The sequence below is a fragment of the Diabrotica undecimpunctata genome, chromosome 3 (genome assembly GCF_040954645.1).
Source record: "Diabrotica undecimpunctata isolate CICGRU chromosome 3, icDiaUnde3, whole genome shotgun sequence".
NCBI classification, from domain to species: domain Eukaryota; kingdom Metazoa; phylum Arthropoda; class Insecta; order Coleoptera; family Chrysomelidae; genus Diabrotica; species Diabrotica undecimpunctata.
The window spans coordinates 33,253,523-33,397,701 of record NC_092805.1 but is presented as its reverse complement, the minus strand read 5'-3'; the positions used below and the strand labels follow the sequence as shown (position 1 = coordinate 33,397,701).

Below are 144,179 nucleotides of genomic sequence, written 5' to 3'. Positions count from 1 at the left end.
TTCAAATTGTGGCTCAAATAATTCCGCACTAAATAGTTTTATTTTATAAAATTGTTCCAAAAATAATTCCCGAACATTTTCTTCAACCCTCGTATCCGCGTCTGGTACAGAAAGAATATTACTAATAATATTAGTGTGATGTTTTAAGAACTCTTCGCGAATCGAATCTAAATCCTCTAGTCTAATTTTAAATAAAGGGCGAATAGAAACGTCTGAAAGGGCCTTAAAACCTAAATCGAAAATTAACTGAATATCATTTAAAGCAGTTTTTCTTAAAAATTTGAGCTTCCTATTCTTTTCTTCAAGTTTTTCGATTTTAAATTTTTAACAAGTTCCAATAATATTACACAAACGAAAGTGTACAAATGTGGTCTAAAACCCCGAAATTACCGATTTGTAATTCGATACTTTATTAAAACGACGATAATTCCCTTCTAAAAAGTCCCATATGGTCGACTTTACAAAAAGGTCATAAATTATTCTCGAGCCACGACAAGAGACGCAAACTTAAGATAAGAACCCTCAAAACGATAAAAAATACGACATTCGACGAAACCAACCATTAAAATTTAAATAAAACAAAATATTTTTTCAACAAATGAGTTCAAATCCGGCTAGATAGGCCAATGTGGGGTATTAACAAACAAATGTACTATTACAAATTAATAGTATTTAATTAACAGAACTATTCCTTCGATAACTCTGGCGAGAAAATGGACTTTTCCTCATAAATGCAAATAATTATTAAAATTTAAATGGTTGCAATAAACAATCAAAGACAATTTATAGGTTTAGGTAAAACTAGGTAAAAACTTACCGCTGGGTCTAATTACCAGGGTTTGCACTACAAAACAACGAACGAAATCAATTTAATATGCGTGCATGGGTTCCCGTGCCGGGTTGCGTCTTTTCTTTTCAACGACTCGTGCTCTTCTCTCTCAAAGGGACGCATTCCACGAGCCCGATGGCGGTACTTATAGGGATCGTAGGAATACAGGGAGGACAAATGTATTGATTAATTTATACAACCATATTTGAATTTAAACAAATGTTGAGTGTCAAAGTTTATTTTAAATAATTTCAACGACTAGTAAGTTGCACTGACAAATTGTGATATTAATAATATTATTAATTTAGAGATTAAGATCGCTTTTGCTGATATTAACTTTTTTGAAAGAAAATTACATGAGTTACGTACCAAGGCTTATAATCTCTTAAATTTCCACACATTTAATGAATTTAATCGTAGACAAAGAAATAAATACAACACAGAATTTCATAAAATTAAAAAAATACAAATTAATAAGTTCAATAAATTAAAAATAGAAGCTTAAGATAAGCATAAGATAAAATTTTAAGAAAAATGGATTAAAAATCTAACATCTATTCATTTTCCTTTTGAAATTAAAAAATTTTTAGCATTAGGACCTAAATTTTCTTTATGTCCTTCCAAATCTGATATTAGAGTTCCTTATTTACTTTCTGATATTGAATCAATAATCAGACCACTTAATGATAGTCAAAAGGATGTTGTTAGATCTAAATGTACAAATGTTATTACAAACTTTTTACATAAAGAAGTCAAAGATCATTTTTTAAATAAATACTATGTACAAACTAAACTTTTTCTTAAAAACCATCCTGAAATTTACATTGTCAAAAGCGATAAAGGTAACGTAACTGTTGTAATGTATAAAGAGGATTACCTACAAAAAACTGGAGAACTCTTAAATGATACTAAGTATTACACTACACTTAGAAGGAGTCCTGTTTGTACTTTATAACAAAAAGCAAATTGTCTAGTATCTAAATTAAACAGAAATAAATTTATTGATAATAAAAAAGCAAAAGAGCTCAAAATTTATAATTCTATTGCTCCACGGTTTTATGCTCTACCTAAAATACATAAACCAACTTTACCTATGAGACCAATTGTTTCATCTTTATGTCCTCCTAATGGACCAATAGCACAGCTCCTCACTGACATCTTAACTAATGCTTATAATTTAAACAACAATTTTTACATTAAAGATTCATTTGATTTTAGTTCTTTCATTAATAATTTCCAATTACCACAAAATTATGTTTTAGTTAGTTTTGATGTAACATCTCTTTTTACCAATTTACCTTTAGATTTAATCATAAGTAGTGTTTGAAAACATTGGAATGAGATTTCGCAACACACTAATATTGACTTATTACATTTCCAAACACTTATCAACTTTGTTTTTGATTCTAATATTTTTATATTTAATGGTGTCTTTTATAAACAAATTTTTGGTAGTCATATGGGATCTAGTCTTTCACCCATTCTAAGTAGCTGTCATGAATGATGTTATCAGTGATTGTATTAACAATTGCACTTTTTTCATTCCTTTTGTTAAAACATATGTAGATGATTTAGTTTTGGCACTTCCTAAACACAAAATTCATGAAACAAACAACATTTTCAACAATCATAATCAACATATACAATTTACAGTTGAGGAAGAGGTAGATAATTCTCTACCATTCCTTAACATGAGAATTGTAAGATGTACAGACAATGGTGGATGTTGAAAACCAGATGGTTCAGAAAACCCATATGTGGTAATAGATTTATAAGCTATTACTCTCATCATCCAAATAAGATGAAAATGAGCCTTATAACAGGATTAAAAGAACGTGTTTTAAAACTTTCTCATCCAGATTATCTACATGAAGATCTTCAATTGTTGAAAAATATTTTAATTGAAAACTCTTATCCTCCAGATATGTTACATAGGATGCTTTTTTCTAATATTGTTAATATAAATAACTTAACACCATTTTTTGCTAAATCTCAAAACGTTGTATCTAACAATCAGAACATCTATTATCATTCACTACCTTTTATACCATCATTAACACTTAAATTATTACAAACACTAAAGGTTATTGACAATATAAAAATAGCAACAAAGAACATCAAAACTATTTCATCTTTATATTCCAAAACTAAATATCCTATAGACAAATTTGAAAAAACGAATGTAGTATACAGCATTAGTTGTACTCAGTGTGAATCTGACTATGTTGGTGAGACCGGAAGAAATCTTTCAAATCGCATTATTTCTCACAAAAGTGATTGCAGAATTAAAAAACCATCTTGTGCATTGGCAGAGCATGTAATCGATAAAGACCATATTATGGATTTTGATAACATTAAAATTTTATGTAGTCAAAGTAATAAATTCAAAAGGACTTTTTTGGAAATGGTTTGTATTAGCAAAAGTGATAATAGTTTAAACAAAAGATCAGAAATTCAAAACCTAAGCAAAATTTATAATTATATTATTTCTTTATAATTTATATATAAAACTTGAAAAATATCACATTTTTATTTAATTTTCCATATATCTGTTACATTTTTTCAGACATCTATCAATAGTGAATAAATCTTCTTCTTTTTTGTTACTAAACAAAAAAGAATTTTTAAACAAAATTTTATTTTTGACAATATAATTGTCAAAGGTAAACATTTTAAGTTGGTATTTATGACATTGAGGCTTATTTGTAATTGGTTGCTACTTTAAACTATTTATAAATTCAATTATTTTTTTGTTAAGAAAATGTTTTCAAAATTATTAAAATTTCAGGGAAGAATTTATTAGATAAGGGCATTTTAGTATTAATTCTTTTTGACATGTATTTGCAGCAATTTTTATTAACGAAACTAATTTTATTTGGTGAGTTAACCAAAAATGTTTTTCTTTATAGTTCAACTTTGTAAGATATTTTGTCTTTTTTAGCAGCTCTTGATAAGAATTGTAAACACAATTGAAAGCTCGAGATATTAAATAGTTAACCAATAGCCCCTTTTATTGACTCCAAACCATCAAAAACATTTATATATTTTTTCCAAATGAGTCACAAGTACTTCTTACTCTTATATATATATATATATATATATATATATATATATATATATATATATGTATGTATATATATATATATATATATATATATATATATATATATATATGTATATATATACATTAATTGCCTATTGTTTGGTTACAGTGTTGTACATTGTTGCAGGCAATAATAATAAAAACAATCATTAGTATAATAATTGTTTTTAATTAAGCAAATATTTGTGATAATCAGAAATTTTTAATAACGAATATATTTTTTTCATCTCAAATAGCAATTTGTTTCCTGTTAATTAGAAAGACTATAAGAGTCTGCATGTCAACAATAAATATTAGACAGTCGTCAGTGAAATTCAAAATCATTACTACAATGCGTTCACTCGTCTTAGCGATTGGTATCGCTGTACTAATTATACAGGTATTTTTTTTCCTTCTAATATTTTTATATCTTACAATTTTTATTATATCTTGCCTTCTGTTTAATAGAAATGTGTCTTTTTCTTAAATTTTTACCGCCATCGCAATTTTGCTTCTCAAAATTTCTGTTCAGCAGTTTTTTTAAGTTTAATTTCCTTGCGATTAGTATGTAATCATAAGCTTATCTGCTGTAGTTCTTAAGAATTATTTATTTTAAATGTCAAAACAATTCCTAAAGCTTTTTATCCAAGAAAGTATCCTAATTACCAGATCTCTTTTTTTTTATTCTGTTTTAAACTGGATCTAAAAGAGTCGGGAAAAGATAATATCATTATAGCAGTCTTAAATATTGAAGGAGACATACTTTTAGAGAATATAAAGAAATTGTTCAACTTATGTCTGCACCAAGGTAAAACACCTGTTTTACATATTACACAAAAAAAGGCGATCCAAAAGACCTCGAGAATTACCGACCCATAAGCCTGTGAAACCACCTCTAGAAGTTATTCACAAAATAAGATCAAATGAAGGGGTCAATGCAAAAAGTGCCTTAGTCACAAATAGGTAATTGTGAGATATTAAGAATTAAAAGTTTATTTTTGATTTTGAAATATTAGGTACTGAAAATGTTATGATCAAATGTGTGTTGAGATTTATTATTTTTGTAAAGTTTTTTCGATTTCCATGAATAAACAAAACATAAAGCTTTGCTATTTTCTAAAAAAAATTAAATATTTTGTAACTTGAGGATATTTTGTGTTACAATTTGTTATTTCGTAGAAAATTAATGATATATCATAGAAAAAATTAGCTCTTATACTAAAATAATATTTTTGTTATGTAAAGCCGCAAGAACATACAAAATGTAAGTAAATAATATAAGTAATGTAAGAACATAAACATTGTATGAATTACAAAGAATGCTTACAGCAAAAATTAGAACATAATAGGCAAGAAAGCTATTTATAAACTGCGTCAGTCTCTTCCACCTGATGAAGTTCTTCACTGACAAGGTTATTTTGTTAGATTATAATCCCATTTTCAGACATGGTTTGAGTAAAGAATTTGGTGTCCAGTGATATAATGTGTTTGATAAGATGCATTACGTTGTCAAATTTTAACTGTTTAATTTGAAGGTATTCATTCGCCTAGGCCAGCATGGGTTAGCTGCAATTTAGTTTCTGACCACTTTGTAAAGTTTGATTGTTTCTTTTGGGCCAGAATAGGTTGCACTGAGCTGTGGTTGCTCATTACGCAAAAATATGATCCGTCTAGCTTTTGAAATTCTTAGCACAGTTTTTTTTTATATTGAAGTCTAACCATAATTTATAGTATTTCACTTTTATGCTACGATCGCCTTCTTTCAGACATCCATTTGACCTCAACGAATGCTGTACAAATACAACATCAAATGGTTTTTGCTTTCTTCAGCCTTAAATCTTTGTTTTTCAATCACAGAGAAATCTCTATCGACTGGCATCATACTGTAACCGGGTATTGGATACCAGATTTTTATAGCTTCAAAAATATTATTGGAACAAAGCTAATCCAAAAAGACAAACAAATATTTATTTTTATTCTGGCTGAAGCAGTTGTCGCAAAGAAGTTTCAAATAATGTTGTTCTGGCTTCTGATTTTGCGTAATATAGTCCTGCAGGCAAGAAATAACCAAGTTTGGTCCTTTTTGAGCGAAGTGTTCTGCATACATATACCTATTGGCTTTTCCTGTCGTTAAGCAACGTATTCCCAAATTATGAATCCACAACTGACGTAAATAGTATTCATCCGTAATATTTGTTACAGGAATAGGCAAATTTTTTTGATAATCTAAGCAAATTGATAGAACGGAGGGATCATTAGCTTTTGCTTTTTCCGAAATTTTCTTTTGAAACACTTCAGCTTTACTTAGGTGAGGTTTCTTGCTACCTTGAGGGTTTGTGTCGATGTATTATCATGTGTCACTTCTGCTTGTTGTAAACATGTCAGAAATACAGTGCATTCTTTCAAGATGCCTTTTCTTGGGAATCCAAATGATATGTTATATTCTTCTGTAAAAATTTTCGTGAACATCTCATATGACACTTTTTTTATCTTGATTCTTTTCTAAGAAATTTCGGTGAAGTTTAGCAATAGATAAATGGGAATCCAAATACTTGCGAAATTTATTATCAGGTCTGCTGTAATGAGACTCTCGAGCTTGCAGTTCTTCTATATGTTATCAGTTTTCAGTCAATCTTTATTTCATATATAAAGCTTCGACGCCTATGTCGTAGATCGATAGATCTGAGCCGTTTGACATCCGTAAGACGTACACAACCTTCAAGGTATAAATTTTATTTAAATTTTGTTGTATAGATGATGATAAACTGTGATAGGCATTGAAAATTTGGTTTTGTTGTTCTTCGCTTAATTTTAAGGACCATTTACAGCGAGAGTTTGTTATTTGTATTCTTTAGTATTTCTGAGAAAACGACTCCTTACTCTTAATGTTTCTATTCCATGCATCCTTATTTATCTTTCTCTTCTTGACCTTCTTTACTTCTGGGTGCTGGAATTCATTGACTTCATACACCACGTTTTGGGTGCTTATATATGTACTGCTAATATATGTACTGCTTTGTGTAGATGATCTAGGAATGTCCATATTTTCTAGACCACGTCCCATCGTAGCACAGGAACTAGAGGCTTTACCCTCCTTTGGGGATTTATTGTTTTTCTGGATGGTTGTGCTTGAAGCAGGGTCATCGACCTCAGAACTATCTTCGTGTTCGCTATTCGGTTTATACTCACTCCATGATGAAATAAAATAATAGTTGTTAAAAAATGCGAGGTTAGAATGTAGTTAATATTGCATAACTACAAAATAAAGCTTATATCCCTCGTGAAAACGATCAGTGGTACCTGCATTAACAAAAGATATTTATTCCACTTTCCTTATATGCCATGTTAATTTTTCAATGATAAATACATACAGGATTCACAGAGACGTAATAGACACATGGTACATAACCTTGTAATAACGTGACTAAGGACTAAGGCACTATTTGCTTTACATATTTGTCAAGTTGGTGTCCTTAAGTACATTTTGCATTGAAAACAAGGGAGACTCTTATAAAAGGAAATGTAAAATAAGGGACTTGGGTACAGATTTCTTCAACTTTGAAACTACCATCTGAAAGCTTATAAAAAATGCCACTAGATGGTCGTACTAACCCAATTCCGTAAAACAAGTCTCAGGCACATTTGCACTGACTCTTAAATAGACTGGAATCAAAATTAGATTTTTACCAAACTAGGAACATGTAGCTTTTAGGACAAACTTTGGCATCAACGACCACCTCCACTACGTAAAAGGGATTATAGAAAAATCCATCGAATACAACCAACCATTAGTCCTGGCTTTCATAGAGTTTCGCAAAGCATTCGATACGATAGAAATTAACAGCGTAATAAAAGCATTAGAAGAAAGTCGCATAGATTATCAGTACTCAAAACTTATCGCTAATATATACAACAAGGCAACTATGACCGTAAGACATGCTAGGAAAATATGATAATTCCCAAACTCTTTACGGCAGTACTGGAACACGCTTTCAAAAAATTGGAGTGAAAAGGCAAAATAACCAATGTCGACGGCAAAATGCTCTCCCACCTACGATTTGCGGATGACATTGTTCTGATAACAGATAAGTTAAAAGAGATTAAAACTAGGCTTACTGACCACGAGCTGACAGAAAAAGCAGAGGTAGACCACCTACACGATCGACAGACAACTTTAAAAGAATCGTTAAGAATTGGCTGCAGGAATCACAAGATCGACAGAATTGCAAACAATTAGGGGAGGCCTATGTTCAAATTTGGGATTAGAAGTATATACGGGGCGCGTCATTGTGGCGATCTTTTTGGCGATGTTGCAAACTGTGATATTGTTTTATTGATTTGCATGTTTAATGGTGATTTCAAGGCAGAATGTTTAGTTCGTCCGCATTCGAATAAAATTACAGCTATTTTTGAAGATGCCAATTGATTTTACGATCTGACCCTCGCTAATATCAATGAAATTAGGACTGTTATTCCCGTCCATCCTGGAGCATCAAGGAAGTGAATATTCCACCATATCCAATATTCACAGCTTCTATCAAAGTATCGTATGCAAGTTGGATTTTTTTTTTGAAAAAACGTGAGATGCGAGTTTTTTAAATTTTAGAATCTTACGCCTTTTTTTAAACACAAAAACCATATGACAGAAGAAAATTGACAGTCAATAAATTTTTAAGATATAAACTTTTTGCATATAATCCAAGTAAATTTAAAGTATGATCTGGTGCACTTCTGACATCATGATTTTTTACTATACCCTGTTTGATTTGATAGCGTTTGATTTGATGTGCCATACTCTAGTTGTTTATTTTGTAATTAGTCAGAGGAATTTTTCAGGTCAATAAAGCAAATTTACCTTTTATTTTGTGCTTTATATATAAAGCAAATATGTCTAGTATCATTCATAGTGTCGTATGTCGTATGTCGCTATACATTCATTAATAACGAAGACGATGTGTAGTGCCCTTTTGATAGCCTCTTTCTTTGTTTTTTTATCTGAATATATTTGTTACATTTTCCCCTTTTATTTGCTATGTCGCATGTTAGAATTCGATCAGTTGTTTATTTTGTACTCAACCTGAGGCCTTCTGTAAGTTAATAAATCAAAATTTGTCTTATCGTAAATCCATTTTTATCCATAGTGTCCTATGATATCTCTCATGTCGTTATATGTTCATTAATAATAAAAAAAACTATGCAGTGTCCTTTTAGTAGTTGCCTTGTTAGTTTTTTTTGTATCTAAATATATTCGTTATATCCGTTCCTTTCATTTGAGATGTCGCATGTTAGGATACAGCCAGAGGCCTTCTTTAAGTCAGTAAATCAAAATTTTTAAGTATAAAGTAAAGTAAACCTATTTTTATATATAGTGCCGTATGATATCTCGTACGTCGCTATACGTTCATTAATGATGAAGATACTGTGTAGTGCCCTTTTGGTAGTCGCCTTGTTTATTCTTTTTATCTGAATATCTACTTTATATCCTCCCCTTTCATTTGCTATGAATCATGCGAGGTACAAGAGACACTGCAGTCGATCAAAAAGTGAAAAAGGATATCTCAATCCGGACCTCAATGTTAATAAGATATTCAACGCTTCCAAAAATAAAAGATGCTGACTGTACCACAACATACAAATTGAATAGGAGAGTTTTTATGAAGGATTTTCCGAATCTTTCTTTTTGAAGACCTAAAGTTGACACCTGCAAGACTTGTGATTTCCTTTTTTTAAGAAGCAAGGACAAAAACCTTAATGTATCCAGAAAAGCTTAAATTGAGTTGGAATTACATCATAGAAAAACAGGTAAAGCTCTTAATGTTATTCAAGAAGACAGAACGAGCAGCACTCTTTCAGGTAGCGATACATGTACCCTTACCATGGATCTACAAAAAGTATTTTCCCTTTCTAAATTTACGTTTAGTAGTATGTACTACAAGCGCCAATTGTCATGCTACAATTTTGGAATACACGTACAAGATACGTCAGATGGGATAATGTGCATTTGGCATGAAGGGCAGTCGGGTCGTGGTGGGAACCAAACGGCATCATGTCTTCTACAAACCTTGAATACAGGACAGCTTTCAACTTATATGCGAAAACTATGTGTATAGGACGACAACTGTGCAGGACAATTGAAAAACCGAATGTTTATATTCTTATACATTTTCTTAGTCGCCAATGGACATTTTGATACCATCGATCATAAATTTTTAAAATCCACAAGGAATCTAAGTTTCTGTAGTTGGCTGTATACCATATACAGTGTAGGTAAAAGTTTATGGTCGGTATTGACCTTACGTGAGATGGAGTGAGAAACACCTGTTTAAAAAGAGAGGTATATTAGGTCCGCCCTTTAAATATCGCCGAAAATACATGAGTGGAAATAATAGAAAAGGGGAAATTCAACGTTGTCAAGCTTATTGGTTTTACTTGACCTGTTGTCTTTTTAGCATTTGAACAATGTTCTAAGATAACAAAATTTGGGCGAAATGGATTTAAATGGCAGCTTACTGTTTTTTATTGGGAATATGCCACAATTTTACTTTACAATAAGTGTAATATAACATTTTGATTTCCACTTCCGAAATCGTTTTATATAAATAAAATTTAATAATGATTCGTATTTTAAGTACGATTTCCGAATTAAAAATCTAAACATCAAAATAAGCTTATTTTAAAGTCAGATTGTGCCTTATTTCCAATAAAAATAATTAACTGCATATAACGCCACAAACTTCATAGAAAATTATTTGGCAACATCTCGTGTCGCGTTGTCAAAGCCTCGAATCAAAGTAGGGACACAGGTAACGAGAACGAGTAGAGATGGGTCAATGCTTTTTAAATGCATTCTTTTTTTTTTCGAATCCTGAGAAAACTAATAAATATTTTTGAAAAATTTAAACGCAGAATGAAAGAATACATTATTACCGAGGGCCGAAAGTGCCTGAAAACTTCTATAATGTTTATTTTAATAAGTTATAGGGGTGAAAAATAGAGAAAATTTAGTGTGATTTTGAATTTCAAATATCTCATTCAAAAAAAACCTCTTGTTTATTCTAAGGGACTTTCGGCTATCGGTAATAATGTAATCTTTCATTCTGCATTGAAATTTTTCAAAAATATTTGTTAGTTTTCTCAGGATTCGAAAAAATGAATGCATTTAAAAAGCATTGGCCTGAAATTTTGCGCCTACAACTCTTAAAACCGATTTTCGTAAACAAGTAACTATGATTGTTTAACAGTAGTTTTAAGTAAGATAATGTATTTATTGAAGTAAAAGAAAATACTGAAGGATATATTTATTATAACTTGAAAAATAAACTCTTCTTCTCTTCTTCTACCTTTTGGAGATCTTTCGATCTATTTAATTCTGAAGCTGCCTCTGGTTAATTTCCTGGGAGGTAGATTGCCAACTATCCCTCCATCTTTTAAGTGGTCTTCCTGGAGGTCTTGAACCGGGAGGGTTATTTTCTAGGGCAATTTTTGGGAGTCTATTCTCATCCATTCGTCTTACATCACTGTACCACATCCTTTTACGCTGCCTTCCCCATCTTACAATATCTTGAATTTTGCACTGCTCTCTAACGTTTGATTTTGATTTGATTTTGAACGTGTGTTCACATTTACAATACTTTATGAATTTAGTGGTTAAGTTAGGATATACATGGCGATGGTTTTTCCACCATTGTAATGGACTCTCGATACAGGTGTACGTTTAGATGAGTCATATCCAATTAATTACACCATGGACTTAAGTCATCTTTATCGGTTTCTTTTTCTTGTACTGGTTGATTTTCAATAGTACAATCCTCTTTTTCTTTTTTATAGAAATAACCAGCTTCTTAACTATTTCTTTTGTTTTTTTTATCTATATTTTATCAGAAAATCCCTGCACTTTAAATCGTGAATCCATAAATGTACATAATGACAATGTGCCACTCTGTTCTATCCCTCTAAATCTTTTTGCTAAACCCGATATTAGTAATTGTACTACGTCGGATACTATGGATGTAACCGGTATGGTTACCGTTTGCTAAAATTTTATTGCAAGATTCTTGCAGGCAGCGTACCATAACAATCACTGAACTACCCTTCAAGTATTTTTGGCCACTCATTGTACTTGTTATTTCTTTAGAAGGCCGTAAAATTTGGGAAAGTTGCGAACAAATAATCCAGTCTTCATTATTTAGATTTGGTCTAAGTCTAAGTCTGTATTAACTAATACCAATGTGGAACGGATTGCCTCTTTTAATTCGGTCATTCTTTTTAACATGTAATAGGTGAAGTTCTACCTAGTTTCCACATCTTGGATTGGCCGTTTAGAAACTTTGTTATGTTGTAATTGATACCTTATAAGCCTTTCTGAAGATAAGGTACTTTTTTGAAATGTGTTTTTGCCGAATTGTCGAGAAAAGACTTTTTATTTTATCTATTTGTACACGACAGCATTCAAGTGCGTCGTCCTCCACCAATAAATTTAACGTATGAGCAAAACAATTTAAATGGTTTCATTCCAAAACATCTTTAATAGCTTTGACCATATTTGAGGCATTATCAGTTACTGCAAAATTTACTTTTCGTTTTATACCCCACTGATAATAATTTCACTAATTTTAAAAGCGATGTTTTCTGAATTATGGTTTCCAGAAAAATGGCAGCAGCCTAATAAAACCGTTTTAAATTCTAAATTTTCGGTTAAATATTGTCCTGTTAATGCGATATAACTCTCAGTTACTTCATATGTTCAGAGGAAAGTAGTAATACAGATATTTTTTACTTCTTTAACAACTTGTGATCTAATAATTTGCTCAGTTTTGATATAACATTCCTGAAGTAATGAACCTGACGTAATGAACAAGTTTTTCTTGTTGGCGGTTTATATCCAGGAATCCACCCTGCAAACTTTTTAAAAGCTCGTTCTTCAACTATGAAATACGGATGAAACGAGTCTTTGCATAGGTTTAGTAAATCCATATCTATGTGTTTCTTTTGTTCTAAACTAAACGCTTGGGTGGCGGTGGCAGTATGTCAGTACTTGTAGTAGAAGTAGTCGAAACGGACAGAAATGCATCAGGAGAAGTTTCAATCATTGCAATATTCAGAAAGTGGACCAAAAAAGCTGCATCTTCTACAAATGTGCATTTTTTGAAAATAAAATTATTATTCTTATGCTAGGTCAATAATTTTGACTAAGAAAAATAATTCTTAATTGAATATTTACAATAACTAAATCCTTTAACGAACTCTCAATAAAGATTTGAAATCGAAAATGCAGATCAATCGTAAATCGAAACTCATTCATTAATAAGAATACCTAGTTATAAAAAACAAAGGAAAGAGTTAAAAAGCTAGTTATTTCTATAAAAAAAGAAAAAGAAGATTGTACTAGTGAAAATCAACCAGTACAAGAAAAACAAACTGATAAAGATGACTTAAGTCCATGGTGTATTTTTGATGAATTAATTGGACATGACTCATCTAAACATACACCTGTATCGAGAGATATAAAAGAAGTCGACATGTATTTGTCTGATGATATTACCCACAAAAAATTTCGAACGGAGATTGGAACTGTCCATTACAGTGGCGGAAAAACCATCGCCATGTATATCCTAACTTAACCACTATATTCATAAAATATTGTAATATTGTAACAAAATCTGTTCCTTGTGAACACATATTCAAAACCTAGTTAAATTTTAAATAAAAGAAGAACACGTTTAACAAGAAAAGTGGAAAAACTTATGTTTTTAAAATGTCAATTTAGACGATTCGTGATTTAATAATGTGTAATGTAAATGATAGTACTATTTGTATTGTTTAATTTATTTTTCAAGTTATAATAAATATATCCTTCGTTAGTTTCTTTCAATATAATAGCCAATATGTTTGTTTGTTACAACTAGTTAATCAACTAGTTACAGTTTACGAAAAACGGTTCCGATAAAAATGTCAACGACCCACCTCTAGTTTCATGGGTATATTAGGATCGGAAGCAGAGATATGTAAAATATCTCTGATCGGAACTAATCGTCTCACTAATGGTCAATGGGTGTCAATAAGAAATATGGAAGGGAGACCAAGGGGAAATATGATTTTTATTTTTGTCTATTCGCTGAAAATATGATTTTATATCTGTGTTAGATATGCTGTTAAATTTTACCATACCGACCATAAACTTTTACCTACACTGTATAACAAAAAATTTTATTAAAAATCCTTTATAAAAGGTATATAATTCAAAAAACCAATCGGGCTATATCACAAAACGTTTTCGGAATCCATATTCCATCATCAGTGCACTAGGTATACATGTATTGAGCCACTAAATATGTGGGTAAAAACCCGTTAAAAATTGTTTGTTTAAATTTAGTTTACATTATATGGTGTTTAATATTATGATTTTAAAGTTACCAGTGGATTTGGTAACATGGCGACGTATGACTTTACGTGAAGTTGCTGGTCCTGCGACGATGTGTCTACGAGGACTTGATGAAAGCAACTGATAAATTTTTAATTTCCAGTCATAGCTTTTCATCTTCAAATAGAGATTTTGCTCTCATCGATTAAAGTGCAAAACGTTCCAAGCTTCAAACAGTAAACGATGTAAAAGCCGTAATTGCTGATGCTAGACCTTCCAGGCCTTACAAAGTGTTAGATATTGAAGAATGTACTTTTTTTGATTTCAATAAAATATCATTAAAATATATAGATACATCTAAATTTCGCATTACTTAAGCACTGTGGTTACGTGTGACGAAAGAAGATAAAGGATTAGTATTGTACAAGAAAAGTTTCAATGATTTAATGGAATGGAAGAAGTGTCGTGTATTGAAAAAAGGTGTGAATGTCCAAAAGGTAAAGTCAACGGAGGTCTTAGAATTTCCTGGTGTTCAACAAATAAACGAAAGTAAGAAAAAATACATTAGCGCCATGCTCGGATTCATTAACCAGGAAAATACAGCATTTATCACCTCTATTTTAGATTTTTAAACATATATTATTTCTGTGGACTTGGATTATTTCCATTTTTTCTTTATTTATTATGAATTACTAAGTTTCTTTAGTGTATTAACACCAAAAATTTGATATATGTTATTTCCGTACTTGTTAATAAAATGGAATTTCAATAAACAATTATTTGTTTTATTTTTTTGATTGTTCAAGTTTTTTTTATTTCTGGCAAATTTTAATGTTGGCCCTTAGATCACATAACTCGACCACTCTTCATTTACTTCTACTCTAAAATAGACTTTTGTTGATAATGGGTTAGAAGTAAATGTAGATAAACATAGGTTACAAATAAATAATATATAGTCTCGTGTTTGACACTTCGTTTCCACGTTTGGTAGTAGTTTTTTTGGATAGATGGGATACGGAAAGACAGACAGAATAAGCAATGTATAATTCGACTTTTTTTAGTTTCCGAGCAGTTACATTAGTTTTATTAATGTTAGTATTTAAATATTCTTTTTTTTTGTTAACTTTTCACTTAGAAAAAAATGTGTTAAAGTCACTTCATTTTTTTTATAATATTATTGGGCTAGATTTCAGCCTTTTAAGAAACAGTCTCGCTGGTACCTTAAGGCGCGTATCCACTGAAAAGTTGGCAACTTTTGTGTTTGCAACTCTTCCGAAGTCACCAACTTTTGTTTTTTATCGTTGTCCACATCTAAACATAAAGTTGTCAACAATAATTTAGGAAACATGTTAGTTGGCAACTGGCAGTCTCCATCAAGACTATTGTGTTGACAAAATGGGGTCGATTGATGATGATATTATCTTAGCAGCTGCATCATTTATTATTTTGAGTAAAAAAAGAAACGAAAACATAAATATTGGGTACGACCAAGCCTCATAGGAAGAAACACACATGGAGCAATTGAGTTAATAAATGCTTTGAGAAAAGATGATTTGTTAGCAGGACGTATTGAAGACGGACAAATAAGAAACTTTCTCCGTATGACTGATTCCGATTTTGAGTGGTTGCTCAATCTTGTTGGACCAAAAATTACAAAAAATGACACTAATTTTAGAAAAGCCATCACACCTACCGAACGCCTACTAATTACTTTAAGATTTTTGGCTACCGGAGATTCCTACACTTCATTAATGCATTTATTTAGGATTTCAAAGCAAGCGATTTCAAAAATTGTACCAGAAGTATGTATAGCAATATGTGAAGTTCTTGACGATCAAATAAAAGTAAGTGTATTCTATTGTTATAAATATTTTTGACGGTTTCTTTAGCAGAGCAAGTTTGGTAAAATATTCAATTTTTGTTCCCTGGGGTCAGGTTCGATTCGTTTCCAAAAATAACTGAAAACGCATTTAGAAAGTTTTTATTTAAGAAACTATTTTAATGCAAATCATATGAAACATCATGGGGTACACATTATTAGTCTAATATATTAGCAGTATTTATAGCTTCCAGCAGAATACTAGATGCAGCCAAACTTGTTTCCTGTTCTGTTTGTGAATCTGTGAGTGGTATATCCTGTGTTTGTTGTGGGATGTATTGTGATGAAGATGGTAATGCATATTGTGGCGAGCGTAGTTCAGGTACTGTTTGAGATTCTGTCACTTGTGGTATGTATTGTGGTGAAGGGGATGATACATATTGTGGTGATAGTAGTTGATTGTAGTGTGATGTGAGTGATGATGTGTCATCTGGTGATGAAAGAGGTGGATGTATGGGAAAACTGGAACTTGATGAATGTGTTGAAATTGGAGTCATTTGTCCAGAATGTCCAGTAGCAGGATAGTCATATTTTCCGATACTTGCTTGAAAAAAAAATATTTGATATTTCATGCTCCACCACATTTTGAGCATAACTTGATTTTAAAGCTTCCATTTTCATTGCAATATGCTCCCCAAAGGCACTGTATTTATGACGATTTTTCTTAGCTTGAAGTTCTTTCAATACGTTGTAAGCTTCCTCTTGCCTTTGGTCACCAGTTGAAACCTTCCTTTTTGAACATTTAGCTTTTTCCCAATACAAGGCGCTGTCGATGGACCTGGTTGTGAATTCGGTGGTTCTGAATCCGATGATGGTGGGACTATTGTATTACTTGTATTTCCCTCATTTGGTAACAGATTTTGATTTTGGGAGATTTCTGCCTCAACTTCTTCCGACCCAGAATCCTAAAAATATATTTTTTTATAGATGCCTGGAACTGCTGAAGAGTGGAAAGTAGTGGCAACACAGTTTAATAATCTATGGAATTTTCCACAATGTACAGAAGTTATGGACGGAAAACATATTATGATTCAATCACCAGAACACAGTGGAAGCGATTACTTTAATTACAAATCGTTTTTTAGCATTGTGCTTTTTATTGTTGCTAATGCAAATTACGAAGTGTTGTATATGAATGTTGGCTGCCAGGGACGCATATCGGATGGTGGTGTTTACGAAAATACCCAGTTCAAAAGAATGTTGTCCGAATGTAAACTTAATCTACCTAATAATGAAAAGCTTCCTGGTAGAGCCATGGCTGTTCCTTATGTTTTTCTGGGTGACGATGCTTTTCTACTGAAAGTCACCAAATTTGATGAAGCCTTATCCAGGTACCCAAGAAAAAGGATCACAAGGAAGAATATTTAATTATAGACTATCAAGAGCGCGAAGGGTATCAGAGAATGTGTTCGGAATATTATCTGCACGATTTCGAGTTTTCAGAAAAATAATGTTACTTGAACCAACGAAAGCGGAGACAATTGTGACTGCTTGTATTTGTTTACATAATTATTTAAGAAAAAAAAATCAAGGACCACCTACACTCCACCTGGAACTTTCGATTCTGAAGACAAAGACAGTGGTAATATTATTTCTGGAGCTTGGAGGAACGAGATGCAAAACAATATGCCATTCCATAGTTTCGATAAGAGAGCTCGGAAATCAAGTAGTGCTGCGAAAGATGTGAGACAAGAATTTGCAGAGTTTTTTATGACCGAACAAGGGAACATTCCTTGGCAAAATGACTATTAACAAATTATATAAAGTAACGAAACAAACAGCAAGAAAATTAATTAATGCATTGATAATATTAATTTTATGAAGTTATTTTATTTTTTTTAAGTTAGAAGTTAACTAACTTTCTACTAACTGCTAAATTACTAGAATATGATACGTTATGATCCTCTTTCAATCGTAGTTATTCATAGCTTATAAATCGTAAAATAAATACAATATTGTTGCATACTTACATGTTTTTCATTTAATCCCTTTTCAAGGCATAACTTAGGTTTATTTTTGTCTGATAAAAATAGAAGTCGTTGGTACGCAAACCACTTTGTGGTATCAGAAGTAGCTGAACCCGATTTATTTTCTTCTTTTACTTTCTTCTTCTCTCTGAAAAACTGTGCCGTCAAATTTTTTATTTTCCTTTGTACATCAAGTTCGTGTAGCCCCATCACATCACTGATGGTTTTCCAGGCATCCTTTTTCTTATTTTTATTTTTATAATTTACGTCTTTTGGATTCCATAGTACACTTTGCGTGTGATATAAATCAATTAAGATATCAATAAGTTCATTTGTCCACGTTATTACTACAGACATGTTTCTGTTTACAACTTATGTTTCCAACTGAGCGACCGTCCCCACAAAGCCGTTAAAATGTCGACAACACGCGCATTCCTTTGATGTTACCGCCAAAAAGAGAAACAAGGTTCTCAACATTTGTTTGCAATTTTTGTTGGCAACATTAACATATTTCGGAAACTTTTGTCACCAACGCATGTTGACAACACGAAAGTTGCCAATTTTCCTTTGGTGGAGACCCGTCTTTACATACACAGGTAATTACCCTACTACCAGCGAGCGAAGCAGCTACCTTTAGAACTTGAGATTATTTAATAATTTCACACACGTGGGTCTAATTACAAGATAGGAACTATTGGATCACATATATTACATAGCTTGTTGTACTAAAGTTAAATACGTTGTATTGTACTGTGTTCAATAAAGTTTCCTGTTAAACATTTTTCCGCTCCTCTGTATAAATAAAGCATTTAATAGTTTTGTAGTTAATGTTTCTACATTTGATGTTTTAGACACTATTCCTAATATCATCCTGATTTTAGTTAGGAATAGTGTCTTTAGCCTGAGGGTGTTATAAAAATGTGCACCTCATAAAAATATATTTTTCAGATTGCGTGTGTCAACAAGACAAATGTCGATCAAAATGAAAACATAAGGGAATGCCTGAAGTTGAATGGTCTTCCCTCTGGTTATTTAAAAAAATTAAAAGAGGAAAACATATACAATAAAACACTCTGTTTTGCTAAATGTATAATGAAGAAAAAAGAACTATTTGATGGCAATGTAAAATTAAAAATGGATAACGTAAATAAGGATATCGATTCCCATAAAAAAACCAGTGAAGAAGCCAAGAAAGTTGCAAGAAATTGTATGGGTCTTATCAACAAAATTTCTAGCTGTGATGATACTTTAAAATATAAGGCATGTTTGAGCTCTGTATTTTGTTCAGAAAAATAATATCATTTAAATAATCAACTATTGTGCTTAAAATTAATAAATTAGATAGCTAAACAATTTTTTTCTATATACAGGGTGAGTCATGAGGAACTTTACATACTTCTACCATATGTAGAGTCCCTCAGGGAGCATATCATGTGGCCAATAAAAAATGTCAACTCCTCTTCTTTATTAATTAACAGGGTGATTTGTGTAATTGACCATTTATTTCATTTTACTGTAGTGTTTATACGGCTCATTTGATTTTTTTAATTTTTGCATGATACAGTACACTACTATCAAGCATTCGACTGGTATTAGCTAAACTAAAAAATTCCAGGACTGGCTTTGGAAAAATTAATTTAGGGATTCTTATTAAATATTACACCCTGTATATATATTTTTTTAAATGCAATAAGTGATTTTCAAACTACATAAATAGCCAATGAAAACGACATATGCGACAATGTTGTCGCACTTTTATTAAATTTTTAGTGAACGATAAAATCTTACCAAAAATAGAACAACCATAATGAAGTATCAAATTATAAGGTAATTAATTTAAACAAATTTTATAAATTTCAAACATTTTAATTGAAATGATAAACTGAGTCACTGCACAACAAAAAACAGTAACTACTAACAATAACGAAGTACAATTAAAAAAAAAACTAAAAATATGTACATAGTTATGATAAACCCATAAATTAGAACTGGAAAAGATACAATAATGGTAACAAAATAAAAATAATTCAAAGTAGATTTTCGAAATGGAACCCTGCAGCCTGTACACATTTTTGTTGCCGAATTGTTAACTGACGTATTGAATTACGGATACTCTGGGGATCGTTTCTAATAGTATTACAACAATGTATAATTCTATCAATTAATTGTTGTCGGTTATTAATATTCACTGCGTAAACTAGTTGCTTCAATCGTCCCCAAATATGGTAATCAACGGGATTGAAGTCAGGGGATGTTGAAGGCCACGAAATAGGACCTGCTCGTCCTATTCACCTGTTGCCATAAACATTATTGAGATGTTGTCTCACTGCCAGTAAAAAGTGTGGGGGTGCCCCATCATGCTGAAAATACATCCCTCAGATAGCAACGTTCGCGTTGGCAAGCAAATTCGGCAAAATATTTTGTAAAAAGTTCAAATAGACCTGCCCTGTTAAAGGACCATAAAAAAAGTGAGGACCTACTAATTGGTTATTTATGACACCAATCCACACGTTAACCGAAAACCTTAACTGAGAACGACGTTCTCGAATAGCATGGGGATTTTCTTCTGCCCACACATGTGAATTTCGTGAATTATTTATCCCGTCTCTGGTAAATTGGGCTTCATCTGTAAATAGTGTCCTGTATAGCGTTGGTTGATTATTGTTAATCCATCTACAAAATTCTAACCTATCGATCTCATCTCCAGCATGTAGTCGCTGAACCATTTGAATGTGATATGGGTATAGATTATTTTTTTGTAAGACTCTACTTACTTTTGATTGAGTAACATTGAGTTCTCGACTTACTTGTCTAGTGCTTATTGTAGGGTTCATAGTAACGGCGTTCATAATGTCATCTTCCTGCGCTTCATCTACATGTCGCTCTGTTGTTCCACTAGGAAAAGTGCCATTTTCTCGCAAATAATTAAAAACTGACCCAAATGTTGGATGACTGGGTGTTCGACGATTAGGAAATCTCCTGCGATATTCTCTACTAGCAGCCCTACCATTCCCATTACAGAATCCATAAACAAATATTATGTCTGCATATTCTGTGGTCGAAAACTGATGTGGAATTTTGAACGAAAGTAACAAAAGCTCTACCAAAACTAACACAATGTACTTAACGTAGATATGACAGAAGAAATATGTATTCTTGTACACATAAATAATAATTGATAATGACAATAATGACAATGGGTATAAAATATCAAGAAACGTCAAACGGTCAACGCCAACCTTCATTTTAAACTTTTTTAGATTTATTTTTATTTAGTACAGTTGATGCAATGTATTATTATTTGACATAAAATTTTAATCATTTACAATCAACAAAAACTAACACATACAAGAGGTTTGACTTTTTAATCAATTTAATTTATTATTTATCAAAAATAATGCCCCAATACAATCTATGAGTAAAAATTTAAAATTGAAAAACAATTGATTCTATCATAGAGATAATACAAAGTGACAGTAAAGATGTTAATTTTCTACGTATTAGATTATGTTGTAGGAACTCATTTTAATTAAAATGTTTGAAATTTATAACATTTGTTTACATTAATACCTTATAATTTGATACTTCATTATGAATGCTTGATAGTAGTGTACTGTATCATGCAAAAATTAAAAAAATCAAATGAGCCGTATAAACACTACAGTAAAATGAAATAAATGGTCAATTACACAAATCACCCTCTTAATTAATAAAGAAGAGGAGTTGACATTTTTTAGTGGCCACATGATATGCTCCCTGAGGGACTCTACATATGGTAGAAGTATGTAAAATTCCTCATGACTCACCCTGTATTTTTCCAAAATAAAAAAAAATAGTTGTTCAGAACTTTTTTATTATTTTTTTTTCCGCAAAAATAACGAAAATCTAGACTGCAAACTTTTTTGTAACGAAAAAATAATGCAGTGAAGGGTTAGAGTAAAAATTTAATGGAGTAAAAATTTAATGTTACACCGGACACAAACAATCACCTAATCATTGGATATTTGTAACGATCATAAGGGATTTTTGAAGTGGACATTAGTGCAAATAATATTTGAAGGTTAATGCATTATGAATAAAGTTATTTATTATGTATACAGAAAAATTATTAACCTTAATAATTTTAAGCACAATAGTTGTTTATGTATATAATATTATTTATGAAGTGAAACATATATAGCACTCATACATGCATTATGTTTCAAAGTATCTTCACAGGTGGAAATTTTGGTGATTAGACGCATACAGTTTTTTGCAATTTTCTTGGCTTTGTCATCTGCTTTTTTTAAATTATCGATAACCTTGTTATTGTTTTCCAATATTAATTTTCCATTTTTATCTATTAGTTTTAGTTTATCCATTGTACATTTAGTAAAACAGAGTGTTTTATTGTCAATTTCTTCCATTTTTATCTTTTCCAGATAATCGGAGTCAAGACCGTTCAACTTTAGACATTCCTGGTAGATTTCTTTTTCATCGGCATTTGCCTTGTTGATACACACAATCTGAAAACAAATATTTTTATTAGGTTAAAATATGTATAATACCCTTAGGCTAAAGACATTATTCCTAACTGATATAAGGATACTATAAAACTATTGAATGCTAAATTTATACAGAGTGCAAAAAAGGTTAACAAAACTGGTGCAATCCATGATGACATGCAATAACTGAAAACAGAAGTCTACATGTAAGTGGTAAACAAATATATTGTAACTTTATAAAATATAAAAAATAACTCTAAAGGCCTCCAAAATACCTTCTAAACATATTTTTAATTTCAAACTGTAAAAATATGCGGACGAATTGTAAACGTAAGTGGAAATCATAGCTCCGACTCCCGAAAATTATGATGCCTTCATCGAGCCTAATGGCAAAATGCAACGAAGAATATTACTAATATCTATTTAGCAAAATTACGGAGAAGATAGGTAAACGATTCTAGCAGCATTTAGCGGAAGTTGGTACACCAACTTCTGCTGAATGGTAAAGAAAGCCACCGATGTACGAGTAAAGCAACAGAAATAAAAAGAACAAGAATCAACTTTGTTGCAAAATAAATTTACCACCGTAGAGCTCAAATAAGGATGGACATCATACAGAAAGAAAAATTACCTGGAGTGAATGAAATCCTAACAAAGCAGATAACGCACTTTGACACCAAAAAGGGGAAAATAGGTGCTTTACCTATTTAATAACTGTCGCTATACCTACCAGATCCCAAAATTGTGGCCCAAATCAAAAGTGGTAGCCCTTTTAAAACCCGAAAAAAACTGCAAGCTACTGAGTAGCTACCGTCTGATATAACCCTGCTATATCACCTGTATAAACTGTATACGCCTTATTTTTAATCGATTTCAGAAATAATTAGATGCAAAACTAATTCCACAGCAAATAGACGTCAGACCAGGCAAAGCCTGCAGAGGCCAAGTACTATACCGAACAGGATAAATAGGGGAACAGGATAAATAGGGGAGAGATTTGAGCAGAGAGAGACAGTGATAGTAGCCTTGATAAACCTCACGGTAGCATACAATACAATCAACCATGGAACTCTGCTAACTAAGACCTTTAACACTGTGCTTGACTGCGATCTATTAGAGGTATCGCTGTAAAAAGGAAAACCTTTGCACAGGTGTCGACAATGAATAAGGCTCTAAACATGATGTTAATCTATTACAAGCCCTAAAAACTGTATGTTGGAACAAGCAGTTATTTTACGAATAACATACCAATTTACTGAAATTCATTTATTTTATGTTTTTTTAATTGTAAATATGAAATTATTTTTACAGTATAATTATATATTTTATGTTAATTACTATTTAATTAATACCTTGATAGCCAAAAAATGCTGAAAACTAAATATGAGAACAATAGGTTTTTAACAAACTAAAATAAAAAATTAATAAGGCGTAACGTCGCCTTTAGATTGAAAAACAGCCTGAACTCTATTTGGCATTGTATCAACTAGCTATTAGGTCTTCACATAATTCAGGGGTAAAACTATCCCAGGTTTCTTGAAATTTAGCACGTAGTTGTGGCAAAGTACGTTGAGGAGTAGTTCTTAGTCGTTGTTTAATTTTCTGTCAACTTGTCTCTATTGTATTAAGATCCGGGCTGCTAGACTGGTGTGACAAACCTTTAATATCATGTTCTCCCATCCATTTTTTGGTAGATTTAGCTGAATGACATGTGTCTCCGTCCGGCTGAAGCCTAAAATCTCCGGATGGATATAACTTTGCCGCACTTGGTAGAAACGAATGTTTAAAGATATTTGGATATTTGGCAGCGTTTACTATGGCCTCAGTATAATGTAAAGTTCCCAACCTTTTGGCCGACATACAACCCCACATTATGATGCCCTGTTGAAACTTTACAGTCCTTTTGAGACAATCTTCACGGAATGCTTCTGTTTTGTACCTAATCACACGCTTTCGATAATCTCTCACATAGACATCAAATATGCTTTTGTAGCTATATATAACTTTGTCCCAGTTATTTTTGGTACACGAAAGTTTTGTATATCACAAATGTAACGATTCCTTTTTTGAGTTTCTGTCACAAATGGTTTGTCTTTGGCCTACTCGAAAAAAAACCAAAAAATATACAATTTATATCGAAAAGAAGAACCTATCAAACATACCTTATAAAAACCAAGACCGCTATTATAGATATATTTGCGACAAGGTTCTCTGGAAACATTCATCCTAGTTTCTCTATTCCATCTAGCAGTTACTTCTCATAGTGTATTTCTTCTTCCCGATTTACATATTCTAATTAAATGCCTTACACCACTCCTTTGAGTAACAGCTTTTGGACGACCTGAGCTTTTGCTGCGAACACAATACTGGCAGTTTCACCATATTTCTTAAGTATATTTACCACAGTAGTTGTCGCTACAGTCAATTCACTAAAAATTTCACGCATTGTTTTCCCCCTATGGTATTGATGAATAATAATTTCTCGAACTTTTGGATCAGTAGGTTTTCCACATGTCATTATTATATTTTACTCGTAAGAAAACTGACGTTTTTGATTATTTATACTCAAATAATGCGTGACAATTATTGTTGACAACGCACCATCTACTCCTATGTATGATTTCAAAGCCTTCTTTCCAAAAGCAAAAAAGGTTCGAATATTCAGTTGTCAGCAATTTTCGATTATCATCCAATTAATTAAATAGTAATCAATATACATCATTAAAATGTTGTTAATTTCATATATACAAATTAAAAAATAAATAAAAGAATTTCGGTAAATGGACATTATATTCTCAAAATAACTGCTTGTTCCAACATTATAGTTGTTAGGGCTCGTACAAACGTAACTCACTAAAACCAAAGTGTGTGCATTCCATCCCAACATCTACCTGGCACATGTAAAACTGAACATATACTGGGAGGATATATATATATATATATATATATATATATATATATATATATATATAAATAAGAAAAAAGAAGTACTTGTGACTCGTTTGGAAAAAATATATAACTGTTTTGGATGGGTTGGAGTCAATAAAAGTTCTATTGGTTAACTATTTTTTATCTCGAGCTTTCAATTGTATTTACAATTATTATCAAGGGCTGCTAAAAAAGACAAAATATCTTACAAAGTTGACCTAGAAAGAAAAAACAATTTTTGTTAACTCACCAAATAAAATTAGTTTAGTAAATAAAAGTTGCTGCTAATACATCTTAAAAATAATTAATATAAAAATGTCCTAATCTAATAAATGATTCTCTGAAATTTTTAGTATAATTTTGAAAACTTTAATAAAATTATCTATTATTAACATTGTATCTAACAATCAGAACATCTATTATCATTCACTACCTTTTATACCATCATTAACACCTAAATTAATACAAACACTAAAGGTTATTGGCAATATAAAAATATCAACAAAGAACATCAAAACTATTTCATCTTTATATTCCAAAACTAAATATCCTATAGACAAATTTGAAAAATCGAATTTAGTATACAACATTAGTTGTACTCAGTGTGAGGCTGAATATGTTGGTGAGACCGGAAGAAATCTTTCAAATCGCATTATTTCTCACAAAAGTGATTGCAGAATTAAAAAACCATCTTGTGCTTTGGCAGAGCATGTAATCGATAAAGACCATATTATGAATTTTGATAACATTAAAATTTTATGTAGTGAAAGTAATAAATTAAAAAGGACTTTTTTGGAAATGGTTTGTATTAGCAAAAGTGATAATAATTTAAACAAAAGATCAGAAATTCAAAATCTAAGCAAAATTTATAATTATATTCTTTCTTTATAATTTATTTATAAAACTTGTAAAATGTCACATTTTGATTTAATTTTTCATATATCTGTTACATTTTTTCAGACATCTGTCAATGGTGAATAAATCTTCTTCTTTTTTGTTACTAAACAAAAAAGAATTTTTAAACAAAATTTTATTTTTGGCAATATAATTGTCAAAAATAAAAATTTTAAGTTGGCATTTATGACATTGAGGCTTATTTGTAATTGGTTGCTCTTTTAACTTATTTATAAATTCAATTCTTTTGTATTAAAAAAATGTTTTCAAAATTATACTAAAAATTTCAGAGAAGCATTTATTAGATTAGGACATTTTTATATTAATTATTTTTAAGATGTATTAGCAGCAATTTTTATTTACTAAACTAATTTTATTTGGTGAGTTAACAAAAATTGTTTTTTCTTTCTAGTTCAACTTTGTAAGATATTTTGTCTTTTTTAGCAGCTCTTGATAATAATTGTAAACACAATTGAAAGCTCGAGATGAAAAATAGTTAACCAATAGCCCTTTTATTGACTCCAACCCATCCAAAACAGTTATATATATATATATATATATATATATATATATATATATATATATATATATATATATATATATGTATATATATATATATATATATATATATATATAACTTTAGGAATAGGTTTGAGATTTAAATATAACTCTTAACAACTGTAGCAGATAAGTTTATGATTGCCTTCTGGTTTCAAGAAAATCGAACTTAAAAACAAAAAACCAAAAGGTTTAAAAGAAATTTTGAAAAAACCCACAAACAGTGATTGTGGTAAATATGAAAAAAAACGAAACATCTCTGAAAAATAGAAGAAAAACTACAACGAAAACTTTAAGATATAAAAAGAGTAGAAGAAAAAATTACCTGTATAGTTAGTACAGCAATACCAATCGCTAATACGAATTTATGCATTGTAGTAATGATTTTGAACGCAACTTTTGAATGCAGCCCTTTATATATCCTTTATTATTATCAGGTATTATAAATGTTTTGTTGTATGTTAGGGATAAAAAAATATAGTAATTACGAAAATGTCCTAATTATCCCAAATATTCACCTACTTAAAAACTCTTATTACACTTTTTATTCCCTGCGATAAGGGAATAAAAAGTGTAATAATAGTTTTTAAGTAGGTGAATATTTGGGATAATTAGGAAATTTTAGTAATTACTATATTTTTTTATCCCTAACATACAACAAAACATTTATAATACCTGCTAATAATAAAGGGTATATAAAGGTCTACATTTTAAAATTAGAGCTTATACTGTCACTGTAGTTCAAAATCATTACTACAATGCATAAATTCGTATTAGCGATTGGTACTGCTGTACTAACTATACAGGTAATTTTTTCTTCTATTTTTTTTTTATATCTTAAAGTTTTCGTTGTATGTTTTCTTCTACTTTTCAGAGATGTTTCGTTTTTTTTAATATTTACCACCATCACTGTTTTTGGTTTTTCTCAAAATTTCTTTTAGACGTTTTGGTTTTTTGTTTTTAAGTTCGATTTTGTTGAGACCAGAAGGCAATCATAAACTTATCTGCTACAGTTGTTAAGAGTTATGTTTATATCTCAAACCTATTCCTAAAGTTATATAAATATAAATATATATATACATATATATATATATATATATATATATATATATATATATATATATATATATATATATATATATGTATATATATATATATATAATAATATATATATATATATATATATATATATATATATATATATATTGTGCCTCCCAGTATATGTTCAGTTTTACATGCGCTAGGTAGATGTTGGGATGGAATGCATACACTTTGGTTTTAGTGAGTTCTGTTTGTACGAACCCTAACAACTATAATGTTGGAACAAGCAGTTATTTTGAGAATATAATGTCCATTTACCGAAATTCTTTTATTTAATTTTTTAAATTTGTATATATGAAATTAACAACATTTTAATGACGTATATTGATTACTATTTAATTAATTGGATGGTAATCGAAAATTGCTGACAACTAAATATTGGAACATTTTTTGCTTTTGGAAAGAAGGCGTGGAAATCATACATAGGAGTAGATAGTGCGTTGTCAACAATAATTGTCACGCATTATTTGAGTATGAATAATCAAAAACCGTCAGTTTTCTTACGAGTAAAATATAATAATGACATGTGGAAAACCTACTGATCTAAACGTTCGAGAAATTATTATTCATTAATACCATAAGGAGAAAACAATGCGTGAAATTTTTGGTGAATTGACTGTAGTGAGAACTACTGTGTCAAATATACTTAAGAAATATGGTGAAACTGCCAGTATTGTGTTCGCAGCAAAAGCTCAGGTCGTCCAAAAGCTGTTACTCAAAGGAGTAGTGTAAGGCATTTAATTAGAATATGTAAATCGGGAAGAAGAAATACACTATGAGAAGTAAATGCTAGGTGGAATAGAGAAACTAGGATGAATGTTTCCAGAGAATGCTGTCGCAAATATAGCTATAAAAGCGGTCTCGGTTTTTATAAAGTATGTTTGATAGGTTCTTCTTTACGATATAAATTGTATATTTTTTGGTTGTGTTCGAGTAGGCCAAAGACAAACCATTTTTGACGAAAACTCAAAAAAGGAATCGTTACATTTGTGGTATACAAAACTTTCGTGTACCAAACATAACTGGGACAAAGTTATCTATAGCTACAAAAGCAAATTTGATGTTTGTGTGAGAGATTATCGAAAGAGTGTGATTAGGGAAAAAACAGAAGCATTCCGTGAAGATTGTCTCAAAAGGACTGTAAAGTTTTAACAGGGCATTATAATGTGGGGTTGTATGTCGGCCAAAAGGTTGGGATTTTTACATTATATTGAGGCCATAGTAAACGCTGCCAAATATCAGGATGTCCTTGAACATCCATTTCTACCAAGTGCAATAAAGTTACATCCATCCAGAGATTTTAGGTTTTAGCAGGACGGAGACACATGTCATTCGGCTAAATCTACCAAAAAATGGATGGGAGAACATGACATTAAAGTTTTGTTACATCCTTCTAGAAGCCCGGATCTTAATCCAATAGAGACAAGTTGACAGAAAATTAAACAACGCCTAAGAAATAATCCTCAACGTACTTTGCCACAACTACGTGCTAAATTTCAAGAAATATGAAATAGTTTTACCCCTGAATTCTGTGAAGACCTACTAACTAGTTGATACAATGCCAAATAGAGTTCAGGCTGTTTTTCAATCTAAAGGCGACGTTACGCCTTATTAATTTTTAATTTCAATTTGTTTAAAAACTATTGTTCTCATATTTAGTTGTCAGCATGTTTTGGCTATCAAGCTATTAATTAAATAGTAATTAACATAAAATATATAATAAAACTGTAAAAATAATTTCATATTTACAATTAAAAAAAAATTAAAATAAAAGAATTTCAGTAAATTGGTATTTTATTCGTAAAATAACTGCTTGTTCCAACATACGGTTTTTAGGGCTCGTAATAGATTAACATCATGTTTAAAGCCTTATTCATTGTCGATACCTGTGCGATGGTTTTCTATTTTACAGCGATGCCTCTAATAGATCGCAGTCAAGCACAATGTTATAGGTCTTAGTTAGCAGGGTTCCATGGTTCATTGTATTGTATGCCACCGTGAGGTTTATCAAGGCTACCATCACTGTCTCTCTCTGCTCAAATCTCTCCTCTAGGTATCCTGTTCTGCACAGTACTTGGCCTCTGCAGGCTTTGCCTGCTCTGATGTCTATTTGCTGTGGAATTAGTTTTGCATCTAATTATTTCTGAACTCAATTAAAAATAAGGCGTATATAGTTTATACAGGTGATATGGCAGGGTTATATCAGACGGTAGCTACTCAGTAGTTCGCAGTTCTTTTCGGGTTTTAGAAGGGCTACCACTTTTGATTTGGGCCACAATTTTGGGATCTGGTAGGTAGACCGACAGTTAATAAATAGGTAAAGCACCTATTTTCCCCCTTTTGGTCCAAAGTGCTTTATCTGCTTTGTTAGGATTTCATTCACCTCAGGTGATTTTTCTTTCTGTATGATGTCCATCCTTATTTATGCGTTTCGGTGGTAAATTCGTTTTGTAACAAAGTTGATTCTTGTTCTTTTTATTTCTGTTGCTGTACTCGTACATCGGTGGCTTGCTTCACCATTCAGAAGAAGTTGGTGTGCCAACTTCTGCTGAATGCTGATACTGTGTCTAAAAAAAACGCCACCGTTTTTATTAGGTACACAGTTTCTACTAGAATCGTTTACCTACCTTCTTCGTAATTTTGATAAATGGATAATAGTTATATTCTTCGGTACATTTTGCATTAGGCTCGATGAAGGCATCATAATTTTCGGGGGTCGGAGCTATGATTTCCACTTACGTTTACAATTCGTCCGTATAATTTTCCAGTTTGAAATTAAATATGTATTTAGAAAGTATTTTGGGGGTCCTTACAGTTATTTTTTATGTTTTATAAAGTTACAATAAATTTGTTTACCACTTACATGTAGACTTCTGTTTTCAGTTATTGCATGTCATCATGGATTGCACCAGTTTTGTTAAACTTTTTGCACTCTGTATAAATTTAGCATAGTTTTATAGTATCTTTATATCAGTTAGGAATAATGTCTTTAGCCTAAGGGTATTATACATATTTTTACCTAATAAAAATATTTTTTTTTTCAGATTGCGTGTATCAACAAGGCAAATGCCGATGAAAAAGAAATCTACCAGGAATGTCTAAAGTTGAACGGTCTTGACTCCGATTATCTGGAAAAGATAAAAATAGAAGAAATTGACAATAAAACACTCTGTTTTACTAAATGTACAATGGATAAACTAAAACTAATAGATAAAAATGGAAAATTAATATTGGAAAACAATAACAAGTTTATCGATAATTTAAAAAAAGCAGATGACAAAGCCAAGAAAATTGCAAAAAACTGTATGCGTCTAATCACCAAAATTTCCACATGTGAAGATACTTTGAAACATAATGCATGTATGAGTGCTATATATGTTTCACTTCATAAATAATATTATATACATAAACAACTATTGTGCTTAAAATTATTAACGTTAATAATTTTTCTGTATACATAATAAATAACTTTATTTATAATGCATTAACCTTCAAATATTGTTTGCACTAATGTCCACTTCAAAAATCCCTTATGATCGTTACAAATATCCAATGATTGATTGTGGTTACCAGATGTTTGTTTGTTCCCGGGGTAACATCAAATTTTTACTCCGTTAAATTTTTACTCTAACCCTTCACCGCATGATTTTTTATTTTTCGTTACAAAAAAGTTTGCAAACTCGATTTTTTAAAAGAACTTTTAAAGTCAATTACATTCTATAAAATTACACTTTTACACTTTACCCTTTACACTTTCTACAAAACGTGTTACAAGAGCACTTAAACGAGGTCAATTTCGCATGTAGGAAAAATACGTGGCTTTTACAGGATAGCGCTCCTGCGCATTACCATAATGAAATCAGAGAATATCTTTTCGATCCATATCCTAAATGTTAGAAATGAAGGGGCCCTGATGCTCCTATTTCTTGGCCACCCACAAGTGCAGATCTTAACCCAATTGTAGTAATTAGGAATGAATGACAACTAAGGAATAGAACCATAAAAGCGTAAATCGATTTCGTCAGAAGCCAATGATTTTTCGGAATATTCGATTTTTCTTTTTAAAACGGCACCGAATGTGTATTCAAAAAAATAGAGGTTATATTGAACATATGTAAAATCTACCACATAGTCGTAAACGTTAAGTAAGATTACACAGACTTGGTAATAATATGAAAATTTATTCATAATTTACATTTTGTTAGGTAGGTACTCAGAAATTTGGAAATATATTAAAAAATATGCAGCATTTCGATAAAATTACTGAATAAATACAAAGAAATTCAGAGAAACATCAGAAAGAAAATTCGAGAGGCAAAAGAGAGGTGGCTCTCCGACAGATGCAAGGAAATAGAAGATCTGGATAAAAAGTATGATAGCTTCATGTCACTGGACCTATTACATCCAACAACTATTCAATGATGAAAGAGAAGAACTGTCATTAGAAATCACCAAGGATACCGGACCACCAATATTAAGAGAAGAATTCATCTATGCCATCAAAAACACAAAAAAGGTAAAGCTACTGGACCAGATGATGTGCCCATCGAACTATTAAAACTCATAGATAAAGATGTTATTGATGTAATGGTTGAACTCTTTAATCTAATATATCAGACTGCCACAATCCCCAGACAATGGCTGCAATCGACCTTTGTAGCAATTCCTAAAAAGCCAAGTGCAACAACTTGCTCAGATCACAGAACAATAGCTTTAATGAGTCACACACTTAAAATATTTTTGAAAATAATTCACAGCAGAATTGTTAAAACTCTTGAATATGAAATAAGTGACACACAATTTGGCTTTAGAAATGGTATGAGTACAAGAGATGCTTTGTTCGGCTTGAATGTGCTGGCTCAGAGATGCATGGACATGAATCAGGACATGTTCTTATGTTTTGTAGACTTTGAAAAGGCATTTGATAAGGTTTAACATAAAAAGCTTGTAGATATATTAAAAAGCAAAATTATTAACAGTCGTGATATGAAAATTATATCTAATTTATATTGGAATCAAACTGAAAAGATAAGAGTTGACAACCAGTACATCCAAAATATCAAATTACAGAGAGGAGTCCGCTAGGGTTGCGTGCTGTCCCCACTACTTTTCAATGTCTACAGTGAAGCGGTATTTCAAAAATCGCTCTCAGACTCAATAGAAGGTATATCTATCAATGGAGAAGTTTTGAATAACTTACGTTTTCCAGACGATACAGTAATAATGACGGATAACAACAATGATTTACAGAACGTAATGCAACGCCTTAATGAACGCTGTCATGAGTACGGACTGAAGATAAATTTAAAGAAAACTAAATGCATGATCATGACTAAATCTGCACATGCAAATATCCAACTGACTATTGAAGATACTGCAATTGAGAGTGTTAATAACTATAAATACTTGGGAACATGGATAACATCAGATGTAGACCAAACCAAAGAAAGTAGGACACGCATTGAAATAGCACGTGCATCATTCATTAAACTTAAAAAGTTTCTTTGTTGTCGGGATATAAGGTTAGAACTACGCCTGAATGCTTCGATGTTACGTTAAGTTGGCCGCCTTTGAATTTTGGTGTTACAGAAGAATTCTACGAATATCATGGATTCAAAGAATGTCAAACGTGGCAGTAACTAAAAGGATAGGAAATGAGGCGGAAATAATATTAACTATCAAAAGACGAAAACTTGAGTACTTAGGACATGTGATGAGAGGGCAAAAATACGCATTATTACAACTTATTATGCAAGGCAAAATCCGAGGAAAGCGAAATATGGGAAGTCGAAAAATATCCTGGCTTAAGAACTTAAGGGAATGATTTGAATGCAGTAGTGCAGATCTTTTTAGAGCGGCAGTCAACAGAGTCCGCATACCCATGATGATTTCTTACCTTCGATAGAAGATGGAACTTAAAGAAGAAGAAGCATTTCGATAAAAAGTGGCTTGTCGTAAAAGTACCTAAGAACCAAAAAAGTTTGTTTAACTACTGGTACCACAATAATAATTTAATTGGAACGTAAAAAACATTTGGGGGGCTTACAAGAACAATATCCCCATAAAATTTTTATGGGGTATACAAAGTCCGCCGTTATTTTTTTAAGATGTTCCAGCCATAAGAAAGACACATGTCTATTTTCAATATTTTCGATATATCGGAAAAAATCTATTTTCATTTTGTAACTTTAAAAGAATATAACTTTTTTATGTGCACATTTGTACTAAGGTAAGTTAGGTTTAATCGAATTTATTTTGGTCCCAGTATTGTGATCTAATTATTAACCTACCTTTTTGTTACACCCTGTATATACCTTCCATCTATAGGTACGTTGAAGGGATATAAAAACCCAATACGTTATTTATTTAAACTCGACGCGAGTATTATTTATCAGATTTTATTGCATTCCTGACTCACTTTCTCATGCTACGGCCATGCTGCTTATGTCATTTATTTTTTCCACATTGGCTATGTTTTTCACATATTTGCTCATGAATTCAATGAAGTTAATGACAAAAACCAAATCATATCAAATAAAGCAATAATCAAGGATTTCTAAAAACGTTTAGAGTGATTATTACTCTGAAAATAGTGAATACCCAATTTATTAAAACGGAAACGAGTATTCTTATTACCATTTTGCAGTTATTATACATCCGGTTCTACTTATCCTCGCTACACCATTAGATTGATCTATGAAACAGTATCATAATGTATTTTATCAATAATTAACACGGATTATCCTGATTTAATTATGCTTGTTACCAATGCCGTAACTTGGAAAACGATGGTATAAGGAGATACCTAAATAATAATTAAAGATGTTCAAACTTAAACTTCGAACTTATATTATCGATTACTACGAAAAAATGAACTGGTTGCTCTTCTTTTGTTCGGTTTAATGAATAACCTCCGAATTAACAACACATACTTTGACCACCCAATACAACATAAGATCACCTGGTCAGATACAAGAGGACGTAACCCTATGATTGACTATATTATAACAAACAGGCAAATACACCTCAAGAGTATAATAGATGTACGCACTGTATCTTCTGCCAATGTAGGATCCGACCAGGGCCTGGTACTAGGAAAAATAAATATAGCAATTACCACATAAGGCAAGCGAAATACAAAAGTAGAAGAAAAGTTAAACAACACAGGGACACAAAACTTGTATAGAAACAGACTAACAGAAAAGCTAAACAGCCATAACCTAGAGACTAAAAAGAATATAGAAGAAACCTGGAAAATTATTTAAAAATGTATCATACAAGCAGCGGAAGAAGCTTTAGGTAAAAGAAAAGTTAACAGAAATAAACGGGAATACAAAACTCCATGGTACGATGAAAGGGTGAAAGCACTAGCAAATGAAAAGAAACAGGCTTTCCTAATATACAAAGAAGTGAAGACACCGGAGACACGAGAAGACTTGAGAATCAGGAATAGAGTAAACCGAGAAATAGATAACATCAAAAAAGAACACTGTGAGAAATTTACCAAAGATATGGAATACGACCTCTATGGATCGCATAAAAAGGTGTGGAAGAAGATAAGGAGACAAAAACCAGAATTGAATGAATTTGTACTGATAGATAACATTACGGAGGAACAATGGACTGAGCATTTCACGAAATTATATGGAGAAGGAGAAGAAGAGAATAGAGAAAGAATCAGAGAAAAAACAGAAAAGCACCTGGTCCTGATAAGATAAACAATGAACTGCTAAAATATGGAGGAACAACACTATGCAAATGGCTCCTGAAATTATTCGTCGATATACTTAATAAATACCGGAGTAGTAGCAGCGGAATGGAAGGAAAGTCTCCTGCTACCGATACTTAAAAAGGAAGACTCGAGAAATCCTGAAAATTATAGAGGCATTAGTCTGATGAATAGTACATTAAAATTGTTAACGGCAGTCATAAAAGATAAAATCGAGGAAAAAGCGAACATGGCAGATGAACAATAAGGCGAAGCCAAATGACATCTTAGATTTATTACAAGCTGGACAAATAGACCATCAAATAATAAGGACAATTAATGAAATTAAGAAGAACAACAAGACCAGAGTTATAATGCCAACAGGGGAAACAGAATGCATAGAACTAAAAGGAGGAATTTGTCAAGGAGACTCGCTCAGCTCATTGTTATTCAATATGGTGATGAATCAAATAATTCACGAAGTAAGAAAACGACACGGATACCACATGTTAGCGCATAAAATCACGATACTATGCTATGTCGATGATGCAGTACTAATTGCTGATAACGAAGATGACATACAAAGGCAGCTCCACACCTTCAATATCACAGCAAACAAACTTAATATGAGAATATCAGTAGAAAAAACTAAATGTATAGTGATCAGTAAAGAGCCGCGTAGATGCAAACTAAAAATAGACGGCAAAATTGTAGAACAAGTAATGAAATTCAATTACCTAGGAGTAGAGATCACTAGTGACAGGGATATAAGAACAGAGACCACAAGTCAAGCATCAAAAGCGGCAAGAGTAACTGGTTGCCTCCGAGAAACCATATGGAGAAACAAATATCTGACCACGGAAAGCAAAATGAAAGTATACAAGACAACAGTAAGACCAATCCTAACATATGCAGCGGAGACAAGGACCGATACAAGAAAGACGAAACAACAAATCAACAATATTGAAATGAAAGTATTAAGATTAATAGCGGGCATATCATTAAGAGACAGACAAACCAACAGAAGTATACGCGAACAATGCAAAATTCTAAATATTAACAGAAAAAACAAGAAAAAAAAACTGAAACGAACATGTAAACCGAATGGGACCAGATAGATTAGCGAACATCTGTAAAAACAACAAGCCGTATAGCAGAAGACCCGCTGGAAAGGTCGCCAAAAAGGTGGAAAGATAATGTACAGTCAACAACGACTGAAATTGAATAAGATGCAGACAAACAGGAGTAATCCTAGTCGCGCGAAGAAGAAGAAGAAGAAGCTCTTCTTTTGTTTAATATAAAAAACAGACTTGTTCGATTTATTTGATTATGTTTTTTCGCTGTTTCTTCGATGATTTTTTTCAATGGATGCCATAGCGATATTTGAGAACAGCTTGGATACCATAGGGAAAGATTTTCAGAAAAAAAGTATATTTTGCAGTAGACAATATGTGTATATTTGATACAAAATAATTTTGACAGATGCAGGAATAAAAGATAAAACTATTAATTCCATTTTATTTAATTCCATTCCATAAAACCAAATGGCAAAAACATAGCACTTCGATAACCTACCTGTAACTTTAAATCTCTTGTACAGAGAGCATTCTTCTTATTTTGTTAAAGTTTATCCGAGCCTCTTCTATCTCGATTTTAATTTTTTAGAAGTAATTATTTGTAGTGGCTAACAGTTAAACACTTTTCTTCGATCCCTGTAGAGAATAGGCCTACTTCAGGAAAGCAACCCTGCCCATGCGAGTCATGTTTTGCTTTCAATTCTTTATTGAGATATGTCATGTCCCATCCCATTATCCTTCCAAAATTTAGTTACTATTACCGATCCCTCTCTGGTGAAGGGCAGCAGCGATCATTCTGCAGAAATCTGAAGGAGAATAACTACAAAGCTTACTATGAACTTGATAGGGTTGTTAGAATAAATCCATTCGAACATGTAAAAACTATTTATTAATATTTTTAATTTAGTATTTAACTCCACTTTTGACAAAAATTCACCCACGCTGTAAATGTATAAATGACAATATTGTCAACAGTGCTTAGTGTTATAGTGTTTGTGCGTTTAAGACTCTGATTCCAAGAAAGACTCGCTGAAAAATCAGGCATCCTGCCTACACCCCAGAGCGAATTTAGACGGGGACGAAGCAACATCTCTGTTTTGCAGAAGTCCTCAAAAATCCGTCAAGGATTTACTCCTCACAAAGTTATAAAGTGCTCTCCAAATCTGTTAAAGATTTGTGCCGCTGTTGGTATAACAGCAATCAATTATAATCATAGATAATATACATATTGATTATTATACAGTAGTGCCCGTTTTTGTATACACCAGAAGTGTTAGAAGTTTTTTTCGCATAGTTCTCTGGGTAGCTTTTGACACATGGTTGCTACATCTCCACATCTCTTAATCCAGGATCTTCGTAATAGTGACTTTAATGAACAATAACCCGCACATAGACGTTTTTGAAAGACTTGTTAACTAGTAAGTAGTATTTAGTAGTAGGAATTTTGTTTAGTTTTGTATGTATTTGTACTGATTTTATTTATGCTATTTATTTTTCTCATTTTTTTTAATAAATCGTTTTTGTACCTCTGGATAGCTTTTTGAACCGTTAGCTTTTAAGACATTCTTAGGTACCGCTTCAGAGGACGTTTGATATTACCCCAGTATAAGAGCCTTGGGTAAACCAAAAAGAGATCAAAGGTTTATGGTTAAATGGAGAAGTGATCTACAGTAGATCTACTGAAGACCTAAAGATACTGCCGCTTATCAATTTCTGCTCCAGAGATCTGACGATAGTAAGTCAAGATCGATTCCGAGTCAGCAGCGACACCGACCAATGAAGTGGAGAAGCTGGTGAGACACTGCAGGAAAACAGCAGAAAAAGTGGTGAATTAATAATCCGATTTATTATGACAAATAATTTGGACATATTAAATGTAAACAAAAAACCGACTTTTATAACCAAAAATAGGAAAGAAGTAATAGACAATACAATATTCTCAAATTTCCTGAGCAATTTTGTATCATAATGGCATGCGTCTTAGAAGGAGAACTACTCAGACACATTAGATACACCTTAGAGGAGAAAGTAACAAAAGTCACTTATCGGAACCCACGTTCAACGAACTGGAAGGCTTATAAGGAAGTTCTTGACCAGCATCTGTCGGAGATGAGGAGAACGATAAATGACGCTACGGATTTAGAAATGGCAGTAATAGAGGAAATGGATCTAAATGATAATGCCATTTCAGCATTTTAAGAAGCTTGCCCTCTAACGGAAAGGAATTCCACTAGGAATATGCCATGGTAGAATAAAGAACTGTCTGTGTTGAGGAAAAGAACCAGAAAGCTATTCAACAGAGCCAAAGTAACCGAGGAATGGGGAGAATACAGAACCTCGCGGACGGAATAAAATACAGCTATAAGAGAAGCCAAGAGAGACACATGGAAGCCCTGTGAGGAAATTAAAAGCACCCATGCTTTTGTGCTAGACTTGTGTGCTCTTAACGGTGCTCTCAAAGGAGAAAGCACAACCTATTAACTCACTCCTAAATGACAAGGGCCAGTATACCAATACAGGAATCAACACGGATGAAGTACTCTTTACTCAAGTGCGCTTCTCTGGATCACAAATAGTTGAATTACCAGTTGACTGGGAATCAGTAGCCAACAAGGCTCTGCAGAGGTCCTCAAAAACTAACTGGCAGACAGTCAAAAACAATGTAAGCTACGAAAAAGTAGCATGGGAAATAAACTTGTGTGAGCCCTATAAATCACCAGGAAAGTATAGTATATATCCAGTTTCATTAGAAAAGGGACCAGAACTTTTATACAGTAGAAAATGCAATATGTCTAATGTCATTCCTACAGAAGACATTAGAGAAACTGCTTGACAGGTATGTTAGGGATAAAACATTTTTGTACATATTCCAATACATCAATAACAACATGCGTACAAAGCATGGAATTTAACCCAGACAGAACTCCACAGACTCGTAGAAAAAGTGGAAAAAACAATTGAAAATGAAGAGGTGATGCTGGGAGCCTTCTTGGATATAGAAGGGGCTTTCGATAACACTTCAATAACATTAATAACCAATGCCCTGAGACGCAAGGGAGTCGAGGACATATGTTTGAACTGGATAAAACCTATGCTCAGGAATAGAGTGGTAAATACAACTATTCTTGAAGAGACCGCGTTGACCCGGGTCGACATGGAATATCCACAGAGGGAATTCTGTCCCCACTGCTGTGGAATCTGGTGATGGAAGAACTTTAGAAGCAAATGGTCACAAAACAATTGGTTATGCGGATGATTTGGTAATCATCTCGCAAGAAAAGTATAATACAGTAGTCAGAGATCGCATAAACGAGTCCTTAGAACTAGGGAGACAATGAACTTATAGAGAGGGGCTAAATATACATCCATCATAGTTGCCTTCACACGCAGACGGAAACTAGAGGGATTAGGTCCTTTAAAGCTGCAAGGACAAGTAATTCAGCCAAAGGGAGAGGTAAAGTATCTCAGGGTTATAGTTATACTGGACTCGAAACTTAACTGGAACCGGCTATTAGAAAAAATAACAAGCAGCGCAGTTACAACACTTATAAGGGGCATAAGTGTATGGTGGTGTATGGTGGTCAAACCCGCAATAGCCTATGCAGCGATGATGTAATGGACTAAGACACTTCAAACAGCTGCAAAAGTCAAACTCGGCAAGGTGCAAAGACTTGCGTATATGGGGATAACTGGTGCCATGCGTACTACTCCAACAATATAAGGCATATGAGTATCACAAGGACTGTAACGCAGGATATTTTTAACGAGAAACCAGATCACATGACAAAAAATACAGTTTTAAAAATTCATATAAGGTGTCTATTCCAGACAGGAATGTTTGGAGAAATAAGGAGTACTATAACTAATAGGATAAGATCTGCTATACAGATGAATCCAAAACTATAGAAGGCGAGGGGGCAGGAATATACTCCAATAATCCAAGAATTAGTGAAAGCTTTATTCATATATTTTCTGACAGTCAAGCGGCACTGAAAGTACTGGCATATCAGGAAGTGACGTCTAGGCTGGTGTGGGACTGCATCAAAGAACTGAATGAACTGGGAAACCGAAAAAAGATTGAGCCTGTCTGGGTACTAGGACATCAGCGCATCGAAGGTAAGGAAAAAGCAGATCAACTTGCAAAAAGGATATCGAACGAAACAAACATATTGCTGTAACTCTGGGAATACCAAAGGCTGCAGTTCGTAGGGCTGTAGAGGACTGAATCAAAGAGAGTCATGAGCGATATTGGGAGAGAATCCTAAAACAAAGAGAATCCTTCATTGGTGGACCATGTAGAAAAATAATGGATGAACTGCTTTACATGGGCAGGAATAAAATGAGAACAGTAACAGGAATGTTGACCGGGCATGTACCAGTAAGAAAATTCCTGAATAAAATAGGCATTTAAAATGGAGACCTTAACTGCACACTCTTTGATATGGAACTAGAAACTAAAAAACTTGTATTATGCGACGTCGAGGCGCTGGGCCGTAAACGACAAAAACTGTATGGGCAATCAAGAGGAGACACTGTTATATTTCGGATACACCAAGAAGAAGACCTGTAGAAACTTCTACAGGGTACAAAAATTCTATACTGGGTGTTGGAAACAACAATAGACAGCAAACACAATAAACTTTAGCTCAAGTCATAGGTAAACTGACCTGCTTTAACATAGTGTATTATTATAATATAATATATAATATGATAAAACCTTCCTTAGTCAACAGATATGCCTAATTTTTTGTCTGTGGAAAATAAAGAATAAAAGTTCCAACCTCGCACTTTATATCGCTATATATTTTTTGTAGGTATTGATTCTTATGTACATATAACAAATAATTTTAGTGCGCTACTGAAAAATTAAGGTTATGTAATACGTTATAGATGCTTGCAGCAGATTTAAATACATTGATACTTTTTGCTTCATTCAGAACTTCAGTTTCGATAATACTATACGGTGTGTTACAATGAATCAAAACCAACTTTTGATTACTTTAGTAGTAGTGGCAAGCTTTGCTTTGGAAGGATATGTAAGTACATAGTCATTGAATAATCATTAAAATATCGGTTAAGTGGCAAGTGAAAATAGGTATAGTATATTTTATATACATAAAAATAAAAATACTTATACACAGATGATGAGTCAAATATGCTTCATCAAATTAAAGGGTTTGGCCCCATATCTGTCAGATATGCACTTACACAGATCACTTTTGGTTATTAGGATAAAATGATATGCCAAAGTGCATGTTCTACTTTTGTCTAGTTCATTTCGTATTGCATTTCTTAATTTTTTTAAGTGCTAAAAGGACATAAGTTCTGCGTCTTCTTCTTCTTCTTCAGCCTTCATTCATCCATTGTTGGACATAGGCCTCCTCCAATTGTTTCCACGCTTCCCTATCTTTTGCAATTCTCATACATTGCTTTCCAGCTACAGCTGTTATATCGTCTATCCATCTCTTTTTGGGTCTTCCCACGCTTCTTTTTGTTTCTCGAGGTCTCCAGAATGTCACTTTATGAGACCATCTGTTGGTGTCTTGTCTTGCTACATGTGCTACCCATTGCCATCTCAATGTCGCTATTTTTTCCATGATGTCGGTTACTTTAGTTCTTCGACGTATTTCGGTGTTAGGAATTTTGTCTCTGAGGCTTATATTTAACATGGCCCTCTCCATGGCCCGTTGAGTTACTCTTAATTGTTCTGCCATTTTTCTTGTTATTGCCATAGTTTCCAATCCATAAGTTGCAACTGGTAGTAAACAAGTGTCATAGGTTTTTCGTTTTAAGTGTATTGGGATTTTTCTGTCTTTTAAAATGAAGCTCAACTTCCCAAAAGCAGCCCATGATAATTGTGTCCTTCTTTTAATTTCTAGGGTTTGATTTTCCTTTTCGTTTTTAATTGCATGTCCTAGATATATATATTGTTCTACCTTTTCTACATTGATGTTATCTATCGTGATGTTTTCTAGGCTGTTGCTTAATATCTTTGTTTTGTCGAGATTCATTTTTAATCCTATTTGATTCGATTTGTGATTTAAATCTTGTAGCATTGATTTTAGTTCATGGATATCTGTGCTTATTAGTACTATGTCGTCTGCGAAACGCAAATGGTTAAGATATACTCCATCTATTTTTAATCCCTTTTCGACCCAATTTAGTTTTTTGAAGACATTTTCTAATGCCAAAGTAAATAACTTGGGTGAGATGGTGTCACCTTGTCTCACGCCTTTGCCAAGGTCTATTTTCATAGTTTCCAGATCATCATCTATTTTTACGTGAAAAGTAGCATCATCGTATATATTCTTAAGGAGGGCAGCATATCTTGAATCTACTCTGGCGTTGTCCAATGCTGTTAAGAAAGCCCATTTCTCGATACTGTCGAATGCTTTGTGATAATCGACAAATGCCAGATGTAGTGGTATGTTGTACTCTATTGTTTTGTACTCTAAGTTCTGCGTATACAAGATAATTCTTGTTTTAGCATTAAATTTATTTACGTATCGCATTAAAGTTGAAACATTGAGTAACGAACAATGTCCTCTATCATCCAAAAGAATAAGGAATATAAATTAATAATACAATAAAAAAATTGTGAATTTGATAAAAGAAGTTAGTTTGGAATCATCATCATCATCAACCTGTATGCGTCCACTACTAGACCCAGGTCTCCCTCAGCTCTTTCCATCTGTCTCTGTCTTGTGCGGCTTGCATCCAGTTATTGCTAACATGCTTCAGGTCGTCAGTCCATCTAGTCCTAGGTGGGCGTCCTCTGCTCCGTATTGCTTCTTGCCTTGGTCTCCACTCTAAAATACGTTTTGTCCATCGGTTGTCTGATAATCTGGCGACGTGTCCTGTCCAATTCCATTTACTCGACGCGATTTTTTCGATAGCGTCTGTTGTTTTTATTCTACAACGTATTTCTTTGTTTGGGATTCGGTCTCTCAGGGAAACACTCAACATCTGGCACTCCATAACTATCTGAGTCACGCGAATCTTAGTAACTACCTTTTTTGTAAGTGTTAATATTTCCGCTCCATAAGTGAGTATAGGTAACACACCTTGGCCAAAGATTTTCCTTTTGGGGCATATGGGTAGATTCGATTTAAATACATAGTTTAATTAACCAAACGCTGGCCAGGCTAATCATATGCGACGTGGGAGCTTACATGTCTAGTTTTCTCTGCCCAACCGAATTTCATATCCTAGGTACTTTTACGATGTAGTCTGCACAATATCCCTGTCATCAACAGCAATATTTTGATTTAGCACAAGATTAGCCATTATAGATAATTCTTCCAACATTATTATTGCATCATCAGATGTGCCTTCTTACAAGTATGTTCTAAAAGCGTCGTGAATAGCTTTGAAGAGACTGTGTCTCCTTGCGGTACTCCTCGCTGTATACAGAATTTATTGGTTTCTTGCTCAGATAGTCTTACGGTAGCTGTAGCATAGTTTTTTAAATCTGTTATGTCTCCTTGCTTGTGTAATAAAGTAATGACTGCATTATTCCATTGAGAAGGAGTTTTTCCTTGGTAGATGCTTTCGGTGAAAAGCTTGGCCAAAGCCTGGATAATTTTATTTCCACCTAGTTTGATCGCTTCGATCACTACTCAATCATCGCCAGGGGATTTGTTATTTTTTAGTTCTAAAAGTGCCGTTTTGATTTCGTATGGAGTTATTTCTGGCATTAATTCTGATCCCTGGTTTGTCATTTTGGGCAGAGGCTGATCTTCCCTTTCGGCGGTGTTCTCATACATTTCGCGATAAAAGGATTCGACAACCTGAAGGATTTTGGTTCTATCAGTAGTAATGTTTCCATCTTTGTTTTCTATTTTGTACATATTTTTGTTGCCTATGTTGTTTGTATTTCTCCTCAAAACTTTTAAACTTTTGTTTTCTTGAACTATCTTAGTTAATTCTCTTGTATTGTTTTCTCTTACGTCTTTTCGGATTGATTGGTGGATTTCTTTATTTAATTTCTTCATTGTTGTGTAGTTGGAGCCGTATTTTTCCGTCAGCTGTTTTCTTTTACCGATTAGCTCTTTGGTATTTTGGTTAAGTTTTTCTTTATGGGTCAGAACGGTCGGGCAGCACTTCCTTACCGTATCTTTTAGAGCCTTCATTATGCCATCATTTGCTTGATCTACATTTTCTATTTCGTCTTGCAAGTCTTGTATATGTCTGGTTAGTGTATCTTCATACGGGTCGTTGTTTTCTGGGGGAATCCACATCTTTGTTCTTTCCAATTTGACATTTAATAGTGTCTTAGCTCGGATTAATCTGTGGTCGCTTCCTATTAAAGATTTGTTAAGTACTTCGATGTCTTTGATTATTTTTTTCTGTTTGTTATGATATAATCTATTTCATTTTTGACACTGCCATCTGGGCTGATCCATGTCCATTTATGCTGAGGCGTTTTATCGAAAAAAGAGTTCATCATGAACCATTTTCCTAGTGGAAGAAGTTCAGCGATCTATGCTCTCATCTTGTTGAAACTCCATTTTCGTATTAAAGTCGCCCATAATTATTGTGTAATATCTATGCTGGTGTGGCATGTAACGCTGTTTCTAGGTCCTCATAAAATTTTTCAATTTCTTCATCCGAGTGGGTAGTCGTTGGAGCATATGTCTGAATTACCTTAAGGTTATATCTTGTATTTAGTTTGAAGATGAGATATACAATCCTGGGGCTTATGCTGATAATTTTAACTATATTTTGTGTATGCTTTCTATGTATAATGAATCCTACTCTACCATTTGAAGTGCCTTCTTCACCTCTAAAATGTAATATGTGTCCTGATTTAAGAGTAATTTGGGCTTCTCCTCTTCGTCTTATTTCACTGAGACCGATGATGTCCCATTTTATGTTTTAACGCCACGCTTGGCTAGTACGTGTTGGCGAATTGGTTTGGAAGTGGGGAGAGGAAAGGGTGGAGATGGGAATGCTTTGGGTTTGGACTTGGTTCTCCCGAGCATACCCAGCATAGAGACATGGAATGTGTTACCTACGTCAAGAAGTCAAGAAATAATAGTAATGCGCCTCGGACTTGGACATACTAGGTTAACGCATGATGACTTAATTAAAATGTTCGAACCTCTGCGATGTGAAACTTGTAATACGACACTAACAATAAAGACATTAATAAGTACCGCAATATTTAATAAACCAAATTATAATGCAGTAATTGTACCTAATGTAATCAATTAATTTTTCGCTAATGGACATTTGGTCGATGCGATTTTCTAAATAAAAAAAAAAGAATAGTCTGATACCAAAATAGTTGCAAATAATAAAATTTTTGCAAAAGTAAAAAAAAAGTTTTCCGAAATAACTAAGATTGTCTGTGTGAGTCGATTCAAAAGAACTAGGTGTAATAATAAAATATATAATAGCAGAATTTTTTTTATACAATTTGTTAGAGTGTAAAATCGTTTGTTTCTAACTTCCTATTTTATTTTGTTTAATGTTATTAGTGTGCTGCTGCACCCGAGGGCCCCAAAAATGTGACTATCAAAGACTACTGCATAAAGGAAACTGGCATCAGTCCCGACAAAGTAAAGAAAATTGAGGAAGACTCAGAGGAAGAAGTTGATGAGCAAGGATATTGCTATGTGCATTGCATTTTCGTTTCCATGGATCTTATTGACAGTAAAGGTAGGACTTACCTTTTTATCAACTTTTTAGTTTTAAAAATTGCGATTTTGTGATCTGATATGTATATTTGGGATTATATCATAATTTTTACAATAATAACCTACTTAACATTGATATGATGACAGAGATCGAGTTAATTTAAATTAATTAGTGGTACATGAGTAATATTTCATACAGGAACTCATACACCAAGATCCACAATCACACTGTAGCTTGCCTGATTGACGTTTTTTGGATGTCCATTAATATATTCGTTAAATATCACCGTGATCATTCTGTGTAATTTCTCTGAGCCATTCTTTATTAATTTCGTAGTTACTCCCTCTGGTCCACTTGCTTTTCCATTCTTCATCCCTGCTATAGCTTTTTGAACTATGTTGATATCTATGGTAATATGCTCTCCCAGAATTTCGATTCTTGATGAATTCATATCTTCTTTAAATTCGTCTCTGTTCTCATTTAATAGATATTTGTAATAATGTGTCCAATCCTCGGGATTTATGGGATTTAGAATCACTTTCTCGTTAGTCGGCTTCTTAACAGAGTTTATAAACTTCCACGCCTCAGTGCATTGTCGTCCTCCAATATAAGATTCTATCTCTCTGCACCTTCTATCCCATATCTCATTTTTGGAGGTCATAATTATCTTTCTAGTTTTCTTCTTCATTTCATTGTATCGGTCTTTGTCTGCCTCATCTTTTGTATTCAACCACTTATGGTATAATCTTTTCTTTTCGGTTACCGCATTTTCGACGTCTTCATTCCACCAAAGCTTGTTACTAATTATATTTTGTTTGATTCCTAAGATTCATAAGAAATTTATGAATGAAAAAAAATAATACACACATAATCAGTAATTTAATTAAAACAAAATAAAATTTTCACAACTTATTTTGCCTTGTTATATTTGGATTACTTATATCAATATTTTGCAAGGCTTAAATACCTTACCGTTTTGAAGAAATGACATAGGGAGATGTATAAAAGCTACTTACTAACCTTTTAACTTTTTAACATATTATCTTCGTATGGTACTTTCTTCTGGATCATCCACAATGATAATTGTTTTCTCCAACTTGTTTTGGGAATTTTGTCGATTTTTGTGGTATAATATAGCGCATTATCAAGGATGATAACTAAATTTTACATATTTTTCTTACAGAGCACCACCAGCATACAAATATAAAATAAAAATAATATACTCGACTACATACCTTGTTCTCTTAATCTGTTTATGTTTAATAAATGTGTATGTCTTCATATTATTATGCCCTCTTCTTCAAGCAAAATAATTTTTCGTCTCACTTTTTTATGATCAAAGCCAAAATCATGTAAAGTTGGACATGTGATATCCCAGATTTAGCCATACCGCTCACACTCCCTCTAAAGGGAAAATTCACTCATCCCAGATAGCTACGGTATCAAAAGGATTAAGCTCTGGTGGGACCTTTCCGTGTTATCGAGCCCTAGGTGACATGGTACGTTGGAGTATCTCTCAAAAATTTTCGTACACATCTGGACGTCGCGAGGAGTACAGCTTTCTGCATGGCCTTATAGTGATGTTCATTTAGACCCAGCTGTTTTATGTTCTGTGGGAGGTTTTTGGGAATAACACCAGTAGTAGATAGAATAATAGGTACTGTCTGGGTACTTTCCATTCTCCATTGTCTCCTGATTTGTATTTGTAGATCTCTGTACTTGGCGATCTTTTCGTTGTATTTAACACGTAAATTATTGGTGAATCCAAATTAAACTTCACTTAGGTGTTCTTCTGATTTGGTGTATATGCGCGAGTGAATGATAGTAAGTACTTAAAGTACATGGCTCATCAAACTAATTAATCTATGTTCTTGATATTTTCTAGTGTTTGGTTTTTTAGGAAGTGGAATGAATATTGATAGTAGCCAGTCTTTTGGTAAGTAACCAGTCTCGTAGATGTTGTTGAATAGTTTCGTAGGAGTTGTGATTTGGTGTGCCTCTAATAGCTTTAAAATTTCATGGTGATTTCCCATCTTTAATCCGCTTAATGACCATAGTTACTTCTTCGTTTGTTATTTCTGGGCCGTAAGAATTGTTTATTTCAGTCGGACTTCATGCGACTTACTTCGAAAGTCTACAAAACATAAATACATGTACTGATTTATATCCATGAATCTCTGAGCTAGCACATCAGATCCGAACAAAGCGTCTCTTGTGGCCCTATCATTTATAAAGCCAAATTGTATGTCATTCATTTCATATTTAATAGCTTTAAAGCTATTGTTCAGTGCTCTAAGCAAGTTGTTGCACTTAACTTTTTGAACATTGCTACAAAGGTCGATTGTAGCCTTTGTCTGGTGATTGTGGTAGTCTGATATATTAGATTAAAAAGTTCAACCATTACATCATAGATTTGCTTGACACATCTGATCCAGTAGCTTTGCTATCGTTTATCTTTATGATCCCATAGATGACTTCTCGTAATATTGATGATCAGGTATCCTCTGTGGTTTTTAAAGGCAGTTCTTCTCTTTCATCATTAAATATTTGTTGGATGTAATTGGTCCAGTAACACAATCTCTCCTTCACATTAGTAATAATATTCCCTTTATCATTTTTAGGGATATTTGTTCTTGTACTATTTTTAAAACCTGTAATTTCTTGTTTTTTTTTGTATAAATTATAGTTATCATACATTTTATCCAGATCTTCTTTTGCCTGGAATCTGTCTTAGAGAATCTGCCTGGAACCTCTCCTTTGCCTCTCGAATTTTCTTTTCGTGGTTTTCCCGAATTTATTTTTATTGATTTAGGTCTTTTGCTTTATATTTTCTTTATTATTGCATAAGTTAAAGCATTTCTACTGTCATTTTAGTTTTCTTGTTTCACCAAGTGGTTTGAGGGTCTCTTTTTCAACTGGCACAAGGGCATGTTAAATGTTTCTTACAGTTTCTTAAACAGTTAGAGTTTCTGTATTATCCTTTGACTTTTCTTAAGTTTACGAATATACACAGAGTGTATCATACACTACACACTACAAATAAACCTTATAAATTATATCTGACTAGCTACATAACCAATGATGCAAGCCATGAAATGGCCTGTTGGACTTTATTTTGTCTTGTATATTTTGTTGACAGTTTTTAAACATATTGTATTGACTGGTATCTGGAAATATCTGTAGCATTAAATACCACAAAAATTCTGAAACCATATACTATATCTAGATTTAAGTCCCAAAAGACATGTCTTCTTATAGTGCCGTGCACCTATAGTGTGTTGGCGAATTATCTTAAGGCCAGACGTCTGTCTTTTGCGGCATGCAAAAGATCGCCAGTGTTATTTATGCCTGTCCAGTTCTTTATATTCCGTAGCCACTACATTTCTTTGCGACCTACTCCTCTCTTGTCTTCAATCTTTCCCTGGATGATTAGTTGAGAGATTACGTATTTTTTTCCTCTCAGAATTTTTCTCTCTTTCAGTATTTGACTTTCTTAAGTCTTCCTCGTTTCTCACCCTATCTGTCCATGGTATGCGGAACATTCTTCGCAACGTCCACATTTCAAAATGCAACTTATTAATGAAAGGTACTCTTAACGTCTATGTTTCCATGCCGTATAAAAATATGGACCATACATTTAACCATCCTGTAGCGGAGATTGAAAGAAATATTACGGTTACATAGTAGCGGTTTAAATTTGATAAAAGCTTGTCTTGCTTGTTTGGTACGGCATTTTGTTTCTTGTTGAGGATCCCCCATTGGTCATTCATCATCATTCCCCAGTATTTAAATGTTTTCACTTGATCGATTGGAGCATTATCTACTTGCAGTTGTATTCTTAAAAGTGCGTTTTTTCTTATTGCCATGCATTTAGTTTTTCCAGCATTCATCTTCAAGCCATATATTTTTCCTGCGCTGTTTATTTTATTTATCATCAACTGCATATCATATTCGTTGTCTGTTATTATCGCGGTGTCGTCGGCGTAACGAATGTTATTTATCGGGAACCCGTTTACCTTTATTCCACACTCAGAGCCTTCCAGTGCCTCTGCAAGAATGTTCTCCACATAAAGATTGAAGAGCAAAGGAGACAATATACACCCCTGTCACACCCCTCTTAAAATTTCAAATTCTTCTCTGTTAGTTGATTTGTTCAGTCTCACTCATGCTTTTTGATTCCAATAGAGATTCTGGATAACTCTTTTATGACTATATCCTTTTGATCCATGCAGTTTTGTACAAGCGTATTCAAGCATAAAGCTGCTTCATGTGTATCCCGTCCGCTCTTGAAACCAAATTGTGTCTCACCGCTTAGATCTTCCAGCTTTCTGAACATTCTTGTGTGAAGGATGCGAAGAAACACCTTAAGCAAATGGCTCATTAAACTTATCAGTCTGTGGTCCTTGCATTTTTTCGCTATTTGTGATTTAAGGATCATTATAAAGGTTGAATGAAGCCAATCCGTTGGGATGTGGCCGGTGTTATTTATGGCATTGAAAATTGTTACCAGCATGTCGATGTTATCATCTTCCAACATTTTTTATGGCTTCCGTAGTCATTTCATCCGGTTCAGGGGCCTTGCCTAGTTTTGCTACTTTTATAGCGTACTCTACCTCGGTCTCAGCGCGAATAATGGGAGGGCCGGATAAATTTTCCATGGTTAAGTTAGTAATTGGCAGATTCGGTCTATTATCCGCAAAGAGGGACGAAGCATAGTTTGCCCAGATTTTAGTTAGTTCTTCCTGGGTATGAACGTAGTTTCCTTGATTATTCTTCAGGCGAGTCTCATGTTGTTTCTTGTATATACTCGAAATTTCTTTGACTTTTTTATGTAGTTTTATAATTTTTTTAATCTCCTTGTATGTTTCTCAAGTTCTCGTTGATGTTCTTAGTGTATGTAGATCTAAGCTCTTCATCTCTCATTAATTCTCTAGTGTTTATGTTCGCTTACATTCGCGATTAGGGGCTTGTGGTCAGACGAAATTTCCGCACCAGGGTAAGTGGCCACTCTTTTTATATAATTGCGGAACTTTTTGTTTATCAAGATGTAATCAATTTGATTTCGTATCATATGACCTGGACGATCTCCTGGTGCTCGCCATGTATACAATCTTCTTGGTGGGAGTTGATACCACGTATTGGATATGACGAAATCGTGGTCATTACAAAATTCAATTAGTAACTCTCCTCGCTCATTTTTGTTACCCAGACCGAAATCACCGACCGCATTAAATACTTTATTAAGTAATTAAAATAAATAATTAAAAAGACATATACGTACCAATAAGTTACTATCTTTTAATTGCTGCACGGAATAATTTTTTTTTCACCACAATTTAATATTTTGTTTTGCATTGTCAGGAAAATTGGATGTTAAGAAAACCATGGAAGCATTCGATGATATGGATGAAGAATGCTTGAAGAAGGTACCGAAGATTATGGAATGTACGGATATGGCTGCCCTTGATGACTGTGAGAAATAAAACATCGCTAGATATTAGACTAAAACCACATATTAGAATTTGACTTTGGAGTTTTGATTTTTATTTGACTGTTAGAGTATAAAATACCAATTTTCTCAGGACGTAAAGTTAGAAAAAATATTTTTTATAGACTAGGTACACTTTTTAAATTAACTGTTGAATCATGTTGCTATTATTAAACAGATGACATAAGTAGAATAAATATTTTATATATTTTAAGTCAATTAACTGGATAAAATTAATACAACAGTAGACGTTTTCTTGGAATTCTTATACTATTTTTATGTTTTGTACACTATAAATAGTTATAGTCTGTATTGGTTGGTCTTTTGTACTTTATTTAGTATTTTAAGAAATGTAAAAAATAGGTGTTTAATAAATAGTTTATGCTAATTTTTTTTATTTATTATTGAGAGTTCCATTTTCAAGCACATGCCTCTACTTTATATCATGGGGTCATTCAAACTTAAAAGTCTACGACTTCTGAGTAACAGCTTAAAACAGTCACTTTAGGCCCTGTACACATAAGGGCGGTAGACGCCGCGTTGAGCGTACGTTAGAAAAAAGCGGTACCGTACACATGACAGAGCTTAGCTTTATTACGCTTTACCAGCAAAGTCAATTCGCGACTGAAACTGAATGTAGAGGGCAGGTCAATTGCAGTGTCATGGCCGATATAAATGGTATAAACAAACATAACAGTCTAATGTTTACCATTTCTTTTGCATGTTTAGTTTGGGTTAAGAAGAGTTATTTTTATCATTTAAAAATGGAAATTAGCCTAATGATATTTTTGAGTATTGTCTTGAAGCGAAGAGACCATTGGTTGAAGGAGAAACAGTTTTCAAGTGATGAATTCTTAAATTTTAACTTTAATGTTTGGAATGGGCTTGTTTATTGATGAATCCTATTTTGTGTATACCTGGGAACCCAGAGTATAATGTTTTGTGTAATACTTGTCTTACTACCTAATATATGCATTATTTTATATTATGCCTTGTTTTTAATATGTTAATTTTTATTTTATACTATTTTTTGACATGTAAGTACTTTATTGTATATTAACATAAATAAATAACTTAATGAGTTTATTGTAAGATAGTTCATTTGATTACATGAAATCAACCTTAACTTGAGATCACCTGTCAGAAAAGATCATAACACATGATTTGTCTTTAAAAGATTCCATAATAAATCATGAGGAAAAAACCTCCTGATACTATCCTAACATGGTAAGTATTTGTATTTCTGTTATTTCTTTATTGATATCTGAAAATAAATTATGTATTCTCAATATGTTATTGACTTAATTATAGTGGTATTTTTTTGTTATTGATTTCCTCTTTTTCCTCAAGTTTTCCAGTTTAGGAAAGAGAAATAGGGAAATATATTTTGTCGATCTTGAATTGCATTGAGGAACAGAACAATATCGATTTGATTTAAAATACTCGTAGTCATAACGCTAAAATTTACTAAAAAAATTTAATATTGTTCTGAAGCTATTTTCTTGTGACATTTTAAATTAATTACTATTTAAATGGGAATAAGCCACAATTAAAGGTTAAAATAAGTTTATTGACGTTTCAATTTCCACTTCGGAAATCGTTCTCAAATCAAATCAACAGCTGTCTGGTTTGTTTTTACCACTTTTAGTAGTTTAAATTTATTCCGCCAGAGGTCAGATACTTTTTTTTTCAATCGCGAATAGCCAGTACAGTCATGAAGTTAGCATAATATTTGGTTGTTACACCGTAAATTCAGAGCAAGGCAAAAACGACAAGGAAGATTGTGGATGCGCCCTGTAATTAAAGACATATTGACTATGGATTTTTTGTGACGCTGTACCCCAACTTGAAAAAACATCCTTTAAAGTTTTTTAACTATTTCCAAATGAGTATAACATCTTTTAATTTTCTTCTTCTTCTTCTTTCTCTTTATAAGCAATTCTGCTTGTTCATTGGCGGATTAATATCTTTATGGAAGGTTGTCACTCCATCTTATGCGCGGTTGACCAATACTTCTTCTGCTGATTGGTGTCTTATGCTATTTTGACGACACGGGTCTCCTCCATTCTGGTTATGTGGTTATTCCATTCTTTTTTTCTATTTTGTGTCCATTCATTTATACACTGTACGTTACATTTTCTTCTAATGTCTTCACTTCTTTTTCGATCTCTCAGCGTATTTCCTATAAGTCTTCTCAGTACTCTCATCTCTGCCGCTTCCAGTAGCCTTTGCGTTGTGGCTGTGTCGGGTCTTGTTTCTGAGGCATATGTCATTATTGTTCTTTCACTGACTTTGTAAATTCTTCATCTCAGTGTTAATGTGTCTGTTTCGCTATATAGTGTTATTAAGGCATCCTGCCAGTCTATTTGCTTTTTGTACTTGATCTCTCACTTCTTTGTCCAGGTCTTCATAGCTAGACAGTGTAATTCCCAGGTATTTTATTTCCATTACTTGTTTAATACTGATGCCATCAATTTCTATTTTACATCTAGTTGGTTCTTTGCTGACTACTATTGTTTAAGTTTTCTGAGATGAAATTGTCGTATTAAATTCTTTTGCTTTTATCTGTGTATCAGTCTTTGTATATTATCTTCATCTTGGGCTATCAATATTGCATCGTCTGCGTTACAAAATATTTTGATTTCTTTGTTTCCCATTCTGTATCCTCTTCCTAATGAGAGGACATAAATACGCATTACTTCAAAATTATAATGCAAGGAAAAATAGAAGGATAACGGAATCCAAGCCGTAGAAGAATGTCATGGTTGCGTAATTTGAGAGAGTGGTTTGGCTGTACTACTAATGAACTCTTTAGGTCAGCTGTAAACAAGGTCAGGATAGCATTGATGATTTCCAATCTCCGATAGGAGTGGCACAAGAAGAAGAAGATCCTCTTCCTTTTTTAACGATTTTGATGATTTCATCCATGATTAAATTGAAGAGCATGGGGCTCAATTAATCCCCTTGTCTTATTCCGCTGCCTATTTCTATGTAAATTGTCCATCTATTATGACTTGCATTTTGTTTTTTTGATAGATGTTTTCGATAGTTTGTATAATACAGTATAGCCCAAAATAAACAGTACTGAACTTGAAATTATTTTATTGTTTTAAAAAATACATATTTTTGACATTTTATAACATGTTCTAAATGAACTCCTCCTCTCTTAAGACAGACTTCATACCGATATTCCAGATTTCTCGTAATGTTATGGAATAAAGGTTATCTCACGCCCGCGAAGAAGGCTCTAACGGCATCCTTTAACTCATTGATGGTTTGTGGTGCTCGTTTAAAAACGGCAGTTTTAGCCATGTCCCAAATGTATGCGTCTGGAGATGTTAAGTCTGGAGAATTTGCAGGATAAGGGAAGTCAGTAAATCGTGAAATAAATTTGTTTGGAAAATGTCCCTGAAGAAATTGATGAACTGCGACAGCAGTATGGCAAGTTGCCCCATCCTGCTGGAAAAATTGGTCTCGAAATGCCAAATTACGTGCACGACAAAATTGACGTAGATCAGAGATAAAGCGTGTTAAAATTTGTATGTACCTCTGTTGATTAAATGTGATTTGCCTACCATTTGCTTCGATAAAGTATGGACCAATAATTCCGTGTCCCGAAACTGCACCCAGACACTTACTTTTGCGCTATGTAAAGGAACTTTTTGAACTTCATCTGGTCTGGCAAAGCCCAGAAATCGATTTGTGCGACGATTAACATGGCCTGACAAATGAAAATGTGCTTCGTCTGAAAACCATATATTTTTCAAAAATTCAGGATTTTCATACTGTAATGCAAGAATTCTGGCACAATATTTCAGTCTACTGTGATAATCCCTGGGATGTAATTGTTGATGTACCTGAATCACATACAAAAATGCACCCAGCTTCTTCAAGATTTTTTGCAAGTACGTTCGTTTTAAGCCAAGATGCAACGCTGTTCTTGTCTGGCTGCCTTTCGGATTTTCCAAGATTCGCTCAAAAACACGTTCATGGTTATCGTTGTTGTTAACTGTCCTGGGACGCCCTGAGTTTCTTTTTCGTTGGCAAAATACATTACTTGTATTTTTAAACTTTTCAACAACCTTCAAAATTACAGCACTACTTGAAGAACGTTTATTAACCGTTGCGTGAATTGATCACACACGAATTGCAGTCTTGCACTATTAGTTCGGCCGATTTCGTATAAGCAAAAATAATGCTCCACGAGAAACACTTTCTTCTCTGCACTTAACACCATTTTTAACAAGTAGGCCTTAATAATTAATTGTTTAAGGATTACTTGAGAGGTCTGTATTAGTTAATTTGATATGACATCGCGCACAAAGAGACATATGTTTCAATTTCAGTACTGTTTATTTTGGACAATACTGTATTTAGGAGAACTTTTCTATTATACAGAAGATGGATTACATCTTTGAGTTTTACTCGGTCAAACGCTTTCTTTAGGTCAATCAGACATAGAAATGTTAGTCTATTATACTCTAGTGATTTCTCAGTAATTTGTTTTATAACGAATATTGCATCTGTACACGATCTTCCACTATGAAAACCCTGTTGTTCATCTACTAAACTTATCCTCTGATTTATTAGCAATTGTAAAATTTTAGTTGTAAGTTTTAGCATAGTCTTTAACAAGTTTATACCTCTGTAGTTTTCTATTTTGTGATAGAGTCTAGATTCTGTTTAATAATTTTATTAATTAATGTTGTTAATTGTTCCGTCATTGCTGCTCCACAATATTTCAGTAACTCGTTTGGTATCCCGTCTTTACCTCCTGCTTTTCTGTTCTTCAGCTTTTCAATTATTTAAAATCTTTTGATGAACTGTTAAATTTATTAAAAAAATGCTTATCAACATGTGAAAATGCAGTAAGTCATGGAATTGCACCCGAAGAAAAACTCGTTGTAAGATTAAGGTACTTTTTATTTATATTAACAATTATATGTATATTCAAATTGCTTTAAATTACATACAATGCAATTACTTTCTTAGAAGTAAAAATTATTATAAAATCCGTAAACTAATTTTCGAAACCAAATTCAGAAATCAAATCTTAACTGTCTTTTCCTTTAAAAATTATTATCTTTCTTTTTGTCCATTAGTTGGTAATAATGACTACGTAAATAACTAAAAAAAAATAATTGGAAAAACTAAAACATTGAAAAAAACGGTAACTACAACCTAACTTAAGAAGTGCAAAGTAATTTAACATTTTTGTTTACGTTCAAAATTGCAAAATTGGTATAAGGGTTCTTTCTTAGAGAACGGTTTATTCTTCACAAAAAATGCTAATAAACATTTTTGTTCAAAATTTTCAAGCGACATTTCTTATTTGAATAATTTTTCTATACGGCCTATAGATTCTTGTCAAATCGATGTTTTCCGTTTCATTCCTATGAAGGGGGTTTCGGGGGGAAGCCCGATGGTAGTGGCAAATGTTTCTGCATCTTTTTTTGGTTCCAAAATTAATATTTTTAGCAAAATTCTGCTCGTTTGTCTCGTTTTTAGAGATCAAATCTCTGACGACTGGACTATATATTTAATAAAATATTTGAAAATACTGACATATCACGAAGAAAAGCTTTAAAACAAACCTATTTAAGCATGTATATATTTAATTATGAAAAAAAACTGATATATCGACTTTTTGTTCACGACCAATTTAGCTGCCAGACTAAACAAATAATAATTATTACAAATGACTTCTATAGTAGGATGTTTAATAAATAAAGGTCAGTTTTATATGTGATAATATTAAAAATGGAAAAAGAATCCAGTCTAAGGTAAGGAAATATTTTAAAATCTGTTTAATATTAAAAAAATACCATAAAATAAAACTAGAGGTATTGTACAAATATAACTTGGCAAAATGTTACACATGGAATCTTGGTCGAAACTCTTACAAAAGCAAAAAATATTAAAAAAGCTGATCTTTAAAAATAACTAACTATCTGATTATAAAATTTTATAAAGTTTAGTAAGGTAAAGAAAATTATAAATTGTACATTTAGCAGAACATTTCTGGACAATGCCTTTGTACCTTTGTACCTGTAGCATTTAGTACGAGGTTTAACTTATTTTTTGAATTATATCTAGTGTTATATGTATTTCGTTTAAAAAAATATTTTTATAAGGTAAGAATAATATTTCTTATAATCGACTGCTAAGGAGAGTTCTTGCTTTCTAGTCCACATCATCCTCCCATCGCTTTGTTGGTATTCCAATAGGTCTCTTCTCTTGTATTCTTGCATTCAACAGTTTTTTTGGAAGTCTGTTTTCTTCTATCCTAAATACATAGCCTGTCCATTGAAGACGCTGTAACTGAGTCGCTACCTATTGTTCTCTATAGGGCCTATTATTCGTCTCTGTACCATTCTTTCAAAGTAGCCCAGTCTGGTTATACAAAAATCATCGATTTCACGGCAAAATGTTTCGCAGATATCTGAAGCTTTTAAGACATAGGTGGGGGTTACTAGATGACGAATAGATAAAAAGATACTCCTATTTTTACCTTGCGTTTTTTTTTAAACAATAATTTATGGTCAGAATTTGATTTTTTATCTATAATTTTTTTTTCTTATAATTTAAATAAACAATAATTATACCATTTTTTATATCAAGAATATCTTTATTTTCCCGTTTTTTCAATTAAAATTGATAAATAAGTTACGGAGATATTTGCAAAAAAGCAGTTTTTTGCACTAATTTATAAATTTAATTAATTTTTTTATTAACAAAATAAAATGTTATTAATACATTTCAACATTGAGGAATTACCGTCGTTTAGATTTGTGCGAAATTTCCCCCCCATCGGTCAATCAGTTTAAGAGTTATTCAATTTGTTTATCCCTGGGACTAATTATTTAAACCACTGAACTTGCCCTATGAATGATGCTAGACACATTTAACAAATTTCATAGGATTCTTTAAGACTTATACTATCTCAGAAGTTAAATGAATATTGAGTTTTCATCGAAATTATTTACAAAATAAACGTTTGAAAAATGGGTATGTTTTTTTACTTATAAACAATTGTAATAACTTCTATATTTTTCAAGCTACAGACTTGTTCTCACAACCATTAGATAGCTGGTAGAAAAACTCACATTTAACAACATTTTAACAAAAAAAAATAAACCTTCTATGAATAATAGAAACGAAGTTAGCGACAATTTTTTTGTTAATTATATCTCCATTGTTTATAAACATTAAAAAGTAAAATTTGCATAAATTTTGAATGAAAATCTAAACTTTATTTTGAATTTTATAGCTATAAAATTCATCCAATTTTTCGAAACTTAAAACCTTTCGAAACGAAGTTACTTTCGAAAGATCGACATAGGAAAGTGGAGGGGAAACTGTTTTAGCTCCTTGCTGCAAAATTTAATATTATGGTTACGGATTTATCATTTAAAAGCTTCAACAGTTCTGTAGGAATTTCATCAGGTCCATTTGCTTTTCCATTTTTAGCGTTTCTTATTGCGTATTCTACTTCTTCTTTCAATATGTCTGGCCCAATTGCATTGATTATCTGAGTTAAATTGTTTCTATCGTCTTCAAATAATTCATTCAGGTATTCTGTCCATCTTTTTATTTTATTCTCTAGATCTACAATAAGATTTCCATCTTTGTCTTTAAGTTTACCTATTTGGCATTTCTTTATGCTTCCTGTTATCTCTTTTACTTTTTTGTGCATATTGAACGCATCGTACTTTTTCTCATAGGTTTCCATTTCTTCACATTGTTCTTTAATCCACTCCTCTGTGGCTTCTTTTATTCTCTTTTTTATGTGTTTATTTATTTCTTTGTATTTGTCTGGGTAATTCTTCATCTTTCTTCTTTGTTCCATCAAGTCTAGTATATCTTGTGTCATCCACCCCTTATTCTTTGTTGTTGTTTTTGTAAGATGTTTCTTTCCTGCTGTTTGTATAGCTGTATTTATGTACTTTAATTTTTGGTTAACGTTGTTTGTATCGTTAATTTGTTGCTGCACTGAACGGAGGTTTTCATTTATTTCTTCTCCTGTTTCTTGTCGTATATTTTTGTTTCTAAGTTTATTTAAATCTAGTGCCTTTCTGTGTGGTCTTCTAATCTTTTTTGGTCTCGCCTCTATCACAGTAACTACCGGGTTATGATCTGAGCCTATATCAGCTCCTGCGTACGTCTTAGTACATTTAACAGCATTATGATACCTCCTTGCTATCATAATGTAGTCTATTTGATTTCTTACTATTTTTTCTTTGGTATGTTGTGGAGATATCCATGTATATAACTGTCGAGGAGGTAATTTGAAAAAGGTATTTGTTATTACGAAGTCTTCACTTTGGCAAAATTGAATCAATCGATCTCCTCTGTCATTTCTGTTTCCAAGCCCATATTTTCCTACTTCTTCTCCTACCTTACCTTGACCAACCTTGGCATTAAGATCGCCCATTAATATGTTAATGTATGGAAAGACTGACTTAATAAGTGAAGACAAACAACCTGCAACAAAAAGGTTCAGACCTGACAGTGAAGTCGAATAAATGAACCAAATTTTAACTTTTAAACCAATGTATGTAAAGAAAATAAAAAAAAGTAAAGTTCAATAAACATTGCAAAATTTAATAAGGCAAGTGATGAAAAAATCGACTTATTTTATCAAAGCACTAAGGCAGATTAGATTAATATTGTATATCATATTTGTAAGAAAAATAGAATAAAAATCAATATTGTTAATTATAAAAATACAAACAATTATAATTAATATAAGGAATATAATAATATGATGTGTAAAAAATTACCTGAAATTTAATTTATAAAATATAGAAGTATTATTACATCATTGATATAAAATGAAAAAACATATGTTGATTTTCCGGGATTTTCCGAGATTTATGGGAGATGAAAATTATGTCATCATTATTAATACTGCGACAGACTATTCGAGCAAATTAAAAAAAAGTAAGTATTTAGGGTGAATTTCAAATGGACTCAATTTTTCCGAGTTTTCCCATATTTTCCGGCCAGTGAAAACTATGTAGTTATTCATATTTCGACGAGCTACCCCAGAATTAAAAAAAGAGGCTTGCAGCTTCAAAGGAAGCCGAGATAATGTAAATTTTTCCTACGTGTTGCAATTTGAAGTTCCGATGCCGAAAAAAAAACGGAGCTGAAACAGATATCCTCTCCACTTTCCTATGTCGATCTTTCGAAAGTACCGTCGTTTCGAAAAATTAGATAAATTTTATAGCTATAAGCTTCAATATAAAGTTTATATTTTCATTCAAAATTTGTGCAAATTTTACTTCTTAATGTTTATAAACAATGGAGATATGATTTTTTTTAAAATAGTCACTAACTTCGTTCCTATTGGTCATAGAAGGTTTTTTATTTTTTAATGTGAGCTTTTTTACCAGCTATCCAATGGTTGTAGGTACAAGTCTGTAGCTTGAAAAATATAGAAGTTATTACAATTGTTTATAAGTAAAAAACAAACCCTTTTTTCAAACGTTTATTTTGTAAATAATTTCGATGAAAACTCAATATGCATTTCACTTCTGAGATAGTCTAAGTCTTAAAGAATCCTATGAAATTTGCTGAATGTGTCTAGCATCATGCATAGAGCAAGCTCAATAGTTTAAATAATTAGCCTCAAGGATAAACAAATTAAATAACTTATAAAATATTTGACTGATCGGGGGGAAATTTCGCACAAATCTAAAAGATGGTAATTATTTGATGTTTAAATGTATTAATACCATTTTATTTTGTTAATAAAAAAATTAATAAAATTTATAAATTAGTGCAAAAAAACTGCTTTTTTGCAAATATCTCTGTAAATTATTTATCAATTTTAATTAAAAAAAACGGGAAAATAAAGATATTCTTGACATAAAAAAATGACATAAATAATGTTTATTTAAAATATAAGGGAAAAAATTTATAGACAAAAAATCAAATTGTGACCATAAATTATTGCTTAAAAAAAACGCAAGGTAAAACTAGGAGTATCTTTTCATCTATTCATCATCTAGTATCCCCCACCTATGTCTTAAAAGCTTCAGATATCTGCGAAACATTTTTCCACCTTTTTTTTTAACCAGACTGGGCTAAAGATCTCTTTTTTTAATTCTGACTCCCCGGAGGGAGTAAAGTAGTTATCATGATATCGTGTATTGTCCGTCTCCGTCCGTCTCTGTCTCTAGTCATTTCTTTTAGCTCATGCATAGGTCTTTTGCATATTCCTGTAATTTGATCGATCCATCTTGTTAAGATCTTCCTTGTGATCTTCAGCCTTCTACCTTTCGTAAATAATAAGTCTTTCCATGTTTTCTGTGTCTGCTCTTATAACATGTTCAAGGTGTTATAATTGATGGAGATGGACTTTGCTGAATAGCCGCTTGCCGACTGTCAGCTTATTTAAAATTGAAATATTTATACTCTGATCTTTCCAAGGAATTCTTAACATTCTTCTCCAACACAAAGTTTCAGAGGCGTCTATCTTTCTTCTTTCGGCTTGTCGTAGGGTCCAAAGATCACATCCGAATGTCAGTATTGGGAATATTAAGCAGTTGATCAATCCAATTTTTACAGTTCGTGAAATTGGAGAGTCCTTCTATATTTTGGCCATCTTTCCTAAGGCGAATTTTGCTAGATCACATCTACGTTTTATTTCTTTCTGTAGTGATCCTGTGTTATTGATCAATGATCCCAGATATAAATATGAGCTCACAACCTCAAACCGGTCAATCGTGGTTATGTGTGGATGATTGGTATGTAGTCTATCTACTATCATGATCTTTGTCTTTAATATGTTAAATAAACTGCAGATAAAATATTTGACTTTCGTTTTTAACCAGTCTAGTCGTATGAGATCAACTAACTCGTCTTGATTATTTTATGCTTATAATATGCTCCTCTTCTGCTTCTTCTTCTTCTTCTTCAGCCTTAAGGAAACACACTTTATACATAGGCCTTCGCCAAATCAATCTTGCTCTGCTTCTCTTTCCTAACCATAGTCTCCATTGTTGTATTTCGTGGTTCCATCTTTTGTCCTTCAGTCGGGCATTGTTTCCTGCAAAACTTTATTTTAATTTGACAGCATGTTCTCCTGCGTCTTTTACTTTGGTTTTGCTTTTAATCCATTTGTTTGTTTTTTTGTCTATAAGTCTCACCCCGAGCATTGATCTTTCCATCGCTCTTTGTGCCTTTAATAATTTATCCATATTAGACTTGGTGAGTGTCCACGTCTGTGAACTATACGTGAGCCTAGGAAGATGCACTGATCGTAAATTCTGCCCACGTTAACCTTATTCTTCTGGTAATTTCAGCAGTTTGATTTTCTTTGTTAACTTTCATTATTTGTCCCAAGTAGATGTATTCGCTTACTGTTTCTAAATTTATGTCGTTCAACGTTATTTCTCTAATGTTCGGTGTATTTGTCATTGTTTTTGTTTTTTCTTAGTTCATCGTAAGACCTACTTTTTCCGAAGCTTGAAATAGTTGCGTTATCATGGTCTGTAGTTCTTCGAAACTTGTTGCAATATTCCAATTTCATCAGCGTATCTCAAATGACTTAGTTTTTTTCTATTAACATTGATTCCTTTATCTGCCCAGTTAATGTCTTTGAACACGTCTTCCAGTCCAAGTCTGAATAGCTTTGGTGAGATAAAATCTCCCTGGCGTACTCCTCTGTTGATTGGTATAGCTTTGGTTTTCACATCTATTTGTATTTTCATTGTAGCTTTCTTGTAAATATTATGTATGAGCATTCTGTATCGGGAGTCTATCCTGCAGTTGTTCATAGCTCTCTCTATTGTCCAAAGTTCTATGGAGTCGAATGTCTTTTTATAATCAAGGAAGCCAATGTATAAGTTCAAGTTGTATTCATTGGCTTTCTCTATTAGCGTTTTGACTGTAAGAAAATGATCCGCTGTACTGTAACCCTTTCGGAATCCTGCCTGCTCTACCGGTTGATAGCTATCGAGCTTCGACGTTAACCTGTTAGTTATTACGCTCATAAACAGTTTGTACATTTGGGACAGCAGGGAGATTGGCCTATAGTTCTTCCGATCTCCCCTGTTTCCTTTTTTGAAGAGAAGTATTGTCAAACTTTTATTCCAATTATCTGGGACTTCTCTGTGAAGACATTCGTTGAAAAAAAATTTTAATTCTTCGAGAACACTCCCCTCCTATAACAACAAGTTATTCATATGGGCCTGGAGCCTTATTGTTCTTTAGTTGTGCCATACCTTGTTTTATTTCGAAGGATTCTATGTTACGGAGTATTTCTGAGTTGGCATTCGTTATCTTTCTCTTAAGATCTTCCTTTGCAGTTTTATCTGGGTTTTTGTTTAAGGAATATAAATCACGGTAAAATGTTTGAGTAACTTTTAGGATTTCCTTGTTTTTTCTTATTTCTTTTCCATTTTTATCCTACAATGAGATTATTATAGGATTTCCCAAGTTTGATCTTAAGCATTTCAGGCCTCGGTTCTTTTCTATTATTTTTTCTAACTTGTTTTCATTGTAGATCCCTAAAGCTTCCTTTACTCCCTTCTTTATTTATATATTTAATTCTTTGAAACCATCGGTGTTTTGCTTTTCTTCGCTTAGAAATGTGCGTCTCTTTTCCATCAACCGTTTTGTTCCATTACTTATTCTGTCTTCTTTATTTTTCGTTTTCTTTGCAACAGTCAGTCCTGCTTTCAATCCTTGATCTTAAAAGGCGATGATCAGTTATATCTTCAAAAATGTCTTTGTTCGTACACAAGAAGTAATCGATCTCGTTTTTCGTCTTTTTATCGGGAGGTATTCACGTCGATTTTCGGTTTGCTGGTTTCTTGAAGTGTGTGTTCATGGCATTTAAATTTTGTTGTTCTAAGAAGTTATATATTGTTTCTCCTCTTTCATTTCGTGTACCATAACCATGCATCCCTGTTTTAGTTTCAGTATTTTCTTCTTTTTTACCTAATTTTGCGTTGAAATCTCCCATAATGATGGTATACTTTGTATCATTTTCTTCTAATCCTGTTATCTTCGTATAATATTTCAACTACCTCTTCCTGGCGTGTCGTTGTGGGAGCATACACTTGTATAACCTTGATCTTTATTTTATTATTTAGGTCTATTATAATATAAGCTACTCTATCAGAAACGCTTTTATATGTAGAAATGTATGGTGTGAGATACTTTTTGACAAGAAATCTTACTCCACCATATGTTTCGTCTCTTTTCCCTATATAGTATAGACTTTACTATGTAAAGCGATTTCGCTTAAGAATAAATACGAAAAAATGATGATGTTATTTATTTACTTGCTTAACTGTAATCCTATCAGACGTATCACAAATATTGAAATAAACTTTAGTTAATTTTATTCATTCCAGCATTCATAATAGTCTATACAGGGTGGCGCACCGAAAACGAAACAGATGCATTTACTGGCAGATGATTCCTTTTTAAAAAAACGCTTGGACCCGTCGATTTTGTTATCGAGGGGGAAACAAAATTGGCATAAAATCACATTAACATTTGCAGCCCCCTAAGCGGGGGTGGCACCATCCCTAAAATCTTAAATGGAAAGGGGGGTCGAATGATCCATCATTTAAAAGGTCTTTCAACTCCCTTTACAATGATGTAAAATTTATGTACTTCAATTCAGTAGTTTTGGAGATTTATTGATTTAAAGTTTAAATACATCATCGTAAGAGGAGATCAATACATAGTAGCAAAGTTGTTAAAAAATAAAGAATGAACTGACCTGTCAGCCGAGTAAATGTTGAAAATGACCACCATTACTTTCCATGCAATAATAAAGATTTTGCTGAAAACGTTGCCGGACATTTTGCAATATTTGAGGAGTAATTTGATGGCACTCATTCACAATTCTTTGTCGTAAATCTTCTAAGGATGTTGGCTGAGTAGCATAGATTTTGCTTTTTAAGTAATCCCACAAAAAGAAATCCAAAGGTGATAAATCTGGCGATCTTGGGGACCATTCAACGGCACCTCTTCTACCAATCCATTGACCTGGAAAGGTCTGATCTAAATAATGCCGAACTCTTAATGCGTAATGTGGTGGGGCACCATCCTGTTGGAACATCAACATATTCTCAACGTATCGACCATCATTCTGATTTTCAATTATATCTGTTAGCTCAGGATCTATGGCATTTTGCAGTAATTCCAAATACATTTCACCAGTCAAATTTCCAGGTAAGAAAAAAGGACCAACCAAATGATCGCCAAAAATGCCAGCCCAAATATTTAATTTTTGTGGCTGCTGTGTGTGTACCTCATGGTAAATTCTGGGATTAGAGTCCGACCAATATCGACAATTATGAGGATTTACTTCGCCATTTAAAAAAAGGAACATTCGTCGGAAAAGCAAATGTTAAATAAAAATTGTTCATCGTTTGTAATTCGTTCACTCATAACTTCACAAAATTCTAATCGCTTATCAAAATCGTCTTCATTAAGTTCTTGTACAAGGTGAATTTTATACGGATGAAAATTATGGGCCTTTAGAATCCGTTGGATAGTACGTCGACTAACACCACACGAAGTTTTCAATTTGCGGGTACTTAATGTAGGATCTACAATAACTTGCCCTAAAACCCCCACTTCTGTTGCTTCGTTCCTCATAGGATTTTTAATATTACGTTTTTTATTGGCGACTGATCCAGTTTCCCGAAATTTAGCTACAAGTTCTAGAACATATTTTCGGTGCACAATATTGTTCTCATGTCGCTCATTAAAAATTTGTGCTGTTCTATTAGCGCACTGATTATTTCCGAAAAATATTTCAATAATTTCAACCCTTTCTGCCGTGGAATATACCATGGTTAATTTATGTATAAAGCAATAAATGATATTTTAACAACAAAGATTGGTCAAATCAATCGCAAACTAATGTACTATTTCCTATTTAAAATAAGTACGTGGCATTCTCTACTTATCTTTCTTCAAGAAACAACTTTTTTTGTCACAAAGGACACTTCAATTGCTATTTTTATTATTAATAAACCATGGGCGTAGTAAATAAAAGCATTTACTTATCAAGAAAATGCTTTTACTCAAATTTCTTCTGAAAGAAGTACAAACTAATTTGATGTACCTATTAAAGTCTACTTTAAACTTTAAATCAATAAATCTCCAAAACTACTGAATTGAATACATGAATTTTACTCTTTTCATTTAAGATTTTAGGGATGATGCCACCCCCGCTTAAGGGACTGCAAATGTTAAAGTGATTTTATGCCAATTGTGTGTCCCCCTCGAAAACAAAATCGACGGGTCCGAGCGTTTTTTCAAAAAAAGGAATCATCTGCCAGTAAATGCCTCTGTTTCGTTTTCGGTGCGCCACACTGTATATTTTTTAGTTGGTCCATGAATTATAATTGTTAAAATCATTAAATATAAAAATAAAATATTATTTAGTTCAAATATATATTATCAAGGTTAGTCTTTTTGCCATTTAGCTAACAAGGCTCTGATTTTTATAATTTGTGCCCAAATAATCAAATCATAATTTCCCTATAACCAGTCTTGCCATCCTCATTATTAATATGTAAATCCCAGACATAATTACAATGTAATATTTATAAATTACTATCATTAATATATATTTAAACTATGAAAAATGTTAAGAATACCCACAAAACTATATGTTTTCATGTATGACTCATTTAATTGACATTTTTAACAATGAAAAAGTTCCAGCCGGACAGTTTTCAAAAGTATCGAAGTTGCAAATACTTCCAAGGTCAAAGTGTTAGTGTCATTGCCGCAGAATACAAAATGTTATGGAAGTGTGGCTAATTATGCCGAAACAGAGGATAATGATAATCACAGATCTGTCTTTTTTCGTAGCAGGTAACGTATTGTGTAAAATAACAGTAATTTTTTAAATTTTCTTTTATTTCAATTATTATTTGATTTTATGTTTTAAAAATCAATATTTTTAACATATTTATATATACAAAAGGACAAGATATAACGCCTAAATAAAAATTGCTTATACTAGTAGGGGAAAGGTGTATAAAATGACATAGTTTTGTATTTGTATCATAACTTTTTATTGGTAGTTCACAGCACATTTATGACCTACATTAATCATCTTTAGTCCTTAAAATAACTAAACTAATAAATATTTTTTGCAGAAATCTATAAACCAAAACAAAACATAATTAACTGAAATCAGTCATAATCCATTTTGTCCATGTGTTTAAGACAAAATGGTAATAATGACTTAATGAATATTGCTGAGGATCAAATGACATACATATAATAGCTACAAAATTATTGGCATAATTTGCAAATGAAATGCTTAATTCATCTTAGAACTTTAGCGGAAGAAACGCGAGTCCTGCGCGAACATTGAGAGTACCGCATACAGTCTTCTTCTGTCTTAAATCTTTAGTAAAGGCGGGTACAGCAAATGCAAGCAGTCCTCTTCATTATCACAAAAAATGTTCTTCGTCATCATATTCTTGGAATAACTTTTTGGTAGCGTTACGTTTTTTATTATTGGGGAAGCTTTTGATATATTTTTAGATTGTATTTCCAACATATTAGGAGTACAAGTCAACACCAACAAGCTGTCCAATTTTTGGTTTATGTATTCTTTTATCACCAATATTTCATCCTTTTGGCACCGAAAAAAGCTGCTCAATAGGAACAGCAAGAGCAGAAGACGATGGACATTCACTGGTATTAGCAACAGTCAAAACAACTAGATCTGAGTTTGTTGTTAGAACCCGATATGAATTTTCAGCTTGTGGGTCGGTAAGTGCTGTTATTTCGGCTGGATTATTCGGCTGTTATTTCGGCTGAGGAGGTTGTTCATTGGAGGTGACTTATATCGATATTCTTCTTCTTGATGTGCCTATCCGTTACGAATGTTGGCGATCATCATGGCAATATTTATCTTATCTGCAGCAGCGCGGAAAAGCTGCACAGATGTTGTATTAAACCAGATTCTGAGGTTCTTTAACCAAGATGTTCTTTTTCTTCCTGAACCTCGTTTTCCAAATATTTTTTCTTGCAGGATGGCTTAAAGGAGAGCATATCTGGATTCATTTCGCATAATATGTCCGAAGAACTGTAACTTTCGGGATTTGATGGTGGTCAGTACCTCTCGGTTCTTATTCATTCTTCTGAGGACCTCCTCATTTGTGACTCGGTCAGTCCACGGGACATCTCAAATGCTTCCAGTTTTCTGCACATATCTTCGTTCAAGGTCCACAATTCAACATCATAAAAAAGGACAGATAAGACGTAGCAACGCAGCATTCTTACTTTTGTATCAAGAGAGAGGTTGTGACTCTTGAAGAAGGCCCCCATCCGATTGAAGCTGGATCTAGCTTTTCCGATGCGTGCTCTAATCTCCTGGTTGTTGGTCCATTCTTCATTTATTATGGTGCCGAGGTAGTTGTAGTGCATCACTCTTTCTACAGGGGATTGGTTGACGTAGAGTTGACCTTCTGTTATTCTTTTTTTGCTAATTATTATAAGCTTTGTCTTCTTAACGTTTATATTGAGTCCATATTGTTGACTGTACTACGTGATTTTGTTCATAAGAGCTTGTAGGTCTTCTAAGTTGTCCGCAAACTATATATCTGATGTTGTTTAGCCGGTAACCGTTTAGCAGAATACCTTTTTCAGTTTCGTGCAAAGCTTCGATAAATATTCTTTCAGAGTACAGATTGAAGATTAGAGGAGATAAAATACAGCCTTGCCCATGATTTTCACATAGTCAGTGTGTTCAGCTTCAACTCTGAGATTTGCTGTCTGATTCCAGTAGAGACTTAATTCGACATTTTTAGATAGAGAATTCTATATTGATATGGTATAAAAATACTTCCAGTATGTGCCTTTAGCCATTTAGCAGTTTTTTGGCTATAGTAGACCTTCAAGGGCCAAAAAGGAGACGTAAAGAGTTGCATACGATGATTACAATGTGGAGGCAAACACAAAACGTTTTCTTTGGCACATTTTAACGTTTTATTGCCTTTATGACTTGCATATCCCCAGACAATTAGAAATATTTTATCGTCAATTTGTTTTCACAAAACTTTGGAAATGCTTTATCCATTTCATAAATATTTCCGTGGTCATCCAGCCTGATTGTAAAGTAGAAATAAATTGCCAGGAGGAGCTTCATCTATATGTTCGTCTGACATATTTTTTCTGTGAAATACCATTATCGGTGAGATAAAAGTCTCAACAGCATTATCACAATAAACAATAGTGGTGTTTGCTCTAGGCTCCGCACTAGTTAAAACTCCGACTTGTTACCTTCTCGTAATAGTCTTTTCAGTTTTTTGTACTTAAAATGAAAGCTCAGACTCATCAGCATTATAAATACGCAATCTAGCAAGCTTCCGTACAACTAAAAAAACGTTTAAACTTGCGGCCGATTAAAATCTTTTTAATTGAAAATACTAGTCTTTGAAAGATGAGGAACTATTTCCTGCTTCAGCCTTTGGAAAAAATATTTGACATGGGTTTCCGTTGAAAGAGGACAAGTGTAATCCTATAAAATCTTTTGTGGACATAATTTATATAAAATGGAATGATATATTTAACCCAGGATTTAAATTATGTGTAAATGAATCAATATTTTTCTGGTATGGAAGGGCTTTTTATCATCCTGATAAAATGCCAGCTGTTAGTAAGATAAGTAGAAATCCTAAAGGTATAGGTTGTTTTAGTTAAATTATTGCTGATGCTCAGTCCCATATTATGCTGTGTCTTGAAATTAACGAATTTAAAGAACATATAGCTAAAAAGAAATGGCAAAAAGAATTACGCACAGGAACTGCCACCACTCTAAGTTTGACGAAACCATTGTATGGTTCTGGCCGTATAATCGTTGGAGATTCTTGGTTTGCTTCAGTGAAAACGGCAGTCGAGTTATATAAACGAGGTCTATATTTTTTGGGTATTGTAAAAACACCTACCAATCAATATCCGTTAAAGACAATAAAGGAACAATGTCCTGAAAATGTCGGGGGCGTTGTTTATGCTCCCCGTTGTTATGTTTCGCATACCATATTTTACATGAAATTTCATCCAAAAGGCGTTAAGTATTCATTATAAAAGAAGTTCAGTTTATACTATCCGCAATATTTTATCTACTCGATAACTTTTAAGTTTGTGTAAATGTTCATTTTATTTCCATATATTTTTTAACTGAAACATTTTATCGGACGTCAAGTGTACATTTTATTTTTCAAATAGATTTTACATGATTTAGTAAATGTTGATGTTAATAAAAAAACCTCAAAAATTACCTTAAAAACGATATGCACGCTACTGATAAATTTTTTTTGTACTGCCGGAATCTCTTAAGTCCTACTGGAAGGAAAGATCATATAAAAATCGTTGAGTTCTTCTGGCAGGAGATAACCGCTGTCCAACTGTCGCCGGAAGAGGCTTCTAACACAAAAAACCCCTGGGCATTCTATCATTAAATTTAAACTTCAAACTTACTAACTCAACCTAACTTTTTCAGTATGCAGTAGGCCTTGTCGTTTTTTTACATTATATGTTTTAGTGAACTTCTACCTGCAGCTAAAACAGATATTCGAACTTTTTTCAATATCTTGAAGATATGCATCCTTGTGATTGCGTGGATCTTATGCAGCTACGCTCTAACTGCAAGTCCTGAAAAGGACAAAGAGTCGTTTAAGCTAAATATACCGGAACATGAGGCACACAGTAAGTTTCTATTTTTATATTTCTCGATATTTACTTGGTTTATCTATTATAGCAATTAAAAACTTATTAGACTGTAATTACTATTTAAATGGGAATAAGCCACAATTAAAGGTTATTGACGTTTCAATTTACATTACTAATGTTTGTATTTTGAGAACGATTTCCGAAGTGGAAATTGAAACGTCAATAACCTTTAATTGGGGCTTATTCCCATTTAAATAGTAATTACAGCAAAACCTCGATATAACGGACTGCTTGAGGGGAGGGGTGTCCGTTAAAGCCGAAAGTCCGTTATATAAAAATATGGTTAAAATAATCAAAATACTTTTTTTTTGAAATATATATATATATATACACTGTAATTAGATATATATAAAAAATTCAAACTAGAAACAAAATTCGATTTAAGTAATTGTCTTCGGACATTCGTCGTGAAGTGAAGTTGCTGTGGATATCGACGCGCTTGCTGTCGGTAATCCCGTTTTGAACAAGTTTCGTTTGCTCTTTCCATGTTTGCTCTTTTTCTATGATCAACTCCCTAAATACAGTTTAATTTATTAATCAATAAATGTTGTTAGATCGTCGATATGCGATCGTACCTCTGATAACTTCATTTTTAACAGTCTTGTTTTGTCGTCTTGTTTGCTATCTTTACTTCCGTCCTCATTTTTAAGGTTCATAACTTCATCTGCTATTTCACTTTCAGTCATGATGGTATACCCAGGGTCACCTTCATCTACTTCTAGCGATTGTAAAGCATCTTCCTCGGCTACATGTTCTCCTGCATTATTACGTATTGTCCTACAGAAATTAGTAACTTTCAACCCTTCTTAATCTATGTGTGCATCTTGGCCATCAAACAAATTCTTCCAACCATTTTTTAATGTTTGCTCTTTTACCTCCTCCCATGGTGCAGCAAAATTAAAAATTGTTGATTTTACATTGTAAGACCTTAAGTTTTGCAAGCTACGTACTCTTGTATCTTCTGCATTATCTCCATCGTACAATACAACCATTACTTCGTCTAAAAACTTTCTGCGATATATTCGTTTGGCTGCCAAAATTATTCCCTGATCCATGAGTTAAATAAACGATGTTGTATTTTTTGGCAAAAACATACACCTAAAGTTTCCATCTTCTGAACGTAGAATAGTTTCAGAGGCGTGAGCAGGAGCGTTGTCTAAAAGCAATAAACATTTCGCCTCTTTTGACGGTATTTCCAATTTCTCCTCTTGAAATTTTCTCACTGAAGGTACAATTTCTTTGAAAAACCAATTTTTGAAAATATCTGAGGTGAACCATGCCTTCTTAGAGTTATAATATGAAAGGGGCATATGATGCATTATGTCTTTTAAAACTCTAGGTTCACGAGATTTGCCAACCACTACAGGTATCAATCTATGCGATCCATCACCGTTAGCACAAAGCAGTGACATGATCATGTCCTTGCTGATTTTTCTTCCAGAATCCGATTTTTCATATTTGGAGGCTTGTGCGCTTTCAGGCAAAGTACGCCATAACAAACTAGTTTCGTCAACATTGTAAATCTAAGATTCTAATAGCATTTCGTTACTTACTTGCTATATGTGCTACTAATTTTTGCCTAAAAAGTTCTGTTTCTTCTTTAGGTTCAGTTGAAGCTTCGCCGTAAATTCTTTTATTCATGATTCCGTGCCTTTTACGAAAGCTCCAGAGCCATCCATCACTTGCTCTGGTATGTCCATATGATTTGCTAATTAAATTGCAGCAAATCTCAATTAGACTGCTCGGACCAGGATCCCACTAGAACGTTGTTGGTCATACCATTTTAAGATTGCTTCTACCAGTGAAGTTTCACGAGCCAATTTCATTCGTTTTCCAAGATTGCTATGCTCTCCTACATCACACATGAATGTAAATTTATTTATTTTGTTTTTGTTTTTTTATGTCCGAAAGTTTGCTTTTTTATGCCATATTGATTACATATATGAGACGCATGTGTAATATTAACAGTATGTTTTTATTTTTTTTACATCTGACCGGTTGTACGTAATATCCGAAGTCCGTTAAATAGAGGTCCGTTATATCGAGGTTTTACTATACTTTAAAATGCCACAAGAAAATAGCTTCAGAACAATATTATTAGACTGTAAATTAGAATAAATATTAATCTGTTTTACATAATTGATTTGATTATATAACTTCTTGTAGGTTTTATATTACGCGAACACCCAAAAGATAATACTATAAAAGTGATGCTAAAAGGAAGAATTTTACCTCCCTATTACGCTAATCTTACAAGTCTGCATATAAAGGTTTGGGTTCAGATTATGGTTGTTAAGCATGTACCAATGGGCATCGAGAAAAGAAATAACTCAGATGCAATTCTTTTGCGGGTAAGTTAACGGAATAAAATTTTTATCAGATTTGTAATAATATTTATTAGGAATTATATATTATTAGGAAAAAATTACTAAGTTATCCTTTTACGGTGTATTTATCAGTGTATTTTTAATAAGCTTACTTAAAACAAAACGAAATAATTTTTCTGCTTTTATTTAAAATTAAGTTTGACTTTTGCATCTACGTTCTGATATTCAATATTGCTACAAATTATATTAAATCCTATATTTTTTTAAAGCTCGTTTACGCGATGCTTTTATCCGAGTGCATTCCTTATCTCACCAACAGGGAGAGAAGTGGTTGGAATGATTGGTACCTTTGTTGGCAAAAAATTAGTAGCACTATAAGAGATCGATTTGAATAAAACTTTTACTTTGTCAGAATTTTTACAATTATTAATTTGTAGATAATTAGAATATAATGTAAGTTCCAAATTAAATTGAAATATAGATTAATTCGATTTTAACGCATTCCATTTAGTGGGAGGATTAATAAAGAAAGTCAAATAATCTGTATACATTTAGATAATCTGGATAATCTGCTGTTACTTTCCAATTAAATTTATTAGAAACGCAAAGAGAGACAATTTACCCGTATGAGATATAGACCACTTGAAAAAAATACAGTCAAAGGATCTCCAGACCTTACCCAACATTCCATCTAAGCCTTACCCAATTGTTTATCCTAGAACCCATCTGACCCACATCGCGAGTGTTGGAGGAGTTCTCTTGACCGTGTTTGAGTGGAAATGGTAAATTTTGCTTGGGTTGCGCAACCTACAAACTAACTTTCTAACGAGCGCATCTCTCCACTCACACACTCTTAAATTTCCCCCCACCCGCAAGCGAAATCTCCAAGTAAAAGGAAAGGACTAAGCCAGAAAATCTAAAAATTTATTAAAATATGTATCTGAAATTTCAGGACTATGTACAAAGCAGGCAAATTTATAATGCCATCGATAAAATGAAAGATTGAATATTGATATAATGGACATCGGTAAAATGCGATGGCCGGCCTACCTATCGTTTATCATTATTTTATTGTTTGGGTGGTTATTATTTTTTAAGAGTTTGATTTTCTCTGTGTTTATTCGCAGTCCGATCGTGTCGAAGTACTGTGCCAGCAAGTCAATTTTTGTTTGCATAGTGATTTTGGTGTTCAGTTGGCAGGCAGATGCCATCTGCAAGTTTAAGATCTAAAACTGGTCGATTGTTTTAGTTTAGTTAGTTTTCTTATTATCCAATCTATGGCAATAAAGAATAAAGTGGGGGAGATAACACAGCCCTATTTGACTCTACTTTCTACTGCTATTTCTTCTGTTACTGCACCTCAGTTTTCCAGTTTGACTTTTATCCTCCTTAGAAAAGTTTAATAAAGTTTATTATTTTTAGTGGTATGCCATATACTCTTAAGATCTCTACCCTATTTACACGGTCGAAGTCCTGTTCAAAGTCGATAAAATTCTCATCTATATCTTTATTAAGATAATTATAAGGGTGCAAATGTGTTTAAAGGTGGAGCATTTGGTACGGAAGCCTGCTTGGTTACTTTTTAATTTCTTATCTAGTTCCGGCTTCAATCTTTTCAATATGATTTTGGTCAATACTTTGGGTGTGGCGCTTAGTAGTGTTATTGCACTCCAATTATTGCATCAAATGAAGCCTCCTTTTTTGGGTATTTTTATTATCGATCCTTTTTTCCACTCTTTTGGTAATTCTTCGGCAGTCCATATCTTGTTCAAAATTTTATGTCATATTTCTATTGACTACTCAGTATCTGCTTTTATTAGGTCAATGGATGTATTGTCGATTCCTACGGCTTTGCCATTTTTTACAAATTTTAGTATGTTTCAAATTTCTTCCATCGTAAAATCTACAATATTTACTTTTAGCTCTGATTGTTCTACTTCTTCCTCTATGAATTGAGATATTTCATGTTTAGCATAATATTTCTTCCAAGTATTCCTTTTATTTTTGTATTACTCCTTTCTCATTTTTTATCCAATTTCCCTGTTTATCATTTACTTCTCGTACATTTCTCTGTGATTTTCCTGTTATGTTTCGTATGTTTGAATATTACGTTCGTAGGTCGTGTTCTTGCCTGCTTTCTCTAATACATTTAACATCTCATTTATATAGTTTATTTTATTTTTTCTGGCTTGTCATTTTACTTCTGCGTTTTGTGCCTTGTATTTCCTTTTAGGTGCTCTTTTTTGTTTTAATCTTTTCTTTTGTAAGATTTCTTATTTGATTTTTCTCCGTTATTCTATCAGCTGTAGAGAATCTTTAGTTATCCATTTTTTATTTTCTCTTCTTTATAATCCGATTGTTACTGTTGCTGTATTTATCGTTACTTGTATTTATCGTTACTGGACTCACGGTCCAGCTTGTTGTGATAGAGTGGTTAATTACCAGTTTCTCAGTAAATTTAGTTCTTATACTTTCTTTTTTTGTTAGGACATCGACGTTGTATGTGTTCCTTCTGTTGGTTTTTTGGTTTGTATCTTTGTCTAATTTTATTCTTAGTTTTGTTCTGACTAGCACATGGTCTGCCTCACATCAGTAGCTCTTAAACTCTTGACATCTTTCAACCATCTTCTCCATTTATATTCAATTCTTATGTGGTCTATTTGGTTCTTGTTCCTACTTCCAGGTGATTTCATGTTTTCTTAAGTATCCGCTTATGTTTAAAGATAAGTCCACCTATTACAAGTTCATTTTGTTCGCAGAAATCAATTTCCATTGTCGTTTCTGTCCCCTATTTCCTTCTTTCCCATTACTTATTCATGTACTGTATTGTCAATGTCTATTTTAACATTTAAGTCTCCGATTATTATTTTCATATCTATTCTATATTTATTATTAATTTAATTATACGAAGTTTGTAGTTGTTCGTAAAATTGTTCTTTCTCATCTTCGCCCCATTTACTTCTGTCACGTTATAATATCTTGCCTTCTTCTTCTTTAAGTGCCGTCTCTCGATTTCTTCTTCTTCTTTAAGTGCCGTCTCCCGATCGGAGGTTGGATATCATCATCACTATCTTTACTCTATCTACTGCTGCTCTGAAGAGTTCTATAGAACTTCATTTAAACTAGTTCCTTAAATTCTTCAACCTTGACACTCTCCTTCTTCCTATACTCCTTTCTCCTCTTATATTTCCCTGTATTATCAGCCTTAGCAGTTCATATCGCTGTCCCCTCATTACGTGTCCCAGATATTGTAACTTTCTTATTTTTATTGTGTTTATTATTTCGCATTCTTTGCCCATTTCTCGCAATACTTCCGTGTTAGTTTTCTTCTGTGTCCATGCTATTCTAAGCATCCTCCTGTAACACCACATTTCAAAGGACTGTAACTTATTTATGTGTTCTTGCTTTAATGTCCAGCTTTCAAGCCCATATTGCAGTGTCGAAAACAGGTAGCATCTCAGTGCTCTTACTCTCAGTTCCAATCTAAGGTCTTTGTTGCAGAGAATTGTTTTCAATTTTTGCAAACGCATTTCTTGCTATTTCTATCCTTGCTCTTATTTCGGTTGTTTGATCATTATTGTCTGAAATCCAGGTTCCTAAGTATTTGTATTTATCAACCCTTTCTATCGGTACATTTCCCAAATGTATGTTTGTTGGTATATTTGTTTTCTTTGTTATTATTATGTATTTGGTCTTTTTTATATTCATTTTTAGTCCATATTTTTCACAGAAACTGTTTGGTTTGTTTATCAGTAATTGGAGTTGTTCATCAGGTTCAGGAGATCTTCCGTTAATTATTATTCCTTCACTTTGGGATGGTAATGCTTCTTCAAAAATGGCTTCACTATATACATTAAATAGTAATGCGGACATAATACATCCCTGCCTAACTCCTCTCCTGATTTCAATTTCTGGACTGGGTTCGTTATCTATTACGATTTGTGCTCTTTGATTCCAGTAGAGGTTTGTTATTATTCGTAAGTCCCTATGGTCTATGTTTTTTGTCTGTAGAATTTGGACTAATTTTTCATGTCTTACTTTGTCAAATGCTTTTTCAAAATCAACGTAACAAACATGCACATCAACATTCATATACATGCATCTTTGAGCTAATATATTAAGAGCAAATAACGCTTCTCTGGTTCCTAGTCCGTTTCTGAACCCAAACTGACTATCATCTATTCCTTCTTCCAGTTTTTTTATTTATACGACCATGTATTATTTTCAGGAATAATTTAAGAATATGACTTATTAGTGATATTGTTCTGTATTCACTGCAATCTTTAGCGTTTGTATTTTTAGGGATAGCACAAAAGGTGGAGAGTAACCATTGTTTCGGTATGTGTCCTGTTTTGTATACTGAGTTAAATAAGTCTACTATAATGTCTAAGGTTTCATCATTTATGCATTTTAAGGTTTCTATAATAATTTGGTCTGGACCTACTGCCTTACCATTTTTGCTGTTTTTTAATGCCATTTTAATTTCCTCTTTTAATATCTTTACAACCATATCCTCTTCTACTTCTATCTCCAGCTGTTCTGTTCTATTGTCTTTGAACAGTTCATTGATGTGTTCTGTCCATCTTTTTAATTTGGCGTTAGTATTCAACACAAATTTCCCATTTGCACCTTTCAGTATTCCCGGTTTTCTTGTTCTATTGTTTTGAGTTAATTCTTTAATTTTTTTATGTGTGTTAAACTATCATGTCTTTTCTGGTATTCTTCAATTTCTGCGCACTGTTCTTTTAACCATTGTTCTTTCGCTATCTTGCCTTCGGTCTTGCCCAAATAAACCTTTCTGATGCTGTCTACTACCCTATTCTAAAGGCCACGAGACTTTCTGTCCATTTGGGCTAGCAGTATTGCTACTTCCTTTTCGTATTTATCGTACGTTGCGTAGTCTAATGTCAAACTTGTACTTATCAATATTTTGGCTTGCTTGCTCCAATTTGCCAGTTTCGTAAAGCGTTTTTACGTTCCATGCTCCTATGAATATGTCCTCTCTTGAATATTTTTAGAGTATATTTTACGTTTTTTCTCTTTACTATTCTAACATTGCCAATTCTTTTTTCTTTGATATATGCCCGTCATCATTTGTGCTTTGTTTTGTGTATTTTCATCTCCTGTTAGCTTTTTGGGTTCCTCTGGTTCTTTTCTAGCTGGTTACTGTATTTATTTCCTTTGTATGCTTATTTATTTTATTAGAAGACCCGAACTACTATAGTGAGTTAAAAATAGTCTTACACAACTATTTTCCTTTGCATGTCAAGCTTTCCAGGCAACACAATTATTCCGTATGTGCTATTTGGTACCCATTTTATGTAGATTTTTAAATCTCTTTTAACCTTGTTTATTATCTTTTTTAGAATATTTCTGAAGTTTGGCGATTGCCTCTCGCAAGCCATGAATTTATAAAGCAAATTCCAAAGATGGAGTATACCCAAGTGTTTCACGTGATGCCCTATCAACTGAAAAATTTTACGTATCATGTCCTTAGATTACAATTTGCGACAAATTTGAGATCTAACTTTAAAGTATCTATGAAATATAATTTACAACCAACCAATCCCGAGGATGGGGTGCTTTACGCAGCTTTAATATTGTCTGGACTTTATTTCATGATTATATTTGATGTAAGTAAGTACTGAATATTGTATATTGTTAATATTTTATTTTTATACATCTCTTTTTCTCCTTTTCGAAGTGGCAGGTTATAGTGAATAGGTAATAATAATTCCTAGAGTTTTTAAGCTATGACTAAATATGAATAAACATGCAGTATTGTTAATAGGCAAGCGGTTTACACCTATAAGCATAGCATAAACCAACTATTTTTTTTGCATTTCTACTGCACCAAACCTTTTTTATTCAATTTTATACATTTTCTCAAGTTAAAATTTATTTTTTTTAATAATAACCTCCTTATAATATTGTATAATAACCTACAATATCTTGGCTACGTAATCAGAGGGTCATAATACAAGCTAGTGTCAATTAAAATTAGTATCTACAAGCTAGTGTCATTAAAAAATCATGGGAAAAATCAACGTAGCATTAGAGCGATGAGGATATCTTGGATTCCCAACTTCAGAGAGTGATCCAACTAATTGTATAACTCTTAAGAGCAGCACTAAACAATATTTAAATAACTCTTTTTATCCTTGACAATGACCGATACAAGATTGACCATCTAAAACTATACAGTGTGTCCGTAAAGTATGAAATAAATTCGATATTTCCTAAATAAAAAACCTTTTTAAAAAAATCTAAAACAAGTCGATTTTTAAATTTAATGTTCTACATTGTACAATAAAATTTCATTATACAAGGTGATACACGTTACAGTAATAACGTCATCGGCTCTTTTTTAAATGTAAGACCCTGTATTTTAGGACATTTTTAGATTGATAAAAATGAGCTGATATCAAAAAAGTATAATATTCGGGTCTAATGGATATAATTTAAAAGATAGGCGGTTAAAAAATAAATTATTTATTATCAATTGCAAAAAAGTAGCCTACTTCTAGTTTTTGGTAAACTGTAATTATTTTTAGTAACGTTCAATAACAATTAAGTAGTATAATAATTGTATTTATTCGTGAATGTTCTGTATTGTTGATTATAATTAATTTTAAGTAGAAATGAATTTGAGTGTAAAGCAAAGAATTGAAATACTCATGATGATTGGGTATGGAGACAATTAATGATAAATATCCAGAAACACCCATTACGCAGTCAACAGTAAGTAAGATTGAAAAGAAATTTCGAGAAACTGGTACGGTTGAAAATGCACGTAAATCAGGTCGTCCCTCTGTAAATTATGTTACAACATTAGATGTTCTACTTGCTTTTGAAGAAGATGCGCACACTTCTGTTCGTAAGGTTAGTACTGATCTCGATGTTTGCAAAACAACGGTACACAATGTACGTAAAAGTAAGTAAAGTAAGTAAAATGCACAGTTGTACAGGAATTAAACGAGAATGATCCAGATAAAAGAATAAAATTTTGCGAAATAATGATGGATAACAGCCACCGAAACCCTCTCTTGGTTCAAAATATTATTTTTTCTGATGAGGCTACATTCAAATTAAATGGCGAGGTCAACCGTCAGAATTGTAGATACTGGGTAAAAGAAAACTCCAACTGGATGCGGGAACATCATACACAATATCCGCAAAAGATAAACGTATAGGCTGGCATTATAAGAAATAAAATCATTGGACCCTACTATTTCGAAAGTAATTTAAACGGGCCAGCATACCTTTCAGTTTTTAAGTGGGTATCTCGTACCCATTTTAGTTAATTTATTCCCCAGTACAATTAATCTTGGAGGTTTTGATAAAAGTTTATGGTTTCAACAGGATGGTGCGCCTCCGCATTATGCTTTAGATGTTCGAAGGTACCTAAACGAAATTTTTCCGATCAGGTGGTTTGGAAGACGTGGACATATTGAATGGCCAGTGAGGTCGCCAGACCTCAATCCTTTGGATTATTTTATGTGGGGTCATTTAAAGAGTGTTGTTTATAAAACGAAACCTGCAAATATTGGAGACTTAAAAACAAGAATTCGTAAAGAAATAAACAATATTTCTCAAGAAAACATAAACAAGGTTCTACAAGAAATTGTACAACGTTTGGGTTACTGTCAAATACAACAAGGGCTACAATTGGAACATTTAAGATTAAGTCATGTAATAATTACTGGATGACTTTCAAGTTATTTATTATAAAAAGGAAAAGGCAGTTAAGATTTGATTACTGGTTTCGAAAATTACTTTACGGATTTTATTTATTATCATTTATTTATAATTTAAGAATATTATTAATCAATAAAAATTAATTCTCTAAGCGCATATCTTTCAAATTATATCCGTTAGACCCCCAGTATTATACTTTTTTGGAATCAGCTCATTTTTATCGATCTAAAAATGTCCTAAAATACAGGGTGTTACATTTAAAAAAAGAGCCGATGACGTCATCACTGTAATGTGTATCACCTTATATAATGAAATTTTATTGTAAAATGTAGAACATTAAATTTAAAAATCGACGTGTTTTAGATTTTTTTAAAAAGGCTTTTCATTTAGGAAATATCGAATTTATTCCATACTTTACAGACACACTTCATAAATTCTGTATTACGTAGCCATTTAATTTTTTTTTTAATTTTATTTTTCATTTTAAAATTTTCTAAATTAAAATTTTCTAATCTGGTTTAGATAATTCACCGTACTATGGCTTCCGTATTGGCAAGTACTGTGTCCATTGCTACATTAGCTGCGTTAGATCAGAGACCATCGATAGCAGAGCTCGTGTCCTGGATAGATATGGAAACACTAATCTTGTTATTTTCTATGATGACTATGGTATCTATTTTCAGTGAAACAGGAGTCTTTGATTATACTGCCGTTCTTGCTTTCAACGTAAGTACCTTAAATTAAATAATATGAACAAGCTGTAATCACTTGGTTGTAAATGGTCAAGATAAACTACCCTCATTTTAGTCTTTGGTATCCTCCAACGATTATATACGAGATTGTTTTTTTTTAATTTGTCTGTACAGTCTTTTCAGCAGAGTCAGACAGTGTGACTCGTTAATTACACTTCTCTAATATAATAATGAACGAAATAATACAAGCGGTACGTAAAGGTCATGATTACAGAATGAGGAACAAAGAAATCCAAATATTATATTATGCGGACGACGCAGCATTAATCGCCGAGACAGAAGACGAGCTCCAAAGATTAACACACATCTTTAATACAACATCCAAGAAATACAATATGATAATATCAGCAAAAAAACGAAATGTATGATAACATCTTAATACCCACTACGATGTAAAATGGAAATTGATGGGAAAATAATAAAACAGAAAGCAAGGTTTAGATATCTGGGAATAGACATAAGTAGTTACGAATATGTTAAAGAAGAAGTACGACAACAAAGCTTAAAAAGCAAGTAAAGCGGCAAGATCTCTTAATGATACAATCTTAGGGGAAAGGACAAACCCCTAAGACAAGACACAAAAACAAGAATCTATAAAGCAGCAATTAGACCTATATTCATACACAGCGGAAACATGACCTGACACATCTAAAACGAGACGACTACTAGACACAACAGAGATGACAATACGACGAATATCAGGGTACAGTCTGTTGGACAGGGACAGAAGAAAAAACATAAGAAGAGCATGCATTATAGAAGACATAAATGGATGGGTGACAAAACGGAAACAGGAGTGGAACGAACACATTAGTAGAATGACAGAGAATATGATAGTAAGAATAGCACAAGATAAGTCACCAAATGGACGAAAAAGTATTGGCAGACCAAAAAAAAAAAGACGGTGCGATATTTTAAACAATTTAGGAGCCTAATATTGAAGAAGAAACAGGCTTTAAAGCCTACATACAAGAAGGAAGAAGAAAAAGAAGAAGTCTTTCCTAAGTATTCTAGCATGTCAAGGATTATTACTTTCTCTTAGGATTTTCGATCCATTTATTCATTTTGAGTGCATGTCTTTAATCTTTTACATATTTTAGATCTTTTGATCTAAAATAACTCGGCAAAACTATTTATTTACCAAATAAGGTTCTGGTAGCAATGCTCCGTTATTTTTGTTATCCCCACTGTATCGTATGCCAGTCCTTCCTAAACACTTTAAATTTAACATTATTGTCTTCGTCTGAATAACGCAAGAGAATTTTAAAATAGATAAACAACAATTCTACCAGAGCTTTGACTACTTTAGGTGTTTCTTAATTTGGCAGTTGGGTTATTGTGACGAATTATGTGCTAAAGCCTTGATTTGTAATAAATATTGTGGCTATAAGCACACAAAAAAAATCGAACAAAATTTAGACTATAATATTAGAGACTTCTCTGAAAGTGGGTCAGAATACATAAGGAGGACTCAAACTAGTCTGGCCTAGGATACGTTATTCTCAGTAGATTTTAGGAATAATAAATTATGGGCGCCATGCAAGATATGTTGAGTTATAAATAAATTCATACAATTCAAAAACAAAACATACATTATTAAACAAAATTGGTAAACAAAATTAATTAAATGAAAACTAGTTTTATGCAAGAGGAAAAACATAAAATATACTCCGCCAAAAAAGTATCGCATCACATAAAATTACAAATATTTCTGACAGCATTTGGTTAATTTAAAATTATTTCTCTCTGGCCCTTAAGAATATTAAGGCTAGAATAAATATTAACAAGAAATTTGTAAATGCAGCTTACTGTTTAAGAAAAAATTGTCAATTGCTATTTTGTCTGGTTTTTATATTATTCGTTTTTATTTTACTTTTATAAAAGGTATACAGTTTGCGTTTAATTTAAAATTTCGTATTAAATATTGATAGTAAATATTGATCAAGTGGTTAGAATAATTTCCCTCATTGAAGACGAAAGGAGTCAGAGATATGTGGCAAATTTAGTGGGTGTAAATCAGTCGACAATATCACGAGTGGTAGTAAATTACCGAGAGACTGGTCTTTATGAAAGACGAGCTGTAACAGGTCGGCCAAGAGCAACTACGCATATCCATAATAGATTTTTAGTCCTTCAGGCTTTGCGTCGAAGACATGTGACTGCAAGTCAACTTCAACATAACTTAGCCGAGACTCGAAATGTATATGTGTCTTCAGAAACTGTTAGGCACATCTTAAGACAGTCTGGAATTAGGGCCAGAGTAGCTGCCACTGCCCCGAGACTTACAAGGGAACATAGTATAGCACGTCTAACATTTGCAAAAGAGCACGTAAACTGGAATATCGATGACTGGGGTAACATACTCTTTACGGATGAGTCAAGATTTTGTTTATACTTTTTGAATCGAAGAATACCAGTTTATAGACGAGATGGCGACAAACTTTGGAGGAGGATCTATTATGCTCTGGGGCGAAATATCTCTTAGGGGTCAAACCGAATTGGTACAGCTAGATGGAGGATCCTTAACTGCTGATAGGTACATTAAAGAAATTTTGGAGATGCATGTTGTTCCTTACCCCCCATTTATTGGTATTGACTTTGTTTTAATGCATGACAATGCACGCTCACACGTCGCAAGAATCATTACCGAGTACCTTCAAGAGGTAAATTTACAAGTTTTGAATTGGCCAGCGCACAGCCCGGACTTAAATCCAATAGAACATATTTGGGACCATCTTTACAGAAGGGTGAGATCTGGTAATATTCCGCCAGCTAATCTCCAGGACCTGCAACGGTTGTTAACCGTAGAATGGAATAATATCGATCAAGATTATCTAAGAAGATTAATTTGAAGTATGCCACAACGTTGTCTGGATGTTATAAGAGCTGTTATAAGAGTAATACGTCTTACTAAATTATCATTACTTTTGATTTTTATTTTTTTTTATTCAATGCTGTTTGTGCGCTTACCTCTAATTTATAAAATAAATTAAATAAAACCTTTATTTTTCGTACATTCTGCATTTTTCTTTTTTTTTACGTACTTAAAAAACAAAATAAAAACAACACTAAAAAATCCATGTTTTAAATTATTTTTAATACAAAATTTGCAGTTTCATAGGTGATGCGATACTTTTTTAGCGGAGTGTATATAAAAATATATAAAAAAATTATTATTGAAAGGTTTATCTAAGATACCTAATAGCTCTCTACAAAGTTAATAACACTATTAAACAATTTTTATGAAATTAGAATGATAAAGCTAAAAAACTTTAAAATATAACTTTGAAGATTTGTATACTTTAAAGATTTGAAGACTATGGGAGTATATTCCACGTTATAAGTACAAACTTGAACTAACTTAGAGATCAAAATCTCTGAGCTGGTAAGGTTGAGACTTCCGGATACAAACAGCAATTCCAGATTACAAGAAAGAAAGCTACAACATCTTACACCAAGTAATGAAACAACACGTTTCTATCCTGTCCTATTTTGCTCCATAAAAAAACAAGAGAAATCTACTACAGCAACAAATGGCTCTAACTATTCCATATTATATTCCATTATATAAACAATTTAACAGGAATTTCATAAATCCAGACAACAAAGAACCAAAAATATAATTGTCAAAAACTACATATAGCCGAGAGGTCAGTGATCTGACAGATCGCTTCGAACGCTAACAGAAGACAAGCCAAAATGATCTTCTTTTAACAACGATCTTGACCTGGTAGTACACCGAACTAAATAGATTCCATTAGTAAAATCCTAAACAGGTCTAATTCATACAGAGTTATCGATACAGACCTTTAATATAATTTAAGGCGTTAATCCTTTTAATACGTAATATTAGGTTCAATATGAGTGCGTACTTCACTACCATTCCACTCGATCAAAGGCGTCTATTGTGGCTCATCCATAGGTTGGAGTGGTCTTTTGAACAAAGTCTATTATAGCCTTAGGTAACACTTCTACCACGTCGTAGGGCTCCAGTTGATAATGCTCAAATGTATCAAGCCTAAATCCTATCTAACTCTGGGCAGTTGCATAGAACGTGTTCCGCTGTTTCATTATCAGCCTGACAGAATCTGTAGTTCATGTTTTCTATCAGTCACATTTTATTCATGTGCCCCCTGAGGCGACAGTGTCCTGTTAGAAGACCTACTATAATTTCCAGATCATTCCTATATATATTATACAGTAAATCTTTGGATCTCTTCTTCGAAGGTTCGTGTATAAAACTTTTTCCAATGTTTGAGACTTGCTTGTTTATACCAGTTGTTACGTTTCATCCAATCCGACATTTTTTCTTTTGGCTGTGCTTCTTGCTATTTTAACGAAAGGTTTTGGGCCTACGAATATGTTTGTTACCTCTCCCTGGCAAGTAAGTTTGCTTTTTCGTTCCCTCAATAGTAGTATGTCTGTTCAGGCGCAGATACTCAGAGTAAACTTATTTTGTTATTTCTTCTGATCCGAATTAAATTGTAAAGAAAGACATTGACAGACTAACTTGGAGTCAATTCAGTTTGAGTCCTGTGTTTTTTTGCCGTCTGTATATCAGACCCGATATACAGACGGATCAGATCAGATATTATCCCTGTAGTTTCCCTTTATTAGTTTTTGTAGGTCAATCTTTATAGTATATAGAGCAGTCATTTCTATAGTAGCATGATTTGGTAGTACCATGACTATGGTTTATATACCACAATAGCTAGTAGCTGCCAGTAGAAAGCGATTTCTTCTTTTAATATTTTTGAAAAAGGTCCAACGACATTAACCAACGAGCATCATATATAGCATTTCGAAGTCTCTAACTGATGAAGCCTTCTACACATCTGCGACACTACTTCTTTACGTCATTATTGTACCCTTATTCGTCCAATAAAACCTCTGCTTTAATTTATTGTAATAAATGTTTTGTTATAATCAAGTTGCTTTCAAATATTTACATACTTAATACATGAACTTTTAACAATACCTCTTGTCGACTGAAAGGCAGTAAAACGATTTGGTGTTATGCATCCTTTATATATGTCCTTTTTTTATACATATTTCAATACTCCTTCTATTAGTTTAATTCTGTGATATTAAGTAAGGCAAAATACTAAATTTTAACTTGTGGACAAAATTTATTTTCTTGATGGCTGCGCTGTTCCTTTTCCATTAGATGATCAGTTTTAGATCCTGTTCATCCAACTATAATTAACCAAAAACCTACGGGGCTCCTTTCCCTGTTCTCTGCATCGGAATTGCTATGAGAACTTCTTTTGTGGTGTTGTGAAGTAAAGTAAAGATTTATTGAATGGCATTGAAGTTTTTGATTCTACAAATTTCTTTTGTTTGTCTGAAATATTGAAACCTTCAGATTGTATAATTCATTATTATATCTAGCTGCATATTGTTCCTTAGGTATTCGTGTGGTACTATATATTTTAGGAATGTTTTGTTTAGAGCAGGAAGACGTTTTAAGCACGTTTTTGGTCCTAGTAGTTTACTAGGAGATTTCATTCAGATAAAAATATGATCAATAACAAATGGACTGTGAATTGTGGCATAATGATATCAGATTTAGCTCTTTTGAAGATGATTCTACGATTATTGTCTACACGTGTTTTCTTCTTTGTACTCTGAAGCATAAAAGTCATTATTTACATAATCAAAACGATAATTGTTTAATTATTTAGATACATAAGAAAGGGAGTAATATATAGATCATTAAGTCATGTTCATCCATGTTCCAATCGTAATAAGTGAGGTTAGCAAAGACTGTATGTTTTCTAGTTGTCCTAATAAATTAAGATCAGTTCCTTATGCCGTGTTCTATCTATACATTCCATTAAACGAACATTCAGAATGCTATCATCGATTTTGCCGCCTATGAGAGTGATAGAGATGGAACGATAATTTTTAATTTCCTCTGAAGATTCTTCTTTTACAACAAAAAAATAAAACAAAAATTATAAATTTATAGATTATTGCAGAATTAGCATCGATATCGATATATAATACTTCTAGAATCATGTAAAAATCTTGCAACTTACATTTAAAATTATTTTTAATCCAATAGGGTGTAAAAAACATGATTAGTTTGTAATAAAAATGGTTGTCCATAAAAAAACTTGTGAAAATCATTTAATGTCTTTAAAACGGCCTAACAATTTTACATACTGTCTTTCAGTGTCAGAAGAACACAGCCTTAAATAGTTCCATGTCATCGTCATCGTCTTTCTTTTCATCATATTATTTAATCTCTTTAGCGTACTACTTCCAAGAACTTATTCAGTCATTCTTTGTATTATGCTCTCTCATGTTATTAATTGGTGTCACCTAAATAGTTCTATGTCTGTTCTCGAATAATTCTGGACTATTTTATTTGATTATTTCGATGATTCTGGACTATTCTATTAGACAATTTTTTTTTAGTGGTGGCATCTTAGAAGAACGTTTGTTATAATATTTGTTATAATACATTTTTATCAGCTTTTCGTGTTACATGATTTAATTTTCTTTGTTTAATCCCAACTATTTTTCCTAAATATTAAGCATAATTATTATTGCAAAGTTATGTTTTTGAACTTAAAACGGGTTCTCTCATATGTAACTACACAGTATATCGTCTTATTCCCCTTTATTGAGATATACAAACAATAACGGGAAAAATTTGATCATGATAAAATATTTATAACTTTACATTAATATTTTTATTTCATTGTTTACTTTTACATTTAATATTTTTTTTGTTAAACTATTCTATAAACTTCCAAATACTTTTTTTAAATGTTTTTCAGAAAACCGGAGGAAAATTGTGGCCTCTTATCAATGTGTTGTGCATCTTAGCTGCAGTAAGCTCCTGTTTTTTGGATACAGTCACCACTGCTTTATTGATAACACCTATTACAATAAGGTAAGCAGTATTAGCGTTTACTCAATAATAAACGAAGCATAAACAATTTGTATGGTTTTACGATTGTGTGGTTAGACTTGTAAGTGTTTAGTGTTTAGTGTACAAACATTGCACATAACATAAACGTGTAGTTAAGACGTACAATAAACTAATTGACATCGATATGAACGGTATAACAAACGGCTTTCTGAAAGGGAAAAAAGAAAATAGCTCGTTATATCCGAACGACTGCAGCATCTCGAAGAAGTAGCGATTCTACAGACTCGAGAGAAGTTTTTCATTTATTATATTAATTTTATATTATATAAAATCGACATACCCGACGATAAAGCCGATTTTCACGCTACGGCTTATTGTACGTTTTGTGAGACAGGAATAATCCTATCCAATAAAAGGTGGCGTGTAAACAGAAAAAGATTTGACGTCGAAATAAAATGAAATCCAAGGTCAGATTATTTTGTACCAAGTAAAATAAGTATTTCCTCCAAAGATATTGTTTGCTAGACATTTATTTATCTTTTTAGGATATGTGAAGTTATTAAGGTAAATCCAATCCAGATACTAATTTATACGTTAATATTCGCCAATATCGGTGGTGCAATAACACCTATAGGAGATCCACCAAACGTGATAATTGCCTCAAATCCAGACGTAATGAAATCGGTAAGTGAAAATAGTCTTTTGGTGTAAAATCTTTGGAAATATGCAAGATATGTATCTAAAAGAACCTCAAAAATAGAGTAAATACGTTAGTTTGATTTTTGCAGTTGCTTTTCCACAATATCTGTTGTTATGAAATTCTATAGAAGTTTTCGTTCTCGTATTATCATATAAAAATTTGAAACAGAAATACGGTCTTAGATTTAATTTTAATCCAGGGAATCTGCCATTCGATTATACGTATTTCAACCTGGTTAGGTATCATCAGACCGACATATGCAGAGGCTCTTCTAAAACTTCAGTTTCGCCAAGTAAGAAATCTTAGTATTTCTAATGTTGTTAAAAATTTGAAAGTATAAAACAAGTAAAACTGACCACTACTCAATACAGTAGTGTACATACTTTTTACTTTAAAATGCATACATTTTACTTTTATGAAAAAAAGTTTTTCTTCAAAAAAAAAAGCTCTAAATCATCTAAAATCTAAAATCTAATTATCAGATATTAATTTTTTTTATATACGCAATTTGTCAAAAATATTAATTTTATGTAAGAGTTAACAATATCCACAATTATTAGTTTTATCTCACCATAGGTTGATCTGACACCATGTAACGTTCCGTCACTTAGTTAATCCAAAACATTTTTAATTCCAATCTAAATACATAAATAGTAATGTAATTTATAATTACTAAGAGTTATGCAATCCATATTACCTAACTATTAGATGGATAGAAGGCACTTACCGTACGCCATCGGCTATTGTCGTCACAGTCCAACGGCACACCATGTGCGTCAAGCGCATAGATGACTTTCCTCAAGTAGTATGGATACCATAGTACATAAAAGAATGGCTACTGTGGTATGCCTCTGGCCTAGAGTCAGTTCTGTTTTCGTTGGCCGTTCAGATATAGTCTAAAATATATACGTGAATTAGCGGTTTCGGAATTTTGTGATTTGTTATATAGTTATGGATCGTAACGTTGCAGGACCGTCTGGTTCGAAGCGTTCACGTACAGAACGATATCTGAGGATCCCATTGTCGAATAAACAACTTCAAAAATTAGTAGATTCATTGTGGGAAAGTTCAGAGGAAGATCCAGTAGTTTCAGCAGATGATTCTTGGTCGGGGGCAGATGATAATGATGAAAACGATAAAATTAAGGCTGATATTGTGAATGATTGTGATAATTTTTTTAGCGACGATGATGATGATATTCCTTAAACAAGATTATTTCCAGACTAGAATAATACTCCTAATTTAAAAACAATTGATTTCACTGGAATACCTGGCTTTCGTGTACCACCACCTGTTAGTAATAATCCATACATACATATTTGTTCAATTTGCTTGTAACTGATGAATTGCTAAATTACATTGTGAATCAAACGAATATTTATGCAGAGGAATTTTTTTGAGTCATTCTACTTTCAAAAAATCCAAAATAAACACCACTTTCCCTAGCAGAGTTAAAGACTTTTTTGGCATGTGGTTCCAAATGGGAAATGTACAACTGAATCACTACAAGAATACTGGAAAAAAGATGAACTGTTTGCTATTCCTGGTTTACAAAAATACATGGGCAGAAATAGATTCATGATCATTATGAGGTGCCTTCACTTTTCAGCAAATGCACATCATGAGGGAGATCCTAGTTATGGTGATCGTTTAGATAAAATCAGAAATCTTCAAGAATTTTTCAATAAACGAATAAATGGAATTTATTACCCTGGAAAATCGTTATCTTTAGATGAGTTCATGATACTGTGGCGAGGATAACTTTTCGCCAATTTTTAAAAAATTTTCATAAAATTGTACATATTAGCTGAACCAGACGGTATGGTGTTGCGATGGAATGTATACAGTGGTGCTTAAGGTGAAACTGGTGGTACAGGTCATACTGAAAAAGTGGTATTGTCACTGATTGAGAAGGTTTCAAGAACAAAGGACATTCTTTATATATGGACAACTATTATAATAGTGTTCCCTTATGTCGGAAATTGCTTGAGCAAAAAACTTATGTTATCGGTACTCTCCGAAGAGGCAGAAAACACAATCCGAAATCATTATTGACGCAAAAGTTAAAAAGGGCGAAGTGGTTAGCGAATATCTTGAGGGTATTGCAGTTAGTAAATGGCGAGACAAGAGAGAGAGGTTCTATTTTCTGTCAACGGAGTTTGAGGAAGAAATAATAGAGACACAAACAAAAAGAGGAGACATTGTACAGTAACCAAAGGCTATAACTAAATAGGATGCAAATATTTCCGGCATTGATCAACAGGATCAAATGCTTTCATACTATCTAAGTGAAAGGAGAACTTTAAAATGGTATAAGAAGCTCGGAATACATTTTATGTCTATTATGTTTTTTAACAGTTTTTTTTTATTCAGAAGAGCTTCAACAGTAAAACTTATATATTATGATTACCGTTTGAAAGTTATAAAGACGTTGTTATCGGAAAAATCTTTACCACCTACACGCAAGTTGGACACTACGCATTTACCTAGTAAGTTGAACACAACGCATAGGAGAAGATGTAGGAAATGAAGCCAACAAAAGATTCGAGGGTGTACCCAATACTATTTATTGTTCTTCATGCGAAGGAGCACCAGGGCTTTGTTTACAAAATTGCTTCGCAGAATATCACAAAAAATTAAAGATATTGCATTTTTATATTTTATTTGTTTTTTTTTTGTGTGAAATATTTTTTTTAAATAAATTTTCTGTTCAGTGTCTGTTGTCTCATTTTAGTGTCAAAATTTCAGTATAATATATGAACGGCGCCCACCGTGTGCCACCGACCTTTCATACAAAATTTTATTCGAACGGCCGACGGCACACACATATATATTTAAAATATATTTAATAAACTCTTACATTCAATTATTTAGCATTGTTAAGTTTCGGCCTCAGGTGAACATATAATATAATTGGTTGGCACTGAATGTGTTAAGATTATTTAGAGAGAATTATTATTTTGGTTTGTTTTGTTGGTGCTTGACCTATGATTGCCAGGTAAATGGAACTGTTCGTTCATTCATTGACCAAGCAATTTAAAAAATTCCTATTTAAGATTTATACCCCAGCCAAAAATCAAAACGATTTTATTATATCATATTTTTCTATTCTTTCACTGATAATATATTATGATATCCTATTCATAATTCATATATTTTACTCCGAAAATCATATAATTATCTAAATCATCCAAGGGTGTACTATATTTCAACAGTCATTATGTCTTTTCGGCTCTAAATCAACTTTTTGTTCAAATCTTTATCTTCCCCACAAGATTAAAAACCATTGTTTTTCCCTTTATAGCAAAAACGAAAGATAATGGCATATCTTTTTTTTAGCCTCCGACACTACTCTTAGAAAAAGAAATATTTATTGAAAGTCACAGAAAAGAATTTAATTTGGGGTTTGATTTTCTATTTTTCTTTTTTTTTTCACCAAGAATTTTGGTTTGGTTTGGTTAACCAAGAACAGTAGTTCAGTTGAGAGCTGCTGCACTGCCGTCCCATTCCAGAGACCTAAGGGATACAGAACTGGCTGTAGGATATCAAGAAGTTCATTTTGTTTATATAAGAATAACTTACATATATCATATATTTACATATTTTAGCTTTTAATAAATAATATCCTTCTCAAGGCTTTAAACTTTCTTTAATAATAATTATCATCATCATCAATTAGCATATATTTCTCCACTGCTGAACGTAGGCCTCCCGTAAAATTTTCCACCCATTTCTATCTTGTGCTTCTTGCATCCAGTTTGTGGTGATGCGCTTGATACCATCCCTCCATCTAGTCGGTGGTCGTCCTCTGCTTCGATATGCCTCTTGCCTTGGTCACCATTCCAGAATCTTTCTGGTCTATCTATTATCCGTTAATCTGGCAACATGTCCGGCCCAAGCCCATTTAGCCATGGCTATTTTTTCAACTGCATCTGTGACTCCTGTTCTTCTTCTTATTTCTAGGTTTGGTACTTTATCTCTGATGGTAATACCTAATATTGATCTTTCCATAGCGCGTTGTGTAACTCTTATTTTATCTATTGTTCTTTTTGTCAGAGTCAGTGTTTCTGCATATATGTAAGAACCGGTAAAACGCACTAGTTAAAAACCTTTCTTTTTAAACAAACTGGGATAACAGACTTGAAAATGTTATTCAATCTATCAAAGGCAGCTCATGTGAGACCTATCCTTCTTTGTATTTCAGTTGTCTAATTTCTCGGCCTAAGCGAATCTCATGCCCTAGATACTTGTAAGCTATTACTTGATCGATGCTATGGCTATCAATCGGAATTTTACCGTTGACTACAAGGTTGGTCATAAATTTTGTCTTTGAGCTGTTAATTTTAAGATCAATTGTTTTTGACACTTTATAGAGCGTTTGCAGCATTTTTGTAGTTTTATCAACTCTATCAGATATTAAAACGATGTCATCGGCAAATCTTAGGTGGTTCAGATCTTCCCCATTTATATTAAGTCCCATGTTATCCTCCCGTTCCATTTGCTTGAACATATATTCAAGAACAGCTGTAAACAATTTAGGGGAGATAGTATCACCCTGTCTAATTCCACGTTCTATAGATAGAATAGAACGTGAAATTAGAACGTGGAATAATAATTAACTGTCATTTAAAGCCGAAGTGTAGAAATACTTCTTTCTAGTAGCGAGTAGATTACATTTTCAAAACTAGGTTTACTTTTTCTTATTATTCAAATTTAGCGTTAGGGTGTACACATTAGATAAGAGGGTTATATTTTTTTATAATCAGGGTTTGCGTTTTAGGGATTATATTTTTTATAATTAGGGATGAATTAATGAATTTAAACCTCGTGAAATTAATAAGACAACCCTTATAGCAGTATAAAATCCTTCGGGTAGTATACGTTGATACTTTCCTAATGTCCACAATATTTTTCCATATATTTTCAACGTACGATCATAATTGGAGATCTTAATGCAAAAATAGCGAAAGAAAATATATATATTCCATACATCGGAAAATGCAGTGCTCATGACGTCACCAACGACAATGGAAATAGAATAATAGGATTTGCAGCATCCAAGGGCATGGTCGTTGGAAGTACCTACTTCCCCCATAAGAATATCCATAAAGCAACATGGACGTCGCCTGATGGTACAACCAAAAATCAAATAGATCACATCCTAATAGAAACCAGGCACTTCTCTAATCTAATGGATGTACGTACTTATCGTGGAGCTAATATAAATTCAGACCACTTCTTAGTAGGCGCAAAAATAAGAGCAAGAATCTCAAATGCAAAAAAAGAAAAGGGCAAGAAAAGTACTCGCTACAATTTAAAACTCTTGAAAGAGCCCCGTGCACTAGAAAGGTATCAAAATTACCTTGAACATGAAAGCACAACAGATGAGAATTTAACAGCTAGCGAGCAATGGGATATATGTAGAAGAACAATTAAGAAAGCGGCAAACAACGTCCTAGGACCAGAAGAATCCACCCCACGCAACAGTTGGTTCGACGATGAATGTGAAGATATCACTAAAAGAAAAAATTATGCATATAAACTTATGCAACAAAGAAGAACACGGGATAAGGAACAAATGTACAAAGATCTTAGGAAGGAGGAAAAACGCGTACATCGAAGGAAAAAGCGGACCTTCGAAAACCAGATTATGCAAGAGCTTCAATCATTAAAGGGGCAAAATGAAACTAGAAAGTTCTATAATATCCTAAATAAGACAAGAAAAGAATTTAAACCACGGTTGACGATGTGTAGAGACAAAAATGGACATATAGTCAATACCGCTGACGCAGTACAAAGCAGATGGGTTGAGCACTTCAAAGAACTACTTGGTACCGAAGTGGAAAATGATGCGTCACCCCAAAAACCAAGAAATAACACTCACGTAGAACCTCCTTCAATATTTGAAGTGAAAGACGCAATCACACGACTCAAAAATAGCAAGTCCCCAGGAGTGGATTGTATCCCCGCAGAGCTCATCAAACATGGAGGTAACAGCATTATGCACCAAATTCACAACATAATAGTCAAAGTCTGGGAAGAAAAACAAATGCCAGAGGAATGGTGCACTGGAATCATATGTCCACTGCACAAAAAGGGAGATCTGTTGGAATGTAAAAATTATAGGGGTATAACTCTTCTGAATACAATGTACAAAATATTCTCCAACACCCTGTACAGCCGTTTAAGTACGTACGTGGAAGAAATCCTTGGTGAGTATCAAAGCGGTTTTAGGCCAGGTACGTCAACAATTGACCAGATTTTTGTGCTACGTCAAATCTTAGAAAAAACCAATGAATTTAATATTGGCACGTTCCATCTCTTTGTGGACTTTAAGTCAGCGTATGATAGCGTCCTAAGAGGTAAATTATACGAAGCCATGAATGAACTTAACATTCCCCATAAATTAATAAGGCTCGTAAAAACAACTATGAGTAAAGTGATCTGCAGAGTGCAAATACAAGGCGATATGTCACAAGCGTTTGAAACATATGCAGGGTTACGGCAGGGAGACGCGCTGGCGTGCCTTCTCTTTAATATAGCGTTAGAAAAGACTATAAGAGATGCCGAGTTACACAATAAGGGAACAATCTTTAATAAATCAACGCAGATTATGGCTTACGCTGACGATCTGGATTTGATCGCACGTACTACACGAGGACTTAAAGAGATGACTTCCACCTTCTTGACAGCCGCACAAAATATGGGCCTTAAAATAAACGAGGAAAAAACCAAAACGTTAGCAACTATTCCAAATAACAGAGATAGAGCTAGAAACGCCGAAGAAAACTTCAGTATAGACCAATATAATTTTGAGGTGGTAAATAAGTTTACATATTTGGGTTCTCTCATAACAAACGATAATGACACATCTGAAGAAGTAAAACGGAGGGTACTGCTAGCAAACAAATGTTATTTTGGACTAAGCAAGCAGCTAAAAAACAGAAATTTAAGCCAGAAAACCAAACTAATAATATATAGAACACTCATCCTACCAGTGCTGACATATGGGTCAGAAACATGGACCATCTCCAAAACAGACGCAAATCTTCTGCTCGTCTTCGAAAGGAAGATACTAAGAAGAATAATGGGCGCATTCTGTAAGAATGGTATTTGGAGAAGGCGATATAATTTCGAATTGTACGAGAAGTATAAAAAAAAAATAGTAAATGGTAGAGATGTAATATCCTTCATAAAAATAGGTAGGCTTAGATGGGCTGGACATGTGTCAAGAGCAAATGAAAATTACCCACCCAGACGAACTCTATTATCGGTCCCAGTGGGAAATAGGAGTAGAGGCAGACCACGACTGAGATGGAGGGACGGTGTGGACGAGGACGCAAGGAAAATCGGCGTGGCAAATTGGCAACGGTTGGCGATGAACAGAAACGACTGGCGAAATAGACTGGGGAAGGTCAAGGCTCAACTAGAGCTGTAGCACCACTGATGATGATGATTTTCAACGTACAATATCTGTTTTTTCACATTCATGCCTAGTTTTACAAGCATGCAAATTTACCGAATCTTATCTAAGAGTCAATTGGACATTTTCTGGCATAGCCTAAAAACTAGTCAAGCTAAATTAAGTCTCACACATTTTGTGATCTGAGCACACTTCTAATTCGTGCTACATTTTCATCTAATATTTGTTACATTGGCGCATTCTACAACGCGCTCTTATTTTTGTTATTTTTGTATTTTGTTATTTTTGTTACAACCAGCCTACTCTCGTTGCAGATTTATTTAGAATTTTAAACTACGACGTTAGCCTTTTTATTTTTTTGCCACGATTTAAACGTATTTCGATAGAACACTTCGCTTTATCAAAATACGAGTCGATCTGACCGATGCGACGCCTCGGATGTTTTAAATAGTTTTGTGTAATACTTCCCCAATTTTTTCACCAATAACCAGAAACCAATTGATAAATAAAGTCAATTTTACTTTTGTTATTTCAGATATGAAAAATAATTGATGTAATTATTTTTTTAACAATATATTTCTTTTTATTCTTTTTAGGGTATAACGTTTGGAGTTTTTACTTTGCATACTGGAATTGGAGCTTGTATTACTATACTCATAATATATTTGCAGATTAGAATCATGTATAGAGACATCAAGCACTATCAATATGACGAACCCGAGGAAATTAAAGGTTAGTATCAAAAGTACAGAAAATTAATGTTTTAACCCGGCGACTGTGTGGTGACATTTTGTGACAGTAGCTGTGTGTTGAGGTAATTTAATTATCAACCAATTTTTTTCATTTATAAAATTTAGAAAACATTTTATTTTTACATGTTACCTTACAGATAAATCATGGTTATATTGTTATATATCCCTTGTCAAATTCATATCATTTTAAAAATTTCTTTTAAAAAATTCAATGATTCGATAACGATACCTACTAAAATTTGGTTTATTAACCAAAATTTTTGTTGGAGATACGGAATAAAAATAAAATACAACATTTACAAAAAGTAACCAAGAAATTTTTTTGCGTATATAATAGCATAATTAACAATTTGTTGCACAGTTAGAACAAAAATATACACAATTTTCAAGACAATAAAAAATGTCACATTTTACATATTTCTTTTGACACTTTCTGTCCTTTCCAAGGGGACACACTCCACATCTGGATGTTGTTCATTGTTTCTTGTTGAAAGGTGCTTAAGTGTCTTCTCCGCTGTCATTTCTTTTAGTTTCGCCCCTATGTCTGATGGTATTATTTGATTGTTACTTCGTTTTTCTTTTAATACGAGTATATGGTTTAATTAGTACCAAACCAAGTTCTTTTAAAAAAATCTACGTTTTAGTTTTTCTGTTGGCTTGTTATGTTAATAAACAACGTTAATAACGTAATTATTTATTCCCGCATTACTAAGTAGTGGAAAAAACTTGTTAAAGGCCATCGCTTGCTATTACGAGACCCATTATATAACGCAGACATTTCGTCAACCATATCCACGCTACCTTTTTTGTGATATAAAAGTCTATAATCTTGGCCGATTTGATTTGTGGTCAATCTCTGTTTAATGAGAAGATCATGATGAAGTGAAGAAGCTACTAACACTATTTTATTTTTCTTCGGAGTAAAGGACACCAAAGAAAAGTCTTTTTTAAATCCGGAAACTGCGTGGTTTTCAGCTCTGATTTTGGAATTCAAAAAGATTGTCGGTATTTCCTTTTAGTTTTTACGAATAGTTCCAACACATGTTAACCGATTTTCACTAAGCAAATGTTTAATTAGCGGTATGCTGGTAAACCAGTTGTCGAATATAATGTTGCGATTAGTACCACTTATTGGATTTACAAGCCTGTTTACTACATCAAACGGTCGATTACTGAATTGGAAAAGTCCTTCAGGGTGTGACCAAATATATACCTCTAAATTTAAAATATAGAATGTTTATGCATCTAATAAGGCAAATATGTTAATGCCATATTTGTACGGCTTATTGGGGATATATTGCCGAAAGGAAGAACGTCTCCGAAAAGATTCTAATTTTTCGTCGATCATCAAGTATCGACTAGGAATAAAATATTGTTGACAATTAAATACAAATCGATCAAAAACCGGTTTATCTACTTTATTTTGTTCTTTTCTATTTTCGATATTATCGAATCGAAGGCACTTTAAAAAAATAATATAATTCTTTGCAGGGACATTGTTAACCTAAAAAATGTCAATAACTGTTCCATTTGTAGCCTTAAAATCCTCCAGATTTAACCTATTATTTGTTTTATAAACGTCTGGTAAATATAATAATCCGAAAACTGCACGAATTTCTTCTGCATCCGTAGGCTTGGTGATATACTTACATTCCTATCAAGGAATGGGCAACTTGCAATGTTTTGCATTATTTCGAACACCGGAAAGTAGAGTAATTAAATTTTCTTGTCGTGTTCTAGCCGATTTATTAGGACAGTTCTCATTTTATTTTTTATTCCCATCCGATAAAAAACTTATTGATTGTCTTACTCTCTCATCTTCAAACGTATTGTTGTTTTGAGAAGATTCTTCCGACGATAAAGTTGGTTTTGTAATACGTCTTCACTGGGACGAAGGCTAACCTCCTGACTTTCATTTTCAGATTCTCTTTCTGATCCCAACTCTGATCCAGTTAATTCATCCTGCCAAAGCTTCAAGAGGGCTTCTTGTTCTTTCTCCTAACTACACCAACTACACATATTTCTATATGTCTGAAATTAATAATATTTAATTAATTTTCAATACTTCTACTAATTCAATTATATTTCTGTTAAAAAAAATGCTATTTTTAAACAGTATGCATATTTTCTAAAAAAATGCATATTTAATGCATATTTTCTAGAAAAAATCTCATATTGAATGCATATGGGTAAATTGATGCATATTTATGCATATAAATATTTGCATATTCAATAGGTTTGCCTCCTTTTAGCCTCTATATTGCTGACAAGCTTGCAACCGAATTTCGCAAGTTTGGATATGCTCATGATTTGATACTTGCAGGTAAAGACAAATCCTTAGAAACTACCGTTAACCGTCTCACGAATGATCTATAGCTATACAGTCTCAGCGAATACAAGAAATGGAGCTTACAACCAAGTAATATAGAAAATGACGTATTAACTTGTTATCTCAACAGCAAATAGAGAAATATAAGCTATCTGGATCAGATACTACTGAAACATAATAAATACATCTTACTCTAGAAAGCACCTGGCAGAAACATCACCAAAACTAAAAATATGTAACAACATAATACAGAAACTCTGCATGAGGGTCCACACCATCAACTTTAAGCTACTGCGCTCTTGGCCTGATATATCTGGTGGCAGAATACTGTACACTTGTGTGGTTGAACAGCAGGCATACCTACCTGATCGACACTTAGTTAAACGGTGCAATGCGTATGAAAATAGGCACAATTATGTTTTTTATAACTTCACCTAATCTACGTCGCGAATACGCGTTCTAGTTAACATGGACATTCCTGATATTATTGAAACCGAACTCTGATCCAAGTTACCTCCCCTAAAATCCACTCAAGCGCTACATCATTCTAATTTTTTGACTAATTTTGATTTGCCAAATGCCCGACGAAGATAAGAGTGGAAAAATAAAATAGATCCGTACTATCATAGTTTACTGGACATCACAGAGAGACCTGTCAGATTTGAACGTCCCCGCAAGATTTGGGCAAAACACTTAATCGAATCAAAACAAACTGCGGAAGGTAAGCCGATTCACTCCATAGATGGGGTAGAATTTCCTCAGATTCGTGTAATTGTGATGTTGCGAAACAAACGGTCAAGTACATAGTACAAGATTGCCCACATAGATCATACAAAGATGACCATAAACACTTATTATTCGCAACCGAAGAGCCAATCGAATATATAAAAACTGGATATTTGTTTGCAACTCAAATAATTTGTATAATGTATGAGTGTAAATTGAATTATGTATTCTGTGATGTAAGCCTCACGCTTAATAAATAAATAACCAGATAAATATATATGCAAGGGAACTTTAAGAAACGTTTCGAGGAGGTCAAATTCAGAATAATGATGATGCAATATGTATTTATACTAAGTCCATTTTTACAATTCGATCATCTAGATGTAGATTATATGTTATTAAATTAATATGCATCGTTTGTAATGAATAAACCGGCTAATTATTTTTGTTGCAACTATTTACAGAATATAATAATGAATGACTAATTTTCTTACAGATTTAAAAAGAGAAATAGCTGTATGGGAGCGAACGGCAGCTTCAGTCAGCAGTTACAGTAAAGATGAAAATATAGTTAAGGAAAGTTTACTAAAGCAAATGGCCCAGTTACAAAATAAATTAAAAGATACTGTTAATCACTGTAAAACTGCATCTGCGCATGTAAATCGCGTAGAAAATTTAAAGAAGCAGGTAAATTAATGTGTAAATAGACTGTTTTAGTGTATTTTTTGGAGAAGAGTGTTTAAAAAAGTGTAATATTAGGGAGGGTATTGCTTTTTTTTCCATTCTCTATTATCTTAATTTGTTTTATGTTTACTCTTCACTACTAATACACTATTCCTAGAAAACAAACACTATATTTATATATCTGTGTGCAGCGCTATCAAAAACTATAGACATTAAATTGAAAATAAAATTGTAATAATAATTAAAATAATACTAGTGCAATAGATATTGGAGAGCTGGCTGATGTAATATCTGATTTATTAAAACACTAGACAATGCAGATCTACTGCAAGTTTGGCACGCAAGCACAACAATACCCATCTTGAAACGAACAAAAAAACCATGCCAACACATTACACGGGAATAAAGCTCCTAAGTATAACCATGGAATTATTCTCCGCAATAGTGAAAGATGAACTAGAAGGTTTAGAACCAAGACCTTAAAAACTTATGTTCTTCTTCTTCTTCTTCCTTTTATAAGTAATTCTGCTTATTGCTTGGCCAATTAATACCTCTTTTGAAGTTTGTCAGTCCAATTTTTTCGCGGTCGTCCAATACATATTCTACCGATTGGTGATTTATCTCTTGCTATTTTGACCACACAGGTCTCCCAATTCTGCTTATGTAGTTATTCCATTTTTTTTCTTTATTGTCCATTCGTTTGTACACTGTACGTTACATTTTCTTCCAATGTCTTCACTTCTTTTTCGATCTCTCGACGTTATTCCTATAATTCTTCTCAGTAATCTCAGTTCAATAATTATTGAAAAAGGTGAAGCACTAATAGACTTTTGCGCTAGAAATGAAATGAGAATCAACAACACATACCTTCCTCATAAAGACCAACATAAATACAGTCGCTAGCAACAGAGGGTACAAAACTTCTTTATGAGAACAGGATTACCAGCATTACAGGATTACTTGGCAAAAAATCAGGAAATGCATCAACCAAGCAGCAGAAGAAGCAATTGGAAAGCGGAAAATTAATACGAGGGCGATAAACCACACCAAACCGTGGTTTTGTCAAGAGGTAAAAGAACTTTCTGAATTAAAACGCAAATGCTACCTGAGATATAAAAGCACACAATCGGAAGAAGCTCTCGCAGAATATGTCTAAGTAAGAAACGAAGTAAACGCAAAAATAAAATCAATCAAAAGAGAACATTGGGCTAAATTCATCAGCGACATGGACACCTACATGAAGCCCAAAAGAAAGTATGAAAAATGCTTCGGAACAGGAAAAAACCAGTTAACGAGTTCGTGCAGACTAAGGGAGTACCTATAGAGACATGGCAACAGCATTTTAAGGAGCTATATGATGCTGAAGAAACCCTGAATAATAATGAATACGAAGCAGATATAAGTGCTACAATCAATGACGAAGAGGTAGAAGCAAAGATCAAGAAGCTAAAAAACAGAAAATCACCTGGAACAGATGGTATGCCCAATGAACTCTTGAAATATGGAGGCCCTGAGCACCCAAGTAAACTGTCACAACTATTTAACAAAATCTTAAACAACACAGAAACACCATAGGAATGGCATAAGAGCAACACAATCCCCATATTTAAAAAAGGACAAAAAACTTGCCCACAACACTACAGAGGAATAACCCTCTTAAATAAAACGATGAAACTTTTCACGATTATTCTTAAGGACAAATTGGAAAGGCAAATCGCTAATGCTGAAGAACAAAGTTTTACAAGAGGAAGGTCTATAACAGATGCAGTATTCATAATAAAACAAATAAAAGAAAAAGCTATAGAGTTCGACATGTCAGCGTATATTTGCTTCATTGATCTGACGAAGGCGTTTGACAGGGTTCGCCTGGGAAACATTCTAAATATATTAATAGAAAATAAAACACCGACCAACATAACAAAGATAGTCCATAACCTAAATAACAACAATGTAACCAAAGTTAGAGCAGGAGACCAATTCACTGCAAATATTCCAACACCGGGAGGAATTAGACAAGGCAACAGTTTAAGCCCCTTCTCGTTTAACCTACTCATGGGCAAAATTATAAACAAAGTAACGTCTCTCAATCTCGGATACGGAATGGGCAACAAATGAGTTGGTATGATGTGTTACACAGATAATGCAGCAATTATTGCCGAATCAGAAGATGATCTTCAGAGACAGCTCTTTTATTTCTTTCAAATAAGCACCTAAGTAAATATGACCATTTCTACCAACAAAACTAAATGTATGGCAATAGCAAAAGATCCGCTTAGGTGTAAGTTAGTGGTTGGGAACAACACCATAAAAAAGGTGATGCAATTCAGATACCTGGGCACAGATATATCAAGCACAGATGACCCAGTAAAGGACTTAAGGAGTGAGATCAACAAAGCATCCGCATTGTCTGGATATCTGTGGGAGATAGTCCGGTCAAATCCGTATATGCGCACAGATAGTAAAATTAGAATCTACAAGACTTGCATACGGCATGCATTGCCACATGTCATATCATGACATATGGCATAGAAGTGCGCGAAGATACCAACAAAACGAAACAGATTCTAAGTGTTGCCGAAATGAAAACCCTAAGAACAATAGTGGGCAAAACAAGAAGAGACAGGGTGAGAAATATAAACGTCAGAGAGCAGTGCAAAATTCAAGATATTGTAAGATGGAGAAGGCAGCGTAAGAGGATGTGGTACAATCATGTAAGACGAATGGATGAGAATAGACTCCAAAAAATTACCCCAGGGATAGTTGGCAATCTACCTCCCAGGAAATTAACCAGAGGCAGCTTCAGACTTAAACATATCGAAAGATCTCCATGAAGTAGAAGAAGAAGAAGAAGAATCTCAGTTCAGCTGTTTAAAGTAGCCTTTGTGTAATGGCTGTGTCGAGTCTTGTTTCTGATGCATATGTCATTATTGGGCTTACACTGGTTTTATAAATTCTTGACTTCATCTCCGTTTTATGATGTCGGTTTCGCCAGTAAGTCATCCTGCCAGTATATTTGCTTTTTGTACTTGATCTCTCACTTCTTTGTCCAGGTATTATTAGCTGGACAGTGTAATTCCAAAGTATTTTAGTTTCATTAGTTTCCTTGTACTGATACCATCGATTGTTATTTTATATCTGATTGATTTTGTACTGATTACTATCGTTTTAGTTTCCTGAGTTAAGATTGTCATATTAAATTCTTTTGTTCTTATGTTAAATCTGTGGACTTTTTTTGCAGACTATCTTCATCTTGGGCTATTAATAATATGTCGTTTGTACAACGTATTTTTTTTTCTTTGTTTTTTATTCTCTATCCTCTTCCTTTGTTGACACTTTTGACTAGCTTTCTTAGTAATTTGTCTTATTACGAATATTGCATCTGTACATGATCTTCCAGTAGGAAAACCCTGTTATTCATCTGCTAAACTTACCCTCTGATTTATTAGTTCTTGTTAAATTTTAGTTGTAAATTTTGAGGGTATTATTTAAAAAGTTTATACCTCTGTAGTTTTTTAGCTGTTTTTTATCTCCTTTGTTGAATAGTAGAATTAGTTCGCTAATTCGCCATTCTTCCGGAATTTTATTGTGTTTTATAATTCTCTTAATTGTTGTTAGTGGCATTGCTGCGCTACAATATTTCAGTAATTCGTTTGGTATTCCATCTTCACCTGCAACTGTTTTGTTCTTAAATTTTTCAAGTGTATTTCGAACTTCTTATGTATTTATATTACCTTCTTCATTTGTGATAATTTCTGGTATTCTGGCATAGAGTTTTATGTTTTGGGTCTATTAGTTTCTTTGCATCCGCTGTTTGACCTCTTATAAAGCAACACAAACGACGAGTGGAGAGTTGTTTAGTATGTTTATTTTATTTAATCCATATTTTATTTATTTTCTTCACTATAATTTATACAGTATAATTTAAGATAATTTTTTTCTTTTAGTATCCCATAAAGAACAAATCTTTGTTAATTAAGTCTGGAATAACCTTGGCTTTAGTTATATGTTTATTTTTCTTTAACTCTATACCCGCATTTCGTAAGTATTATAAGTTTTACCATAATATTACAGTTTCTTGCACCTAAGTTTTATAAATAAGGCAACACAAATGTGGTTCCAGTACAAATTTTATGACGGAATTCAAACGATCTTTACGAAATTCATCCTGTAGCGAACTAATACCACAGATTACTTTATAAAACTGTCACAACTTACTACGAAAAGAGGTGTATTTATATATCTAAATAATAAACAATCTTTAAATAAATCTCTTTTAGACATGAAGTATTTTGTACTTTCTTAGAGGATCCTATAATAAAGGCGGCAGTCATCTTACGCTTTCATAACTCTCTATTATCCAATATTTTAAAATTTGCAGCATTACAAGATGTATTTGATTTTCATTTCCTGAGCTTACAACGGTACAACACAGCGTCGTACCTTTGGACGACCTGTCAAAAAAATTTCAAAATTTTTTTTAAAAGGTAACTGAAACGAATCTATAGACCTATACTTTGTCATTTATAGATAAAGGTTGTATCTACGTCTGTATGCTTCAACGGTCGCTATAAAGCAATTTTTAAACATTTTGAGCCAAACGACATGAAATTTGCCCAAAGGTACAACACTTTCCCCTACCTTAAAACGATGCCAGCATGCCTAGAGCCTTGCGGCGAAATATGACAAAATTCGACATATCTTTTTACGCATAAATTTTATCAAAAATTGGTGCAAATAAATGTGGTGTAGCAAAAATAGTGAGTGTAGATCTAATTTTCAGAGCTCATTTTGTCGGCAATAAAAAATCTGAAAATGGATTAAGTCCATATTATATTTCTTTAATGATGTTTCATAATGCTTCAAGCTAACTGCATCCTCCCTGATGACTTGAGCCTTGATTTCATAACTTTTACTATTATTGTTTTTAATTACATGCTCTTCTACATGAAAACGTAATTTGCCAGTACTAGATTTTCCCTTTGTTTTCCGTTTGGGGTTGAAAAGATAATTATAATGAATTTTTAGAAACCCAGTTCTTAATACTACATCCATTTCATACATAAACTGAAAAAATATAATTAAAAAACTAATTGTTAATAATTTTCAATTTCGTATGTACCTACGCGGTAGGTGTCGCGTCAGTAACGCACGGAACGAATATTCGATTTTAATTTTCTACGTAAGTGTTGCCATATTTCAAAAGTTATGTAAGATCTGTTATATAATATGAAAAAAATATATACGTAAAATGTTACTGAAAACCTATCATAAAAATTAATATATTTTTGAGGTACACTTGGACTTGGATGGACAGCTCTTTTAGGTGTCATATTACTGCTGATCTTATACGATTCCAAAGATTTGGATGCAATCTTCGCTAGAGTTGAATGGTCCACTCTACTCTTCTTTGCTTCTCTATTTATTTTAATGGAGGTATATTTAATATTATCATTTACGTATAAATATATATATAAAGTACTAATTTCCAGATAAAATTATCCTTTTTTCTACCTACTCAATTCGCCTTTATCTGAACATGCGTCGTCCGAATATCCGCGAATACGGTCGTAATGGAAACATTTATCATCTTAAAAGGAAAAAGACAGTTAAGATTTGATTTTACGTATAGTGCGCCTGTGTATCCGCTTATACGTATTTCGCCCTAAAAGGGCTCTTCAGAACGGCTATTCACAGTCGCTCTGAACATGAAAATAAATCTCTTTTGTCTTAGGAAGCAACTCTAACATGGCTTCGTATGGACGCAAATAGCGACATCTGATATTAAAATCCGTAAACTAATTTATCATCTTATATTGTTTTCTAATTCCCTTTCCAGAATATTCTGGAACTCTATACCATATATACAGATCTGGAGGAGGGATACCATATGTCTCTAGAGTCACTTGGTAGTCGCCAAAAACAACACTTTTTGAAAGTATTTTATAAACCACTTCTAATAACACTATACATCTATAGTTTTCGCACTCTATTTTGTCGCCTTTTTCTAGATCGGGCAAATAATAAGGGGGCTATTCCTTTATTTCGGCATTTTCTTTGACAATTTTGACAAACTGCTTATTTTAAGCACAAAATCTACGAAATATAATACTGATGTGTTAAAATCTGATGACGCTAGGGATAACTACAGGAAAATTTTGAATGAAGAGTTGACAAGAATTGACTAAAATTTAAGTATAGAAGAACACTGGGCCAAATGCAAGGAAGCTATCCATACAGCGGCTTAGGGATTTTTAAAACCTAACCAGGCTAAAATAAACGAAGATTGGTTTGACGAAGAATGTAGATAAATTAACCAACAGAAAAATGAAGCATATAAAAGACTTCAGCAGCACAAAACGAGATCAAACCTAGAAGACAATGAAAATCTTAGACGAGAAAAAAAAGGACGATTAGAAGAAAAAAGAAAGAGCCATACGCAAACCCTCTAAACGAGACTGTTAACCACCACAATAGAAAATACTCGCGAAAATTCTACAAGATAAACAGCAGCAGAAAAGAATTCAATCCCAGAATAACAGCATGTAAAGACAGAGATGGTTCCATAATTAGTGACAAAGAACAGATACTAAACAGGTGGGCGACTCATTTTGAAGAACTGCTTAGCGACAGTCCAGTGAAGAAGACCAAATAGAAATTAGTTTGCCTGAAATGGATGAAAACGCTCAAGAGTCCCCTACCCCCTACACCCCCCCCCACCGAAGAAGAAATTAGAAAAGCCATTTCAAAACTGAAAATAACAAAGCCCCCGGTTTAGACAATCTTTCTGTCGAACTCTTTAAAAATGTTGGTGACACCCCTTTTAAACACATGCATAAATTAGTAACCGAAATCTGGCAACGGAAGGAAACGCCCGCGGACTGGAAATTAAGTGTAATGCACCCACTTCACAAAAAGGGAGATATGAAGGTGTGTGATAAATATAGAAGCATCACCTTACTTAACGTGGCATATAAAGTATTGTCCAACGTATTGTACAGAAGAGTGATTCCCTATGCTGAAAAAATAGTTGGGAACTACCAGTGCCATTTCCGACCCAATAAATCAACAACGGATGAAATCTTCACAGTCAGACAGATTCCTGAGAAAACGCTTGAGTTCGGAGTCGACACTCACCACATATTCGTGGATTTCAAAGCCGCATACGACTTAGTAAACAGACAAAAACTTCTACAGGCTATGGTGGAATTTAAAATTCCGCTTCATCTTGTTCAACTAACGGAACTTACACTCAAAGGCGTAGAGAGTCTAGTCAGAATCCAAAACGACTTTTCAAGATCCTTCCATTGTTAAAATGGACTGAGACAGGGAGATGGACTGTCGTGTCTCTTATTTAACCTTGCACTAGAAAAAGTAATTCGAGAGTGCCATATTAATACGAATGGCACCATCTTTAATAAATCTGTACAAGTGGTCGGATATGCAGATGACATAGACATTATGGCTAGGTCCACAGAATCTCTGATCGAAGCATTGCGATCACTAAGGGCGTCTGCACTGAGAATGGGATTAAAAATAAACGCACAGAAAACCAAGTAGGTATATGTATTGTACTAGATCAGGCAACCAGATACCTAGACTATTAATTGATGATCTGGAACTGGAGGGTGTAGACACCTTTGTCTACCTGAGCTCGCTGCTGACCAAGGACAATAATGTCAGCGGAAAAATTAAAAGAAGAAAAGTGCTTGCCAATAAGTGCTATTATGGCTTGAGGAAACAGATGGCTCCAAAACTACCCAGAAAAATTAAAGTTACCATATATAAAACACTAATAAGGCCAGTGTTAACATACGGGTCAGAAACGTGGTCACTTACACAGAACGACCAAGAATTTCTTAAACGTTTCGAAAGAAAAATTCTAAGGGAAATATATGGAGGAGTCTAAGAACAGGGTTTGTGGCGTAGGCGCTACAACTTTGAGTTATATAAAAGTTTTGAGGAACCTGATGTTGTAAAATGTATTAAATTAGCACGTCTTCGATGCATAGGACATATAATTATGCGAGATAAAGATGCAACGATCAAAAAAAATTTCGACCGAAGAGGACCAGTGGGAAGACGAGCCAGAAGAAGACCAAAACTTAGGTATCAAGATAACATAGAGGATGATCTAAAATCCATCAGAGTTAAAGTATGGAGAAGATTTGCCAGTGACAGGGGCGAATGGAAGATTGTTCTGAAGAAGGCTTTGGCTCGTAATGAGCTGTAATGCCACTGATGATGATGATGCTTATTTTAAGCGGAAGATTGTTCTTCGTCGTCTTTCGCTATCTTCCTTGAAAACCTCATCTGGGACACCACTTTATTCTGCTTTCTTGTGATTTTTTAGGTCTATTACTTCTTTAACTTCATTTGGAGGTGGTTCCTCGCATGTTCCTATATCATCTTCTTGCCAATTATCATTTCTAGCCAGGTCTTCTTGGTGTGTTTTTAACAGATTTTCGAAGTACTCGGCTTTCTGTTGAATTTTTCTGTAGTTTCTTTATTCTGCAATACTTTGTATTAGTCTTTTTACTTTTTTTGGATTTCCTAACTTTGTAGTAGAATTTTTTACCTCTTTGTTCATGAAGGCTTCCTTAATATTTTCACTTGCTTTTCTAACTGTTCTCATTTCTTATTTCTGCAAATTCTTCTAGCTTTTCTTCTTCTAGCCACAAAGTTATGGGTCTTTCCTCTGTTTTTCTACTTTTGCCTTATTTCTTCTTGCCAAAGCATTCCTACACTCTCCATAGTCCGCATCAAACTAATCTATGACCAAAACAAGAAAAAAAAAATGAATTGGAACACAAAAAGTAGTTTTAATATAATTTGGAGAAATACGATCAGTATTTTCCAATTATAGCAGATATAGTAGATTATTAAAATGTATCACCTTTTTTTTTTAATTTAAGGAGAGCGGTCTTTGATGTTCCAACTTATTTTTTTTTGTATGTTTAAAACTATAGTGCTATTTGGTAATTATATAAGAAGATATTTTATCAATGTTTTTATTCAATATAAATTGTAGGAAAATATCTTTATCCTTTTGTTTTACTTTTTAGGCACTTTCTCGTTTAGGCTTAATAGACTACATAGGCAAACAAACCCAATACGTAATAACCTCAGTGGGACCTGAGTCAAGAATTGCTACAGCCATAGTATTGATTCTGTGGGTCTCTGCAGTAGCATCAGCGTTTGTCGACAATTTACCGTTAACCACGATGATGATAAAAATTGCCACTGATCTTTCACATAATGAAGAATTACATTTGCCTTTACCTCCTCTGATCTGGGCTCTTTCTTTCGGATCATGCTTTGGAGGTAAGCTGTCTATATATTTCTGTCGATTATGAAACATTTTTAATACAGATAATTTAGTAGTGTATATAATGTAGTATGTAGAATAGAGTAGTAAGTTTAGCGCGCCTTTTATTTTTTTTTTCCTTTTATGATCTGTTCTTCGATTTTTGTTTCAGTGCGTATATTTCTTTCCATCTTTGCCCCCAAATAGATATATTCGGAACATGACGAAATAACATTTCTATCCTCTGTTTAGTTCATCGTTTCATCATGGTTTGTTGAGTTAACATTTAGTCGCCAACGCTCGTATTTCTGTATCAATTGCTTTGACATGAATTCCAGATCTTCCTTGTCCTATGTGATGACTACTTGACCGTCCGCGAAATGTACCATATGTAGGGTTGTTTCGTCAATTAATAGTATACCAATTTCAGAACACGATCTCCTCCATTTCTTCAGTTCCACACTCAGGTAGATTTTGAAGAGTGTTAGAGATAGACTAAGCCTTGTCTTAGTCCCTTACCCTAAAGTTCTCGGAGAACTAATTGTTAATCTTTATTTTTGATAAAGAACAATAATAAAGCTTGTTCTTTTTGAAAAACAACCAGAAAGCAATACAAAGAACCTTATAGACTTATCATAGTCTACATAGGACTATAGTATCATAGAACTAGGACTTTCGTCAATTCCACAAATAATATATAAGTTGGCTTATCTCTAGCCATTTTTTTTTTCATTTTGTTGGGTTAACCCTTTGGGACCCAATTTTTTTTTGTGTTGTTACGATCTCGACTTTAATTATTTCTTTGTACTGGTAACCATAGAAAATTTTTAAAGTGTACCAAACCAAATGTTTACATAAAAAAAACAAAAAAATAGTGGGATATATATGTCCCAATGGGAATGTTGGTTGGGATTATTATGTCCCGTAGGGTATATTGGGAGATTACGGCCACAAATAAATGAAAACTTTATTTCAGAAAGATTTACAAAGATATGCATAAAAAATACTTCCATGTAACTTAATATGTGTGATATAATGTGAAACAATGTTTACACAAACCTACATCACATTGTGTGCAGATGGTTGTGGTTCTTCTTTCTTTACCCATTCTTGAGCAACCAACACAACGCCGTCTCTTAGCAGTTACAATCGTCATGTGGTCTCCTACATTTTTATTTTGTGATCTCTTTGAAGGTCTACCTACACTTCTTTTTCTAAGTTTTACTTGTGTAGTGGTTTTACCTTTAGAAATGAGATCTTCTGATAGCTCAAACAAAGTTTCAAAAAGGGGTGTTTTCTTGCGTGTTCGATGTAAATCATTATATATTACCCAACTATTTACCACTGACACCATAAGCAATCGGTAGAAAACTTTTTTCCACCATTTACAGGATCGTCTATCCATTTCATACACTTCACTCATCTGGTCAGCTAGGTCCACACCACCCATAATTTCGTTGTATAAAGCAACAGCAGCAGGACAAGGAACGTCCACTTTAGTCCCACTTTTATTTTTCCTTTGAATAGTTGTACAACTACTCTTATGACAGTTACTCAACAAGGATACTTGTTTGATATTTTGCCATTTTGTGGCTAGGGTTTGGAACTCATTTGTTAGAAATACAGAGTCTCCCTTGTTCATTTTGCTTTTTATAGAAAACTCCTTAGGCATGTTCCGTCTATTTGTAACGGCTGTACCAACTACAGCGAATTTAATAGTGTCCACTAGACCTACAGAGGTAAAAAACCTGTCAAAAGCCACAACAACATTATCAATACGTATCGATTCACATAGCGTTTTTACTACTCTTTCACCTAGAGTTCCATCAGCTTGTTCAACTTCCTTTCCAGAGTAAACGTTAAAATCATATGTGTATCCTGTCTTAGAATCATAGAATTACACCTGCACCATAGTTTTATACCCCTTTTCACTGGTTTTAGAGATACGTATTGTTTTAGGGACGACCGACCTTTGAACTTCACCATACTCTCGTCGATTGATTGTTTAGTACTGTCGGTTCGATACTTCTGAAATGTGAACTTGAAACAGGAGAGCAGTTCTTTTACATAATATATCTTACTGCAATCTTCGGGTTTCTTTCGGCCATTGAAGTAAAGTTTGGAGAGAATGAATAAGTATCTGTTTTTTGATATTGCAGTACTTATCGTTTTATTTCCGACAGGTGGATCCGAAGACCAATAATGTCTCAGTTTAGGCACTCTGTTGTAGCACATTATTAGAGTACAACCAATAGTAATCATTACTTCACCAGCATCAGTAAGCGGTTCAGACTTTCCTTCCCTGCGATTATACATTTTAATTCTCTCGTTTGTACAATCCGCAATAAAAATAAATAAACTTCGAGGGAACACTTTCAAGAAAATTTCTAGACGTGACGAATTCATATTAATTGATTCATCAACTACACAAGGTATTTCAGGAGGAACAGCAAATCTGTGTTTATGATCAGCTGCGACTGTTGTCCATACCATAGGGAGTGCTCTTTTCTTTTTATTGATAATGGCTTTCTTACCTTCAATTAAATCTTCCCCATCTGGCCAGCAAGTATTCTCGTCTTCTTCATTTTCGGGAGAATCAAATGAAGACGTATTTGATCCATCTGATGAGCGAGTGTGTTCTTCTTCATTGTCAAGACAATCATCTGATGCCATATACGACTCATCAGAAGAATGATCACTGTCGTGGAATGGGTCTTCTTCGTCGTCTTCTAAAGATATATTAGATTTTGCATCTATGTGATCGCATGAAAATATGTCGCTTATATTATCAGCCAGTTCTTGCAATTCCTTTTGAGTAAGCTTTCTTTTTCATAACATACTGAAAAAAACCAATGGGATATAACAGGCCCATCCAACAAACCCAGTGGGACACATAAATCCCATGTGATTTCTGATGTAAGTTTGCCAATTTACAAAAGTAAACGAATCTCAGATTAACGTGTAGAATAATTACATACACCAAACAACAAACTTACCTTACGATTGTGTCGAAAACTAGTTGTTTTAACACTAAAAACGTCGAAAAGTAAGAACCACGTGTTGACTGCATCGTACTTACGAACGAACTGAGCCATCCAACGTTGCCAACATCACTTTAGTAGAGAAACATGTGCAGTGTAGTCGATAAACTCCGATATCGAAGAATATAATGTAAAACGGGACTTATTTGGAACATCAGGCAAATTGAAACCCAAAGGGTTAAAGTGTAGCTGTGGTAGATGCAATATCGTCCAACTTTTGCTATTCTAGCTCAAGTGGTTCATATTCGTTTTCGACTAAGGGTACTGGCAACTGAGATGTAGCAGTAGTTTTTGCAGTCTGTCTAGTTGATCCTTGGGTGTTTATATAATAATACTTTATTTACAGCTATTCCATGATCCTATATATCCATAAAACGTTTCTTATTAGCCATTGAGAAGTATCGTATAACAGATGAGAACTTACCTGAGCAATTTCTCCTGTGTGTAGTCTTTTACAACTCCGATCTATAATCTTTTACCAATGCAGTATGAAGTGGTGTACAAAATCATCAATTTATAATTGACAATAGACTATATATATATATATATATATATATATATATATATATATATATATATATATATATATATATATATATATATATATATATATATATATATATATATATATATATATATATATATATATATATGTATATATATATACACTCGAAGTACAAAGCAGATTACCTTACACAATTTTAATTAATATTTTAAAATAAAATTTTAAAATTGAATCTGACCCTTCTCTTGATATTCAAAATCAATTAACATCTTTTGGTCTGAAAGCAACTACAAACGATTACACTAGAATCACATCCCAGCCCAGTAGTTGCATCGACAACATTATGACAAATTTGTCTGAAAATATCTACAGAGTGGGCGTATTTGAATCTTGTTTTTCTGACCATCGAGCTCAATTTTTATTTATTGACTCTAAGCATAAAGTTGTTGACACTAATGAAACATTTCAACAGTTTATTACTTCTCCTGATTTACAGAAGCTTAAACGTGCGCTAGTTAATACAAAGATGGACTTTTTCTATGATATTAATAATTATCCTAAATTTTTTGACAGTCTTTCTTACCGAAACTTATAACAATTTAATATTAAAGCATTTTCCACTAAAAGAAAGTACGACAAACTGCTGTAAAAACATCCGTGTAATGGTTTAATAATGAATTAAGGTGTTACAGATCTAATCGTTCTCTTATTAAAGACGGTCCCGATTTGTTCAAGGTATATAAACAGCATAATCGGCAATTACAAATTACAAATTGCTAAAAAGTCAGCTTACTGTAATTTCAGTACTTATTCCAATAATAAACCTAGGGACTGCTGGAAAATGGTAAATTTCGAAAGAAACAACACAAGGTCCAGTTCGGTACAACCTGATCTACCTCCAGACGAAATAAATAAATTTTTTACTACAATTGCAGAGAATATAATAACATCTCTTTCCACTATTAATGTCGATGTCCTTTTCAATTATAGAAATTATCCTTCTCCGAGTAAGTCCTTTTTTTTGTCCCGTTGTGGAAGAAGAGGCCTCTCAAATAATTAAGTCTCTTAGTAATTCTAATTTTAGGGACGTTTACGGAATAAATAGCAAAATTTTAAAAGAAACTGTATCTTATGTACTGTATATTTAGAAATTCTATCAACTGGAGTATTTCCAGAAGTACTAAAATACTCAAAAGTACTACCTATCTACAAAAAAGAAGATTCCTGAAAAACTGACAATTACAGACTCATAAGCATTGTTTCTACTTTTGGAAAAGTGATTGAAAAGGGTATCAAACAACAATTTTATTCCCATTTTAAGTCAAATAATTACTTTAGAAACTCACAATATGGATTCAGAAGTGCTCGTTCTACTACGAACGCGGCGTTTAATGTTGTGAGCGAGGTGATTGAGGAGCTTGAACGCGGCAATCGCATAACAATCTCTCTTTGCGACTTATCGAAGGCTTTTGATTGCGTTTCACACGAAATTTTGCTCCAGAAATTAAACTACTATGGAATCAGAGGTATCGCTCTTAAGCTTATAACTTCTTATCTATGTGGCAGACACCAGGCGGTAGTGTCTAAAGCTCATCTCTCCAATTTTCTATCCGTAAAACATGGAGTTCCACAAGGTTCGGTCTAAGGACGTCTTTTGCTTATTATTTATGTCAACGATTTGCCTAATTTCATATCTCCGTACAAATCCATTTATTTCGCAGATGATACGACATACGTTATATCAGGACAAAATAATAGATGATTTAAAAATGTATCATGAGGAAGTTTCTACTAAATCTAACACATGGTTTGCTGCAAACAAACTAAAACTTAACTCTGATAAAACGCAAACTTTGGTTGTATCTGCAAGTAATTTACACAATGATCTAGATAACAAAGAGACTGTTAAACTATTGGGAATAACTATAGATAATCGACTGAACTGGTCGGCTCTTACCTCACAACTTAAAAAAAGCTATCAAGTTCATTATTTGTTATTCGCCAACTAGCAAAGGTTGTCAACTTTGAAACATTAAAAATAACATATTTTTTTATTCCACTTTGACCTAAACTATGGTGTAATCATATGGAGCAATTTAACAAATGCACTAAAAATTTATAGAATGCAAAAGATAACTATTTGGATTTTAGCAGGGGTAAGTTATCTAGAACACTGCCGACCTTTCTTTATCAAATTCAAAATTATGCCGCTACCTACTCTGTTGATATTTCAAGTTCTAACTGAAATTTACAGAAAACGTGCCCATTTAATAAAGCAGTCTGATGTCCACGTTCACAATACGCGAATCTGTTACTACCTACGAAAAAATTGCTGTAGATTACACCTTTCAGAAAAAAAAATTGTCTTAATTATAAATATTACAATATTTTACCAAAAAGTATTAAACAGCTTACCTGTAATAGTTTCGATAAATTTCTTCTTAAACATTGTTTTTACTGCTCAGAAGAATATATGACACTGCAGAACATCCACTGAACTGCTTACCGTAACTTTGCCATAATAATAAACTTTCTGTTTAATATGTGTTCTTGTTTGTATATTAAAGTTACGTTTTATTGCTACAAACAATATTTGTATTTGTTATGTAGTTAAATAAATACTCTACTCTACTCTACCCTAAAATGTTTATTTTTTCTAGTTTTAACAATATTTGTATGAGGTTTTTAATGTCGATATAAACATTCTTGTGTTTTAGGAAACGGTTCCCTTTTTGGTTCATCATCGAATATTATCTGTGCAGGAGTTGCAGAGCAACATGGATACAGATTTAGTTTTTTGCATTTTACCAAGTAAGTAATCTTAAACGTAACTTCTTGAATGTAATATTTGCTATGGTACATGGGATTTTTTTATTTTGTTATTATATTGAACCACATTATATGCATTAAGTTGAAGTGAAGACTTAAAAGCTGTTCTATTTATTGGAATGATTAGGAGTCTTTACCTGAAAAATACTTTGTTTATCTTTATGTCAGCTGATTCTTCATCTCTTTAAAGTTAAGTTTAACCTTTGAATTAAAGTTAAGTTTAAAATTAACCATCTACCTTGGTCAAAAATTAAATCGCAACTAGCTAACTTATGATAGAAATAAAAACTGATTAATCGAATTCTCTGACTAAAATGAACTTGTTATAGATGGAGGTATCTTTAAACGTAAGCGGATACATAAGAAAATATGAATATCATTGGGAGAGAGATACAAGGACCAAATACATCACATGACAATTGAATTTAAATGGAGAAGGTAAATAGAGAAGCTATCTAAAACAAGAAAATATAAGAAATAAATTCACTGAAGAACTGACAATAAATCAAACTATACCACGACAAACTACAGAGTCAGTCGAAGAAACAGGGAAGCACTAAAAAAGTAATGATCAAAACAGCAAAAGAAGCAACCGGATTAAAAAGAAAAGAAAATAAAACATTAAATAACTATAACTAATGGCAAGTAAAGCGGCGGGATCTCTTAATGACACAATCTGGAAGAACGAACACCTAAAAAAAGGCACAAAAACAGGAATCTATAAAGCAGCAATTAGACCTATATTAACATATACGGCGGAGACAAAACCTGACACATCTAAAACGAGAGGACTACTAGAAACAACAGAGATAAAAATACTTCGACGAATCTCAGGGAAGAGCCTGTTGGATAGGGAAAGAAGCGAAAACATAAGAAGAGCAAGCAATATAGAAGACATAAATGGATGGGTGACAAAACGGAAACAGGAGTGGAACGAACACATTAGTAGAATGGTAGAGGATAGGATAGTACGAATAGCACGAGATAAGTCACCAAATGGACGAAAAAGTATTGGCACACCACGGAAAAGATGGTGCGATAATTGAAACAATTTAGAAGGCTAATATTGAAAAAGAAACAGGCTTTTATAGCCTACATACAAGAAGGAAGAAGAAAAAGAAGAAGGATAAGTAAAGATACTTTACAACTGATAGAAAAAAGGAAGAAAATTAATGAAGAAATCTTACAAAGAGAGGATCGAAAAAGGAGAGATCACTTAAAAGAAAATATAAGGAATGAAATACAGAAATAAGGAAACAAGCTAAATGATAAAAAAAACTATATAAAGGAGATGCTTGAAATATTAAAAAAAGCGACCACCTAGGAACACAATACACAAATATAGAAAACCTACCAGGAAGAGCACAAAGAAATATATCTAAGAATAAAACACTTTTGTTCTTAAAACTTCCACAAATTTATTATAATTAATTATTACTACAGCTATTTCGGCAGAGTGCCTTTCTCAAGTGATCTATTTTTGATATGAGTTTACACTTTATAGTCTTAAGCTGAATAAGTTAAGGAGGAAAGAACTGTTGGTCTCAAGTTGATCATTTAGATTTATGTCTGATAAATTCTAATAAACATAGCTTAAAGTCTTTATTTTGAATGTGAAGAATTTGAAATTGGTCAATAAAAGAATGATTTTGGTCTAGAAGATGAAGTGCGTACGTAGAATCTGTTTTTCTATTATTGAAAGCCCTTTTGTGTTCTGCTATCCGTTTGGTAAAACTTCTACCTTCAGTCAAACTTCAGTTTGACCTATGTAAGTTTGTGGCAGTCGCTACATTTAAGTTTTTATTTGCTTGTATTTGAGTTGTTTTTGGACGTTTTGTGTGTTAATAATACAATTTTTTATCTTTTTTAAGAAAGTCAAATAATTACAAAACTTTTTATATTTTTTTTTTCAGAGTTGGATTACCAGTGATGATAACAAGTACCATAATCATAACCATGTACTTACTAGTATGTCATGTAATTCTAGACTGGCAGTAAAACCTTTCAATCCTCTCATGATATATTTTATCAATTGTTTATATTTTTTGTTTGAAAAATGTATATATGAAATTATGGAATACCTAGTTGATCTAGTATATTTTAAATAAATGTGTATTTTATTTTAATTTTATAGGTTTTGACTTTATCAATAAGTTAAAATTTTTTTAACAACAAAACCAGCAGAAGTTTTAAGGCCCAGTGCCTGTTCCTATTTATTTTAGTTCTTTCGGACCACTCATAAAATAATGATTATTTAAAAAACCTCTATAATCCCATATAAACATAATATTTAGATATAAAATGTGTTGTCGAATGCTTCGTCTATATCGAGAAATGCACTAAACATAACCTTTTGGTTTTCCAGAACGTACTCCATCTTCTGTACGAGATGATGCAGTGCCGGTTTCCGTATAAAGAGTTATGCACGATATACATACTGCCCTGATATATAGGACTTTTAACCAATACACCATCCATAATATGTATACCGAGGAGTTCTGGAGTTCTGTACGAATGATATCTATATCATACTTTTGATTGCTTAGAGATGATATGGAAGAGCGTGAAAATGATAATGGTAAACATCGTTTATTTGATTTTTCAGATATTGTTTCGTTATCCAAATTTTTTGAGGAGGAACAGAGATGAAGTAAATTGACTTGAGAGGGATATGGTTCAATATGTAAGGGAAGTTGTAATCCGTCGGTCAATAAATCCCGGGCCTAACTAGTAAAATATCTTTTTTTGGCAAAAATTATTCTTTATTCATCAACATTTAGCGGCGATACAATCGTTCCAGGGCTTTTCTAATTTTTCGATGCCGTCCTTGTAAAACGATTTATGTTTGCCTTCAAAATAAACTTTCGTTTCGGTGATTACTTTCTCATCGGAGGGATATTTCTTGTCAAAGAGCATTTTTTTATCGAAAAATAGGTCGTATTCACTGGGGGCCATAACTGGACTACACGGTGGATGCGGAAGTAATTCAAAGCCCAATTAGTGAACTTTTGTCATCATTTGATCCATTTGTGACACAGTACATTGCTTTGGTGAAACAACAATTTTTTCTTCAACAAAAAAGGACTTTCCTTTGCGATTTTGCTCTTCAAACGCTCCAATAAATAATATAGTAGTAGTGTTGATTGTTTTTCTATGTTTCAAATAGTCAATCAAAATAATTCCTTGTGGGTCCCAAAATACAGAAGCCCTAACCTTTCCGGCGGTTTGTTGCGTATTTGGTCTCTTTGGAAGGCTTTCTCCGGGTGCTATCCATTTAGATGGCTGCTGATTTGGTTCCGGATGGAAGTGATGGATTATTGTTTCATTCAGTGTGACATACCAAAGCGAAAATTCCGAGTTATTCTAATTAAACATGTTCAAACAGCGGCGAGATTCATCAATTCGTTGTACTTTTTGCTCTGGTATAAGAAAACGTGGCACCTATTTGGAAAACAGTATTCTTATACCCAATTGTTTAGGTATAATAGTTTAAATGCTACTCTTTAGTACCTTCTAGTATCAGCTATCTCTTGCAACTTCACTCTGCCGTTTTTCATAATAATTTTCGGCATTTTTTCGATGTTTCAAAACAGCTTTCAGATGAACAGCTTCAAAACTAAATAAGAAAGAAAATTAGGGAGGCTAAAGAAACATACTTCTCTGAAAAATATAAAGAAATAGAAGAACTGCAAAACAGATATAACAACTTTAATCTACATAAAAAAGTCAAAGAACTAGCCGGAGTAGGAAATAGAAGAACCTCGAATATATAATTCGACAAAAATGGAAATATTATATTGGAGACAGAACAAAAACTACGACGATGAAAAGAGTACATCGAGGAATTATTTCATGACCAGAGAGAAGCTAGTACATCTGTAGATAGCCAAACGGGAGATGTAGGCCCAGAGATAACCAAATCAGATGTTAGTCAGGCATTAAACTCAATGAAAACCAATAAATCTGCTGGTCCAGATAAATTATCAAGCGAGCTATTAATGTTGGCCAATGAGAAAAACCTGGACATAATAGTAGAACTGTTCAACGCTATCTATACTACGGGAATCATCCCTAGAGAAATGTTGAGACCCCTATCACCTCTATTATTTAACGCATATTCTGAAGAGGTAATTCCAGAAACTCTGGAAGATGAAACAGTCGGCATAAGAGTAAATGGAGTAGTTAACAACATCAGATATGCAGATGATACAGTAATAATAGCCGATAGTTTACAAGACCTAGAAAGACTCATAAGTAAAATAGTAATGTGTAGTAGGGAGTATGGAATCTCGTTCAATATCAAAAAGACGAAGTTTATGAAAATTTGTAAAAAAAACATAATACTAACAAAATCTTGATAGTAAAGGGCTAGCAGATCGAAAAAGTAATAAAGTACACTTACCTAGGAACACTTATAACAGAAAATAATGACTAAACTGCAGAAACCAAAGGCAGAATCGAAAAAGCACGTTCTAATTTTATGAAAATGAAAAAGGTCCTATGTGGCAAAGATTTAACATTAGCTTTTAAAATACGCCTAACAAAATGTTACGTATACAGTGTACTATACTATGGAGTGGAATCATGGACGTTAAATCTAGACACAATGAGACGACTGAACGCCTTTGAAATTTAGACCTATAGAAGAATTATAAGGATTTCCTGGGTAGATAGAATTACAAACAATAAAGTACTGAGAAGAATAGGTAAAGAGAAGGAAGTTGAACTTACAATAAAAGAAAGAAAGCTACAGTATCTAGGACAAGTGATGCGGGGCAAGAAGTATGGCATCCTGCGACTCATAATGCAAGGGAAGATAGATGGCAGAAGAAGCATCGGAAGAAGACGAATTTCATGACTTAAGAACCTGAGAGAATGGTTTGGAATGCAGCTCAAAACAACTATTTAGAGCTATGTCTCAAAAATTAAATTAGCTACGATGATTGCCAACCTCTGTAGCGGAGATGGCACCTGAAGAAGAAGAAGAAGATGAAGATAGTTTGCAAAAACTGGTCCACAGATTTAACACAAGAGCAAAAGAATTTAATACGACAATCTCATCTCAGAAAATTAAAACAATAGTAGTCAGCAAAGAGCCAACCAGATAAAAATTGATGGCATCGGTATTGAACAAGTAATGGAAATAAAATACCTGGGAATTACACTGTCTAGCTAAGAAGTGAGAGATCAAGTACAAACAGCAAATAGACTGACAGGATGCCCTAATAACACTATATGGCGAGACGGACACATTAAGATTAAGATGAAATCAAGAAATTATAAAGCCAGTGTAAGACCAATAATGATATATGCCTCAGAAACAAGACCTGATACAGCCACAACCCGGCTAACTATATTCAAGAACCCGGTTAACTAAGAATCACTCGGAATGCTATATAATTCAAAGAAATTAATAACATGAAATAAATTCATAGTGAATATTATTCTATGAAAAACCTTCTATGATATTTTTTGATGCCATTTTATTGTAAAATTACCAGAAAAAATTTATAATGCCCAAAAGAAAATTTATTCAACAATTTTTTAGTTACTATTGTTTATAACTTTTTTTATTTTCCATTTTATTATTAAAAGTAATAGAAAAAAAATTGTAGGCAATTTACTTTGCTACAAATAATTTTTAAAATAAAATTACATCCTCTTAAAAATGCAACCCTAATGTAATTTTTTAATAGCCTAGATAGCACTCAAACAAGGTACATATTTCCATGTTAATTACCAACATCTGCAATGGATAAGGCACGAGAAGAAGAAAAAATATTTTCTGAAATATTCTAAAACTTATCAGCAGATTGGAAATAATTTTAACACTCAAGTACTATCTGAATGTATGATTATCTATAATACTTAACTCAGTTAAAGATTATTCAAAAGATAAACATTATTTTATATTATAGATAACATTAAAAACGAACGTAGACTTCTTAAGACTAGTTTGCAATCCTACAGTAGCTATTAACTTTGTTAAGTAATTAACATCTTTAACAGCGTAATTAAAAGTGCAGATAGTTAATTTATTAATTAATTTTTAATTTTATATCTACTTAATTACCGCGTACTCGTCTTTTATTCATTTGTTTCAAATCGCATTATGGCTCCTGTAGTGGAAAAACTTCTATCAGGATTTCTATTGAGTGAAGGTCCACATTGGGATGATAAAAAACAGTGTTTATATTTTGTGGACATATTAAAAAGTACTATCAATAGATACGTACCCAGTACTAAAGAACATACTTGGGCAAAGCTTGGTAAGTTACAAATTTTAACAGAAAATAGTTTATATTAATTAAGAATTTTAAAAGGCCATAATTTTAATTTATTGTTAACAAAATTCAAACAGATCAATTTATTGCAACTCGAAAAATTACGTCGCTTATCTAACAAAACAGTTGGTAACTTCTGTGTAGGTAACTGTTTACAACTCTTTTAAAAGTAACTAACTTTTATTTCCATCTTTATTTTTTAATTTATTAATTTTCATAGATTCTATTAAAGATAGCTTAAGGCCTTTTTTATTGTGGACATTAAAAATTGGAGGTTAAAAGAATTATTATGGTCATATATTATAGAAGGTAAAGCATATACGTAGAATCTATTTTTCTATTATTGAAAGAACTTTTGTGTTCTGGTATACATTTGTTAAAGATCTGCCAGGTTGACCGATTTTTGGCAGTCACCACATGTAATTATAATTTTTTGCTAAGGAGGCCATCTTAAAAGGATCAGAAATAACTTGGCTAGATAGTCTATTAGATAGGCTAGATAATCGAAGCAAAAATCTCTATACTAAAATTCCTCCTGTTTTACCTACTGAACCTTTTGACCACCTCAGGAAGTTACCCCGATATAAATATCTATTCCATGCTTGTTACTTTAATCATGCCACTGTCAAGACACCTCTATGGACTAAAACTATCCGAATCAGAACTTTGCAATTGCAATGGTTCTGCGGATGATTGGCTGTTTGGATGCAAACCTAATGATGATTTAATTAAGTATTTGATGCACATTTTGGTGCAAGAACAAATACTTTTCTCACAAAATCAATCATCTCTCTTATACTTGTCAAGACGAAACTATAAAATAAAAATCATTTTTTCCTTATGTTTATGCTTATGCAATATTATTTCCCTGTAAAATATGAGAATACTATTAAGAAAAAATTATAAAAAAAGTATAAAAAAAATTTGTTCAATTAAAAAAAAATAAATATAAAAACTAATAATTAAGATAAAAAACAATAATATAAAAAAAAAACAAACACAAAAAGGGCCTAAACCTCCGAGGAGCCCGAAATAGTTTATGTCTTAGAGCTGTGAAAAAACTTTATATTTTATTATTTATTAGTATTTAGTATTAGCATTTAGTATTATTTGTCTAATTTCTATTTGTATTTTTTTTTATTTATTGGTACCTATGTATGTACACACAACCTAAGTTATATGAAATTATCTGGTATTTCTTATTATTTCAAGCGAATTTAAAAAAAATCAGCATACGAGGTCAAAGGATATTTGTTTTAAAGCAATTTAATCACCACAATATAAAAATTAAGAAAAAACGGTAAACTTTTAAAATAATAAATTAAAACCACTTCGTTTAAGGTTAATAACATAAAACTTTTGAAAGTGAAACGACTAATGTTTCAAGTGTTTTTATTTATTTGTGTTTTTTTAGTAGTCAGATAAATTGTCAATATTTTGTTGTGGCAGGTTGTTCCGTTCTTCAAGAGCAGCTTGTACTAGCTGTGTAGTATTTTGTGGATTTTCCCAGTGAGCTCTAATTGTTCTATTAAGAATATCCCATAATTGCTCTTAAGGGTTAAGGTCGGGTGAGTAAGCAGGTCACTCCAGAACCGTGATATCTTCGACTTCAAGGTCTATAATCACTCTGCTGGTATGTGAAGACGCAGTTTCGTGCATGAAAATTTAATTTTATCCCATAGCATCTCTCCAGAGCCCAACTACAGGTTCTAGAATAAAATCAACATACCTACGAGCTGTCAAAGTTGGTTGGATGAAAATTAAAGAAGTTTTTTTATTGATCATGATGTCTCCTCAGAACAAGACAAATTTTACTTAAGATCTGTAAACAGATCTGGTAATTTCCATTTTTTCCTGTCTTCTTCGGCCTCTAAGTACACGAATTCGTCGATCATATCATTTTTTACAAATCCTGGTTTTCACTGAAAATATCACATTTTGTCAATTTCTAATATTCCAGTTTAAAGACACTAATTTAAGCGATCAATATTGAGCTGTCTGGATAACTCGGGAACTCGTAACTGTCTACTGCTGTATAGTCCTTCGGTACGAAGTTTTTTTCTTAGCATTTCAACTGAAACACCTGTAGCTTCCAAAAGTTGCCTTTGGAGCTGTGGGTGAGAAATTGTTAAGTCTCTTCTAACAATTGGTCAATGAAACGATCGTGGCGAGCCATTGTTACTTTTTGGCTACTTAGTCTATTCTTTCCCTCTTGTTCCACAAGACCAATAATCTTTTTCCTTTTCACCTGCGGTAACCCCACATAAGGCCTATTTTCGTTTTCGATCGCAAATGTAAATTTATTCATTTTCGTTTACTCTCTCTAAGAGGAAAATTCACTTATCCCAGATATCTACGGTATCAAAAGGATTGAGCTCTGGTGGGACTCTTTCTGTGTTATCGAGCCCTAGGTGACTTGGTACGCTGAAGTATCTCAAAAAATTTTCGCACACATCTGGACGTTGAGAGTAGTACAGCTTTCTGCACTCTGCTTCTCTTGTAAAGATGTTCATTCAGACCTAGCTTTTTATGTTTTCTAAGAGGTTCTTCAGAATGACGCCGGTAGTATAGAGAATAATAGGTATTGTCTGGGTACTTTCCATTCTCCATTGTCTTCGTATTTGAATTTCCAGATCCCTGTACTTGGCGATCATTTCATCCCGTTTAACACGAAGATTATTGTTGTTGGGAATCGCCACATTAATGTGTTGTTTGTCTTTTAAGTTTATTAACTAGTAGGAGATCTGTTCTATTGTCTGCCACTGTTTGGTCTGTAAGCACAGTGTGGCCCCAGTATATCTTGTAGTTTTCATTCCCAAGTATACTTTCAGGAACGTATTGACAATATGGGGGATGGTTTGTTTGGAGAAGTCCCAGCTTGATGGTTATCTCTTAATGAAGGATCTTTCCTACTGAGTTATTACTACTAAAGTTATTACTACTAAGTCTTACTACTAAAGTAAACTACTTACTACTTATTGTTACTAAATGAGTTATGCCGTTCCTTATATTCAGTTGCAACAAATGCCTGGCAGCCCTCGGTAAGATGTTAGATGATTTCTTGAGCTTGACATCCATATCGGTATTTGTTATTTTGGACCTGAGGGTCTTTGACGATATACTTCAGGTAATTTTTGGTTGGTATAACCTGATCCTGAATGGCGGGTAATAAACCTTCGGTTTCAGAGAACATCTTTCCTCCTGATGTCAGCCAATAGTTTGACGCTATTTTGTCGACATAGTCTTGACTGGCCTCATTGGGATATCGCCCATGCAGAGGTTTACCCATCAGGTCGTTCTTTCTATTGCACTTCGAGGATGGTGTTTGTGTGCCTTTGTGAAGTGTGTTCGTACTTTTCGTTGACGATTTTCTATATCCGTTTTTGTTCACTTAACAATACCAAATTAGTAGCTAAACGCGGAACATTTGTAGGTGTTTAGTGCCTTAAACAAATTTTTACTATTAAGTTGTGAACGAAGCAGCTGTTTTACCCTTCGTATAAACTCAGTCGTTATCTCAGTTTTCATTTGCTTATGGTCAATCTTCGGCGCTTGCTTTATTCCGAGGTATTTATACATATCATTTTCACACATGGCCTCGATGTTCTAGCCTTTTTGCATATCAAATCCACCGGGCTAAAACTTTTCTTTGATTATATTAAAGATACGGCACTTGTCAAGACCGAAGTGCATTATAATATCATTGGAGAAATTTTCTACTGTTTTCAGCATTTGATCCAGATGGCTTCCAATGGAAGCCAATAGTTTTAAATCATCCATATACAATAGATGATTAAGCTTTGCCACAACAGTAGTGTTATTTTTTATGCTAAAACCTGTGTCAGTTGAGTTTAGTAGCTGGGATAGGGGGTTCATCGCTAGACAAAACCACAGTGGGCTCAACGAGTTTCCTTGAAATAGGCACCGGGTGATTATAATATTTTCAGTTTCGATATTGTTTTCACTACGTAATTGGAGATGAGTTTTTGTCTTCCTATCTGACATTAAAATTAAAATCGTAAATTAAAAAATCGTCTTAATCATGTAGTGTCATAAAGCAAAAATCTTAGTAAGTTATGTTATGACAGTAATACATCAATAGTTAACTATATATTAAAATTGTAATTTAAAAAGAAATGTGTTGACCTAGTTAGTCACATTTTAATATTTATTTTTATGACATTAATTATCTGATTTTTATTGCTTCTATAATTTATTCCGCACCTAACTAGATTTAGACTTGTTATATAACCGTCGATATAAACAAAACATTTTTTTTTATTTATGAATTATCGACATAGGAGAATTTATCTTGTGAATAAAATTGTATTGTTCTGAAGCTATTTTCTTGTGGCATGTTAAAGTAATTACCATTTTAATGGGAATAAGCCATAATTAAAGGTTAAAGTACGTTTATTGACGTTTCAATTTCCACTTCGGAAATCGTTCTCAAAATACAAACATTAGTTTGTGAGAAAATGGTGAGAAATTAATGAAATTAAGAAGAACAATGCCCAATGCCAAAAAATGTAAAGATTATCGAATAATAAGCCTTATGAGCCATCTCCTGAAAACTTTTTTAAAAATTATACATAAAAGAATATATAAAAAGTGTGAAGAACAAATGACAAACACACAATTCCGCTTCAGGGATGTATTAGGTACTCGAGAGGCACTTTTCGCAATACAAGTTCTCTTTTAAAGATGTAGAGACGTGAATTGTGATATATATGTCTATTTTGTTGATTACCAGAAAGCGTTCGATAGAATAAAACATGACGAACTGATGAAAATATTAAATTCAATTGGTCTAGACAGCAGAGATCGCCGTATATTAAACAATATCTATTACGAACAAACTGCAGCTGTTAGAGTTGGGGATCAGTTAAGAGACGACATAAAGATAAAAAGAGGTGTGCGAGAGGGATGTATATTGTCCCCATTATTGTTCAATACATATTCAGAGCACATTATGAACCTAGCGCTAACGGACATAGACGAGGGAATACTTATAAACGGAGAACAATTGAACAACATAAGATACGCTGATGATACTGTCATTTTTGCAGACAGTCTTAAACGTCTGCAGACACTTGTCTCCAGGGTGGCAGAAGTAAGTAGCAGGTTTGTTACTAGTTAACCAACAACCTGTAACACAAATCACCAACTTTTGTTATCTGGGTACAAACTTAAATGAACAGTGGGACCAATCGACGGAAATTAAGATAAGGATCGAGAAGGCAAGATCAGCTTTTGTCAAAATGAAAAAAATCCACGAAAAACAGCCACGATATAAAATTGGAAATAAAAGTTCGTTTACTAAAATGCTACGTATTCTCCGTTCTTTTATATAGCGTGGAGTCATGGACCTTAACTGAAACATCACTGAAGAGACTCGAAGCATTTGAGATGTGGTGCTATAGACGCAAGTTGAGGATTTCTTGGATAGACAGAGTTACCAACAAAGAAGTACTACATAGAATGGGTAAAGAGCGCGAACTAGTCATAACCATAAAACGTCGCAAACTAGAATACCTGGGCCATATAATGCGCAATGAACAACGAAACAATCTACTTCGGACCATACTTCAAGGTAAAGTGCATGGGAAAAGAGGTCCAGGACAAAGAAGAATATCCTGGCTGCATAACCTGCGAAGTCAACAAAGTCAGAATAGCCATGTTAGTGTCCAACATCAGTAACGGATAGGCACCATAAGAAGAAGAAGAAGAACAACAAGACCAGAGTTATAATGCCAACGGGGAAACAGAATGCATAGAACTAAAAGGAGGAATCCGTCAAGGAGACTCGCTCAGCCCATTGTTATTCAATATGGTGATGAATCAAATAATTCACGAAGTAAGAAAACGACACGGATACCACATAGGAGTGCATAAAATCACGATAATATGCTATGCCGATGATGCAGTATTAATTGGTGATCACGAAGATAACCTACAAAAGCAGCTCCACACCTTCAATATCACAGCAAACAAACCTAATATGAGAATATCAGTAGAAAAAACTAAATGTATAGTGATCAGTAAAGAGCCGCGTAGATGCAAACTAGAAATAGACGGCAAAATTGTAGAATAAGTAATGAAATTCAATTACCTAGGAGTAGAGATCACTAGTGACATAGGGATATAATAACGGAGACCACAAAGCAAGCATCAAAAGCAGCAAGAGTAAGTGGTTGCCTCCGAGAAACCATATGGAGAAACAAATATCTGACCATGGAAAGTAAAACGAAAGTATATAAAAGACAACAGTAAGACCAATCCTAACATATGCAGCGGAGACAAGGACCGATACAAGAAAGACGAAACAACAAATCAACAATATCGAAATCAAAGTATCAAGATCAATAGCGGGCATACCATTAAGGGACCGACAAACCAACAGAAGTGTACGCGAATAATGCAAAATTCTAAATATTAACAGATAAAAACAAGAAAAAAAAAACTGGAAGGAACATGTAAACCGAATGGGACTAGATAGATTAGCGAATATCTGTAAAAACAACAAGCCCTGTAGAGGACCCGTTGGAAGGCCGCCAAAAAGGTGGAAAGATAATGGACAGACAACAACGACTGAAACATAATAAGAGGCAGACAAAGAGAAGTAATCCTAGTCGCGCGAAGAAGAAGAACAAGAAGTAAAATTTATGCGTTAAAATTTCACCCTATTATTACCAACATCATGTTACTTAAAAGTATATTGAGCAAAGAAGAGATTTAACCAAAATAATTCCTCCGAACTTCTATTATATTATTGATAGTTTTTTTATTCGTTATTTTGAATTTAATTTTTATTTCAGATGATCATAACATCTCTATAATAATACCTGTAAAGGATAGAGAGAACTATTTCATTGTAGCTGTAGACAGATCTGTATGTTTGGTGAATTGGGATGGTCAAAGTAAAGAGGTCGCCAACATTGAAACACTTGTTGAAATAGAAGAAGGTACAGAACATGTATTGAATGATGGAAAGTGTGATAACACTGGAAGACTATGGATAGGTAAGATTATATATATATATAAATATATATATATATATATATATATATATATATATATATATTTATATAATAAAGGTAAAAGATCTCGGCATAGCTCGCAACAAAGAAAAAAAAATATAATAAAATATGTGTATAAGATGGAAGGCAACCGTATATACGTATTTCTGACTATCGGTCGTCTTCAGTACGGAGCAGCCAAGTTAGAAAAGGAGCGTATTAACTTGGAAAAGGAAACTTGGAAACCTCAGAGTCTTTTAACATTATTGCCACAAATTGGTCGAATTGCTCCTGTAGTGACCCTTTCCCAAGTTAATATGCTTCTTTTCTAACTTGGCTGCACCGTACTGAAGACGACCAATAGTCAGAAATACGTATATACGGTTGCCTTCCATCTTATACACATATTTTATTATAATCCACAAGGAATATAAGTTTCTGTAGTTGGCTGTATACCATATATACCAAAAATTTTTTTTATTAAAAATCTTTTATAAAAGGTATATAACTTTAAAAGACCCAATCGGGCTATATCACAAAATGTTTTCGGAATCCATATTCCATCATCAGTGCACTTATAAAGTATATAAACACTTAATTAAAAAGAACGTGAAATTTAAATTTTGACCAAGGTTAATACAAAATGTGGCTAATACTTACTAGGTGGATATACATGTATTGAGCCACTAAACATGTGGGTAAAAACCCGTTAAAAGTTACCTGTTAAATTTGTGGTAAATTCTAAGATGTTAAAGTTACCAGTGGATTTGGTGACATAAAACGTATGACTCCACGTGAAGTTGCTGGTCCTGAGACGATATGTCTACGAGGACTTGATGAAAGCAACTGATTGAAATGACAATCTTGACAAGTTAGGTCGGAAGTCCGAACAAAGCAGTCAGTGTAACTTTATGTGTTAGTCGAATTAAGACAGAAGCCAACGTTATTTAAAAATAGAAAAAGTTAAAATTAAAATAATGTAACAGTAGCAACCGTCAATGTTGTTGTTTTAAGTTGTTAATTTGTCCCGAATATATTTTTAAGAACATGGTGGAAATTGTTTTATTAATTAATGTATGTGGTGAGAAAATTTTGTGGGTATTGTTAGGCAACCAACTATACATATGTCTTAAAGTGGTGTGAATTAGAGATTCTAATATAAGGTCCTTATGTTTTTTCAACATTTGGTACCTGGAAAATGGAAAATAGACATATGTGGGAAGTTGGATTCTTGAAAATTTATTGTTGATGGGTGAAATAGGAATTGATGTATTTTATATTTGAAGATGGTATTGAGTGAATAAAATAAAAGCTTGTGTAATCTAGTTAAATATTACATGAACACTATGATAACTTGTACATGATTTTCTTTAAATCTTTTATTCTATACTCATTTATTTTTAGGTACAATGGGGGCATCTGTGAAAGCATTACACAATCTAAAAGACGGACAAGGAGGATTTTACAGTATCGCTAATAAAACGGTTCAGTTACATAGAGATAACGTTGGATGTTCGAATGGACTTGCATTTGACTACAAGCTGAAGAAATTGTACTATAATGATTCGTTAAAAGGAACTCTAGATGAATATGATTTTGATATTGAAAGTGGAACAATCTGTAAGTATTTGTGTGTACAACTTGGCCTGTGGCAATTTTGTTTGTATGCTCGACTCGTTCTGGCAATTTAGTAAATGCCAGGATACCGTCAGGCTGACTTGACCGAGAAAAAAGTCCTAAAATATCTTTAGTCAAATCCAAATCTAGTCATTCTTCCCGCCGATAAAAGCAATGCCACCGTTATCCTAACACTTTTTGTTAGATTAATAAATTCTTAAATCTCGTTATTACTCCAGACTACAGAATTCCTAATAATCCAACAACCTATCTAGAGAGAACAACAAAAGGCATTATCAATAAAACCTATCTTCCAGTTGATGTAAGACAATCTCTAGTTCCTCGTGAGAAGTCTTTCAAAACACCTCTAATGTATGGCCTACCCAAAATTCACAAACCCTATATTCCTCTACGCCCCATTGTCAGTGCATACAACTACCCTACACAACCATTAGCCAGGCACTTGGTCAAAACTCTACAAAAAGTTTTTTTGATTTTATCGAACTTCTTAAACGCAATACCCTATCTCACCGTCAGACATTCTAGTAATTTCCTATATCGTTTCACTCTTTACAAACATTCCTATAGACAAAACTCCAAATATTCTGAAAACTACAGTATCCAATAAGAACACTTATCTGTTATTAAACATTGTATATTCAACACTTACTCATCTTTCAAAATTAATTCTACAGACAAATAAATGGACTTCTCACCATCTCCAGTAATTGCCAATATCTCTATAGGCTACGATATGTTGACGATACATTTGTCATTTGACCCCACGGCAGGGATACTTTAGTGTCTGTTCAAACCCATGTGGTATACATCCTAGTAACCAGTTCACGATGGAGGTGAAAACTGATTCATCCCTACCATTTCTCGACGTTACCATAAAGAAAAACCAGTCCCAAGGTTTTCATTACTCTGTTTATCAAAAACCCACCCATATCAATAGTTATTTGCATGCCAAATCTCATCATACACCTTCACAAATAATTCAGTCATTAATACCCTTGTCTCCAGATCAATACGCTTTTGGAATAATGCAAGTAAACCCCTAAGCTCTCTTCAAACAAGCCCTCATTTAAAACGGTTGATGCAAGAATCACACCCATAGAAGCATCCATAGGCATTAATCTCCCACACAATCTCAACCCAAAGACTTGGACAAACAACTTTTCTTCCTTATATCAAAGGTGTTACTGACAAAATCGACAAAATTCTTAAATCAAAAGGAATAAAGACTAATAATTTTTAACCCCTAACAAAAATTTTCATTTCTTGTCCGTTCAATGACAGACAACATTCCAAATGGAGTTTATGAAATTCCTTGTACTGGACTGTCACAGTAACATATATATTTCTTGGTGCGTAATACTTTTTTGAGCCCCAATTTTTATATTCCTTGACTTAGGCTTTTTCAAATCATAATATCTTATTTTCCATATTTTCTAAATTTTAATAAATATTAAACATTTTCAATTACTCTAGCTAACTTAAACCATGTTTTGAAAAATTTCGGTGATGACCAATCTGGTGACAAAGTGCTTGTTTTGGATCCCGAGGAGTTTTCTGGTGTATGTGATGGTATGACTATTGATTCTGAAGGAAATCTCTGGGTTGTAATTATTGGTTCATCAAAGATAGTGCAAATAAAACCAGGAAAACCAGCAACTATCTTGCAGTCTGTCGAGTTTCCAACTCCTCAAGTAAGTATAATAAATTTAAACATGGTTTGGCGTTATCAGAACTGACACTTCTCTTTCTGTAAAAAAAAACAGATTTAGAACAGTATTTAATACAGTAAAAAATAATTAACATACAACCTTAATTAATACCTTAATTTGAATATGTATTATTATTTGTAATAAAATAGGATTGAATCTGTAATAAATCTAAGATTGAGAGCTAAGGGATGCTTAGCACTGTCACCACTAAAATATCCCCTGTGTTTAAAGGAGATTTAGCTGTCCGAGCGAATTTGAGGCATACTGGTCCACTAGTTCGAATAGGTCGTGATTTCGCCCTCGCGGATTTACAAGAGTGTAGGAAGAAAAACAGGATAGGGGCTGAAGGGTACTCCGATGCAGGCTCTGTAAAGAGTCAGAGGCTATGGGCTTGCGTTAGAAGCCAGGAAGATGTACAAAGCAAAAATGTGTTCTCTTCTTGTCTATATCTAACGGTAAAATAAAACAAGCTACTTTCAACTTACTGTATAATTAACAAATCGTAATTTTACATCTACTACACAAAACGTACAATGCTGTTAGTGGTTATTATTGTTTGCGAAGGGAGACGAGAAGAGATTTTACTAAGGGAATTTAAAGGCGGACAACCTACTATTAATTGTTCCCAAAATGATTAGTAGACATTGTTCGTTACCTTAGCGTACTTAGGCCCTAGCTAATGAATACGCGTTGTAGTCCGTTACGGCGTTAGTACGTTATGGCGGTACTGAGCGAGACGAAAAATTCGTATTTTCGAATCTCTACCTTCCGTCGCACACGAATATCGCGATGATTTAGCTAACGCTTGCCGCGCTGACTGCCGAGGTACCACTGGCACCGGATGCGGCCGGATACCCTCTGGCTTGGTTGCCAGAACGCTACTACCGCCTGGCTCGTTCGCCAGCCCCTTACTACCCGTTTGACCCACTTCTGTTTGTTTTTATCTATTGCCAACTCGTACCTTAGATTCTTTTGTCACGTCCGAAGTGGAGATTTGTTTCTACGTTTTCGCTGATTATGCCATCTATTCCATGTGTTAAACTGGATCACGCCATGTAAAACTTCTTAGTCAGCTCAATTCTTATCACTTGTTTAACAATTCGTACCTTGTACTATTTTCCAACAAGGTCTAAAGTGTCGTAATTTTTAAAACATTCAGGCTTGTGTTAACTAGGTCAATTGTTTTGTTTTTAATTTGAAATGTATACGTTAAACTGTGTCGAATTTATTCTTTATTAATTTGGAACATATAATAATTACTTAAATAATTATTACTCTTTTCTAGGCTAACTACCCCTTATTCTTTCCTTCTTTATTCCCTTGCTATGTATACATTGCATATTTAATTCCAGCTACAAGCAAAAAACTTCTGTTTTTCTATTGGAAATAGTATACTCGTCTCACATTGTACGTGGTCTTTCTACCATGCGGTCCATATGTATGGAATAAATTAATTTTTAGCGTTATTATGTACTATGTGAAAAAAACCTGAAACAGGTCGATTCTTATTTTTAAATTGACAATCCCCCTTTGAATCATAAGCACCCCCTCGAAAATTGTGCGACACCTTGTTAGAAAGGGATTTTGGTTCTCTGTTCAGTAATATAAAGTTTTTTGAGTTTGTGCAATCATAACTGAGAAAATCGATTTTTACAATAATTATATTAAATGACCACCATTATTCACTTATTGACAATAACCGAGGCGATCGGGATACCATATCGTATCTGTTCTGCTAAACATTAGGAAAAAAACTTAAAAGATAATAAAATATTAGTCAAAAAGCCAAATAAACAATTGACATGAATCTAGTAGGCTACTGTCATTTAGGTATTTAAAGTTACTAAAAGCGTCAGTGTAATATTTGTGCGCGTATTAAATTTAATTATGGCTCATTTGTCCGAGACACAAAGAATAGACATTTTAATTATGATTGGTTGTGGTAATAAAAGAAGAACTCAAAAGGAGGTTTGTGAAATGTTTAATAATAAATACACTGGTGAACAAGTTTCGATATACTGGACATGTAAAAAATATTGAAAACCCAGGTAGAAATGATAAATTTACTGATGAAAAAAAGTTAGATGTACTTCTAGAGATTGAGGATAATCCGCATAAGACAACTCGAGAACTTGCCGCCATCAATTATGTAAGTAAATCATGTATTTTGAGAGTTTTGCATAAAGGAAAATACCACCCTTACAAAGTTCAGTTGGTTCAGGAGTTAAATGAAGATGATCCTAATAGAAGGCCAGAATTCTTTGAAATGATGGTGGACAGAATGAACGCAGATTTGCAGTTCATAAACAAAATAGTTTTTTTCTGATGAAGCGACGTTTCATTTAAACGTAACGGTTAACAAACAGAACTGTAGATATTGGAGTAGAGAAAATCCGCACTGGGTGTGTGAGACTCACACACAATATCCTAAGAAAGTTAACGTTTGGACTGGTATTATTAACAATAAAATTATTGGTCCTTATTTTTTTGAGGTCACAGTTGATGGTTTATTTAGATTTTTTGATTACCTTTTTAGTGCCTACATTACGAAGAGATGTTAATCATCCAAATGAGATAGATCGATCTATTTAATACCAACAAAACGTAGCTCCACCGCATTTTGCACATATAGTTAGAAATTATTTAAAAGAGGTTTTTCCAAATAGGTGGATTGGACGACGTGGAACGATCGAATGGCCGGCTAGATCCTCCGATTAGACTCCTCTTCGTTACTTCTTATGGCGTTTTTTAAAATCTACAGTATATTTTAATAGACCAAACAGTATTGCCGATTTAAAAGTTAGGATAACAAAAGAAATTAACAAAATAACCCCGAGGTCGTACAAAATGTTGTACGAGAATTCCAAAATCGCCTCGATTATTGTCAAGAAGAGAATGGTGGTTATTTTGAACATGTAATTTAATTGTAAAGTATATTGAAAAGTACATTCTAAATATTATGTGGCATTTAACCTAAAGTTTTGTGATAGAGACATTATCAATATTTTACATCTTAAAAATCAATTTCCCCAGTTTTTATTGCATCAAAATTAAAAAAACTTTATATTGCTAAACAGAGGAGTAAAATCCCTTTCTAAAAAGATACGATACGACCCCCTTTGATATTTAAAATTTTCGAGGGGGTGCTTATAATTCAAAGGGGGTGCTGGAGGGGAATAATATTTTTATACTGTAAATTGTCAATTTAAAAATAAAAATCGACCTGTTTCAGGTTTTCTTCACATAGTACATAATATCGCTTAAAATGAATTTATTCCATACATATGGACCGCATGGTATATCTCTTTAAATTTCTTTTATATTTTAGTTAGGCATATTTTGGCAATGTTTTGTTTTCCATCCTGTAAGTATTCTGTCTTTATTTAACTGTATAATATGTTTATGTTTTTTTGTATATATTTATACAATATTTATACAAATAACAATATTTATTTATACAGGATGAAGGTAATTACACTTTTATCATTGTTAATTTTATTTCTTCCCAGAAGGGAAGTATGTAGTAGGTATAAGTAATTTCGAAACAAAATTTAGAGATAATAACCAAAAAACCGTTTTGAGATTCTGGCAAACAAATGATTTTACTTCTATTATCTAAAAGGTTTGCAAATAATAAATTAAAATTGGTGGGATAATTATGAAAATAAATATAAACAAATAAGGCTTAAATGCCAAAAAAATCGTTCGACTTTTGTTTTATAGCTAACTTAGGAAAAAACATAGCTAATAAGTGTTATTCCTTATACCTCAGTGGTGTTAAAAACATTTAGGAAAATCTGGAACTATCACTATCACTATTACCACCAATTTCTATAATCAACTTTTCGATCATGACCTCAGGTCGTTCCCAGAACTTTTTTTACTGTATTCTGCCCATGCTTAACACAGTTTTTCTATTTCTTCGGGGATATGTTGTTAAGAGCATCATTTAAAGGATTTTGACATCTGCAAATTTAAAATTCTTGTTGTTAGCAGCAAACAAAAGCTCACAGTGGTAGGGTGACAAACGCCAAACGGTCGATATTTTTGATCGTAACCAGTCTTTTAGTTTTTGCTTTGTATATGCTGTAGTAGGTACATTTTCACATTTACAGGAGGCCTATGTCCAGCAGTGGACTCAAAACGGCTGATGATGACAATAATACATATTTCATTTTCCAAAATGAATTGTACGTCCAAATAAAAGGTGCACCCATGGGTGGAACCATATCACCATCTTTGGCAGAAATTATAATGAACTCCCTACTTCACTACTGTACTCGAGAAGTTGATTTCCAGTTCCCTTTCATCTACCAATATGTAGACGACCTCATATGTGCAGTCCCAGCTGACAAAATTAACTACACTTCTAACACATTTAACTCCTATAACACTCAACTACAATTTACTGTCAAAACAGATTAAAATAATATGGTGCCATTCCTCGACACTAATGTAACCAGATATGAGGATAATACAATAAGGTTAAACTGGTACAAAAAGAAAACATTCTCAGGTAGATATCTGCCTTTTTACTCTTATCATCCGGATGAACAGATGATCAACATCATCAAAGGTCTGAAAAACAAAATAAAAAGAATTTGTCACCCTTCTGACTACAATAAGAACATCAAGTTACTTTATGAGATTCTTGGAAAGAATCACTATCCTAAGATGCTGCTGAACAAATTGCTCTTCCAAGATATGCCAACGGCAAGAACACATTAAAGACAAGCATTAGAAGAAGAATCAGTAGAACTTTTCTATGGGAGATGGACTTCAGGGGTTTATCACCACAGATCACAAACTTTTTCAGACAGTTTATTATAATAATAGCAAATTTAGTGTACAAAAGATTAGGGACATACTTCTCACCTGACAGAAAGAGTTAAAAAACTGATTAACTTCAATGTCTCTTCTTTGTCAACCATTTTCCATCCACTCCTGAATGTAGGTCTCTCCCAATTGCTTCCATCTTTCTCTATCTTGCGCCAATCTAATCCACTGTTTGCCTGCCACTGTTCTTATGTCATCTACCCATCTTTTTTGAGGTCTTCCCGTGCTTCTTGTTGTCGTCCTTGGTCTCCATTCTAGAATTCTCCGTGTCCACCTGTTGTCATTATATCGGGCTACGTGACCTGCCCAGCGCCATTTAATTTTTGCAATTTCTTCCACAATATCCCTAATCTTCGTTCTACGTCTTATCTCGGTGTTTCTAATCTTGTCTCTTAGTGATATTCCAAGCATGATTCGTTCCATTGCTCTTTGCGTTGTTTCTAATTTTTTAGCAGATTTTTTGGTAAGGGCTACTGTCTCCAAGCCGTAAGTACAAACTGGTAGTATGCATGTGTTATACACCTTTTTCTTTAAGTTTACAGGAATGGAGGTGTTTTTCAAGATATATGCTAATTTGCCGAAAGCGCCCCATGCCAGTTGTGTTCTTCTTCAATGTAGTGTATTCTATTCCATGTGGTTCCTGTTCGTAAGTGTATGTCGGTCAAACCAGCCAAAAACTATCAAAAAGATAGCTTTGCATAAGAGTGATGTTGTGAGGAAGCCTACAAGTAGAGCTTTTAGCCAACATATGAAGAATACTGGACACATTGCCAACTATGACAATGTCGAAGTACTAAAAAAGGTTGACAACCAATTCAAGAGAAATTTCATAGAAATGTGCTACATCCATAACTGTAGCTCTTCTATGAACTGTAACAAAGATGTGGAAAACTTGAGTTTTATTTACTCATTTTTGCTTCAACAAGACCTGACAAGACGTAACAGACTCGAATATGGAGGCAACTTATCATAACACACACACAAATAATCTACCTGCACTTAAGAGCAGATTTAATTTCCCAGCTAATTGTATTTTTTTTTAAGTTTTGTTCCAACTGATGGTTCCATCTTATTGCATGAGATGTAAATATAAATATAACCTTGTTACATATAAAATCCAGATATTGACAGAAGATAGCAAGATTTTCAACAAAAGAGAAGAAGAATTCTTCTATTGTACTTCTTCCCTTGGAGGTGCCTTTGACATGAAGTTTTAGGTTTAATTGTTTTTAGATATTTTTGTGTTGTATTTGTAAAAATACCCTTTTATGTTGTAATGTTTGTATTTAATATTTTAATGATTTTTTTAACATATTTTATGACAATGCACACAAGGACTAACTGAACATTTTCAATGTAAGTTTTAGATGCTAACTTCCACCAATTGTACTAAATAAGTTTTCCATTTAGGTGCTGATAAAGGTAACAGCCAATCACCTAAAATTTCACATTTTGAATAAAGTTCTTCACCAACTGGCTTATACCATCTTTAGTCAATCCTTTACCAAACGTTTTCCCGAAAGTTATCCATCAAAGAAGTATATATATATATATATATATATATATATATATATATATATATATATATATATATATATATATATATATATAGTTTGAATTTAGTTCTTGAACCTTAATATATATTTTTTTAGTGGATTTTCTTGGGCTTAGGTTCATAAAAAAAATTTGATTTGATACTAAGACATTTTCATATATTTTTTCGACGTTTCGGCAGGAAATCCTTGCCTTTTTCAAGAAGTAATATTGACTAAAAAACATTTTATGACAGACATAATAAGGTTTAAAAGTTAAACTTTTGACTTACCAAGCATGTAAAAATTCGGTACTAACAAGTAGACGTCACAATTGAAATAATATTAAAAACATAGGACATACCCACTAAGTCACTACATGTATAATGTATTTTAAATCTAATGTGTTGTTTATTGATGTTAGTTTATCGTTTAAACAATCAGTTATATTAACATCATAGGCGTTCTGAGATTGTCTTTTTATATGTTTTTAAATTAAGTTAAAATATATTTTGTTCAAATTTTTGACATCTTTTTTATCATTTATTGCATTATTATTTTTTTTTATTTGTATAGACTCTAGAAGCTCTCTCTTCTTCCTGTTGGGTTCACTTTTTAGGATCTTGGTTTTCTCAAAATCAAATTTATGTTTTTTTTTCGTTTTCATGTTTTGTGAGGGCGGTTGAGTTTTTTTTTGTCATATTTGTGGGAACGTATTCTTGAGTTAAGTAGCTGACTGGTTTGTCCAATATAAACTCCATCACAATTCGAGCAGGGAATTTCATATACAACATGCGATCTTTTTAATAGAGGGGTTTTTGTTTTTAATCTTGTAAAATTCTTTTTCAAAAGATTGTGCCCTTTATGAGCAACCGTAATATTATGTTTGGACAGAAGATTTGCAATTTGTTCTGATAATCCTTTTATATAGGGAAGAGACATGTAGTTTTTCTTTACCGTGTTGGTTTCATTGTTATTATTGTTATTGTAAAATTTATGCAGTCGCGATTTGAAAGTGTTGTGTATAAGGTGATGTGGTTATCAATTAAGTGTTAGTCCTGTTTTTGCTTTTTTAATGGCCTGAGGTCTATTGATAGGATCGGATAATCTAATAGCTCTATCGGCGAGTCCCATAACTACTGATTTCTTTTGTGACAGGAGATGATGAGAGTTGAAATTCAGATATCTCGACGACCAGGTTTTTTTGGTGTACCATGAAGTAGTTATAGTGCTGTTTTCTCTATGTAAGGTCAGGTCCAGAAAATTAATTTGATAATTTTTTTCAATTTCTAATGTGAATTTTAGTTTTTGGTGAAAGTTATTGAATTGATTTAGTAAAATATCCATTTTATCCTCTGGTGCTGCGCTCAAGCAGTCATCTATATAACGATAGAAAAAAGGTATATCAAAATCTATTTTATTTAAAACAATTTCCTCTAGATGCTCTAAAACTAATTGAGCGATGGCACTGGATATGCTAGCACCCATAGCACATCCATCTGTTTGTTGGAAGATTTTGTTTTTATATAGGAAATAGGTTGACTTTAATGTTGTTTCGACTGCTAGCAGAAATTCTTCTAGAGGGATGTCTGTGAACGCTTTGATTTCATTCCACTTTTTTTAATAATGTCTTTCGCTAAAGCTAAAATTTTTTTTGAACCTAAGCCCAAGAAAATCCACTAAATATATATATATATATATATATATATATATATATATACATATATATATATATATATATATACATATATATATATATATATATATATATATATACGTATATTTGAGTACAAAGTTAGGATTATTCAAGAGTAGAATATTGTTTTACAACTGTTAACTCGGGTTAGTATTACGTTGTTATTATTTTTATTTACGTTCCGTTAACATTCATTACTATAACCAATAAGTATAATAATGTAGCGAAATCAAATGTATTTTATATTAAGTTCATTTACCTAAGGACCAAAAGGCACATCGACATACAAAGTGTTTTAAAATGTTTCCGTTTCTCCTTTTCTAACTGCTCTGTCATATCGTATGGTTTATTATCTGATGATATATAATTATGAACTTTATTTTTTTAGATAACTTCTATAGCATTTGGGGGTCCCAATCTAGACGAGCTCTACGTTACAAGTGCAAATTTTAGCTCTCAACCAAAAGGAGAAAGTCCTGGATGTTTATTTAGGGTAACGGGACTAAATTGCAAAGGAATTCCCGCTGACGTAGCAGTGATATAAAAAATAGTGTCAGCTAAAATGAAGATAACTTTAATAAAAATATGATTTTTCAATAAATATTTCACACAAATCGTTTTTTTTACACAATTTTTTACTTATCTTAGATACCTAAATATTTTTTAATCAACCGTGGTAATTGTTTATTAGACCTTCAGCACTAGCTGAAGTAAACTGGGTGTCAGTGATGTCATCGAATATACATTGAAAAAAAAGTGAGTGGTTAGTGGGTTAAAAGTTAGCTTAAATGAGAGGACATTTTATTCCTATTATTACAGCTCTAAAACTATATTTTTGTGTTATTTCCTTTAACTACTGACGTGAACGTTTTTTTGAAACTACTTCATTAATTTAATAGAATACGTTTCGCTTTTATTTTTATTTTAAAAGCATCATCAGTTCTCTACAAATAGAAATGATTTTAGAATATACGTAAAAAATGAACAGGGTTCAAACTTAAAAAAACGATTTGTAGGTTTTTTTATGATGTTGTAAAAACTCTAAGATATTTTAACATTAAAACTTAACTAACTAAACGAGGAAAAAAAACAAAAGCACAAAAAAACTGTAATTGAACACTAGAACACTAGTGTTCAATTATCATATAAGAACGAATATTAATCAGAACCGTGCTAAAGTTGTCATTACTAAAATAATTTGAGGTTTCTTCGGTGACTTTCCCTTGAGTTTTGAAGCTGAATAGTTCTTTCCGAAGTGAGAAAGGACCTAGAAGCAGCAAGATTAGCTTCCACTTCAGTTGGATCAATTCCATAGGGATCGTTAAATTATAGAAAGTTTTTTCGTAGATCTTCAGTCTTAATGGGAAGTCCTTCGGAAGCCTTATTTTGGTGAATCCTTCGTAACATACTCAAGCAGGTTGGTCGTGTAGAAAAGCAAGATGTATCTTAATGGCTTTCAATATATCCGGTTCCCTTAATCTTGCTAGAAGATATCGACTGTTTAAGTTAATTTAACTCTTGGTGGGGTCAGAGGATCCAGATTTGTCGATGGTTCCAAAATATCCTTTTTAATAAAGTTAATATACAAATGGAAAGCATTCTTAGATCTGCCAATTTTGATGACCTGCTTGTCTGTTAGTATTTTTGGGTTTTCCACTTCATTTTTTTTTTGTTGCTTAAAATGATAATTGGATTTTCGAAGTTAACGGGGCTTATGACTTTCTTCAGACTCAGATATTTCATTCAGATGAAGGCGTTGGTTTGGGACATGAAGATTATATAAAC

At 33.0% G+C, this 144,179-nt stretch overlaps 3 protein-coding genes across 4 annotated transcripts; all 3 read left to right on the top strand.

Moving 5' to 3' along the window:
- The first annotated feature begins 41,760 nt into the window (after positions 1–41,760).
- Positions 41,761–52,384, top strand: LOC140435546 (uncharacterized). Its single transcript, XM_072524294.1, has 3 exons — positions 41,761–41,902; positions 46,349–46,529; positions 51,870–52,384. The coding sequence occupies exons 1-3, from the start codon at positions 41,840–41,842 to the stop codon at positions 51,989–51,991; spliced, it is 366 nt and encodes a 121-aa protein (XP_072380395.1). The 5' UTR covers positions 41,761–41,839; the 3' UTR covers positions 51,992–52,384.
- Positions 52,385–57,653: 5,269 nt separating this feature from the next.
- Positions 57,654–119,810, top strand: LOC140436657 (P protein-like). 2 transcript variants are annotated; one of them, XM_072525660.1, is made up of 15 exons: positions 57,654–57,779; positions 67,696–67,854; positions 71,540–71,703; positions 73,894–74,078; positions 79,421–79,687; positions 82,275–82,478; positions 89,293–89,408; positions 89,933–90,071; positions 98,107–98,242; positions 101,814–102,004; positions 105,946–106,039; positions 107,292–107,434; positions 111,064–111,322; positions 117,569–117,662; positions 119,594–119,810. In XM_072525660.1, the coding sequence occupies exons 1-15, from the start codon at positions 57,757–57,759 to the stop codon at positions 119,676–119,678; spliced, it is 2,259 nt and encodes a 752-aa protein (XP_072381761.1). In that variant the 5' UTR covers positions 57,654–57,756; the 3' UTR covers positions 119,679–119,810. The 2 variants fall into 2 exon arrangements, with proteins under 2 accessions (XP_072381761.1, XP_072381762.1); XM_072525661.1 differs by having other exon boundaries at positions 57,672–57,779; positions 67,702–67,854.
- A 3,793-nt stretch (positions 119,811–123,603) lies between these two features.
- Positions 123,604–143,002, top strand: LOC140435545 (regucalcin-like). The gene is made up of 5 exons (XM_072524293.1): positions 123,604–123,949; positions 130,783–130,986; positions 132,388–132,603; positions 134,095–134,312; positions 142,783–143,002. The coding sequence occupies exons 1-5, from the start codon at positions 123,793–123,795 to the stop codon at positions 142,936–142,938; spliced, it is 951 nt and encodes a 316-aa protein (XP_072380394.1). The 5' UTR covers positions 123,604–123,792; the 3' UTR covers positions 142,939–143,002.
- The last annotated feature ends 1,177 nt before the right edge of the window (positions 143,003–144,179 follow it).

What these genes read in the sequence shown, in the direction of transcription:
- LOC140435546 (XM_072524294.1), top strand. Translation starts at nt 41,840, where the DNA reads ATGAATCAAAACCAACTTTTGATTACTTTAGTAGTAGTGGCAAGCTTT. An exon ending in GCTTTGCTTTGGAAGGATAT is followed by an intron (nt 41,903 to 46,348) that starts GTAAGTACATAG and finishes TAATGTTATTAG; the next exon opens with TGTGCTGCTGCACCCGAGGG. An exon ending in GGATCTTATTGACAGTAAAG is followed by an intron (nt 46,530 to 51,869) that starts GTAGGACTTACC and finishes TTGCATTGTCAG; the next exon opens with GAAAATTGGATGTTAAGAAA.
- LOC140436657 (XM_072525660.1), top strand. Translation starts at nt 57,757, where the DNA reads ATGGAAAAAGAATCCAGTCTAAG. An exon ending in CAGATGCAATTCTTTTGCGG is followed by an intron (nt 74,079 to 79,420) that starts GTAAGTTAACGG and finishes TATCTTTTTTAG; the next exon opens with AATATTTCTGAAGTTTGGCG. An exon ending in ATAACACCTATTACAATAAG is followed by an intron (nt 89,409 to 89,932) that starts GTAAGCAGTATT and finishes TTATCTTTTTAG; the next exon opens with GATATGTGAAGTTATTAAGG.
- LOC140435545 (XM_072524293.1), top strand. Translation starts at nt 123,793, where the DNA reads ATGGCTCCTGTAGTGGAAAAACTTCTATCAGGATTTCTATTGAGTGAA. An exon ending in ACATACTTGGGCAAAGCTTG is followed by an intron (nt 123,950 to 130,782) that starts GTAAGTTACAAA and finishes TTTTTATTTCAG; the next exon opens with ATGATCATAACATCTCTATA. An exon ending in TCGAGTTTCCAACTCCTCAA is followed by an intron (nt 134,313 to 142,782) that starts GTAAGTATAATA and finishes TTATTTTTTTAG; the next exon opens with ATAACTTCTATAGCATTTGG.